The sequence below is a fragment of the Anastrepha ludens genome, chromosome 2 (genome assembly GCF_028408465.1).
Source record: "Anastrepha ludens isolate Willacy chromosome 2, idAnaLude1.1, whole genome shotgun sequence".
Lineage (NCBI taxonomy): Eukaryota > Metazoa > Arthropoda > Insecta > Diptera > Tephritidae > Anastrepha > Anastrepha ludens.
The window spans coordinates 19698274-19842452 of NC_071498.1; the positions used below are offsets into that span (position 1 = coordinate 19698274).

At 40.1% G+C, this 144179-nt stretch overlaps 2 protein-coding genes across 2 annotated transcripts; both read left to right on the forward strand.

Annotated features, from left to right (window-relative positions):
- The first annotated feature begins 48246 nt into the window (after positions 1-48246).
- LOC128864392 (mucin-5AC) lies at positions 48247-120599 on the forward strand. The gene is made up of 6 exons (XM_054104029.1): positions 48247-49389; positions 75638-77355; positions 100131-100365; positions 102208-102968; positions 103598-103703; positions 119164-120599. Exons 1-6 carry the CDS (start codon positions 49323-49325, stop codon positions 119676-119678), a joined length of 3402 nt encoding a protein of 1133 aa, XP_053960004.1. The 5' UTR covers positions 48247-49322; the 3' UTR covers positions 119679-120599.
- On the forward strand, positions 60340-61232 carry LOC128864402 (putative nuclease HARBI1). The gene is made up of 2 exons (XM_054104041.1): positions 60340-60810; positions 60868-61232. Exons 1-2 carry the CDS (start codon positions 60583-60585, stop codon positions 61210-61212), a joined length of 573 nt encoding a protein of 190 aa, XP_053960016.1. The 5' UTR covers positions 60340-60582; the 3' UTR covers positions 61213-61232.
- Positions 120600-144179: the final 23580 nt, after the last annotated feature.

Here is a 144179-nt window from a genome sequence, read left to right on the forward strand (position 1 = left end):
TTCTCGTATGAGCGTTCGGTCAAGTAAACACGATCGTTTTGAATGTTTATGAACTGCTCAATTGGGAAATTTGTTTCATCAGAAAACACAATTTTAGGAAATTCGCCGCGTTCGTGCAAGCGCAACAACTTCTTTGCTCTTTCGCACCGAAATTGTTTTTGTTGGGGTGAAAGATCGTGAGCTTCTTGGATCTTGTAAGCCTTGACCTTAAGCTCATTTTCCAATATGCGTCGAATGCTGTCTTGCGATATTTTCAGTTCTTTGGAGATTTTTCTTCCACTTCGTCGTGGATTTCGTTCAAGTCGAGCCTTCACTTTCCGAACCATTTCTCGCGTTGTTGCGTTTTGTTTTTTTTTTGGTCCACCTCCATACCATTTTGCAATGCTACCAGCATCATTGTAACGTTTTATAGTGCGATACACAAACATTTTATTCACTTTGAGGGGACTGAGCTCACGAACAATGGCTGGTCGTGATTTTCCAGCCAAATATAACGCAATCACACTATTACGTTTGATTTCCATCACAGAAAAAAAAAATTCAGCAAAACTGAGACGCAAATGCTTTTGATGGCTTATAAACAATATATTGAACTGTCATTAGAACAATTTTGACGTTGATGTCATCAGCTGTTTCACAGATACAAGCAGTGTGAAGCTGGTAACACTTGCAAATAGCTTCAACAATGATGTCTGCAGTAATCGGAACTGTTTCTATTGACTTCCCCAATATCCTTCACTTTGAATTCATTATACCAAAAGTCAATTCGACACGTCCTCTTCCTCGTGATAAACGCGAATTGAAGTATTAATTTTCAACTGTCGTATTTATTCTAGAATAAGTCAAAGTACCCAGTCTAATAGAAGAAATGATTCATCGGCTGTCAGAAAAGCCACAAAGATTTCATTATTCCTCCGCTAATTTTTTAATTGGCCTCGGTAGGCTTTGCCATAGGTAATGGTTCCAAAACTTCCTACAAGATTTCGCAGGTTTCTATCAAAATAGACCGAAGAGTTGAAACACTCATTTAGAATGAAAATGCTATCGTTCCAAAAGATATTCCAGTTACAAGATATATGTAAAAAAATTTAAATAAATATTTGTATCACATTTTACACTTTTCCATTGAATTTTTCTTGCACATTCACATACATACATTCTGCGAAAAAAGTACCGGGAATCGTTCGAAATAATAATCATCAAGATTTGTTTTGTCGCCTTCAAGGTAGGTTCCATTCGAAGCAATAAACGTATGCCAACGATTAGTCCAGTAATCAAAGCATTTAAACGCATTTGAAAAGATCTTCAGCTCCTTCAGCGAATTCTCCTTAATGGCCTCTATCGACTCAAAGCGGCGGTCGCGGATTGGGAATTTAACTTTTGGGAAAAGGAAAAAGTCACAGGTGGCAAAATATGGTCAATACGGTGGTTGTTCGATGATATTTGTCGAATTTTGGTCGTAAAAGCGTTTACAATATGAGCCTTGTGAGACGGTGTGTTGCCATGGTGCGAGATCCATTAATTTGCTTTACACAAATTGGGTCGTTTCCTAAGCACATTCTGTCGCAAGCGTTGCATAACTTCCAAATAATATTCTTTATTTACCGTAGACCCATTTGGAATGAACTCTGAGTGCACAACTCCATGATAATCAAAGAAAACGAGTAGCAGGACTTTCACTTTTGACCGACTTTTGACCACTTCAAGGCATTTTGGGTTTCGGCTCATATGAATAGCGCCATTCAGCCGCCTGTTGACTGGTTTGCATGTCAAACTCATATACCTACTTCTCGTTGCCTGTTATGATGCGCTGGATAAACGTTGGGTCCGAATTCACTTGCTCAAGCATGTCTTCAGGCACCTTCTTCCGTTGAATTTTTTGAAAGAAATTCAACTGTCTTGGAACGAGTCGAGTAGCCGCGCGTCTCAAGCCCAATTGATGCTGAAAAATCTTGCGAATTGATTCGTGAGACACGCTAAGGTCAGGAGCTCCCTCCCTCAAACTTAAATGAGGGTTTTCCGGCACCGTTCCCTTGTCTTTGTTGAGGTTTTCATCCGTTGAAGACGTTGATGGACGTCGGAGCAAATCTTCCACGACTTCTCGCCCCTCTGCAAAAAAATCTTATATCATTCGTAGACTCGTGTTTTTGATAAAGCGCCATAGGCTTCCTGCAATATTTTCAACGATTCGGCACACGAAATTAGAGACCAAGTCGTCGTGGAATCTGGCTCAACAGAAATCATTTATAGAATTGAATGATATTGAAGGCGAAGCTAACAACAACAATATAGATATGAACATTTATTAAACACCGAACTAATTTGTAGTGACAGGCCAGCTGCACTGAAAGCCTTTGTTAACCCACGCTGCTCTTCGAAGTTAGTCCGAGAATGTAAGAGAAAACTGTACAGTGTTGCAAAACACAACAAAGTTAGTCTTATTTGGGTGCCTGGGCATTGTGGTATTACAGTGAACGAGTATGCCACTAGGCTCTGCAAGTATGCCACTGGGCCTTGAACCCTTTCTAGGGGTCAATTCTGCATCGGTTCAATTATGAATTGACGACTTCATGAGGTTTGCCCATAGAGAACGTTGGTCTGAGTTGGGCTCCTGCTGACTAGCCAAGTGCTTTGTAAGAGAACCAAACAGGAAAATAGCGAGCTTTCTCCTAAAACTCAGTCCAAAGGACCTGAGAGTAGTGGTGGGTGTAATCACAGGGCACATCGCATGTGGTCGGCATACGTATGGCTGCCATGGGAGTCGCCGACAGCCCAATATGCCTATCCTGTATTGAGGATGACGACGCTGCAGAGCATTTTCTCTGTAACTGTACGGAATTTTCCAGAATCAGCCTTAGGATATTGGGTTGCGATATACTGTTATGGATAAAGTTCATACTCTTCCTCTGCTGGATCTCTTAAGATTTATCAATGAATCCAAAAGATTTGTGGAAGAGTGACTTCAAACTAATTTTTGCGCCTTACCACCGACATTTTATCTTTCTACTGAAATCTATCCAGGTGTAGTACAATGGTTTCCTGACTGTGTGCTTGGACTTGTCCAACCCCACACAAATCTAATCTAAGTAAACATTTCCCATTTGGATAAAACAAGCAATCTTTCAGCAGCCATGATGGGAGTTTCATTGGAATTCGTCCAGAGTGTTTCAATAAAAGGCTTAATTTTTGGCAAAATGGAATAAAGCGTATTAATTGAGATTATTGAATATTCGAAAAATGTTAGTTCGTCTTGCCGTAACTCTTCATAAAAGTGGTGGAATTCTTCAAAATTTTTCTAAACAATTTTATTTGGTGAGTTGCTTTTCTTCTTTTTGTTTATATTGTGTGGTCGAAAAAGCCTTTTCGTATTTTTTCAATAGATGTCGTTGGAGTCATCTATCTCCAGTGCTGCCAATCACATTGTGTCATATCACATGGTGTTAGAAAGGTGACATTTAAAGCTTCGTTTAACCAAAAAAAATTAAATTCGGAGAAGTTGAAAAAAAGTTATAGCTGTTCAAAAATGAGTGAAAATAATGAAGAAATTCGCTATATTTTGAAATTTTTGTATAAAAATGGGAAGAATGCCACGCAAGCCACCAATGAAATTTGTGAAGTTTACGGACACGATGCTGTATCAGTTCGTGTAGCACAACAATGGTTCGCTCGCTTCCGTTCTGCAAAGATGCACCTTGCTTCGCTCGACCTATCGTTGAAAAAGTCGATGAAACTATGGAAAAGATTGACCCGGACCGTCACATAAGCTGCTATGCCGCCAAGGCACTAAACAATCATCATCAAACGGTTTTGATCCATTTAAAAAAGGCTGGTTACAAAAAAAAGCTCGATGTTTGGGTACCACAAGAATTGTCAGTGAAAAATTTAATGGACCGAATTAACATCTGCGATTCTTTGCTGAAACGAAATGAAATCGAACCATTTCTGAAGCGAATGGTAACAGGAGACGAAAAGTGGATCAAATACGACAATAATGTGCGAAAAAGATCATGGTGCAAGGGTGGTGAAGCTCAACAAATAGTCGCAAAGCCAGGATTGACGCCTCGGAAGGTTATGCTGTGTGTTTGGTGGGATTGGAAAGGAATCATCCACGATGAGCTGCTGCAGCCTGCTCGAACGATTGGTTCTACACTTTACTAACAACAACTGATGAGATTGAAGCAAGCAATCGAAAAAAACCGGCCAGAACTGATCAGCAGAAAGAGCGTCGTCTTCCATCAGGACAACGCTAGGCCACATACATCTTTGATGACTCGGCAAAAAGTAGGAGAGCTTGGCTGGGCAGTTTTGATACATCCACCATATAGCCCTGACCTTGCACCATCGGTCTACCATTTGTTTCGGTCAATGCAGAACTCCCTTAAATGGAGTAAAGTTGGCTTCAAGAGAAGCCTGTGAAAATTACTTGTAGCAGTTTTTCGCCGAGAAACTACAAAAGTTTTATACTGATGGAATAATGTCTCTAGAAGAAAAATGGCAAAAGGTAGTCGACCAAAATGGTACATATTTGGTTTAATAAAGTTCATTATAAATTAAAAAACAAAATGAGTTGAAGTTTGATTAAAAATACGAAAAGACTTTTTCGACTACCCAATCTATGTATATATATTTGGCGCGTGCACCCTTTTTGGGTGTTTGGCCAAGCTCCTCCTCCTATTTGTGGTGTGCGTCTTGATGTTGTTCCACAAATGGAGGGGCCCACAGTTTCAAGCCGACTCCGAAAGGCAGATATTTTTATGAGGAGCCTTTTCATGGCAGAAATACACTCTGAGGTTTGCCATTGCCTGCCGAGGGGCGACCGCTATTAGAAAAAACGTTTTCTTCTCTTTGGTCTTTCACCGAGATTCTTTTAGTTTTAATTGTTATTACATGTCGTTCGTCTTCCACTGTGAACACTCGCCAGCTTGCCCGCAAAACAAGCAATTTGTTGTTGTTCCCATGCATATACGAGGTATGCTGCTGAAGTGGCAGTCCTTGGCCGCCTATAAATCCGTACCGGTTACGTAGAACCACCTGTCGTGGGAACGACAAGCAATTCGTCTTCGGCTTTTGCTTCCTCTCTGTATGCAACCTTAGTTTTTCAAGCAGGGTTCATAGAATAAATATGTATGCTCAACTGCCTTTAGATAATCGTGCACTCACACATCCATACACATATGTGTATAACTTTGTGTCTGACAGGACGAGACAAGGAAAGTCGAAAGATTGTTGATGATATGGCCAAACTGATGATTGCGATGTGAAAGTGTGGCCGGTGAAAGAAGTCTTACTATGCTGTTGACTTTTATCGATGTGGAACGGAGCTCAGAAGCTGAAGGGGAAAAATGCATTGCTGCTATCACCACAGCAATAGAAATAATAACAACAACGAGTGTGAAAATAATGGCAACCTACATATGAGGAGCAATAAGGGAAATGGCGCTTAGAACTCTTGAATAAAAGAGAGGAACAAATTTCGATAATAAAAACTAAAAACGATGGCAGAAAAAATTGTACTGAAATGTGACAGACACTGTGACTTATACTTCCTTATTTTTTGCTGCAACTACAGTGTTTTCGGGGGAAAAATAAGTACCGTCCGTCCTCTTATTGAGTCGACACTATGATACTGTCAATTCTCTGTCAAGTATTCGGGCAATCGATCTGTGTGTACTTCCATATACATATAAGTATGTGTGGTGATGTTCATATGAGTACATGTATGTGTGCGTATTTGACCTATCAGGTGGCCGGGCGACACCAAATGCCAAATACATTTGTGGGTGTTGGGAATTTTGAACATTTCATTGCATACTTCATGACGTTGAGTGACTATTTGATTTGCAAGAAAAGTTTTGGGCAGCGTGGCCTTGTATTCGAAAGTGGGGTAAGAGAATTCCGAACAGCGGGTCAGTCTTTTTTGGCACATTTAGTCGATTCGATTTATTTTCGATATAATATCTAGTGAATTGGCGTAACGATTGGTTTGCCCCACGACCTGCTTCTCCTCTCTCCGGCAGATTTACACAGTGCATAGTCAACGACACACATTACAGGCACGGACAAATATACCAGACATGCGACATAGTCGTTGACACGCACGCAGACAGAATTTATGAACATTTGGCGCGTACAACTAGCAGCCTGATGGCGAAATTGGTTTGATGCCAGCTACGGCACGCCCACCAATCGGTATTTTGCTGCATGGCGGAATTACGAAGCGCTGACTAACTGGCGCAATGGTTAAGTGAGCTGTGTCTGTTTCCAGCAGTAATCGTTGAGTGTTCTTTTGACTTGCACAATACACACACACACTTACACTCGACTATGGCGCACTTTTATATTCACTTACCCTTTGACGCTTTGAGTGAAGATAATAGGTCAAAGGAAAAATATTTGTAAATTTTGAAAATAATGAGAGTTTATGCATGTCTTTTCAGGAATTAAAAAATTATGACTTTATTTACTTAAAAAGTTAAAGGCAGTTTTCAGTTTCACTGAACATTTTTTCGTGTCAGCTAAAAGGTTAGGTTAGCCTGGTTGGCAATAAGCCACGCAAAGACGTTTTGGTTCCTAGCGATACCAGATGGAGACCGAGCTCTATGAATACCGAAAGTAGACATCATGTGGGATGTCAGCGCTTTTGGCGAATCTAAGCAGAGCTGGGAGATCCGCTTTTGAGATGTCGTCCAGACCCCCAAACAATGGGGCTCCTAGGCATTTTAAACGCGTTTTAATAATGCCGGACAAACGCACAGAAGGTGTTCTAAAGTTTCCTCAAATTATGGCCAGGCTTCATGCCTTTGTGCCATCCCTCCTCTTCAATTGTAGTACGAAACCTTCTCTCTCAATTAAAAAGTACGGAGTCATGTGGTATGTGCAACATGAACTCCACTTTTCTATTCTCTACAAGGGAGTACTCCCGCGGCCACTATACTCCAAGGCGAGGTTTTTTGTTAAGACAAATGTACCTCGAAATTTCCCACAGAAAACTTAATTTGAGTAATAGAACGGCGACGGTTGCCATAGCCAAATGCATTGGCGCGTGACTAGCATCTGGAACGTACACCGTTGTTTCCGATCTCCGTGTATGCAATACCAAATAATATGAAAAGTTTTTTCTAGTATGTAGAGATCGCCTCTCGCTAGGCAATGGCAAACCTCCGAGTATATTTCTGCCATGAAAAAGCCCTTAAAAATCTGCTTAAAAAATCAGCTTAAAACTGAAGAATCCTTCATTTGTGTAAAAATATCAAAACGCACAGCACAGATAGGAGGAGGAGCTCTGCCAAACACCCAATAAAGTAAAATGAAATATATGCAATGGAGAGATGTGCAAACTTACCGGAACAGGAATAGTCAATCTTGTTCGAAAGCCAAGCGAATACGAAGACCTACAGATCCAACTAAGCCCCCTCCAACTGGTGTGTAAGCTTAACTGAGTAAAAGAGCATAAGCAAGGCTCACTCTGAAAAAGAGAAAGAAGAAGATCATAGAGAACTGTGTTCTAAGAAAATGATTTCAAATACTCCAGAACATTTTCAAGTTCTTATAACAGAAAATTCTTTCAGCACTTTTCATATTGACTGATCTTGGGCTAGAGATTTTTCAGCTGAGCTATCAGCTGAATGAACTGAGTATTTATTTGTGAGTTTTCTGTTGGCGCTGCAATGTGGAGAGCAAAAGTGCGCTGTGCTAAGGCACAAACCCAAAGAAAACTGGGCGGCAATGTGATAACAGACGGCGCTATGATTTCCAAAGACTTAGAATCTTAAGGACATTCGTTTAACCCCTGAAGGAGGCATTACTGATATTGAGATCACACTGCTCTATTTCAAATAATAATAATAATAATCACCGCCTATGAACTACTCATTTCCAGCTGGTGTGTAGCAAAGTGCATGTTTCGAATTTGTGATTTGATTTGATTTTGATTTTCGCAGAAACCATCTCAATGTGCAATTTCATGCAAGTGTTAACTGTGATTTGCGCCACCCGCTTGCCGTTGCGAATGTCAACACGGCATTTCTGTTCAAAAATAAAGGAAAACAAATAACAAGCAGACATGAGCGAAAATTATAAAATCAAAAATATTTTATGCGTGCTTTTGCAGTAGGAATCGGAGATTTCAGCACCACGTAGACTTACACAGAGACACTCATACATTCTCATGTATAGAAAAGTGTTCGTGACAAATGGTGCGCGCAACTTTGAAGTTTCCATTTTTGAAACTCAGGCGCGATAAAGTGCACAAAAGAGCCATGTGGTGAAATAAAAGTGGGAAGCAAGCGATTGTTATAATCTCTTTGGCGGTGCAAATTCGTCGGTCAACCATTCTTCACAATTCCAACTGCAGTGCATTAATCGCTGGTAAGCCAGTTTAAATATGCCGCGTTATCCTCTTAAAAATCACAACCGCCATTTACAATGTTGGCATTTTAAATGAAAGCAAAAATACTTGTGTTGCGAGTTAAATAAATTGCAATAAGCCGCTATAATGCTTTAGCGGATCGTCGGGCCACACACGCGCAGGATAAGCAGAGCACTCATAGTATTTGCGGCTAATTTGAATGGCCTCCAGAGAGCGAAGAGTTAGTTAAACAACTTCATTTTTAATTCTACTTTGATTACTTTTGCCTTTTACGTAAATTACCTTGACTGTCGTAATGCATTTATTGCAATAATAAAAAAAAATCTTTAACAACTACAACAGCAACAACACGACAATGTTGAGAGCAATAAAACAGAGTGGAAAAAGGGTTAAAATAACAAAACTAAACAGGGAAAGGATAAGCGAAACTTGAATAGCTTGCCGACCTGATGCCGCAGCAGTACCCAACAGCCCGCTGGCGCCGGCCGGCCCACCGTGCAGCCTCGGCCAACTTTCATCATTAGGCCTCTGGGAAATTTTCCGGGCACTTAAGTTTTTCCACTTGCCGATGCTGCCGATGCTTTAGATGTTATATGCTGCCGTCGGTAGTAATGGTCATTGTTGTTGCTGTAACTGTTTGCCACTCACCCACCACCGCTGCCTCCATCAATCCTTTCGTATTGTTTCGCGTCTTTGCTGGTTGTTATTTTTTCTTCCTTGGTTTGCTATGCTGGCGTTTTCATTTTGTTTCGTTCTATTGTAGTTTTTTTTTTGTGCTACTTGCAATCTTTTGTTTTAGGCGCTTTGTGTTGCCAACATATTTTTCAAGCTGTCATTTTTGACTTGCCATGACCATCGCGGTCTCTGCGGCACAGCAGCTGCTGCTGATGTTGTTGCTGTTTTAGCGTGCTTCAAATGCAATTTCCGTGGTGAGTCAACATTCAGAGTGGAGGTCGGGAGGTAAGTCATGGAAATGGAATGGCTAAACCTGCTGCTCAAGTTCAGGGTACCACCATCAAGTTTGACTTTGGCGTGTAACAACAAACAATCTAAAGGAACAATAACTAAAGCGAAAGTCAAATACGAGTGCACAACATTGTGTATGTGTATGTGCACATAATTGTTTTTTTGTAGGCCTTCCAACCGCACCTCGCTCTCCGAACCTAGCAATCGAAAAAGGAGCAGATATTTTTATGATTTTGTTCTGCCATTGTTTACCAGTTGCGCTGCTTGTTTTCCTTATTTTTTTCTATACGTCATTATTTTCCGCCCTTTTTTGTTCCTTTGCACGGAAATTGTTGCAATTTATTTTATTGCATTTAGGTTTGTTTAGTTCATATTTCGCTATATCACCGAGTGCTGCTATTTGCCCACTTATTTAGTTTGTAGTTTGATTTGGTTCGTCAACTTTCCCTATTTGTTGCGCTGCTTTTTGCTTTCCAATTTTTTTCTTATTAGATATGAAAAACTTTTTTTTTGTTATTTTTGTTTTCTAATTTAGCACAGTAAATGCACAAATTTGATAAGTTTTATTAGTACCTCAAGTGGCTGTGAACTTTTTCGATTTACTTCTGACACCGACCACCAAATCACTTGGCAGAACACAACCAGGAAGGTTTTATCGAAGTACTAGACCCGTTGCATTAAAAACTTCAATAGCTCCCAAGGGTTGTAGTAGATGCGCATACTTTTTGGAAGTGAGCAAATTGGAAAGAAAAACAACTTTAATAAATGTTAATCGTGGAAAGCAAATTACAATTGTTAAAAATACATTGCAAAAACTTTTAATGAAAAATTCGACGAACTCCTTGAATTAAATCTAAGGAAAGGGTTTCACGATTAAAAAAACTATTTTATCTAAGTATACGTGGTATACCCTATGATCAAAAAGTACCGGAAAGATGATGTTGACTGTTTTCTTCGATTGCCAAGGCGTAGTGCACCGTGAGTGTACCTGCTGTCCTCAAACAAACAGTCGACGCACTCGCGTATCGGTACCCACGTCACTGTTGACAGTTATGATTTCGAGGTTGTAAAGGACTTCGTTTATTTAGGAACACCGATAACAATGTTAGCCTGAAGGTCCTCTCTCTTGCCAATAAGAGCTACTTTGGACTACGTAGGCAACTGAGCCGTAAAGTTCTCTCTCGACCAACAAAACTAACACTCTACAGGGCTCTCATCTTGCCCGTCCTAACGTATCGCGCAGAAACGTGGACGATGGCATCATTCTATGAAGCGTCGCTTGCAGTGTTTGAGAGAGAGATTCTGTGGAAGATTTTTGAACCTTTGCACGTTGACGAAGGCGAATATCGCAGGCGATGGAACGCTGAGCTGTATAAGATTTACGACGACATAGACATAGCGCAGCGAATAACGATCCAGCGGCTACGTTGGCTGGGTCATGTCGTCCGAAGGGATACAAACGCTCCGGCTTTGAAAGTATTCGATGCGGTACCAGCTGGTGGTAGCAGAGGAAGAGGAAGGCCTCCTCTGCGTAGGAAAGATCAGATGGACAGAAGGACTTGGCTTCACTTGGTGTGTCCAATTGGCGCCGATTAGCACGAGAAAGAAACGACTGGCGTGCTTTGTTAAACTCGGCCAAAATAGCGTAAGCGGTTAGCGCTCCAATTAAGAAGAAGAAGTGCACCATGAGTACGTTGCTTTGAGCTAGACAGTCAATAAAGAATATTATTTATCCGTTTTGAAGCGTTTGAGAGGTGCTGTACAGCGCAAACGGCCGGAAATGTGGGCAAACATTTCTTGAATTTTGCATGATGATAACGCGCCGTCGCGACGAGCCCATCGTGCAAGCACCGTATTCACCAGATATGGCCCCATGGGACTTCTTTTTGTTTCCCAAGTTGAAGCTACTACTTCGTGGAAGGAGATTTCAGTCATTAGAGGAGATCAAAGAGAATGCGACTAAGGAGCTGAAGGCCATCCCTTCGCCGGCCTACCAGGGGTGCATGGAGGACTGGGCTAAGCGTTGGCTCATGCATGTGTTGCTTCAGACGGGTCATATTTTGAAGGAGATAAAATAAATTTGCCTGAAATTTAACTCTGTTTTGTTTTATTTAAACATTCCCGGTACTTTCTGATCATAGGGTATACTGGCGTATACGAGTATAGCATTGTAACTGAATAGCTTGGGCGAGTAGGAGTACCGAGAAATGAAGTAGTATTATTGCTGCTTGAGTTCGTTTACGGCTTCATTTATTTCAGCTGTATTTCTTACAAGGTTTGTTGTTGGCGCACACCAATGCAGACTGACGTTGAAAGCAGAAATGCTAAAGCCAAGGCGCCGTGTGACACACTTACATCGGTACCAGTACATCAGGTTGCGAATTTTCAACGCGTGCGCCAAGCCAGTCCTGCTATACGCAATGATCACAAGACGTCTCCAAACGTTCGTCAATAGATACGTGCGCCGCATAATACGAATTTTCTGGACTCGAACTGCATATGTATAGTATATTTGAAATTCGCAAAAGGAGATGGCAATTGATCGGCCACACCCTGATATTATTTTAAATCTCATCTAACGATAGACCCAAGAAGCACGCTAGTTATTGTAACTGTATATTGTAACTTGGTTTTTGAATTTTTTGTATGTATTCCGGGAACTTTTTGATCAATGCAGTATGATGTACGGACATATTCACAAATATGAGGGGGGCGAGTACAACTTTCTTCCTACATCCAATGATGCAAACTAATGACAAATCGATTGAATGTTTACGCTTCTGCCCTTACGTGATGCATTGCTTTCAGATGTATGCACGTTTGTATGTATGGCGATAGAGGCCGTAAAAGTAATTGCGGAAAAGACAATTGAAGGCAAGCGATGATTAGGTGGCGCAAAACAATATTGCCTGGTAGTAACATTAGATATCAAAAACGCGTTCAGCAGTGCCAGATAGATAGACATCCTACACGCCCTCCGCGTGATGCAAGTGCCTACCTATCTACAGCATATCATATCCAGCTATCTGTCTGATAGAGTGTTACGTTACGACAGCGACACCGGAATTGTTGACTACAAGGTCACAACTGGCGTGTCACAAGGAACCTTACTAGGGCCGCTCCTGCGAGTCATTATGTACGACGGCATTTTGCGGCTAAAAGTACACAAGAGAGCATCATTCGTTGGCTTCGCGGACGAAATATCAATCGTTGTAACCGCGAAAACGCTCACGGAAATTGTTACTATAGCGCAACAAGCTATAGGCGCGGCTCAGAGGGGGCTAGGCGCGAACGGTCTAAAGCTAGCTACGCATAAAACAGAAGCCGTAGATACTTATCAGCAGCCGAAAGAGAGTTGAAAAGATCAAGATTAGAGTTGGGGACAGCATCATCGAGTCAAAGCCATACGTAAAATACTTAGGCGTCTTGGTAGACCATCGAATTAGCTTTCGAGACCACTTGGAGTACGCTAGCAACAAAGCTGCGACCGCGACAGCAGCTCTGGCTAGAATAATGGCGAATATTGGAGGACCAAGACAGCAGGCAAGACAGGTCCTGGCTGGAGTAGTGAGGCCTATCCTCTTATATGCCGCGACAGTTTGGCGCGATGCATTCCAACACGCTTCATACGTACGAAGCAGTAACTCCACGTACCGCTTGTGTGCACTTAGAGTCTGCTCTGCCTTCAGGACAGTCTCAGAAGATGTGGAACTCATCATAGCTGGTCTATGCCCACTTGACCTAATAGCGCAGGAGATGTGCGAAATGAGACGTATGAGGAACAACCAAGCCCAATGCGACCAGCTGGCACTGAGAAAATCAATAAACCCCCGCTGCGTGGACCAGTGACAGACGCGATGGGACAGTGCAAATAAAGGCAGGTGGACCCACCGTCTCATCCCCAACGTTGAAGCTTGGCTCCAGAGAAAGCACGGAGAAGTAGACGTCTAGCTCTGCCAAATCTTAAGTGGTCATCGCTGCTTTAAAGCGTACCTTCACTGCTTTGGACACGAAGAAAGTCCATACTACGAGCAGTGCACACCAGCAGTTGAGGAGGACGCAGAGCATGTGCTTCTGACGTGTCCCCGCTTTAGAAAAGCAAGGGCTAGACTGGAAGACAGCCTTGGCAGCGGCATCACGCCCGAGAACTTAGTGCCACTGATGCTGAAGAGCCAGGACAATTGGAGCAAAGCCCAGCACATCGCTGCTGAAATAATGCAGCAACTCCGACATAGCGAGCAGACAAGGAGGATGCGCGAACGTAACAAATAAGACCGTGAAGCAGCAAACCTATCCGGAGATGAAAATGCAGGTAAACTGGCGATACCACTATTAGAAACTAACTTTTCTATGGTAACGAACAGTGACATGGGGGGAGGGGGCATACAGATCCGACAGGGGTGGTTCTCTTCAGATATGACCTAACAGTGGTGGTAATAGGCAGATGCAGCTTGTGACATTTTGCATCAGAACAGTAACTGACGTTGAGTGCAACGCTCAAACCGCCTCCCGACGAAATACTTGACGGTTGAACCGGGGGGATCGGTACTTCGCCGGTAGGAGGTTTAGTTCGGGTTAAAGTCCCACACTGAAGGGGTAAGGCTTTCGATGCTTCCTTCTCATAACAAAAAAAAGCAACGCATGTATGTATGTATGCATATTTTAATCGCTTCAGTTTGAAGTTTTAGTTCTAATTTATGCAAGACAAATGTAAGTGTGAGTGTGTATGTAATCACTCGCTAATAAAATCATAGCACTGCATAAATTATAATTAAAACTTTACATTGGCGTAATTAAATATAGTTAATTAGCATTGCTTGTAAGCTGCCTCACGTCGACTTCATAAATGTTGATTTTTAATCTTACTGTGGTTTTCTGGAATAAAATTATGCAAATTCTTGCCCTGCTTCTTGAAGCGAAAAGCAATGATTTGAAAAAAAAAAACATTTAAAAAAAATTGAAATATAATTGCAGCAGCAGGTGTGTTTTCTGGAGTCGGCACCCTTTCGGTAAAATGTTCGATGCACGCGTAAGCGCATATGCACATTGCAGCTAATTAAGACACGCACACACACAGACTCGTACAAGTGTGCTGAGCGCCGAATGAATGGCAATGTATTTGCAAGCAATTAGCGATATATTTTCTCATCTCTGGCACGACAGCTGCGTGCGTGAAGTTTATCAAAAATACTCGCAAAAATCAAGTGATTATTTTGTATTCCTTGTACTACAATTCCAATCTACCCTTTACACTCTTCACAGCCCGCAAGGCGGTTGAAATCAAGCGAGCCGCGCATTGACGGCAAGGAGGTGCCCACACACACACACATACATGCACAAATGTGCAATTGAGATGGTAATTAATTTTCGGATTTCACTGCTAAGTCAGCTGAAAATTTTCGAAAATATAGTGTTGTAGAAATTCGCAGGATCTTGGCTGCTTTGCGTGTTTTGCTGTCGTGCCGCTGTCGCTGTCGCTGCCACAATTTTCATTGGCAAAAACAATTCAATGCTGGTAGCTGCTCTATTTTTCGCGCTTGGGTAAACTTGTTGTGCTGTGCTGTTGATAGATATTAAAATCTTGCTCTCCCAACAACTACACACAAAGCAAACAGTACACAAGTTGCAAAAACAACAAGAAAAGCCGCAATAAATGAAAAACAAGCAGCAGCAGCAACGCATAATTGTGGAGCATCTTTATCACATCCTGCAATTTGTTTCCTGGCATCGTTCTATGCAACGGCACGCCCTACCAAAGCTTTGCTTTTAACGGCCAAGGCTGACTGCTCAGGCTCCGTTTTACCGCCCTGCTCCGTTATGCGTTCCACTCGGCTGTTTCGCATGACAATTGTCAAAAATATTGTCAACACGTTTGCGCTTATTTTTCATTCGCTGTGCCGCTGTTATTGTTATTGTTAATTTGTTGTAAATTTCCTTTTCGGATTGCAATTAAAAACTGTCAAGTTGCGAATGTGCGCGCAAACTGCGTCACTGTGCCAAGGCGAATCGAACCGTTGTTCCGCACAATGGCCATGCGGGCGGAAGGAAGCGTTGAAGAGTTTTAAAATTGGTGTGGCGATGGGCGAGACGCCTGAGTTGAAGCAGCTGTGCGCGCGATATTAATTAGCTGCCACAGTCGCCAGACATTCCCCAGTGAAATGCCTCTGAATTTTTAAGTGCCTAGCAAAATTCCAAATGCTTTTCAAAATGGTTTTGAATTGATTGTAAATATTATGTGTGTGTGTGTGTGTGTGTTGGTGTTGTAGGTATTTATAAGGTGAAAGAGCTTTGTGGAAATGCTGACTATGTAGAAATTTATTAGATGTTTCCTGTAATTATAATACGAAATTCCGGAGCTACAATCACTCTGTATGTAGATGAGTGTGTATTAGGGCGGGTCGATTTAAAAATCGCTCATTGCTCTGTGAAAATCATATTCTAGGGATCAAAATAAGAAACTTTGCCGAAGGAACCATACCTCTAAAACGAATTCTGATGTCCCCCAATTTGGGTCGAACGAAAAATCCCACTTTGACCCATTTAGAATGCTCCAATCGAGTCCAAATGTATGACCGACCCCCACGAACTTTGGACGGCCGATCCACCCTTGCCAGTGACACACCCCGTGGAACTCTCCTGGGGGGTTCCCCATACAATCTTTTCAAAATATCACCATTTTTGGCCTTTACATGAGAAAAGAAACTAAAAAGTTCGACCCAAATTGGGGGACATCAGAATTCGTTTTAGAGGTATGGTTCCTTCGGCAAAGTTTCTTATTTTGATCCCTAGAATATGATTTTCACAGAGCAATGGGCGATTTTTTTGCCTCCCCACAAATCGGCCCGACCTAGTGTGTATGCATCAGTGAAAGCCTCGGAAAATTACTTTTATTCAATTCAAAGTCAAAAATATGTAAAAATAATACTAAATTAAGAATCAGAAAAGCAAAAGTAAGCTTTTCTTCAGCGCCTCGAGACTGTTGAATCTTTAAGTTCGGACCTTGCTCTCCAAAATGGCCCAAAGAGAGAATTCACCCGTCTGGTGAATTTGAGAGCTATTGTGTGGACGTTATGAAGTTCGGAAGGTTGTTTTTCAGCCATTCTTGGTTCACTTGAGCTTTGTGAGGCATTGAAGAGTCCTGTTGAAACGTCCATGGTATGCCACCGAAATGTTTGTCTGCCCACGGCTTCAAAGTAACCTCCAGAAAACTTTGGTGTGAGATCATGCGTCTATTGGATCTCGTAAGGCTTGACTTTGAGATCCTTTTTCAGTATGCGGCGGATGCTACGATCAGATATTTTCAATTCTTTCGCTATTTGATGGGCACTTCGTCGGGAATTTCGCTCAAGTCGCTTCTTCACGTTTTGAACCATTTCACGTGGCGTTGCAGTCTTTTGATGACCACCTCCATGACGTTTCGCAATGCTACCAGTATTATTGCAACGAGTAATGGTGCGATAAACAAAATCTTTATAAACTTTTAGGTACTCGAGCTCAATCGCTGGTTGTGATTTGCCAGTCAAATATAATGCACTCCCACTATTACGTTTGAAATCCATTACTGATTTTGTTTTTTCACGTTTACTCTCCGGAAAATGCTTCCATGCGCTTGTTAACAATACTCTGGACTGTCATTTAGCCACCTAACATACAGGTGATGCCGAGGCGAGCGGTCTGAAGTTGGTTACGCTTCGAGTGCTGGACCTTGTAGTTCTAAGCGTTTATTCGCACAATGTTATTATACACAAAATTCGCTTAACTTTAAGGTTCCTAAGATCCGTGCGTCAAATTCTAATTTGGTACGCTGTCTCTTCACTGTTATTGTTGCTGTATTCGTGCATTACGTAAAATTGTTCATCGAGGAAGTTCGTCTACAGGGTTACATTATACTATATTACCCAGCCAAGCGTTTGGTTCCAGCGATGGCTCTAATATTTTTTTTATAATCCGTACTTTCAATCGCGCGCCCTGAGCCCTCATAATCGTCCATCATCTCAACTTCGTATCGACCCCGAGCTAATACGCTTAAATTCTTGCATGGCTCAGTGACGTTCTGAGACGTTAGACGCATTCTGAGTCTAACTCTTCTGTGACGAAGATTTATACTCACACTTTGAACCCAGCACGGTAAGTCTCATACGTAACCATCCCACTCAAAATGTTAGCAGGCGAAAACAGTGCAACAAGTGCTGAAGTGCTGTTGGAGTACTTTACCTGCGTTCTTGTATTAGGAACCAGGCTCTTCAGGATACAACTTTGGCATCGCTGTTAATGGAACTCAGTGCATCTTCTTCAGCTGTTCATTACCTCGCTTAATGTAAATTATATGCGAGTAAATATATAATTTGCGCGTACACCCTTTTTGGGTTTTTGGCCGAACTCCTCCTCCTATTTGTGGTGTGCGTCTTGATGTAGTTCCACAAATGGAGAGACCTACAGTTTTAAGCCGACAGATATTTTTATGAGGAGCTTTTTCATGGCAGAAATACACTCGGAGGTTTGCCATTGTCGGCCGAGGGGCGACCGCTATTAGAAAAATGTTTTTCTTAGTTTTGGTGTTTCACCGAGATTCCAACCTAAGTTCTCTTTGTGAATTCCGAATGGTAGTCACGCACCAACCCATTCGGCTACGGCGGTCGCCGTAAATTATTATTACTATGTTTAGAATCCTATTTGAATACCCAATGGAAAAATAAAAAATATTTAACTTGCATTTTCACAAAAATTTTGAATTTGAAGCTGCATGCTATGTATGTCCGAGTTCTTTATTAAGCCACTTGTATATCCATTTGTGGAACAACATCAAGACGCACACCACAACTAGGAGGAGGATCTCAGCTAAACACCTAAAAAGGGTGTACGCGCCAATTATATATATATATCCTCGTGCAATAAATTGAGTTTCTTATAGACTTCTTCATATGCCTCTTTGTTTGATACCTTGCCAGCCTTTGGAATTGAATGCTTTTGCTTCTGAGCTTTCTACAGCTGACCCATCTACGTGTCGTATTTTTGTCCCGCCATGTTTCATTGCACAGTCCAAATATTGCATCACCAAAGACATTCTATCATACTTTTTCATTGTCATGGCAATCGGGTTGAATTCGGCGGCAATTTGGAAAGCCATTCACATCAAATAAACTTTCCACTTTTTGAGTGCCTGAAACATTGCCAGCTTCTCTAATTGGTACGAGTGGATACTCGTCTTTGCTGCCTTAGTATTCCGACTCACGTATTGGACTGGACGGAGGTGTTTGTTCTCGCTGTCCTTCTGTAGAAGTTCGGATGAATAGCCTCGGTTAATGCTTTAGGATACTACAGGAGAAAAACTTGTGCGCCAACAAAATCAGCTGCGCTAACTGCTACTATTTGCTGCTTTCTACTAAAAACTAATTTTTTATTACAACATAGCAGTTCAGCTTATGGTTTGGAGATCACTGCGTGAGCCGCAATAAATCGACGAAAGTGTGAATTAAGACCTGCGCATTTATCATAAAATAAAACATACATACAAAATAAGTATTGAAGGTACGCGCAAGTATTTTATGGAATTGAGTGGATCGAGAAGTTAAATAAAGATTATTCCTTTGTAATTACTATGTTATATTTATGAATGATTTATATTATATTTATGAAAACGAAGTACACACATCCGCACGCAAAATCAACACAGTGTCCAATAGCCGCTGAAAAGAATCCTAATCATGTAAACATTATCGCATGAAAGTGAAGGTTTGCGCCCACACCCCTTAAAGAGTCGAGTAAACTTTCGATGGCAAATGATAGCCTCATTACATATATAAACATACACTTATGCTGTGTTGTGTTGTGTTGCGTTTGTGTCCGTCGGCAAGTAGATACTTATACATATACGAGTACACTCTACCATGTATATGTAGGTGTAATAACTACAAGCCAATGGTTACTCGCAATTGTGTTCGTAAGCGAGTTGATGTGCTTATCCTGATTTACGCATTTGAGCTGATTTGAATTTGCTAAAATGTTCAGTAGATGCCATTACTCCCTCTCAGACTCCAACCGCATATGCAAATGTGACGAGAATTCCCAACTGATTTAAGTGTGGGTGTGGGCATTGGAAGTGTGAATGTATTGCAAAGTGCAAAAAACAATGCAAATGGATTTGCAGCAAACAGGAAACTATTTGATGTGCTGCTTCCGCCGAGTTGTCGTTTGTGCTTTTTTCTGTAGGAAAAAGGGCTTGCGTTATTCTCCCACCACATTTGAAAAAAATTCATCTATACCAAATATAAATTTTGATAAATTTTTCTTTTAACACTTCGTTCGATACCTTTTTTAAAACCTTCGGTTGGGCACACGAGTCAGGCGTTTTTTGTCCTGTTCGATAATCCTTTTTAGACTCATCCTTTTATCCATAAATTAGGAAGCTACCAAGAAGCTAAGGCCATTAATTATAATATAAATATGTTCGATTCACATCCGAAACAAAACAAGTTTGGCTCGAAAAGCGTTAAGCTTTAAAGTTTTGGATTTCGCCATGTAACGTCTGTTTCATGATGATCCATTAATAATTGTTAGCAAATACATTATAAAAGAATCATACATAAAAATAATGCGCACAAAAAAAGCTCACCTTACCAGCTCCTATACAAAATTTGGTCGGATAAAAACATGTCCCCACTTGGAATTTAAGTGTGCTCTGCCCAATCAATAAGAAGGTTGATCCTGCAATCTGTGCCAATTATCGCGTGATTAGTCTTCTAAATATCGCCTATAAGGTTCTAGCGAGCGTATTGTGTGAAAGGCTGGAGCCCACCATCAACCAACTGAGTGGACCTTATCAGTGTGGCATTAGAGTTGGCTATATACCGCGATGTTTGAATTTGGGTTCCTTTTGATACCAAATGGGCTTTCAGACAGGGTGGCTCGCTGTCATGTAACTTCTTTAACCAGATGCTGGAAACTTCGTCTTGGAATTTGCAGACTACGTTGATATCATCGGCCACATCGCCTTCATTTATTTAGAAACAGCATTAACACCGATAACAATGTTAGCCTAGAAATCCGATGCAGAATCCCTCTTGCCAACAAGTGCTTCTTTGTAAGCAAGTAGGCAACTAAGTAGTGAAGTCCTCTCTAAGCAGCTCATCATCCCCAACCTATCGTATGGCGCAGAAGCTTGAAAGATAAGAATATCCGATGAGGCGTCCCTTCGCGTGTTTGAGTGAACTATTCTGCGCAAGACTTTTGGACCTTTACTCGTTGGCGACTGTGAGTATGATAGCCGATGGAACAATGAGCTGCATGAGCCTTACGACGGCATAGACATAGCGCAATGAATAAAGATCCAGCGGTCTCGTTGGCTAGGTAATGTCGTCCTAATGGATACAAATGCGACGGCTCCGAAAGTATTCGATGCGGTGCCAGCTGGTGGTAGCAGAGGAAGAGGAAGGTAACCTCAAAGAAGGAGAAAGATCAAGTGGATAAGGACTTGATGTGTCTAACTGGCGCTGGGTATCACTAGAAATCGCGCCCATCAAGAAGAATGAGGTCTTTAAATAGTAAAAACTTCTGAAGCCTTTGAAACTTAGGTCTTTTAATATGTAGTATTAATTTCTGAAGTCTTTGAAGGCTTCTGAAGCCATTTGATAATATTTTATTTTAAAGGTAGTTTTTGAATCTTTAAACCTATTTAAAATTTAATTGCTTTTTGGTGAGACATCTTTTGATATTTTCCATCTCCGGTAACTTCTGTGAAAAAATGTGAGTATTTTTTGAAGTCGATTTCCGTCCGTGAATTTATACCAAGTGCAATCAGCAATCGGCGGCCGCCGTTGCCGAATGGAATTCACAGAGAGATCGTTGGTTCGAATCTCGGTGAAAGCAAAATTAATAATAACATTTTTCTAATAGCGTTCGCCCCTCGCAAAGGCAATGGCAAACCTCCGAGAGTATTTCTGCCATGACAAAGCTCCTCATAAGAATATCTGCCGTTCGGAATCGGCTTGAAACTGTAGGTCCCTCCATTGGTGGAACAACATCAACACGCCCACCACAAATAGGAGGAGGAGCTCGGCCAAGCACCTAAAAGAAGTGTACGCGCCAATTATTTATTTATTTATTTAATCAGGTTTGCGACCAATGAGAAGTAATGAGATATAAATCAATTTCTCCAGTATTTAATCATTGAATCGAAACATTTTTTTATTGAGGTTCACATTCTAGAGTAGGCGGATTAAAGCAGGCAACGGATTAAGCAAAAGCAACCGAGATGCGCTCATTTCACTTACAGTTCATTCAAGCATGCCAAGTCGACTGTTTCTTTCAAAAGCCTTATGAGTTGAAAAGGTATTATAAAGAAATGTTAACGCATGGCTTGGTTAACTATTATTTAGCAAAAAAGTGGAATTGGCGCATCTTTAGTAAAAGGGCATTTTTTAGATGCCATTGTCTGCTGTGTAAAAAGCAGGATTATAAAATGCAATCGGCTTCAGTTTTCAATAAACTATTTCATAATCTTGTAGAGATTTTCATACACGTATTCTAGGCGAATAAAATAAAAATAATAAGTAATAAGAAAATTGCTGAAGTCTCATAAACAACGCATCCTGAAGATGGTTAATTTTAAACTAATAATAATAACGAACTGACGCATATATTTTTGGATGTTGGAAATACTAAGATTTTCCGTGTAGGTCTTCATGCTCTCCTACAAGTGGACCTACCGTTTAATGGGTTGCTGTTTAATCGGAGAATTGGCCACTATTAGAAAAAGTTTGTTCAGGTCTGTAATGAGAGTCGAATTCATGCTTAAGGGTATAGATACCTGCAAACGGCCATATTTTCCCTGATTTTCATTAAAATTATTTAAAATAAAGAAGTTTATTCATACAATAAAATAATATAAATTTTTGTTTTTTTATATTAATCATTTAAAATGGCGGATCATTTACAGGCAATTCTTCCCGGAAGGTCACAGCGGGGCTTCTCAATCGGCGGGCATTGTAGCATCGGCGTCAGTGACCTGAATACAAAAAGCCAAAAATTTGTTTGTTTATTAATGTCATAATTTCTATATGAATTAAACAAATCTGGAAAGAAGAAAAAACTCGTGGAATAAAAAGCTTAAAAAAATGGTTTTGGGGCGAATTTTCCTTTTATTTTTGCTTCGAAAATTATTTTCTCGAAAAATTTTCGAATTGTAAATTCACATAGAAAGTAATATTATAAAAAAGATATGTGCAAAATGTCAGGGAGATCGTTCAATAACTTTTCGAGTTATTGTGCACGCCAATTCGAAAAATATACAATAGTTTTGAGAAAAACGGGTCTAAAGTCGTCACAGTTGACGATCTATAATATAAGAAATACTTATATTTACGTTCCAAAAAATTTAACATAAAATATTAATATTTTATGAAAAAAAAATGTTTTTTTTTTCGAAATTTTACAGGTACACAGCTGTCCTCTTAACTGTGGGTGTGCCATGCCCAACCAAATAAGCCGATTCATTAGCTTATTCAAAATGCAAATTTCACTCTATACTTTGTATGTAGTCAGATTCCTGCGCTTGTTTTAGTTTTGAAGTATCGAATTGCGGTAGAAGTAGCGGATGAGTGGCAGCGTATTACATGGAGCAGCACTTATATAAAGCACTTGAAATGGGCATAGAAAAACTGGGCGAAGGTAACACGCAAACGGCTTCTGGAGCATCATTAAAGCTGATAACAAAAAAGCCCGTATCTGCTGTTAAGAAGTCAAGAGTGAATGCGTTGGTGTGGGTTATTGCACTTACAGCCAATAACTATTTTATAAAGGAGTGAAATATTTACAAAAGTTCAAGGTTACTGCATTACTACAGTTTTTGTTTAAGCTTTAATCAAACTTTAATGGCGGCTGTAAAATTAAGAAATTAGCGAAAATTGCTGCACTTTCTTGCGACTCAAAGATAATAAAATTGAGTGTAATTTCGTTTTGCAAATAAATTCTGGCGCAAGGTGAGCTTAGAACCTATAAGAGCTTATTTATAACCACGGCAAGTAATTAAAACAAATGCTTAAAACTATTTAATTTTATTATTATTATTTTTTTTGCAGAAAGGAAGCAAAATTATAAATTTCCAGTGCAAGATATATTTTTCCTGCAATTCATAATTTGATTAATGACCTAGGCAAACTGAGATCAGATAATAAAATTGACGCTGGAAATTTAATTATCAAATAGAACATTGCGCGCAAGCTGCAATCCAGGCACTGAGTTCAGCTACAACAACCTCTAAGGTGGTGGAACAAAGCAGGACTAGCCTCACCACCTTGAGCGAAAACCATAAAGTTACCTTAATCTGGGTCCCGGGACATCGGAGCATCGAAGGTAATGAAAAAGCGGATGAACTGGCAAGAGGGGTATCTGTCATGGATAACGCTTTAGCAGAATCGGTATTCACACCACTGGGTGCAATCAAGAACGCAACCTCCACAAAATATCAACGAATCGCGAATTGTAGATGGAGAGACCAGACGAAATGCAAAATTAGCAGAACGTTATGGCCCACCTACAACCTCAAGCAATCGGCGACATTGATATAAACATAAAACGACGGGACGTCTGGAGACTAACGGCAGTCATAACTAGCTTTTGGTCTATCGGAGAATAGGCAGCCAAAATGGGCATACCTCACAACACATACTGTCACAGTTGTAAACAATAGGAGAAAAGGGAAACAATCTTCCATTTCCTCTGCGAATGCCCTGCCCTATGGAAGGACACAATGTTAACCCTGGATAAACCGCTGTTCGAGAGTCTGGAACAGCTGTCCGGCTTAGATGTCAACAACCTGATAAGGTTCCTGAACTGCACAGACTGGATATAGTCATGCTGTAAATAACTGGTAAACAAGTTGGTAACGAGGATATGACAACAAAGAGACGCGGAAGCGCTAGTTGGATTCTGGAAGAATCACCACTTAAACCAACCAACCAACCAGAACCTGACGCTACTCGAACCTACACTGCGCATAAATCTATCAATTGGCCAAGCTATTTAACTGAAAAATGTATCAACTTCGTCCATTTCATTATCCTTTGGTGTTCCCACTTTTCAGCCGTGTTTATTTAGTTTATGTTAGTTAGGCTAATTTCAAATATCAACAAACTTTCACAACTACATTCAGCTACTTACAGTCTGTCTGACGAAAGCTTGACCGGAAAACTTCACACTTAGAGTTGCATTATACACAAATTTAAATGCTGCTAAACAGGCGTCTCCTTTTCGCAATACGCGTTGTCAATTTTTTAGTTGAGTTCCGGGCTTAAAAGTCGATTTGAAGCCGTATTCCTATGTACAGCAGCAAATCTTTTGAAGAAATCGATGATATTCATGAATAGTTGACGACTACGTCGGACGAAGTCCACAAAATCTACCTCTCAAAAGTAGGATCAGAAGATTATTGACTTGTTTGTGGCAAAGCCGAGCTTATCGTTGGGCGAAGCCGAAAAAGTTGTATGAAAAAATGGTGCCAATTCATCCAAAGACACGATTCAAGGAGTTTTAGGTGCAGAAGACCTTATCGACGCAACACAACTTCCCACATAGATCAACCCCAACCCTCTTGCTCCACCCCGAACAAACCAGCAGCTTTTGGTCCCTCGCAAAGTCCGTTCCGTGTGTCAGACGAGAGTACCTCGGAACCTGACAAGGCATAGCTATCCGGTCAGGCGATGCCAAAGGGCTTGCATGTGCTAAGGTAAATTCAGAACGGAATTAGAGAAACGCAATAATAGCGGTCGCCCCTCGGCAGGCATTGGCAAACCTCCGAGTCTATTTCTGCATTGGAAAAGCATCTCTTAAAAAATATCTGCCGTTCATAGTCGGCTTAAAACTGTAGGTCCCTCCATTTGTGGAACAACATCAAGACGCACACCGCAAACAGAAGGGAAGCTCGGCCAATCATCTAGCAGAAGTGTACGCGCCAATTGTTTTTTTTTTATATTCACGAGTAAATCTTCCTTTTGGGCGAATAGTTGCATAGGTCAGTCCTGGTCAGCAGAACACCATAACCCGATAAGTTCGATGAACTGTTAAGCATACAGTTGGGTTTCATGTTTGAGGCTGCTTGTGGGAAAAAGGATTTGGTCTTCATTTTTGTTTACCGCCAATTTGAATGCACTTTTGATGCATAAAGTTTATCGAAAAGCACCCATGCCTTCAGCTGCGAAGATATTTGGAACATTTAGCTAACCTTGGATTTTGCAAGAAGGCAACTATCCCAAGCATTAAAGTCGACGGTGTGTGGAGTAGAAACACGCAAAATGGGATTGAAAAGATGGATTGGCCTACATAGTTGCAAGATGGTAATTGTAATGCTCGCCACATCATTTTGGTTCGACTTAACTACTAAACTCAGATTGGATAAAAAGCACATCCCCTTTTTATATGTTAGCACTACATCTCCATCCGTTCATCCGATGTCAGAAGCTTTAACTCTTCATTCAAATTAAATTTTACTGGAATGTGCGCAGGTATACACCTTTACGTGTTTTTGCTTAAATGAAAGTCTGCATAGACTTTGTTGCTGTAGTAACTTACTTTGTTTGTTAAGTTGATTACGCTTTTGGACGCTTTTCCAGTGGATGTGCAGCGCGACTTAGACTTCTACCCAAAGCGCCCCTGATATTCTATTAAACACGCACACATACGCATACTTGATGACCACCCAGGCCTAGATGCTTTAAAAAAATGTGTAATTGCTGTGAGAAGTGTTTTTTGCTCTTGATCTGTTTCAGAACTGAAATATTTTTTTGCTGTGGCGCAGTGTGGGCTTTTTATACTGAACACCTTTTGATTCTAAAATTATTTTATATTTGTTTTGTTAAATTTTGTTTTTTTTAATTTTATTTGTGGCCGCCAGACTGCACTTGCCTGCTCTGGTTTTGTATTCTCTTGTGCTTTTACTGCTGTTTCCCGCCAACTTCATGCAATTGTTAAGTGCTATTCCCCAGCGTAAGTGAATGCTCGCATATTTTATTTATTATTTTCACTTCAGCACTTTAGCGATTTGTGCAGGGTTTTGCAAATTTTCGCATAAAATATAACCTGCAAAAATATTTTATATTTATATTTAAAAAATTTGTAGCAGCCCAACAAGAAATCTTATAGCAATTCACCACTTTTTCTGAAATTCACAAAGGGACAGACATTTTTTGTGTGACCTATTTATTCATTACGGTTATTTGCCCAGTTTGTGAAAAGCTTTTAGTAAATTATTTTATTAAAAGACTATTGAAATAATTTCTTTGTGGCAACAACTATTTCTATACTCGGTTACTCACTAAAATATTACGTCCTTTATACAAAATATTTCTTTTAATCACTTCAGTTTCAAAAATGGCAGTTTAAACTTTTTTTCTTATGTTAAAATTAAGTGTTTTTTTAACAAGCACAACATTTTCATTCATATATTCCGGTACATTGCCCATTCTAATATTAAAAATCATTTTTGTTTTTTACGCTTAACCCAATGAAACTACCCAACGTACGCATGAGCGCCATTCAATACGACCATTCATCTCGACCTCAGGTGTCCCACAAGGTAGTATCCGCGGTCCCCTAGGCAGGTCAAATGGTTGAAGTGACAGTCTGGCATTCCTCAAGTAGCACTAAAGCGCCGTTTTGATGCCATTATCAGACCTCCAACAGGCAGATATCTACAGCCAACCAGAGCTGTTGGTATTACACGTAGAGGATATTGGTTGGATTTAGGTTGGTGCACTGCCACAGGCTGTCGAAGAAAGGAGCACCCAGTAACCTCAATAATTTGAGCAGTTTCCTTTTAACACCTAATAGGGGGATGCCGATGACCGGATAGAAGGTCTCTGAGGCCAACTCAGTCTCCTTCCTGGGAAGCTCATCTTTTTCGTCTATGTTCCTATATCCTGGAACGTAGATCAGAGAAGTGTTAACTGCACACCCAAGAGATTTGATCTTCTCCTTATAGGAGTTTACTAGTTTGGTTCTGCACCATGGCGTGATCAGAGCCTTTATCACGGCTTGACCATCGGAGAAAATGTTCATATCTCCCTCGCTCCCATGTTCCCTAAGCACTTTGAATGCCTGCAGGATCGCAAAGACTTCTGCTTGAAAAACACTAGCAGTATTCAGCAGCTTAAAGAAGATGGATAAATTGGCTGATTTAGAGAAAACCCCTGCTCCGACTCCCGACTCCATCTTGGAAACGTCAGTGAAGACAGAGGTGCAAGCTTCGGTGCAGATTTTTTCTCGATCTAATCGCCTATTTGGAAAGATTGCCCTAGCACGGCCCTCTAGTTTGCGGATAGAAAGATCTGTTCGAAGGTTGAAGAAATACGGTTTTAACAGCCCGAAAATGCTACCATGCCCCTTGAGAAATTGCCTCCAGAGGCCAACCTCTTTTAACCTGATTGCACATTGAGCTGCGATGGAAAAAATGTAAAAGTCGGTGGCAAGTAAGTGCAAAAGAACATTCAGGGCAGCACTGGGGCAAGTTTTACATGTTCCGCTGATGAGAATGCATGCAGTCCTTTGCACCCTCTCAGTTTAGTGCTATTATAGCCCTTCCGAGGAGCTTTCCACCAACCAGGCATCCATACATTAAAATAGGCAAAACCACTGCGTTGTACATCCACAGCACGACCTGTGGGTTGAGTCCCCATTTTTTACCGAACTTAGATTTGCAGGAGTAGAAGGCTATACTGGCCTCTTTTACCCGATTTTCAATGTGTAGCTTCCAATGGAGTTTGGAGTCAAGTATCACTCCAAGATATCTGCTTCCGATGAAAGCGGAGGAAGGTGGTTGTTTAATTTGGGAAGTTTAAAGGGTGGAGGTTTATATTTTCTAGTAAATAGCACCAGCTCTGCCTTCCACAGATTTTTCCACAGTCCCCGCGGTCCCCTATTTTTTGTTTTTTTCATCAGTGATATTTGATGGGCTTAGAATATTTACAACCATTACAGATTTACGCGACTCAGCCAATCCGCAATCTGACATAAATGTATTCCATGAATGGTTCTGCAAAAATATGAAGGACACAACGTCGAGGTCATATACCAATCGGTCGTGATACCAATCTGACTTATAATATAAGCCCTGAACATATAAGCTCTGCCGATTAAACTCCTTCACGCTCGTATTCGATCTTAGCATTTATCCGCGAAACTGTCAAGCATTTACGAACCCTTACACACTTAAATCTCTGTATTGTGCATTGGTTAGGTCAAGGCTGGAGTACGCGGCATTTATTTGGAGGCCATACACAAAATTTCAATCTAACCGTATTGGTAGAGTTCACAATTTTTTTCATAAATGTGCTCTTCGCTCACACAATTTTTCACCAGCACTACCTTTCTACTATTCGCGTTGCCAACTAATTCGCCTTCGCACACTTGAGGATAGATAATCCATTTTAGCGCGCTCATTTCTCATTGACTGCAGTTTTCTTTTAGAAAAGCTCGCTTTTAATGCTCCCTCTAGAATTCTTCGCGATTCGGAATTCTTCAAAATTGCTTTTCTAAAGGTAGTTATGGTGTCACCGTTCCCATATCTAGAAGTTTTGCTGAACTAAACTTAAGTAGTCTTCAATGCTTTTGATTTTGATTTCATGCAATCAAAGTCTTCTTTAATTAAATATTTGCAAATGTTTTTCTCTGCGCCATATCATTACTATTTTATCTTAGCTCGGATATTTTATATTTGCCCTAATTTTAAGATCGATCTACATTTAGATTTTAGTACTTCAGGGCTTGATCATACTTTAGTATAAATATAAGTAAATGTTCTTGGTGCTTTCCATTCCAATTCAACCGGGCTATTCGGGTCAGGTTCTTCGATTTCGATGTAACTCAAATATGTTGCTCTCTGGTCAAAATAATGAGACACGTATTTTTTTGTTCGCCCGAAAAAATTTTTTTTTCAAGATTTATCGGCAATTTTGTTTTTCGGCTCAAAACCGATTTTTTTTTTAATTATAAAGGGTTTTTCAATAGGCGCGGGTCGATTTTGGCGCCCTGTGGCAGCCGTTTTGTTTTGGTGACATCTGTCAAATCTTTTGTTTATTATTTAGTTGTTTATGCCAAATCATCATGGCAAGTTACACGATTGAACAGAACGTCAAATGATAAAACTTTATTATCAAAATGAGTATTAATTAACGCAAACGTTGCGCGCATTGCGCCCATTTTTCGGTAGACGTGGTGGCCCTTCAAAGTCGACTCTTCAACGTTTGGTGGCCATATTTGAGACGACCGGGTCAGTAAACAATCAGCCAACACCCGTACGTTCAAGGAACGCAAGATCAGCCAAGAACATTGTCGCGGTCCGTGAAAGTGTACAGCAGAACCCGAGGCAGTCTATTCCTCGCCGTGCACAAGAACTTGGCCCTTCGCAGACTTCAACTTAGCAAATTTTGCGTCGGGACTTGGGTCTATACCCGTACAAGATCCAACTGACCCTGGAGCTCAAAGTTGATGGCCATAGACAACGCCGTTTGTTCGCTGACCGGACTTCGAATCGTTTGGAAGAGAACCCCAGTTTTGGGCGAAAAATCATCTTTAGTGACGAGGCGCATTTTTGGATGAATGGCTGTGTTAACAAACAAAATTGCCGTATATGGGACGACACCAATCCACACGAAGTTCACCAGGTGATAATGCATCCTCAAAAAGTGACCGTTTGGTGTGGATTTTGGACCGGCGGCGTCATTGGTCCGTACTTTTTTGAAAACGACGTTGGTGAGGCGGTCACCGTCAACAGCGAGCCCTACACAACGATGATAACCAATTTCTTATGGCCCATATTGAACCATATGGACCTAGACGACATGTGGTTCCAGCAGGACGGCGCTATGTGCCACACAGCAAACGCCACGATTGACATTCTGCATGTATACCCGCCCTTATTGAAAAACCCTTTATAAGAAAATTGTTTCCTTAAATGCTCATAACTTAGTCAAAAATTAACTGATTTTAATAATTCTGGGTTCAAAATGATCGTCATTACTTGCACGAGCGATTTCATGTAGAAACAATAGCAAAAAACAATCAAAGTAAACTTCCACAATTTAGAAGCCCTTTCTGGTGTGACACGCTTCACGATGACTTGCTGAGCCTTAATGAACTGAAATACGAATCAGTTATCGATATCAGTAGTTCTAATATAATATTTCCAGACAAAAAAAAAATACCCTATAGTATATCTACTGCGCTCGTTGTTATTGTCATACGTTTGTTTTTCTCAATATTAGGTTTAAGTCTATTGCCAGCTAATATTCATTTATTGAGCTGACTTGGCAACTAATTGCTGAGAAATAGCTTTGAAGTCGAGCATTTCATGTCATAGAAGGATATGGCATCTGGCCGTACTCAGGTGGTTGGATTGTAGATTTAATTATTATTTATTTAAATGTTAGTGGTATTTGAACACAACTGATTGGTTTAAAAATATTGCCGTTAAAGTGAGCCTAAAGAACTTATTTCATAACTAAGGCAAATTAATGCCTTCTTGTAAAATGTTTACTTAGTCAGCAGTATAAATTTTGTACTCTTCAACGTAAGCCTCCAACTTACAATTCACTTATGACAGCGATTTTTCCAATCGTCGAACAAACTGGAAAAGTTACCTTGGTAATGGTTGTATGGGTTAGGCGAAGGCCTTTATGCACTGTGACCAGATTGATCTATTGTTCGCCCCTAATTACTTAGTTATAATTATTTAGTACACCGAGGAATCGAACTATTTCCTTAGGAGGGAGCAATTGTAGGTCTTCCTCTTCTAGTAAGAACGAGCCCAGGATTCTGTGTTTCCTATGGCCTGATTCCTCACAGCTGGTGATTAAGTGTTCCATAGAATCGTCTTCATCACAGCAGAACCTGCATGATCTTGTACTAGATAAGCCTATTGTGTTTAAGTGTTTATTACAGGCAAAGTGACCTCTGAGTGCTACACAGAGTAATCCGGTGCCCTTTTCATTTATGGTTAGAGCAGATTTTGCTTTCTTGGCATTGAAGTTCAAAAACTTTTTGGAGTGATTTAGGCCGCTTGTGCCATTTCAGTGTTCCCTGATTTTAGTTTGGATCAATTTTTTGGTTTCCTGTTTTATATTATTTTTGTTAAAGCCGAAAAATGGGGTTGATCTAATAAATAGCCCTTCTGACCCTTTTTTGCCATAAAAGTCTGCCTTCTCGTTTACTTCGTGTCCCTCATGTTCTAGTACCCAAATAAGTGAGACCTGATTGTGAGACGCCAGTTTGTTGAGTGCATTGTTACACTCTATTAGGACTTTTGACTTGAATGTGAAGCTATTCAAAGCTTTCAGAACCGATTGGTTGTCCGAAAGTATTTTAATTTTTACTTTCTAGAACCCTGTTTTGGATATGATTTCCACTGTTTCCATTATGGCGAAGAGCTCCGCATGGAAAATCGTGGTATCTTAGTGTTAGGGGTTTGTATGCTCTAGGCCCCACTATTCCTGTTCCTACTCCTTGGAGCACTTTGGAACCATTTGTGTACCATTTTTCTGAGTCATCATTTAGCCATGTTGTGTTAGTGTTCCACTCTTTGCTAGACGGGAAGATAACCTTGTATCTCTTTATAAAATTGAGTACGGGTTCCGTGTGGTCATTCGCTTGTGTTATGCATACTGCATAATGAATTCCCATGATATTGAGGTTCCCAGTAAGATCTCCTGGTGTAAGTTTTTCTTTCATATGAAAAGATAGTGCTTGCATAGTAGCTTCCTCTTGTATTGCTAAATGTAGTGCTGGTAAATTTATAAGTGCTTCCATGCCAGCAGTTGGGGTAGTTCTCATGGCCCCCTGTTATGCTTAGGGAGGCCAGCCTCTGTAGTTTACACAGTTTTTATACAGTCGTAGTTTGATTTGTTTTAACCCACCATAAAAGTATCCTTACTTTTTGAACATACCTCGTACATATATACATCCATACACCCATTTCAGCTTCTATATGTAATATTACACTATTACACAAAGAGTCAGTGAAAAAATGGTTAGTGAAAAAAATTTAGAATGGAATTTGAAGGATAATGGCATTTATTTCCCAACCTTTTCTCTAATATTTGTGTTTGATTTGCATGCAAAAGCCTTATCTGAACTGCGAACTTGTCAATTTGTAATTTGAATTATATACGCGTATTGTACAACCCAACTTCCTACAAATTCTCGTTAGGTGGAAGAATCATTTATAAAAGTTCTAATTTCTAATGTCAATAATTATTAAGACTGAAGAAATCAATCCAGTTAAAGCAACAGAAATATCGACGGACTTAATCAATACTACGAGAGACCTAATTATAATTCAGATAGTTCGATTGAGAAACTTTGATGCACTTTCGCTCACCTGTTTTCGCAAACTCTCACTTAATTTCGCCTCACCAAAACTCTCTTTCTGAAAAACATGTGATTGATTCTGAAGTTGAAGAATCATTCAAGGACTCGGTAATTCCACAAAAAGCATATAAAATGCATACTGATGAAATCAAAATTGCACAAACTTTCTGCTGAATTTTTCTTCCACATAATGAAAAAAATTTCCGGCTATTTAAATTGACTGGTTTAAATAAAAATAAATAATTAATTTGCGACAGCTGAATTTTTTTACTGTCAATTTCACGTTGATAGGTATTGTAGCTTAATTCTCCTGACGATCGAGTTTGTTGGAAGAAAGGTTGAGAAAGGGGACCTATCTTCTGAACTGCCTACTCAATTAAAAACAGCACATACATACATACATATACATATGACACGTACAGTAGTGTGTGAGTGTCTCTCGAACAAGAAACTTAGTGAATTAGCGTAATTTCCACATACATGGAAAAGTTTCAAACTGTACCAAAATTGGATTGTACGGATATGTCGCAGGAGGAGATATGAGTGAGTGTAAGTATTCACCATAATTCCTTTGTGGCAATGTGTGTATGCGTGTGTGCGTGTGTGTTGCAGGCAAATCAATTTCAAAACTTTAAATTTGTCTTTTGATTCTCTGTCGGCGCTGTTCCAAATTATGCAAAGTGTCGGCATATTATGAATCGCTACGTTGTTGCTGTTGTTGCAGGACCTACTGTTTTGTGCTGAGTTGACTTTGGGCGAATATTAGGAGAATTGTGCTGGACAGCTGGCGGCAACCACATGGTAATTTGGGCAAATCAAATTTGCACCACCAGGTTATGGAGCGAAGAGAGGAAGGCTGATTGCCAAAGAATATTAACTCTAAGAGTATTTGATTTGGATTAGTATCGGACGCGTGTTTGATTTTCACAGTCTGGTTCACTGGTTTTTATTTTATATTCGAAACAATGCGTTTGTTTGTTTCTTAAGTATGAAAAATGTTTTTACATATGTATGTATTTATGTATGTGTGTATGTGTATTAAGTTTTTAGTCTATGTTTAAGTAAGTAGTTCTAAATAAGGATTAAATGCACATTTTTGACATTAGCTTGGTTAACACGTTCACGCCGGCGCGTACCACCGGTGGCTCGCACAAGTCTGCTTCATGGGGCGGCGCGTACCACCGGTGGCTCGCACAAGATTGCTTCATGAGGCGGCGTGTACCAGCGGTGGCCCGCACAAGATTGCTTCATGGGACGGCGTGTACCACCAATGGTACTTTATTAGACGGTACCTATGAGATGAGAAGCCATAAACGACTACCCTTATGAAAAAATTTCGTTTTATATAACCTGCAATCGCTTCCGATAGAGCGAAAAGATGTAAACGTTGCCGTCTGTGGGTGAAGACCATGAATAACAGCGCCGGCCGGAACGTGTTAAATAATTCACTTTTAACACGCAAATTATGACTCTGCACTTGAATGCGTTTATCACGACGAATAAAACCAGACGAGATGAGTTGTTAGCGCAAAACTTTCAGCTTCGCTTCTTCAGTTGCCTTAGACAGCTTTTCATTTCTCTTGATGCATACTTTTTATGAACCTACCTCACAGAAATAAGTATATGTGCAAAGTTTTTTATATCGATATCTTTCTTGATAGTAACGGTACATTTTTGTTTGGCATGCCAAAGTGTGTATTTGCAGTCCAATTTTACTATTCGCTTGCAAAATTATTGTTTAGTCATTATTCTTAGTACCATTATTACAAATTTGTGTTTCGAGATTAGGTTTTCATATAAAAAATGTATACTATATGTGCAATCAGAGATCAGTATTGATTTGGCAAACATAGAGAGCAAGTTATCAAAAAATGTTGTGTTATTTGCATTGGTATCATAAGGAAAAATGTAAGTAAAATAGATTAATTCTTTTGAACAAAGAATAATTGAGTTCTTGATAAATAAATCCGTTGACGAGCGTGGTCTGATTAAAGGGTTCAGTGAAAGTGGCAAAAGTATTCATGAAATTACTGCTAGAGTAAATCGGCATAGGCATCAGCAACTTTCTTATAAATCCAGAAACATATGGTCAACTTAAACGAAGCGGCAGGCCAACTAACATCGACAGCACATGAAAACAAGAAATTCGTCGTCTGGCTGCTCAAAAAGAAATGTATTGCAAGGAAATCAACCACCATTTAAGCCTTAAGGCCACCGATTGACGAATATATGTATAAAATTTTGGTCGGAGACGGAACACTTAAATATTGTTTGCGGGAGCCGGTACCAAGACTATTAGCTCGCCACATTAAGGGTAGTTTTGCATTTGCGGAAAATATAAATTTTGGACTAACGAATTCCGAAACGTTGTATTTTCGGACGAAAAAAAGTTCAACTTAGATGGTCTAGATGGTTGCCAGAAATATTGGCGGGACCTTAGGCAACCACGGCAAACGCGTCATAAGCGGAACTACAGTGGCGGGTCTTTGATGATTTGGGCCGCTTTCGGACATGGTGGAAAGTCTCCAATTTGTTTTATTTCGACAAGAACCAACGCAGAATTCTATGTTGAAATATTAGAAGATGTATTTATTGAGTTTACGGGAAACGTATACGGAGATGACAGGGTTTTCCAGCTAGACAACGTCTCAATCCATACGGCTCGTTTAACTAGGGCCTTCTTATCGTCAAGAAACATTTCAGTTCTGGATTGGCCATCACTATATATATAATATACAGGGCCCGCCATCTATCGTTACGGATTTGAACTAGGTATTATTTGAAGAATGGTAACACTTAGCTGTCATCTGATTTAACAGGAAATTAGTTTTATTCTTCTGCTGAACGAAAATGGTTGTGTATACGCTCAAAGAACGCTGGAAAATATAGCGACATTACTTTGAAAATCATGGTAATGTTGCAGAATGTGTACGAATGTGTACTTGAAGAAGATGAAGACTTTTACCGAAAGAACATCCTTTCGGATGAAGCTCTTTCCATCGCGGCGGGTATGTTAACAAGCAAAATTGCCGCATTTGGGGCTCAGAAAACCCGCACGCACTCGAAGAAAAGCCGATGCATTCACACCGAGTCACTGTTTGGTGCGGATTTTGGTCGAGAGGCATCATTGGTCCATTTTTCTTCGAAAATGAGCGAGGAGTGGCCGCAACCGTCAATGGAGAGCGTTACCGGGCCGTGTTGAACGAATTTTTGTTCCGAGAAATTGAAGAGGAGGATATTGGTGGCATTTGGTTCCAACAAGATGGCGCAACTTGGCACACAGCGAATGCTACGATCAATCTATTGCGCACTGTCTTCGAAGATCGCATTATCAGCCGAAATTCTGATATCGTTTGGCCGCCTTGGAGCTGCGATTTGACACCGTTGGATTATTATCTTTGGGGTGCCGTCAAAAACCAGTGTTATGCCAACAAACCAGCAACAATTGATGCACTGAAGACCAACATACGCGATGCCATAGCTGAAATACAGCCGCATACAATCGAAAATGTGTTGAAAAATTGGACCGATCGTATGGGATGGTGCATGGCTAGCCGAGGCAGCCATATGAATGAAGTTGTGTTCCATCATTAACCGGAAGGATTGTACTTCAAAATAAAAAAACAGTTGGAAAAATATTGAGTAGTTTCTTTTTTATGGCATTTTTAATTCCGTAAAGTTATATGGCGGACCCTTTATATATATATATAATTGGCGCGTACACCCTTTTTGAGTGTTTGGCCGAGCTACTCCTCCTATTTGTGGTGTGCGTCTTGATGTTGTTCCACAAATGGAGGGACCTACAGTTTTTTTTTAACCTGATTCCGAACGGCAGATATTTTTGTGAGGAGCTTTTTCATGGCAGAAATACTCTCAGAGGTTCTCCATTGCCTGCCGAGGGCCGACCGCTATTAGAAAAATGTTTTTCTTTAATTTTGGTGTTTCACCGAGATTTGAACCTACGTTCTGTCTGTGAATTCTGAATGGTAGTCACGCACCCACCCATTCGACAACGGCGGCCGCCTGAGTCTCAAATTAAATCCAATTGAGGACCTCTGGGGAATATTGTCGTCCCATATTTCTAAAAATGGGCGGCGGTTTGAGACAATCAAAGACCTGAAATTTGCTTTAGGGGAAGAGCGGGATAAGATAGGTGATTTCACTCTTCAAAACTCAGACAGACTCTATGCCTAAACGCATAAATGATATCCTTTCTCAAAATGGAAAACATATTAATTATTAGAAAATCGAAAGTTATAGAAACGTTGAAAAAAAGTTTAAAGAAAGGTCAATGCGCATATACTTATTTCATATGAAGTTATTTTAATTTCTTTTTTAATTAAATAAGTTTAGTCATGTTGAGTTTTTGTTGTATAACTTTTTGTTCCTATTTTTTCTAAATGTATATTAAAATTATTGGTTGAACCTTTCTCCTGCTTCTCTATAGTTTTTCATATGGAAATACCCTTGCACATATACTTATTTCTGTGAGGTATGTTGAAAAATCTTAAACTGGGCGGGTCCACATATTGTTAAGTATGTTATGTCACGTTTCCTATACATTAGTATGTGTGTATATGTATGTGAGACAATCCATCTGAAAGCAGACAGCCAATCTCGTCGAAAATTTAATTTTCAATACGCAAAAACCGACAAAAGCCTTCGCATTCGCTCAATATCTTTCAGATGTTTTTCAGCCCCTTCGTAGCAAAGGCTCAGAAGGTGATACAAAAATTCGTGTATTTTCATCTCTCAACCACTTTTCAAGGGATTTTCCGTTTCTCAAATTTACTTGGAAGGAAATAAAAGGCACATGGGCAAAGCTTTAAAGCCTTACTAAGCACCGGCATACGGTTTCATAACGTGAAAAAGTACTGAAGGAACTACCTACTTGCGGCTTTAAGTTTGTCACGTATATTTTTAATGTATTTTCCGATGCAATGGAAAGTATCGAACATAATCCTAATACCTAAGCCGAGAAAACCCTTCGATATGGCATCTTGACCAATAAGTCTGCTTCCTGTTTAATCGAAATCGTTCGAAAAACTTTTACTAAATTGGCTCAACGCAATAATTGCACTGCAAAGAATTCTTATCGCTACGCATCAGCTTGGATTTAGGAAACATCATTCCACCATCGAGTGGGTCAACTCTGTATATATTTTCGCCAGCGAGGCATTCGAAAATAGGGAATACTTTGTTGCCGTCGTCCTAGGCATAGCATCAGCATTTGACAAGGTATGGCACGAGGGCCTGCTATACCAACTAAAAATGAGTCTTCCTCATAATTTTTTCATGCTACTAAAATCATACCTATGAAGCAGATATTTCCGTGTTGAAATAAATGAAGTATTTACCAATCTCTATGAAATCAGTGCAAGCGTGCCGCAGGTAAGTGTTCTGGGACCAGTCCTTTATATATTTTTCACTGCCCACCTTCCTTAAACAGCAAGCACACATACAGCTAGATGTCACTGTAGTAATGACTAGAAATAGTCACGCTTCCACTGCTTGTAATCAACTTCAGCAAAACCAAAAGTTGGACGAAAGGTTTGTCAAACTCAAATTCAGGTTACCGGATCACTGCAGGGTAGCAGAGGAAGCCGCAGTCAAAGAAGCAGCTGATTGGCTACTCATTTGCGTAATAACTGTTAAAGAAGTAAATATTTACTCCGATAACCAAGCGGCTGAGTGGGCTCAATTACGTTTGATTCGAAACTGGTCAGGGAATGCCTGGTTTAACTTTCGATCGCATTCGCATTCTTTGATATAAGTCGCATGTGGGTACCTGGTCATAGCGATATTGTGGGAAGCGGACGAGCTGGTCAGTCAAGGAACCTGTGAGGTAGTTTCCTTGCGAAAGAAGAGGATTGGGATTCCCTTGCCAACCTGCGCTCTACTCCTACGATGGCGGCAATTCAGTGAGCGCTGGGCAAGCACGCAAGGTAAGGTCGCGAAATCCTTCTGCCCACTTATGGATCGGAAGTGTTAGGGGGATCTTTTGAGGATGACAAAATATCAGCTCTCCAACTTCGTGCGTGTCTTCACAGGTTACTAGATGCAAGGTATGCATGCCGTGAGACTTGGAATCACTTCGAGTTCTTTTGCGTTAGCTGTATGGAGGATAAGATGGCATCATCTGAGCACCTTCTCCTGAGCTTCGCTGCTCTCGTGGGTCTAAGATTTAAGCATTTTGATTATCACTTCTTTCCTACGCTTGCTGATATAGTAAAATGCAGATGTATTTCATCAGCAGCATAAAGCGGTCAACACAACAGCAAATCAGTCACCGTTCGTAGTCCCTAAATACTTGGCTATAAATCAGAGTTTTCAACAATAAGCTGCTTAAGAAATACTGGAACCAATGTGAACATATGGAGTGCAAATCTGCGGCTCAGCTGCAAAATCAAATCTTGGCATCATACAGATGTTCCAGTCAAAAATACTGCGCCTATATGATAACGCGCCATGGTTTGTCTGCAACGATATAATTAATCGTGATTTTGGGGTGCTATGGGTACATGAAGAAATTGGTAACAACAGCATGCGATATAACAACCGGCGTGCTAACCATCCAAATCTTCGGGCGTCAAACCTTGCACACGAAACTAACGTCACACGCAGCCTTAGAACTTGCGAGCCTACTGCCATTGACTTCCTGCCACAAAGATTCAAAATGTAGACTTTAAGTAATGAACTCCATTGGGATTTATAATACAAGTCATCTTTTCAAAATTTTAATTAATTGTAAAACTGAAAGTTATGTATCCCAGACTGTATTTAATAAATAGAGTTAAAAAACAAAAAATAAGAATTGCAGGTATATACCTATGAATAAATGAGCCTTTTTTCAATTTCAAACGTTTATTAACAAAAAATTTTTACAAATTTAATCTTCAAAATAATAGCCATCGCTAGCGACACATTTTTTCCATCTCTCAGGCAATTTGTGGATGCCGCGCCAAAAAAATTGGCCGCAAACCAATCATCGATCCATTTTTTGGCTTCCTCGTGAGAATTGAAGCGCTGCTCGGAATGATAATCGGAAGGCACCAAGTCTGGTGAGTAAGCCGCATGCACCAGCGGTTCCCAATCGTACGTCTCCACCAATTCCCGGGTCGCTCTTGTTCGATGTAGCGGTGCATTGTCATCAAGAAAAATTACTTTGTGACGCCAATCGGCATATTCTGGGATCGTACCAAATTATACCACGCTGATCCGAGAAAACACACAGCATTGCCTTGCGGCCGAAGCGATTTGGTTTGGCCGTTGTTTTTGGCTTGTGGCTGGGCGGACCATACAATCGTTTACGCTTGAGATTGGAGAAATACACCCATTTTTCATCACCCGTAACGATTCGAAGCAAAAAATACTTCCTTTTGAACCGGGAGAGCAGCATTTCACAAGTGGTTTTTCGATGTCCGCAAATCGTAGTTTGAAGGCTCAAAAATCGACATTTTTAAGAGCGACAAATATGCATTGTTGTATGAAACGTAACAAACAATGAACTGAATATTGTTGACTGATGAAAGACGAAAAACACAAGACATTTGGGAAGTTTAAAAATACTACTAGAGACATATATGGACTAATAGCTGAAAGTCTCATTTCATAGGTTTATACCGTACGAATTATTTTTAGACTATTTTAGGAAGATACGTATTTTTCTATGATTGAAGTTAGCGTCTTCAAAAAAGTCAGCTTCGTTTTCTCGCGTGCATAACCGGATTTTTCATTTATTCCCAATCAATGTTTTATTTCAGCATCAAAAAACTTCAAAGCTGCATGGATTGGATGGTTTTTTCTCCATCTCAGCTATGGTTCATAAAAAAATTTTGTTGACAATTTACATATTAGTATTTAACAATTTTAAAATTAGATTTTTTTTAAGTCTTTCGACGTTGTCATATTTTGGCCCATTTATGTATAAACATTATTTTATGTAAGTGTCAATATGCTGAAATTCGTGTTTACAAAGATATGAATTTTTGGGCATTGTAAGACATTTTTTGAATTATTTCATATAAGAGGAACTTGAATAATGTGGATACTAATACATATTGGTGTCGAAGTTTTGATAAAATTATGCCTTTAGTAAAAACCTATGGGAAATGATGTATGAAAAACGCAAACCATTGTAATTTTATGAAATGTATATTAGAAACTTTTTGAATTTCCTCCATTCTTTAAGTTTTTTACCAAACAGTCCAAAAACCAATTTCTATAAGTATTATTGCAAAACAAATTTTCGACAGGGTCGGCCTGTATGATCAGAATTAGATTGACCCATACATGAAATCTTAAATCCACTTACTCGCCAGTAAACTAGAAGAACTGATTTCGTTCGGTTTGACCCATTAAGTTAGCTTCGCATTTCTCCAAAGCAAGCTGAGCGCTCTGGAACATTGCATATACGGCCCTACCCATTGCCAACATTTTCCTATTTAAATAATAGCAAAACGTATGTGTCGAAGCTATGTAAATATGTCAGCCTAATTAATATAAGTACAATTATGTGTCACCTTGCATCCTTGCATACGATTAGCTCTGAGGGATAGCAGATAAATACAAACACAGCCACTCATGTCAAAAATCACGACAACACATGAAACATTAGGTTGGCATAATAGCCAAACACTGCACAGATGCCAACACATTCTGGCTCTATCGGGCCTCCGCAACGGCCACACTGCTGCAGCTGCAACCGCAGCCATATTCAAAATTTCACAAAGATAAGCTCAATTAATTCAAATTTATTTGATGCAACGCCGGTTGACCTCGCCCTCCTTACCACACAGCGGGGCACACATGGGCGGATGTGAATTCTGTAAACATTGCACAGCAACAATATGGCGTGCGGCACATGAAAGCGGGCAGCGCGCACAAAGTCGGCAGTAGCAGAAGTGGCAGCTTTTAAAGAGAGGATGTTGAAAGTATGTCCGGTCGGCTGGTTAGTGACTGCTTGGCTTTTGGGTTGTGCTACACTGATGGTCCAACGGTAGAAGTCATTCATGCCAAGAGCAGACCACGCCGCATTAGCCACAACAAGTGCTGCATGACAATGGCAGCAAACAACAGCGCCGATGCCAACAGCAGCCACCGACAGTTATCGGCTGGCTTAAGCGCCTAAGTACTGGCTACGAAAGGTAAGAGTACATATATAGGCGGAAGCAAGGGCGGATGCGGATTCAATTTTGAATTCATGAATTTGCATTTCTAGCTAGCGTGACAGTAACGGCGCTAATGCCACCGTCAGACAGGATGCATACTGCCACGTTAGCATTCCGTTACTCGCATGTGCGTTCGCACGACTAAGGGTGCAAGTGTTCACGTTTGCTATTCAAATCGAGACGTGAATGCATTTTTTGGCTCTTTTGGTGACAAAGCAACTCTACACACGTGTCACCCTTACTTTTGCCTGCCACCTAAGTGGGTAGGCAGTTCGCTGGCTCTTTACATGCATTAAAAAACAACAAAGGCAGCGTGCATCTGGCGCACAATCGCATATATTTATAAACTCATACACGGCAATTGAATTTCATATGCGCCGGTTCATAATTTCATACTTACAACAGATGTCACGACCCGTTGCAAGGCAGTGGATTTAGCGGAAGCCGATTGAGGCACGCGTCATGATGGAGGTTCTGTCGGCAGTGCTTATGGTTTGCTACTGCGGCTGCTTGTGTGCACTTTCTATCGGTTTTATCTGTTGTAGAAGCCGTTTAATGCTTTTTGCCTGCATTGGGCAAGCCTTTCGTGCTGTTAACGAAAACTGCTGGTGTACAGAATCAGAGAGAGAGAGAATCAGAGAAGAATAAAGGGGGAGAGGGAGCGAAGTTGGTAATTAAACTAAGTACAAAATGAATTGGGTCACACCAAAGTATATCATACCACATTTCAAATTTGCATAATGCGCTTTGATAATGCTTCTTAACACTCATTTTCAAACTTTTGGATTTTTTTTTAATGTTCCCAGTTTCGTTGGACTGCCTTCTTGAGAAATTAAAAATAACGATATTTTGTTTAAAATTTACTGGTGAACTTACTTTCCTGTGTAGAATGTAGAGAAATATATTACATATATTAGGTGCGGCTACTAAATAGCGAGGCTGACGCTAAGCAAACTACCTGAGTCACCATTAAGGTGACATAATTGAAGGAAGTCGGTGTAAAACCCCGTATTGTGATTGCGTGGGTTTTTCAATCTAATATGCGATTCGGACTTAGACTAAAAGCTGCACTTTGAAAAAAAAAATTCTCTAATAATCGGTTCCACGCCATTATGACAATTCGCCTGAAATAATCACAAGCAATGCCTTTATATAACTTCCATTCTTTTTTACGACTTACTGGAACTTATGTGCCCTGACTTCTTTTACTTCCACACAGATTTCATTGTAAGTTTACAAAGTATTTTCCATGGCATAAAGTTATAATTTTAGTGAAACGGTTTTTTTAATATTATTTTCTGTTATTTCTTTTTCGCCTTCAGTATCATAATCTACTGAATGGCTTTGCTTGATATTATACCTCTGCACACGGCGCAACATTCCACTGTTAACTTAACAGAGACGGGAGAAAACGCCCCAATTGTTAAAAGCCACACAAAAGCGCATACGGGGAGAGCAGCTTACAGTACGCTGCTCTCTTTGACAGAGTTTTTTTTAGCTTATCACTGTTAAGGACCCTAACGCACGTGCTATGTCTTGTATAGCTAACAGTTTTGAAAACCGTATACCAATAACGGCACCAAAAGATGCTGCAGCCGATTGTTACTATCAGTGAACGACGAACAGCTCACGCTGCAGTATCGCTACGCGCGGAAAACCAGCGACGATTTTGGTTTCTGAATATACAACCAAAAAATTACAATAACAAAAATAACAGTAGTAAATAACTGTCTCGTGTACAATAATAACATGATCGTCTTCTGGTGTTACGTATACGACATGGCGGCCGCAATGAGATATACATTTCGCCAGTGAAGCAAATACTCAGCGGCTTTCCGTGGTGTGCGGAAAGTGGGTGAAAGTGGGCATTTTCAATATTAGCTGGTACTATTGGTATTTGTATCTGGTTTGTGTCAACAGTGAAAGTAGCGCAATCAGCGCGTTAGTCCACTCTCAACTGCAATTTGCAGATTTTTTGTTAAACACAAAATTTGTGCAACGTTTAGTGTAATTTCTACCGGTGAAATGTGCTGATGTGTCGGTTGTCCATGAGGATACTCAGCATTATATTAAATGGTTTTTAATGGAAAAGCTAATAAAAAAAGAAGCAAAATTGTTCTGGTAACAAAACTCAGTAAAAACAGTGAATAAATTCCAATAGACTTCGATGTAAAAAAAAACAACGAAAAATGCGCTAAAAAATGAAAAGTTAACATTCAAATTTAAATTTTGTATGCACACATACATACCATACATGTCTAATGTTAGGCTAATTAAATACCAGATTTCTATAGACTTTGAGTCCGTTGCATCCAGCATTTTTTGTGTCAACGTTCCATTTGCAGTTAATTAACTTTCAGTTTAAAAGTATGTCAAATTGAATAAAAGGAATACATCCAACAAATAAATCACGTCAAACAACCGGCTGATTGGAAATATAAAATGCACGAAAACAAACTGAAAATCACAGAATCACAGACCCAAACACACACAGATAAACCTGCACAAGTACAAAAAGTGCTCGTGCAGCTACATAGAAGCGCATTTACATGTGTAAACATTTGCAAAAAACAAGCAGCCAGACGTACATAAAATCATTCATTCATGTCATCATTGACGAGAGTTGCGACAGCCAAGCCGTATCCCATATCAGAAATTTGTTTAATTTTCCATATAATGCCGTTTGCTTCTTCATTTTCTTTTCTTTTCGGTTTTTCCCTTTCGGTTGTCATCATTTTCGCTTGGCATCGGTCAGCAGCAGCAAATCACCAATAGTAGGGGCAGCACCACAAGCGTTTTCTCCTTCCCTCCCTCTTTAGATCTCCAGTAGCTGCTTTGAGTTGTAGCCTATTACGAAAAACCGTAGCTATCATCGGTCACATTCGCTGCGGAAACGGAGCTGGGGAGCTGCTGACGTGCGTATTAGGTAGCGCCACACAAGCTTTGTCAGCGAGGATAGTCAGCCAACGACCGACTGCTTGTTCGCAATTGTTTACCATTCCGCTTTGTGCGCCATTGAATTTCGAGTTTGCTGTGTTTTATTTCGTTTTTTACTTTCATTGTTATTATCTCTTTTTTGGATTTTGTGTACTTCAGGTCTTTCTAATGTCAATCAGAATCTCTTTTAGTTTTTCTTTTTTTTAACTAATATATTTTGAGAGTTTCCTTCCCTATTCTTCTTGAAAGTAATCACCAAAATTGCCCAATTGTAGTTGTTGTAACATTTAAATCAGTTTTCCACAACATTTTGTCAGCAATCTGCTTCACAACCTGAATAATACAAGAAGTATAGCTTAGTAAGAAATTGTTGTACAGTAGAGAAGATAAAATCGGTCCAGCTGATTAGACAATAACAAATTTTAAAAGGTATCTAAGTCAGCAGACTAAATTTATATGCCCTTATGTCAGTTAAGGATGCAACATAAGCGGAAATTTGGGATCCAGGAAATTTTTCGGGATTTTATGAGGAGCTTTTTCATGGCAGAAATACACTCGGAGGTTTGCCATTGACTGCCAAGGGGCGACCGCTATCAGAAAACAACTTTTTCTTTCTTTGGTGTTTCACCGAGATTCGAACCTACATTCTCTCTGAACTCCGAATGGTAGTCACGTACCAACCCACTCGGCTACGGCGGCCGCCTATGATAAACTGATTTTAAAAATAAAGTTTAAAAATTAAGGAAATCCTAAAGAAATAAAAGAAGGGGGAAACTTGATACACCAGTAAATGTTAGCCATAGAACTATTCCTATTTCTATTCCATAGAACGCTGCTGAGCTATTTGTAAAAATATATATTTATGCGCATATATGGCGAATCTCACAGCCTCTACCCTAGTCAATGCTTGGTTATAGTTTGATTTGTAAGAATTTTTAAACAACAGAAGCTCACTCAGTGCGACCGAATGAGTTGATTTATTTTCAAAAATTAGTGATGCAGTTCCCAATTCAAATCAATTTGCGCAATATTTTATTTTTTTATAAATTGGAATACGTTTCTGGGGAATTGAAAGTCTTTATTCTTAAAAAAAACTTTATAATAAAAAATGTTTACTTCTTCCGATTCGATATTTAAAATATTTCGGAATTATTATTTAAGGGATCATATAAATCCGTCCCGGGATTCGGGGACTGGCATCCCTAGTCCAGCGACCTCGGCAGCCTAGCGTAAGGGCACTAGCCTGCCATCCCAGAGGTTGTGGGTTCGAGTCCCATGCAAAGCCAATACCTTATCCATTCATTCCAAAGTCAGCGCATTACTTGCATTGTGGCTGCTAAAACAAACGCAAAAAAACAAAAATAAAAAGACACAGTTAGACACTGCATCAGCAGTCCCAGCAAGAGGAAGCGAGCGGTCGTGGTAATAGCGCAGACACATCAAATTTGGCGAAGTCCTCAACTAACTGTGTGATCTTTCTGCAGAAAAATGAGAAACACAGATGGCGCTCCCAGCTCCCAGCAACGACAGTTGGGCATTTCCACCACTTAGGACTGGTAGCGGCAGGCTAATCACCTACCCTGCCAAAAATCAAATAACATAGATTAACGAAACCAACGCAAGCCAAGTTTTGTCGTGGCCCTATGCTCCTGAGAGGAGTGAACAAAGAAAACAAAAAGAGTTCTTAATATCAGCTGATTAATTTATTACTGGAATATATAAAGATAGCTAAAATACATAATCTTGGAGAATCAAATTAGAAAAATCAAACAAATGGATAGTTGTATGTACTGAAATAAGTATGATAGTATTGGAGTAATACAAGGCTGTTTTTTTTTGTTAAGCTGTGAAATATGGTCCCAAATCCACAAAACTATTCGACCTTTTAGCGCCTCAGTCTGTGTGCTTTGTCTACACCGAGGTTAAGGATAAATAGCTGCACTTGCGAATGGCTCTCTTAGACAAGTATTCGAAATTTGTGAGTTCTGATACAATACAGGGGCAGATGAAGCGAAAGGAGAAGGGAATGAACCAAACAGGTGGAACCAAACAGGAAGAAGGTTCTTTGGATTAGAGTATGACGACCAACGGTGACAATTTACGTTCGTATCATCCGCTTCGAACTACTGATGAATTTTATCAGGGGTGTTATATTTAAATCCGCAGGTGTGCAAAAAAGTGAGAGCCCATATGTCATAGCCTTTGCCCGACAAGGCCAAGACAGCTGAGAAGAAGGTCCTGAAATAGTACTACCGCGTCCTCCAGACAGCTTCTGCAGAAAGTACTTGAAGCAATTCCAAGCGTGTCCGCAACGGAAAATGTCCGGTAAAGATACCAAGCAAATTCGAGCACTGCGGCTTTGTTAGTCTTAGAAGTTCCCTTGATCTACTGAGAACAGCCGGATCTCGCATTTTTACTCATTTGCTCACTAACCCAGCGCTCGCTTGGTGGACGTGAGGCCAATCGTTCCTGGAGCAGACCATAGGTTCTATAGAGAACCCCAATCCTCTCAGTTTGCGATCTCTAGGGTCTTCTGTCTAGCCAGCTCATCCCACCCAATAGTTTCCCTCTATGCCGCTGTGACTGGGCACCCAAATGAGTCTAATATCGAAATATTCCGAGGCAGTCGAGAGAGAAGTCACGCATTCCCAGATAAACAACTAGCCCAAGCCCCTAATTGCCACTTGGCTAACGGAGTAGATATTATATCCTTTACAGTATTTTTTTTCTTTTTTTTTTGTCGGAACAACTAGGAAGTACAGCACTCGGATTCCCTTTTAATTTGCTTAAAATCTACCAGGCCTCTGAAGAAATCTTGGAGATCTTGCGGTGCCAAGGAGCCAAGGTGTTTGCTTCTTAACAAATCAGTGCCAAAGACCTCAACCCTGATTCGAGCGAAGGCGAGGCAGACACACAGAAAATGCTCTCTGCCGTCTCATTCTCCTCTCCACTAGCTGGGCAGAATGCACTGTCGGAGATGCCCAACCTTTCCATGTGCTTTGCCCACAAAAAGTGGTCCGTCATCAGTCTAACCAGCTGCCTGCACTCCCTTCTGCTTAATGACAGAAGGATTTGCGCCAGTCAGTCGAACATGACAGGTAACATCAGTTTAGTCCATCTGAAGTAATTACAGAAGTAAGCAACCAATCCACTACTTCCTTAATTGCGGCTACTTCTGCTTAGAAAACACGTGCATTGTTTAATGTAGTCATGAAGCACCGAAAAGAAAGTATCTTAACATGTTTTACTCTACAAAGGTGTACAAATTTAAAATTTGTTAATCAACCTTTAAAAGCTTTCACCTCTCCCATATTAATAACTGAAAAGTTTCTCTTAATGGTGTTAGTAGTTCTTTTTGAATTCTATCAAAGAAACCAAACTGTCTTCTTTCGCGATCGCCAGTGTAAATGTGCACATTTCTAAGAACGGAGCTCATCACCGCTTCAGCCTGCATATGTGTAGTGAACGTGAAGCCTTTGGCAGCTATTTACAATTGACCCGCTTACTTCCGCATTACATTAGCCCTCCGCTTCCCCACCGCAGCGTCAGCTATCATTTGAACCAACCGGGCGTATGAGTGTCTTCTCCTTTACGCTTGACTGAGTTACCGTATAAATAAATTTCGTTAGAGCAACAACAACACGTGTAACATAAGTAGCCCTGCATAAATACACAGAAAAAAGACGAAAAAAGAATAGCTGAAAATAAACAATTGAATTGAATAAAATGAAATCAAATACAAACAAAAATCAACAAAAAGGAAAACAAACAGCGACAAAAAATGGTTGAAGTGCTGGTTGTCTAAAAGCGAAAGAATTGGAGCGAATGAAAGTGAAAAAAAAACGAAACTAAACAAATCATAAATACACAGACTCTGAAGAATAAACGCCCTCGAAGTGCTTGCATGCAGGATGTGAGTGCAAATGGGTGTGTGCGTATGTATGTGTGCAGAGGATGTTAACTTTGGCGCTGCGCAAGAAACACCAACGAAGTTTCGAAAAGGGTGCAAGTAGAGCAACAAAAATAACGAAATGCGAACAGCTGCAGTATTTCTGGCAGAATTGGCAACAGCAAAAGCAACATCAATGAAATCATCATCAACTCTCGTACCAACAACGCGAATAGCAACACTCAAGGCATTGGCAGTGCTCCACTAACTCAGTCAGGCGGTAATTCAGTCAGTCGGTCGTTTGTTGCACAAACATACATATGTATGTGGCATACGTTTATTTCAAATAAATATTATCAAAAAGCAAACTGAAGTATAATCGAAATCTGCCGATTTTCCAGAGGCAACCGGGCGACCAAAATTGTGCCAATACATACAAACGCAAAATACCCATACCCATTCGTATTGACAGGCGCGCGTGTGCCAAATTTCCAAAAAAATTCATGCCCAACTTATTCGTTAGTGTATTTGTCTACGAACTGTGCGCTAGTTGTCAAATCGCAATAGTTTGTCACCGCCAACCAGAAGAGAGCAGCGGCAGCCTTTTCTTCATACCCTCGAACGAAGAACAAAACATTTAATGGATTTGAAAAAAATGCAGACTTTCATTTGGAGTATTCTGTTTGGCCTTTTAATATTCGTTCCTGGTAAGTTTCAAACTAATGTGAACAATAACAACTACAACATTTTTTTATACTGCCGGAAGGAAAGCTCAAATAGAATTCGCTGAAAATTATAAAATAAATTCCGATTAATTTCTTCTATTATTTTATAACTATTGTACTTCAACCAAATACATATGGAAATGCATCCATATGTGCTAGAGGTCAGTGAAACCAAGTACAAATGGCTAGTCGATTAGGAGTAGTTGAATAAGCGAAAGCAAAACAATCCATTTAGCATCGTCGTATCGCCAAGTATCGCATTAAATAGTAATCCTGTAGTCAGTCGCCATCTCTTTAGTCAAATTATCGGTTCGTGTTTTTGGCAGCTGCATTATTGGGATACTGGCGTTCGAGCTGTGAAAATATGTAAAATAGGGACATGAGCTGGCTTTTCATGGTTAAAAAAAAGGCTGTTTGAGCAAAAAAGAAAAACAACTGGCCTTAAAGTAAATGTCGAGAAAACAATAGCACTGTACCTTAATGGCACCGTATTGGAGTCATTGGTAGTGGGTGCACAGCAGTTTAAGGGGGGAGCCTGGTTTATAAGGTCAAAAAAATCAATTTTTTTTTTTTTCGTTTTAAGCGATTCCTAATATATATATTTCAGAATATTCACACAAAGTTACAGAGCCTAATTCTCAATATTTCCGTAGATACAAAGCCAAAGGTAGGCGAGCGTTAGGTAGTTACGCTGTGACCGGACAGCTATAGTACAAACTTTATCTTCTTTTCTCGACTTTTCATTCTTATGATTTCCTTGAATTGGCGTACATCAATGAAAAAAAACTAATGAACCTTTTGAAATGAATCATAGCTTGTTCCCTTTAGTATTAAATTCTCTTCTATTTGAACTAACAAAATAGATAAAAAAAAATTTTTCAAGATTTTTATACCAAGTTGAAGTGAATTTTTTTTTATAGAAAGACATTTTTTTCTTTAAAACCTCCAAAAAGTTGAAATTTTGGAATTTCTCTCAGTTTTCTTAGTTCATCTAGAATAAAAAATCATGATAATTAGAAATCCATTTGAATTTTTTGCTTTAAATAATAATTACGAGTTGTATCTTGTACGCCAGTTGGAAACTCCAGCGTTGCAGCGCTCTACTAATTTCTATGTTAAACATTTTTTTCAACTTATTTTAACCAGTACAAAAATTTTTTATACTCTTTACTATAAATGTGTATTAAAAGATAGAAAAAACTTTGCAATGCTAAATTAATTTTTTCCTTAAAAAAAATCGCAAAGAGATGCAATTTTTAGACCTCATAAACCAGGCTCCCCCCTTAAAGCGTTCACAAATTTTGTTACCATGGCTTCATGATCGCCGCAGTCAGTGGTCCTTAAGTGGATGTTGAATGCAGAATTAGTAAAACACAGTTGGCCTTTGCCATCCCCGCTCAAATGTAGCAAAACAATGACATCGCTCTTCGCTCAAAGCTGTACATATTCAATTCCAGTATTAAGGGATTAGGAGTAGTCAGAAGTCCGAAAAAATTATGATTCTCTATAATTTTTTTTGCTTTTACAAAACTAAAAACATTGCATTAATACATCCTGTTTAAACTTGACTTTAGAAAAATTTCCAAAAAAAAATTATAATTGTCTCCAGACGTCCCTTGCGGTAATCATCACAAGTCCTTGGAAATTCATCTAAAATCAGTCGGACAAAATAAATAAGTTTTATCAAGGTATAATCTTGTGCCTGATCGAAGCTTTTGTTTTCAAAATTAACAATATGGCGGCCCCAGGAAATATTTTTCAGATTTTCGAGAAAAAAACCGACAGTTAATTGTTTAAAAAAAATAAAAAAAATTTTGAAAAAAAAATCCTTCGATCAGGCACGAGTTCTTTATGTTTTTCAAAAGCAGTATCCGTTTTATTGCAATCTTCCGAGCGGTTTTTAAGTTACAGTGATCACCAGTTCAAAATACATACAGGGTGAACGATATGAAGTGTTACCTATTCAAAACACCATAACTTTTTTGTGTGAAACTAGTTTTTATTGATTTCAAAGTCAAAATTGTTCAGAAATTATTACAATTTTAACATACTACTGTGGGCAAAAAGTAAGGTGAATTTATTTGTCAAACATCGCGGGATTAAATTTCGCTCTAGTTATTTTTTTCATGAGTTGGCAGTACTGTTAATAACATCAGTAATATATTTACACTTGTGTTTATCAAACGACTAAGAGTGCATTTTTCGATTTTTACAATGTCTGATTTGATTGAGCAGAGAAGTGCCATCAAATTTTGTTTGCGGAACGAAATTTCGGCTGCGGAAACATTTAGTATGTTGCAGAAGGCATTTGGTGATTCGATCATGTCGCAGGAAAATGTTTATAAGTGGTACAAAGACTTCAAAGAGGGTTGAGAACGTGTTGATGACTGGGAGCGCTCCGGACGACCATCGACGTCAACAGATGACCAACACGACAATAAAGTGAAGGAGTTAGTGCTCAAAAATCGTGGGTTGACTGTTAAAGACCTTACTGATATGATCGGAATATCAGAAAACCATTTTGAAAGACCATTTGGGCCTACGAAAAGTCAAATCTCGTTTAGTACCGAAAACTCTCAATTTCTTGGAAAAAAGTCGTCGCGAGACTTGGATTTATGCTTACGACCCTGGAAGAACCGACCAATCAAGCGAATATCGTGCTAAAGGCGAGGCCAGACCGAAAAGAGCACGCCAAAGTCGTTCAAAAACAAAGGTCATGCTGACAGTTTTTTTCGATTTTCGTGGTGTGGTGCACTATGAATTCCTTCCACCTGGCCAAACTGTTAATAAGGAATATTATTTGAGCGTTATGCGTCGTTTACGTGAAGGAATTCGTCTAAAAAGACCAGAACTATGGGCCAACAACTCTTGGTTTTTGCACACAATAATGCACCGTCTCACACTGCACTCGTTTTTCGTGACCATTTCGTGACGTTTCGTTCTGCAACCACCGTATTCGACTGATTTGGCTCCGTGTGACTTCTGGCTATTCCCAAAACTCAAGAGACCACTCCGGGGAACGCGTTTGGAGTCGATTGAGGAGATAAAAGCTGAATCGAAGAAGGTGCTGATGGCTATAGTATATTCACTTTAGCTCGATATGACCTTTTGCCTTGACTATAGCCTTCAAACGGTCAAAAAATAAGTCGCATTTACTTTGACACCACGTTCGATAAAAGCGATTGGAGAGCGTCTATCAGCGGTCACCGCGGCCCAAACCATTACTTGTGATGGGAAATTGCTTCGAGTTGCCATACGTAGGCTCAAATTCTCGTATGTGCATTCGGTCACGTAAAGACGATCGTTTTGAGTGTTTATGAACTGCTCAATTGGGAAATTTTTTTTCATCAGAAAACACAAAAACACGTTCGTGCAAGCGCAACAACTCCTTTGCCCTTTCGCACCGAAACTTTTTTTGCTAGGGTGAAAGATCGTATGCTTTTTGGAACTTGTAAGCCTTGACCTTGAGCTCATTTTTCCATATGCGTCGAATGCTGTCTTGCGATATTTTCAGTTCGTTGGCCATTTTTCTTCCACTTCGACGTGGATTTCGTTCAAGTTGAGCTTTCACTTTCCGAACCATTTCTGGCGTTGTTGCGGTTATTTTTGGTCCACCACCATAGCATTTTGCAATGCTACCAGTATCAGCAGTGTGAAGTTGGTAACACTTCATATCGTTCACCCTGTAGTTTTGAGAAAAAAGCATTTAAAATTTTTCTATCGATATCCGAAGAGCCCGAGCGCCCTTTGTTAATTGTTGAATAACTCGGAAAAGTTTTTGTCGGACTCATTTCAAATTTTCACACAATATTTTTAAGATATCGTAGTTTAAGAAAATGCAAAACAGAATCCAATTTTTAAAAAATTTTGACTACCTCTAACCCCTTAAGTGAATGATTCTGTATGGCTGCGCACCAAAATGGCTGCAAACATTTATTAACCACTATCTTTGGCGCATCATGCGAATTTTCTGGGCGCGAACAATAACCAATGCCGATTTGTTGGGGAAGGCCTCACAGGTGAGCGTAAACAACAAAATACGGCAAAGGAAATGGCCAGATGCTGAGAAAGAGGGACGACAACGTTGCTACTTAGGCCCTGCGCTGGATTTCTTTTCAGCAAGCCCGTCTAGAAATTGGCAGACCGCATTCCACCTAGCGACGCCCAACAGGCGTAGAAATTAAATCTCTCGAATTGAGATCGCTAGCACATTACCGTGTTCGTTTGCGAAGAGGAGTATGAAGAAATGATACTTTAACATGCGCTGATTTTTATATATTTTTATAGTATCCACCAGATGAGCTGTGGCTGAAATACTAGATACTTATCCCTCCAGAAAATATGAGCATGCTTTTTAAAGACACTCCCATTTTAGCATCATATTTTGAGTTACTGCTTTGATTTTAGATATCTGGCTATATTGGTTACTCCAATTAAAACTTCTATAAATTACTTATAATGGCAAAAATATTGCAAAAAATGCTTTTCTAGTTTGAAGGTATCGACTGGAAATCTGTTTTCATATAGAGTTGTATTTTGTTTAATAAACCCACGGAATGTCCTCTTCCATTAGGAACATAAAGGCCGATCTCCGCTAGGAGAAATGGTCTAGAAATCGACCCTATGCGCAGTTTAATCATAAATTTTCAGTATTTTTCTAATTTGCAGAATATTGATGAACTGTAAATGTTTACTGTATTGACTGGTTTAAAAGTTACATTAATATTCCGCATGTATTGTTTTACCAGTTTGCAAGTAATTCACAAACAAAATTCCTTTCGCATCCCAAAAAAATGATGCTAGCAACTTCTTGGCGGATTTTGAAGCAACACACATATGCCAACGATTAGTCCAGCCATCAAAGCACATTTGAAACGTGTTTGAAGAGATCTTCTTCAGCTCCTTCAGCGAATTCTACTTAATGGCCTCTAACGACTCAAAGCGGCGTCTGCGGAGTGGCAATTTAAGTTTTGGGAAAAGGAAAAAGTCACAGGGGCTAAATCCGCTCAATACGGTGGTTGTGTGATGATATTTGACGAGGTTTTGGTCAAAAAAGTGTTCACAATATGAACCTTGTGAGTTATCATGGTGCAAGAAGCATGAGTTTTCTTTCCACAAATTGGGCCGTTTCTTAAGCACATTGTGTCGCAAACGTTGCATAACTTCCAAATAATATTCTTTATTTCCCGTAGACCAATTTGGAATGAACTTTGAGTGTCCAACTCCATAATAATCAAAGAAAACGAGTAGCAGGACTTTCACTTTTGACCAACTTTTGACCACTTCAAAGTATTTTGGGTTTCGGCTCATGTGGATAGCACCATTCAGCCGCCTGTTGACTGGTTTGCATGTCAAACTCATATACCTACTTCTCGTTGCCAGTTATGATGCGCTGGATAAACGTTGGGTCCGAATTCACTTGCTCAAGCATGTCTTCAGGCACCTTCTTCCGGTGAATTTTTTGAAAGAAATTCAACTCTCTTGGAACGAGTCGAGTAGCCACGCGTCTCATGACCAATTGATGTTGCTAATTCATTCATGCTAAGATCACGAACTACCTTCCTCAAATTTAAATAAGTGTTTTCCAGCACAATTTCCTTGACTTTGTCGCCGTTTTTATCCGTTGAAGACGTTGATGGGCGACCAGATCGGGGCAAATCTTCTACGACTTCTCGGCCCTCTGCAAAAACCTTATACCCGCGTTTTTGATAAAGCACACTCGCCATAGGCTTTCTTCAAAATTTTCAATGATTCGGCACACAAAATCCCGTTCAAAACACAAACTTTAAGACAAATTCTGTGTTCGATATTTTTATCCATAGTGAAAAACACAGAGCACACCTGCGGTTGACTGATATAATTAAATGCCAAAAACGAGCTAATACACAGATCACGCTCAAACTCTGCGACATTATAGAGAGTAGTTGTACCAACAGCAAAAAAATTTAGACATACGTAAGTGTATCGCGCGCTTTTTAAATGAAATTTTTTTCACAGAATGTAAATTTTGCTGAGAAAATGGCTTTCGAATGTGTTTTTGTTCCATTGTTAGCGAATGCTGCACCCGTTGTGCGCACAGCTTTCTGTATTTTTTCTATGATGTATGGTATTTTTGCTGTTTTTCGACTTGCTTGACGCGGATTGTCATCAAGATTTATACGACTACGTTTAAACTCAGCAATCCATATTTCTACTGAATGATAGCGAAAAGTCTTTATGCCGAACGTTGAAAGTATTCGTACATAAATTTTCTTAGCTTTTAAATCTTCCAAAAATAAAACTTCAATAACTGGCGCGATGACCTATTCACGAGCCTGGCTCGTCATATTCATGTTTGGACAAAAATTTTCATCGCGTATCAGACTCGTTAGAGCACGGCAGGGAGTTAAAGAAGGGATTCCGTACTTTCATTAGATGTTATAATTATTTTTTGACACCCAGAAGCGAGGCTGGGACAGTCATATTTTAAGTACTTCAACCGTTTCAGTTTATATTCTTCTTTGCAAAGAATTTAATATTTTACTATCCTTTCTGCAACCTGACTAGTATTTCTAATTGTATTAGGTATGGCCAGCCTAATGCTGAAATTGATACACTTATGCAGGCTCATTTTTATTTTAAGCAGGCAAACCAGTGCCTTTCTTATAAAATTTTTTTACTTCAGCAAAAAGCGAAAATATTTCGGAGAGTGAGGTGCCTGTGTAATGCATATTTTTGTCATCTGATCCAATATGAATATTTTTCACAAATAGCATTTTCATATCATAAGGCCAGTTGTCACACTAAGATTAAATAAGGAGTGCACCGATAAATGTAGGGTTGCAGAAATACAGATAAAGTGGAAGTTAAAAAAATGAATATACGAGCCTTGATTTTAAGCATATTAAATACATGAATACTAAATGGAAAAATAATATCTCAATAAAAAAATCGGCTGTGTTACCTTATTTTCTACATTTTCAGCGCATATAAACTCGATGAACAGCTTAAGCCGGTGCCAAAAATAAGCATATTTTAAAAAAATAAGAAATGGAATTGAGGATTTTGGAGCTTTGCTCTGTTTATTTAGGTCAACCTGTGCTATCGCAACCTTTTAAAAAAATGTTTCTCTTTTCCCACCGCATTAAGTGCCAGTAAATAAATTACTATACATGAATGTATTTATGTTGCTATGTTGTATTTCAGTCTCGACTACCTTCCCTTCTTACTTAACAAACGAAACAACCTTTTACTGCTGCTCGTTGTATTTATTGTATTTAATTTTTTCGCATTTCGGATTTCGGAGTTCGCGAATTTTTCAAATTTAATTTTTATTAAATATTTTCTAAACGAAATTTTATTAAAATTCCACCCCAACATGAAGTCAAATCTATGCACACACGTAGAATGGCATTGAATGCCATAGCAGAACTCTTTCGTGGAAAAGTAGTTGCTAAGTGCAGCCGAAAATTTTCCCTAAAGCAAACCGCCTTTCCTTCATAATATTTGAATTTACACACAGCACAATTTAAGAGCATGAAAGAAACACAGCGAACAATAGCGCGAGCGCGAACTATCAACTTGAGCCAATATTTACCAGCAATATTTCCACCATCAAGCAACAAAGGTATCTATCAGCATTCCACAATTAACGACGCCATCAAAATTCGTCAGCAAGCATTCGGTGGCCGTCATACACGCCAACCACAGGCCACACTCCATTCACCAAATTAATCGGTGGACCAAATTCGATTAAATAATGCCATGGCCAGCAGAGGAAAACTACAAAAGAGCAGAGGAAGCGTAATTTTCCGCATTGCAATCGTGCAACATGACTTAAACAGTTTTATGAAGATTGGCCAGGGGGGGGATGGTTACGAAGACGTCACGGGCGAATCGTTACGGCTGCCGTACATAAAATGTGCGCGTAATTCAAACTTTTCGCCCCGGAAAATTGTGTTAAAAGCGCGAAACTTTATTTCAACATTTTCCAGCATTCGAGTTAGCTGCTGCTGCTTTCCATCGACACGCCTCATTCGATGCCGCTCCACGCTACTTTGCAATTTTCAAAGCGCCTTGGATTGCTTAACTTGGCGGTGATGTAAACATCCAAGTGCCGCTCTCCGAACTCATATAAAAGTGGTAGCAGTACAGCAACAATGTCAACAACAACGTAAATATTGTGCAAATAATAACAAAAAGTTGAAGAACCATCGAAGAATTAGCAACAAATAAATAATTTTTGTAGAGTTTGAACGGAATAAGCCGACTTGATTACTACTCTTCACGGCACTTTGAACTTTGGCAAAAAGCAAACTGAAATTTCAGCTGAAAAGTGCAATGCGAAGCTGAAGTAACTGCTAGTAAAAGAGCGTAAAAGCTGTGTAATATAAGTGAGTGAGTGCTTTTCATTAAGCGCATAGTTGGATTAAAGAGGTTAAGGTCGGCTTAAAGTTAAATGGGGCACAAATATTAGTGGAATTGTAAAGCAAGTAGAGGACTAAACATTCGGTTTTGTAGCGGGAGGACGGTAAAATTCATCAAAAGTTTCATTTCGCTATAATTTGAAGTGTTGGAAAGTCGGGGTGCATTGGGGAAAATTTGTCAGCTGGCTTTTATGCCCATTCTCACCAAATGTGCATTTTTCTTGTAGTTTTGCAAACGCAATGCGAAATTTGTATTCGCTTACAAATGCATAATTTTTAATACATAGTTTATAATTTTAAAATGTAAAATGAGAAAAGCTTAAAATGCTGTTAATATTTATTGTCGAAGAAGAATTTTTCTTTCGAGACTACATACAATGGGTTTCTATTTTTCTTGATCTGAGTATTTGCAGAACCTTACCTGAATCTTATTAGACATTATACGCTCGAGAGCATAGAGTCTCGACAAGACCCTTCCATCCGGCTCTGGGTTGTTGTTTTTGCGCCGTCCCATGTGGTGTCGGCATCTGCTAGGTCACGCAACATCGACTTGCGCCAAGCGGTCTTTAGACAAATGCGATCTCTGCTCTCTTGTCTCAGTCCAGTGCCATTCTCGTGGTGCCATCTGGTGGATCTCTAAGCGTACAGGGTTTGATTGAAAAGTAATGAGCCTTATTTTTTTAAGCAGTTCTATTAAACCTTTTGGCTTATACAATTAATATTCTTCAAAATAGGACCCTTGAGCGTCCATACACCGCTGGTAGCGGTCCTTCCACTGCAGGAAACATTTTTTAAACTCATCCGCCGGAATCGCGTTCAATTCGGCTGTCACAGTTTTTTGGAACGCCTCGATGGAGTCGAAACACCTCCCCTTCAGCTTTCTTTTCAGGCGCGGCAACAAGAAGAAGTCCGGGGGGGACAGGTCTGGGCTTTAGGGAGGGTGGGGAAGCACCGGAATCCCCATCTCGGTCAATGCAGAGCAATTACTTTTGTTCATCAGTCAAAACCTTGGGAACCAATTTGGCACACACTTTGCGCATTTCAAGTTTTCCGTTCTTCACTGATTTTACGTAGACTAGCACGACGGTCTGCACTCACATCTTCGTCTGTTTGCGTCGTCGAAGGCCTTCTAGATCGCTGTTCGTTTTCGACGTCCTCCCGGCCTTCCTTGAACGACTTGTGCCACCGTTTTACCTGGACACTGGACAGAGATTGGTCCCCGTAAGCCTCCTTGAGTAGCCCAATGGTTTCGGTACTCGTTTTGTTTAGCTTTACGCAAAACTTGATCGAGTAACGTTGCTCCAACGATCGCTGCATTTTCGCCACTGCAAAATCCTAACACACTTTTAAAACAGCTTTCACGCGCGGAGCGATGTTGACTGCACCGTTGTTGCCAGCGAACGGGGACCGGTTTGTAATGGAAGGGGAAGGTTCAACGATAATTTTCCCCAACCAGCCGATTCGGTTGATCGCTTGGCAACCCTGTATGCCCTATCGCCACTTTCTGCGTTTGATTTGCCATAGAATGGATTCCTCATTAGTTGATATCCACAGCACGTCGTTGCTGCTGATGTTCGGCCAAAATATACTACAGATGATGCGGAGGTATTTGTTGACGAAAGATTGTAGCCTCGGTGTGATGATGTTGGACACCAGTCATGTTTCACTTCCAAAAACAAACCATGTTTCAACAATACGGATTATACACGTGAGCTGAATATTCGCAGTTTAGAGCGTCTGGCGATTTGCGAAATCGGTCAAACTGTTTGCATTTGCCTGCACGACGCCCATCTATATCCATAGACATAGTGAACAATTTAAAGTACGAATAAAATGATGTCTTATAAAACACTTCCTCCTGGCAAGAAAGATATGTATAAGTACCACTGTATGAATATTATAACCAACACAATAGTGCATAGGAAAAATATGTTATTGGTGAACAGCACCGTTTGACCGACCTTGAAAGATATTTGCACAAAAAAAATTTCAAATTTTCGTATTATTATATAATAACTCAAGCAATTTGGGGAATATAACTAAATGAAAATAGCGGCCTAGCGTAAGTGCACTAGCCTACCATCCCAGAGGCTCAGGGTTCGAACCATACGTAAAGCATGGTCCTGGACTTTTCCAAATTTACCTACTCTCTGCAAAGAAAAACACACAATTACACAATGCATCAGTGGCGCCAGCAAGAGAAAGCGCGCAACTGCGGTAATAGCGCAGACACAGCAAATTTAGCGAAGTCCTCAACCATCTGTGCGATCCTTCTGGCAGAAAAATTTCAAACACAGATGGTACTCTAAGCACTAAGAAGGCATTGTTCTAAGCAACGACGGTTAGGCATTCCCGGCATTAGGCATTAGCGGCAGTCTAATGACCTACTCAGTCAGAAATCCAAAATAGATTAACAACATTATCGCGACTCTATGCTCCTGAGTGAGTGAAAATGAGCATAAAACACTTTGTTTCTAGTAACGGCTAAAAATGTCATTCAGTAGGTCTGTGGTGCGATTCACTAACACATTTTATCGATATTCGCTTTGTTATCTTTCCTTAACCACAATTTTTACGATTTTGCTATTCAGTAACCCATTTCATTACGAAAATCGACAAGACAAAATCAGCTGTTTGGTTAACCTGTCGATTATCGCGAACTAAACGACAATAATTTTGGTGTTGTTAAATCAAACGATAAAGAAGAATTAGTGATTTTAATCAAAACTGTGAAATTAGATGAAAAAAAACTTATTTAAAAAGCGTGAGTATGGCGTTTGAGTATTTGGCTTACGATTTATCGCGTGGAGAGGAGGAAGTGAGCCCTCAAATAGTTGATCGAAGTTTGCTCCGGCATGTGGACAATCCTTTCGATTTGGATGCAGGGGAGTTCCAGAAGTTATTCCGTTTAACTCCAGACTTGACTGAGGACGTAGTATCGCAGCTTGACAGCCATCTTAGAGGTTCCAGAATAACAGCGATTTCGACTGAAAAACAGGTAAATTTGGTAACATTCAAGCTAATTCAGTTCTAAATTCTGCCTTTATACAACTAGGTTCTAGCTGCACTGCGATTTTTTGCAACCGGGTGTTATCAACGACCCGTAGGTGAGCAATGGGGAATATCTATGAGCCAGTCGTCCGTTAGCCGTAGCATTCATCGGGTAACAGCTGCAATCAACAGCTCCATGTTTTGCGCAAAGGTGAGATTTCCCATGACCCAAGTGGAGCGGCAAGCGGCAAAAGAAATTTTTGCTTCAGCAACCTCCCCGTTTGTAGGAGGTACAATTGGAGCTATCGATTGCACGCACGTGTCAATTTTGGCCCCGAAACGTCATGAAGAAGCGTATGTCAACCACCACGGCTACCATTCGCTTAATGTCCAAATGGTAACAACATAATTTGTAAAGTATTCAAGAATCAAGATTCCCTTTTAATGTTTTACAGATATGTGATCCTACACTTAAAATTTTAAACGTAAATGCCAAATTTCCGGGAACACGGCACGATTCATACATTTGGAGTTCCTCTGCGGTGCGAATGATTATGCAACGGAATTTTGAAATTGGAAACCATAACTTGTTTTTGATTGGTAGGCTTTTTAATCTATTAATAAATATATTTAAATAAAAATAAGGGAATTAAAAATCAAAAATTCTCTGCAGGTGATTCCGGGTACCCTTTGGAGCCTTGGCTGATGACTCCTCTAACAAACCAACCGGAAGGTACTCCGAAATTCTTGTACAATGAGGCATTGTGCAAAGCTCGTAACCCAGTTGAGAGACTTTTTGGTGTTCTTAAGGCAACGTGGCGGTGCTTGTCTCAACAAAGGACACTCTTGTACGATCCAGGATTTACTGGACAAGTAGTTAACGCGTGCTCAGTTTTACATAATATTCGTTTAAGAGAAGGAATATACCAGACCGAAAATGAATTCACAGAGCCCAGAACAAACGACATTTTTGTAAACCAAGATGCACCATCCTCAACAGCAAAGCGCATCCAAGACCGACTGATTGCTAATTTTTTTACTTAAATACTATTTTCACTCATAATCATTCCGCATACATATCTATGTGAACACTCGGGTATAAAAAGTTAAAACATTTTCATATTTATTGTTAAAACCTTTTATTGAACAAAATTACATGCAGATTCAATAAAAACAATTCAGTCTTTAACTTCAGTTTACATACAGTTTTAGGTTACAGGCACATAAATCTATTTATGTATATAGGTATGCATAAGCGTATGTACACATGGTTTATAAATTCAAAGGTCAGTATATTTGTAAAAACGAAAACAATACATTCTAATTCATTTAATTAATGTTACTTAACATTACCACAGCTTGTTTACTTATAAAATTCAAATAAAAAGTAACTTCAGGTACTAAAATAAACATTTGGTATATATGCACATAAAAAGGAACTGCGGAATTGGTTTCTAATCTACATGCGATAGATTGCATTCGTTAGATTGTTGAATGCTTCTGCGGTAGCGCTTAATCCATTCCCCAATACGACTATTGCCTCCGCCATCATTTTATTAGCCTGAGCAATTGCAGAGCTGCTTTCGGCTAAGATCTATTAAAAAATAGCAAGAACAATTAATAAAATGCCACTTTTATGTGTTGAAAATAAATTACCTTTAAAGCATCTGCTTGTTGTTTCGCGACTTCTATTGTTTCTATACTCGACTGGGCTAGCATCTATTAAAAAACAATCACCAATGGAAAAACATAATAAAATTATTTTACATTAAGTTCAAAAGAAATTACCTTTAGTGCATCTGCCTGTTTTTCTGCTATTTCCAAAAATTTCTTCCGAGCATTACCGTCTTCTTCCATGCGCTTTCTTTTCAAGCTCGCCCGTGGTGTTCTCCTGTCTGAGATATGGGAATTACCTGACCTCAGCGTGAAATTCTCTGCCAGTGGCGTCCGTAAAGGCGACGGGGCTTCCGAAATCACCCTTTCATCTTCCACTTCGATACCTATTTGGATTACCTAAAAATTTACACACCAGTAAGTTACACTTTAAAACATACACTTCATGCAATTTACCTTCTCCAGTGGAATATTTTCAGGGGTTGAATCGTGGCCCTTCATATACTCCTCCCCTATAAGAGCAGACACCCGTCTCTCGAATTCCGTTAGGGGCTCCTCACTGATTGGCCTGTTTCCAGTTAAAGCTTGTTGCCTTCGCCGATTCCGTGCTTTAATGCTGGTGCGGCTTTTTAAGTCCCGCCATACCTTTTTAGGGAAATGATTAACATCTCTCTACTTTTAAGTAATAACACAATATTTTCTTACCGTTTGCCATTGATTCACCGTCTTCACTGCTCCACCCAGACTATTTAATTTTGTTGCTAGCTCGCTCCACTTTTTGTCGCACTCGTACTTACCATGGAGGCTGTGGAACCTAGATCCTGCTAGACCCGGGACTTCCATTAGGTAGTCAAGCAGGCGATTTAGCTGCTCGGATGTGGCACGGCTTCTTTTGGTAGCTGTCGATGTCATCCTAAAGCAATATACAAAAATTATTAATAAAACAATAAATTGAAATAAACAGTTATTTTATTGTACTTACTTTGTACATATATTATTGGTAAAAAACACTCACAATTGCATTTAACAGTTTGGCGTCTATGTTTTTTTGTTTCTCTTCTTCATGTTATTCGCTCATTCTGACATTTAATTTGACAAAGATGCCACTCTCTATCAGTTTGAATAAATAGAAGAAAACAGCTGTTCAGTGTTAGTTAAATAAGTTAGTGAATAGCACAATCGACAGTGCAATCGACAAATACTGAAGAGAAAAATAACAATTGTCGAATCGATAAGAGTTAGTGAATCGCACTACTGAATTAAGATAAAATATTAGCCAGAACATCAAATTTCGCTATTTGTTTAGGCTTTGGAATTAAGTGCTGCAATTCAGATAAATTCATTGACAATATGCGAGAAATTTTAGGTATACAAATTTTCAATAAATAGTACCAAAATTCACATTAAACAATGACTTCTTCAGAGAGCAGAGCCAATTTTAACAATTCCTTCTGCAGCTTCACCAAGAAGACCATTAAATAATGTGAAAGTTCAAGCCCTCCTATTGATACCCTCTTTTTATTTATTTCTCAGGCCATATTTTTACCGCTGTTACTGTTGCTGTATTGGCATAGATATTTCTTGTTTTTCGTGTTTGTCCAAAGTCCACAAGCCCAAAGCCTCAGTCTCAACCACCTGCATTAGTTTGGTTATTGACGATAGTTTTTGTTGTTATTGCGGTATATTCGTGTTGGCATGTGCCCTTCTACTCCCCTGCTAGCCGTTCAGTTTACAGGGGCATCTTTGTTTCCTTTGCGCGTGTATCGCATCGGTTCTGTTGCCGCGGGTGTGGTAGGTTTACGCTAACTGGTACATCTCCACTTGTGCGTGCTTGCCCGCGTGTGGCGAGCCAATTTTCCGCATGTTCCACTCATAATTATTAACAGTGTCACCGAATTATTGCGTACGACGACACTGCGAAGATAACGTGGCAACTAAAGGTTCCAGTCCATCCACCCACCCACCCACTCGTTGACTCCGCAAGTGCACCACTACTCTGCATTGCCCCTGGCACTGCGTTAGCAAACCAAACCCACTGCATTTCGTTGTAGAAAAGCCACACGCAGACTTTCGAAATTTATTCATCAACCTAATAAAAATCCGTGTAAGTGCCAATGAAATGTGATGTTGTTGTTGCTGCTCTAACTCGTCCTGCGCATTCTCGCTGAGCATGTCTTTTTCCCCATGGAGGCTGTTGTTGCTTTATGATTGCTGCTTTATGGTTTTACCTAGGTATTCGCCTCGCTATTGTTATTGTTGTAACTGCCCTGTGTTTATGTGATCCTTCAACTCGGCTGGTATTTTGCGGCCTTAGATATGTCGAGGGCATTTAAGTGGCCAGCAGCATTGTGGCCGTCACATTCCATCTAGGGGTGTCAACGCACGTTTTGCATAAAGACAATTTTCGTGGCGTTATAATTGTCGATGGCTTTTGAAAACTAGGAAACTGTCGATGGTATTGAAAAGTATCGACAATACTAATAATTTTGTATCTGTAGTGTCCCGGATGGCCGACATTCCCGCCTAAAAGATCTTTTATGTCCGAAACTATCGCTGGTATTTAAATATATCTTCATCATTGGCTTCATCATCGGCAGCCGCCGTAGCCAAATGGGCCATTCAGAATTCGGAGAGAACGTAGGTTCGAGTCTCGGTGAAACACCAATTCAAGAAAAAGTGTTTTCCAATAGCGGTCGCCCCTCGGCAGGCAATGACAAGCCTCAGACTGTATTTCTGCCATGAAAAAGCTCCTCATAAAAATATCTCCCGTTCGGAGTCGGCTTGAAACTGAAGTTTCCTCCATTTGTAAAACAACATCAAGATGCACTCAGAGAAGGAGGAGGAGTTCTGCCAAACTCCCAAAAATAGTGTAAGCACCAATTATATACTACTGTGGGCAAAAAGTAATTTGGTTGTAAAATGGAAAATCTTTATTTATTCTTGTAAATCAATTTCATCCCCTTCAAAATAATCCCCTCTCGATGAAATACACTTATGCCAAAGATTTTTCAATCCCCAAAACATGCCAAATAGTCCATTTCCGGTATAGCCATCAGCACCTTCTTCGATTCAGCTTTTATCTCCTCAATCGACTCGAAACGCGTTCCCCGGAGTGGTCTCTTGAGTTTTGGGAATAGCCAGAAGTCACACGGAGCCAAATCAAGTGAATACGGTGGTTGCGGAACGATATGCGTGGAATTTTTGGCGAAATGGTCACGGAGAACGAGTGTAGTGTGAGACGGTGCATTGTCGTGATGCAAAAACCAAGAGTTGTTGGCCCATAATTCTGGTCTTTTTAGACGAATTCCTTCACGTAAACGACGCGTAACGCTCAAATAATATTCCTTATTAACAGTTTGGCCAGGTGGAAGGAATTCATAGTGCACCACACCACGAAAATCGAAAAAAACTGTCATCATGACCTTTATTTTTGAACGACTTTGACGTGCTCTTTTCGGTCTGGCATCGCCTTTAGCTCGATATTCGCTTGATTGGTCGGTTGTTTCAGAGTCGTAAGCATAAATCCAAGTCTCATCTCCCGTAATGATGCATTTGAGCTTGTCCTGATAGTCTGAAAGCATTGCTTCACGCACATCAACGCGACGACTTTTTTCCAAGAAATTCAGAGTTTTCGGTACCAAACGAGATTTGACTTTTCGTAGGCCCAAATGGTCTTTTAAAATGGTTTTCACAGATCCTTCTGATATTCCGATCATATCAGTAAGGTCTTTAACAGTCAACCGACGATTTTTGAGCACTAACTCCTTCACTTTATTGACGTGTTGGTCATCTGCTGACGTCGATGGTTGTCCGGAGCGCTCCAAGTCATCAGCACGTTCTCTTTGAAGTCTTTGTACCACTTATAAACATTTTTCTGCGACATGGTCGAATCACCAAATGCCTTCTGCATGCTAAACGTTTCCGCAGTCGAAATTTCATTCCGCAAACAAAATTTGATGGCACTTCTCTGCTCAATCAAATCAGACATTGTAAAAATCGAAAAATGCACTCTTGGTCGTTTGGTAAACACAAGCGTAAATATATTACTGATAATGACATTCACATGAAAGTTGACCCAGATGTTATTAACAGTGCTGCCACCTCATGAAAAAAATAACTAGAGCGAAATTTTAATCCCGCAAACTTTGACAAATAAATTCACCGTACTTTTTGCCCACAGTAGTATATATATATAAGAAACGCGCCACTTACATTTCAGCCAACTATCAGTATTTGGTGGTTTTGCAATAGATATTCGATAGAGCATGTGAACAATTGTTTTAAGTTCAAGAGGAAATATTGTAGCTCATGAACATTTTAGTGAAGTGGAATAAACTTACATTTTTCGAGCCCCGAAATCTTCATTAATATTGAAATAAAATTTTTGCTGCTCTTATTTTTAAAAACAGCTTAGAAAAGTAATCAGCACACTGATTGTTTTAAGAAGAACGCAACTTGCTATTCATTTTCGTAAATTAAAACCAACTGAAGAAGTAAAGGGAATCAAATTTGTAAATGTGAGAAGCGGCCTGGGTGACCCTAATTAGCTGTAATTTCACTTGACACTCAAACGCACTACTTACTTACTTTCACTTTCAGGAGATGGAGGGTTTTTTCGACATCATTAAATTGTACATAATAAGCTAATTTGACTGCGCTCTTATACTGAGCTCATCTGCTCTATGTTGGTGGTGTGCGCGTGCACCAAGGCGTATACTTAATATTAAGTGGAATATGGAAAGACTTTATGCGCTTACATTATAAGTAAATAACATACCCATTAAAAGTCAACAAAGATTATTTTTCTCCATAAAGTCGAAATGTAGTGCGATGGCCTAATGAATTATCTGAAGCTTAGGCTTGTCCACAATAATGAAAGTAAATTGGTCCAACTTTACCGCGTGGCTTCTTATCTACTTTTAGTACCGAATTAACATAGCAATGAATTTCGTGGTAGATGCGCCATTCCAACTATAAGCTGAGAGTGTCCTATTACTTGTTTATTCGTGCATGAAATCTTCGCAATTAGTATGCTTTAGATAAATCTGGGGAAACCTAAAGCTAAAATGACCAAATAATTTGTAAATTTGTATTGAGTTTAGTTATAAACATTAACCTGAGGCTAAAAGCCTTGGTGATTTGTATGTTAGTTGAAAGGTTATTAATTTTTTCGCATCAACTCCCAGGATGTTTGGTAATGGTGTTATTTAAAACAGCCAAATGCTTACAAGCAACTCATAAGATTTTACTGCCACTACCTTAGACTTTAGAATAGAATTTAAGGTAAAGTTCCGAACGCGAAAGGATTGGAGTTTGAATTCAGTAGTCAAAGAAAATACAACTGCATTTTTTACTGATCGATCCCAGATGGATTGCGGTGTCAGCGCCGGTGCATATTCGAAAGAACTCAAAACTTCAAAATTCTTTTCTCCTGAGGAATTGGAATAGTAAATTTCAAGCAGCAGTACGCAGGATAAGGGAAGCTTGGAGGATAATTAGGAACCATCCACGACAACTATCAGAAATATGTTTTTTTCCAGATAGTCAAGCAGCACTCTTAGGTTTAAAGTCACCCATAACCAATTCAAAAATCGTCAGACAATGCAAAGAACAACTTACGGCTTTAGTGCCCACGACAGACTGGGTACATACGAGCATAGAAGGAAATGAGAAAACTGATGAACTGGCAGGACAGGGTCATCCCATAACGAATCCGAAGCGGTAACAATAGGCTGTCTCCAAGGCATGCGCAAAGGCTAAGGAAGCAAGCCGTTGATAGATTGGTTAACACGGATATATACAAAATAACTAAACAAACGTGGCCCATTTTCAACAAATTCAGAACTGATGAGTTGATAAGAAAGCCATGAGCAGGCGTACTTAGAATTACGATAAAAATAACCAGCTACTGGCCTTGAAGAGACCATACCAGGAAGATGGGGTGCTGTACAACAATCGATGTAGAAGCTCCAATTTGGAAGAAACTAGGGAAACAGTGCCCAAGTCTGAGTGCTCTCTGACATAGCATGTGAAGGCGATTCTCGTTGGTTAACTCGAAAGAAATGGCAGTAAAGGAAATAAAGAGTTTTCCAATAAGAGGTGTTATTTTAATATTCAAAGAAAAATGCTATTTTTAGTATAAATTATCGGATGTTTGTCTCATTATAAAGAGGAAGCTATGCCGTTAATAGTGGAAAATAACATCAGGCAAATAACCACCACGATCACGCTTACAGGACAATATCCTTTTCATGAAATTTCCCATAACCGAATTGCAAAGTGGCTGCCCTATGTCCACGATAGCCTCACGAGTTCCATCTTTGAGGTGTTGAATCGACCCTGGGCTGTTGGCGTAGAACTTCTTTTTCACGTGGCCTCAAACAAAAAAGTCACAAGGTGTTAAATCACAACATTTCGATGACCAATTGTGATCACCTCTTCGAAAGATAACTCGGTCCGGAAACTTTTCTCGTAAAAGATCAATGGTTTCGTTGATTGTGTGGCATGTAGCGCCGTCTTGTTGAAAATAAACGTTGCTCAAATTAATACCATCCTATTCCGGCCATAAAAAACCATTAAGCAGCTCTCGATAGCGCAATCCACTTACCTGTAACATCTGTTATTGGAAAACCCTTGGCATACTCAAAGTCACATCAATAAGGTACGACTAAAAGGTTCACTTCAAGAAGTTCGAAAATACAGTGGTTCTGCAAAGAGAATATCAAAATGGCATCTTTTGTGCTAATTGGGTCTAGACTGTGTCAATCAGACAACACCTTCACCACCATTGAAATTCCCAACTTAAGCGACAATTTGAAAAATGATATACTTTACAAACTTCGTATGCCAGCCGGTATGTCCTCGATATATTGACACGATATAATACGGAACTGCTTTTTAAGTTTTTTATAATAGGTCTATTTATAAGTTCGTGCGGTTTTACAACAGATGGCGTAACTTGATTATTATTCCATCGATCCACATTTCCAAACATTCATTGGAGAGCTACTGTCGTAAGGCACAAACGTCAGTATAAGTTTTTTATTTGAAGCGTAAACAACAATATTTTTACCACACTTGAAAATGTCGAATTTCGTGCCAAATAATGTGTTTTTGCGGGGAATTCTTCTTCATTATTTTAATATGAAGAAAAAAGCAGCCGAAAGTCATCGTATCTTGGTGGAAGTTTATGGTGAGCATGCTCTATCTGAGCGAACGTGCCAGAAGTGGTTTGCACGTTTTAAAAGTGGTGATTTTGGCTTGGAAGACGAAGAACGCGAGGGTGCGCCGCCAAAGTTCATGGATACCGAATTGGAGGAATTGCTCGATCAAGATCCGGCTCAAACGCAAGAAGAGGTTGCAAAAACTTTGGGAGTTGATCAATCAACCATTTCCAAACGTTTAAAAGCCATGGGAATGATCCGAAAGGTAGGCCATTGGGTGCCGTATGAATTGAAGCCAAGAGACGTTGAACGCCGTTTTATGGCATGCGAACAACTGCTTCAACGGCACAAAAGAAAGGGTTTTTTGCATCGAATTGTGACTGGCGATGAAAAGTGGGTCCATTACGACAATCCAAAACGTCGGGCAACGTATGGATACCCTGGCCATGCTTCAACATCGACGTCGGCGCAGAATATTCATGGCCTGAAGGTTATGCTGTGTATCTGGTGGGACCAGCTGGGTGTTGTGTATTATGAGCTACTGAAACCGAATGAAACGATTACGGGGGATGTCTACCGACGACAATTGATGCGTTTGAGCCGAGCACTGCGAGAAAAACGGCCGCAATACGCCGATAGACACGACAAAGTTATTTTGCAACATGACAATGCTCGGCCACATGTTGCACAAGTGGTCAAAACATACTTAGAAACGCTCAAATGGGATGTCCTACCCCACCCGCCGTATAGTCCAGACCTTGCGCCATCCGATTACTATCTCTTCCGATCGATGCAACATGGCCTGGCTGACCAGCACTTCCGTAATTACGATGAAGTCAAAAAATGGATCGATTCGTGGATTGCGGCAAAACCGACCGAATTTTTCACAAAGGGAATCCGTGAATTGCCAGAAAGATGGGAAAAAGTAGTAGTAAGCGATGGACAATATTTTGAATATTAAATTTGTAACCATTTTACGTCAATAAAGTTTCAAATTTCGAAAAAAAACCGCACGAACTTATTCATAGTCCTATTAATGGTGTAGCAACTCAAAATTGGCTCTTTAAAAGCGACTAAATATCATAGAATATTATATTCTATTAACTTTTTGAGGTGTGTCTGGAGAACTAAAATAAATTTTAAACAGATTTCAAAGATTTTAAGCTTTATTTTTGCAACTTTTTTAACTGCATTACTAAAGTTTAATGATAGATGCTTTCCATTTCAATTCAACCGGGCTATTCGGGTCATGTTCTTCGATTTCGATGTAACTGAAATATGTTGCTCTCTGGTCAAAATAATGAGGCACGTATTTTTTTGTTCGCCCGAGAAAAATTTTTTTCAAGAGTTATCGGCAATTTTGTTTTTCGGCTCAAACTCGATTTTTTTTAATTATATAAGAAAATTTGTTTTTTAAATGCCCATAACTTAGTCAAAAATGAACCGATTTTAATAATTCTGGGCTCAAAATGATCGTAATTACTTACACGAACGACTCCATGTAGAAACAATTGCAAAAAAGTAGTTCAAAATTTTTTATTTAGCGAAAAAGAAAAAACATTGAAATTTTTTCTAAATTCAATATTTCAAAAAGTGTATTTTTTTTGTTTATAACTTTTTCCAAATCAAAAGGACATCTGAAACTTTAATTGAGCTGAGTGCCTAGTAGCTAAAATGAGTTGTTTTTGAGTAATGAATTTTTGAGTAAAAACCCTGTTTCGCACTTTTTGTTTTTTGCAAAATAAAACATTTTCAACTACTTTTTTGCAATTGTTTCTGCACGAAGTCACTCGTGTAAGTAATTACGATTATTTTGAACCCAAAATCATTCAAAGCGGCTTTTTTTTGACTAAGTTATGAGTAATTAAAAAAAAATTTCTTATATAGATTATTTCCATTTCAATTCAAAAGGGCTATTCGGGACATGTTCTTCGATTTCGATGTAACTGAAATATGTTGCTCTCTGGTCAAAATAATGAGACACGTATTTTTTTGTACGTCCGAAAAAATTTTTTTTCAAGCTTTATCGGCAATTTTGTTTTTCGGCTCAAAATCGATTTTTTTTTTAATAATATAAGAAAATTTTGTGCTCATAAAAAATTTTCAACTACTTTTTTGCAATTGTTTCTACATGGAGTCGTTCGTGTAAGTAATTACGATCATTTTGAGCCCAGAATTATTAAAATCGGTTCATTTTTGACTAAGTTATGGGCATTTAAAAAACAAATTTTCTTATATAATTAAAAAAAATCGAGTTTGAGCCGAAAAACAAAATTGCCGATAACTCTTGAAAAAAATTTTTCTCGGGCGAACAAAAAAATACGTGTCTCATTATTTTGACCAGAGAGCAACATATTTCAGTTACATCGAAATCGAAGAACATGACCCGAATAGCCCGGTTGAATTGAAATGGAAAGCATCGATAACGATTTTAGTGATATTAATAACAATAATATAAATAATAAATGCTAAAGACCAACACCACTCATCACTCACAATGCGAGCTCATCAATGTCATTTAGTGGCACCAAATATATTACATCAACACTAAAACGCGGCTTAATTTAGAATAAGCGTTAAGAAGGCAATGAAAGCACTTTGAAATAATATTTTTTGTTCGTACATAATTTTGCTAATTGAATTTAGCATTTCTTCAAATGTTAATAGTGTTTGGGGCACCGCCCAACGAACGATTAAGCAAACAATATTTATAGATTAATTATATAACTATATCAAAATTTCGGCCTTAAATTATTAAAAAAAAATTGTTTATCGGTGAGAAAAAATCTTCGATTAAATACTAAAAAATATGTTTAAGAAGCTCGTATTAAAATTTGAGATTAATCGGTTTAGCCGTTTTCGAGTAATGTTGGTCACCGATGTTGGTCAAATTTGAAGAGGGCTTTACATAGAATAAAATACCTTTTTTTTAACTTACATGGAATCGTCTATTCCAGGACCATATAATACACCCTCCGCCGCTTTGGCAGCTTCTAATATCTCGAGCTGATGTTGTTTGCGGGCCATTCTTCCACCTCGGGTGCTAGCACGCGCTCTGAGATCGGAAATGTTCACGCGCTGCTCATCTTCTTTTTCAGCATTTGAATACGCATTGGGCCCAAGTGTAATTCCTATTGCCAGCGGCACCATGAGTTTCCGGCCTTCTGCTTTCAAGCACTCTGAAACACCTTTCCAAACGTGCGTGTAACTTCGAAAATATTCACCGGATCGATGTGTGTATTCTTAAATGTATGTATAATATATTAAGAAGAAAAAAAAAAAATAAAATCAAATCGATTTTTTGAAAATTCTAACTTATGTCGTTTTTCGGAAAAATATCCAATAATATTCATCTCAAATAAATTTCTTACATCGTCAAGCACCAATAACAAAGCTCTTAAGATTTCCCCTATTTAGATCATCGACACCTTTCAGAATGTGTGGAATTTCAGATTGGACCCAAAAACTGCGTGTCGATAAAATTTAAATATGGGACATCTTTCTAGAAAATGCTAGATTGTTTCAATTTATTTAAGTTGGGGATGGAGGTGTTTTTCTTGTACAGCCCATTTAGCATGATGCAGCCACTTTTAGTTTTAAAAATCTGTGAAATTCTGTTCCAATTCAAATCGTCTCTAAAGTAATTATGTCCTGTAGTATGATCTAAAAGCTTATTTATCCTTAGTACTGTTCATTACACGTGGCCACATTTTTTTGTTTTGTTTGTTTGCTGTTTTAATGCTACTTAACATTATTTTGCATTTCTCATTCCCCATTCTTGTGACATTTTCCATATCATCCCATCTTAAGTCATAAGCATTTCCTATTTTATTGAGTTCTCTAACCCGGAAAATTTTTGGTTTTAAAACCGAATTTGAAACATAATTGGGCATAGCGCACTAAATAGATAATTAATGCAGTAGGCAAATAGTTAAATCCCTGAAAAATAGGGATAACGTCATAGTCCAAAATACCCAGTCCTGATGGGACAGAATATGAGGTAGTCTTTCATTCTTATATTCGAATAATGTCTTATGTTTATATTTCAAGTGTGGTGCTTCAAGCGGAAATAAACGCTATTTATGAAGCCCTAAAATGGTTAGAGATAAACAGAATATCATCAACAGATATCTGCATTCTATCAGACGGCCAAGCTGCCCTACGAGCCCTGGACGCATTCAAAATAACATCAAGAAGTATCTTACATTGTCGTCAATCTCTTAATGAGATGGCCAAACAATATCGTATCATCTTATGCTGGATGCCAGGCCACAGAGATATACCAAAGAACTGTAGGGCAGACCAACTTGCAAGAGAAGGTACCTGTATGCCACACATAAGTAATTTTATGGGGGTACCTCTCACAACTTGTAAGCTTCTTATTAAGGACGCACTAATCAGTTCTACAAATCAAAGATGGATTAGCGTTAACACCTGTGAAATTGCTAGGCAAACATGGCCAAGGCTAAATCTACGTCTGTCCAAGAATATTATAAAATTGAGTAGACTTCAAATTAGGACCTTAGGAGAGGCCCTCACAGGGCATTGTCTCATAGGAAATCATGCAAGCAGATTAGACGTTTACATGCATGATTTCTGTCGTAGCTGCAGAAATGAGGAGGAGTTGGAAACAATTCAACACCTTTTTTACACATGGCCAGTGCTAGCCAGATGCAGGAACCGATATTTGAGATACTAATTCTTCATGAATATAGATAATCTATACACTTTAGGTATCAACAACCTTTTACGATTTCTCAAAAGCTCAGGATGGTTCAATATGGAAAGGGAAATGTAGCCTAGCCACTGTGGCTCACATCGGACCCATTTCGCGGTCTAAGTGGCATCGCTGACTCTATGTGCGATGCTGCTGCCAAATCTAACCTAACCTAAGAGTAGAGCTAGATTATAAATGTGCTCTTCTGTAGCCCTTCTATTAACAGTAGTCACCTCAAAAATGTTAAACGACTGCCTGAACCTTCTTAATACAATAAAGAACTTCTACAGTGTTATTTGTTTGAGGATATTTGGGAAATGAAATAGTTGATCACTTAACTAAAAAAGGTGCAAACACATTAACGAATTTCTCAGCAAGTGGCAAGAAAATAAATTCATTGACCACTGGCGAGATTCTATCGGTCAGCGACAGGAGAAACAATTTCTAAAGTCGGACAGAAGAATTTCTGATAAGTTACTTTCACTCAGCAGAGTAGACTTAAGACTTTTAACTGGTTACTTTACAAGTCACAGTAGATATCACTTAAACAAAATAGGTCTCTCTGAGACCATCTTCTGTCGATTATGTTATATGGACACTGAAAATTCCGAATGCATTCCTTGTAAATGCCCTGCGCTTGGCAAAAAGGCTACGCCAACTTGATGGTACGGCCGTGCATTCATATAAATTGTGGCACAATAAGCCCCAGAATGCGCTAAGTTACTGAAAAAACCTTCAAATACAGGGTACTTCAGCAGGTTTTGCGCAATAGATCTGTTTTGGGCACAGTGCGCACTAGCCTAATAATAATAAAAATAATAATAATAAAGGACTTCGCACTATTTTGTCATTTAAAACAAACATTGCATTTTAACCCTCGTTTAAAAATATAAAAAAATATATTTAAAAAAATATTAAAAATGAGTTTGCTTAATATTTTATTCAATCTGCCAACATTTTTGTACTGCAAATTAATTCAGTATTGATTAGAATTGAACTTTCGCATTTCACTTATCGTCTTTTGCTTTCAATACTAAGTAATACTGGTAATACTTTCAATTTTAATAGTAATTTTAAAAGATTCAAAGTTAATTACGTATTCGGATAAGCTAGGGAGTGGTCAGTTTTGTCAATAGTTCAAGAAGCAGTAATTTTTCCACTACCAGCTTAGGCCTCCATCAGTCAAATGCTCCGCGGCTTTTAGCACACATTAAGGCAGGCGACTATTCAGGTTAACTGGTCGGCTGGTGGGGGGGAATGGCAGCCACTTAATTCTACTCATTCAATTGCCCTTAGAAAAGGACTACAATTAATTTATATTCACTTTTATCTTGTCATAGGTTCGACATTAAATGCCATCGAGAGCACAGCAGGGACGGCAACGAAAGTGGTGGCGAGTTCACTAATACCAACAGTGTCAGCAAGAGCAATAAAAGCAATTCCGATAGTAAAAACAAAAAATGTTACTAGCACATTAAAGGAGAATATAGCAAGTCGAGAAACTGCTACGGGAGTAGCATCGTCACCGTTGAATTCTCATAAAGCGACGACGGTGCTGAGGACGCATTCAATTAGCCCAACTGAAGGTGGTGGGTTAGTGGTAGAGGCAGAAGTTACAGCTAAGTCATCAATAACAAGATCAACAAAGGACGAGCCGCTAAAGGACGAAGTCGTGGCAGAAAGTGCTCGAGGATACGTGGTTAGGACGGCAGAAGGGGTAAAGGGGGCAGTAGCCGCTGCTGATTACAAATTTGCCGCTGAGTTTTCTACTACACAAATTACAAGAACAACTGCAAAGGCATTACAAGCAGAATTCACAGAAAGCGATGTGACAACAGCAGCCGCACCCAAAGCATTCAGCGGAAGTTCAGTGCAATCAACAACAAAAGTTGATGTGACAACAAAGCGAACAAAAGCATCATTAAGTCGCACAGTGACAGCTGATAAGAAGGGTGGCCGGAGGGGCGCAGGTAGGAAAGGTGAGAAAGACGGAAACCGAGTTAACTCAATGGTGGCCAAGTCAACAACAGCATTCACACCAATAGTGGCAGCAGTGACCACAGAAACAACACCAACATCAAAAACTGACGCGGCCTTGGCTTCAACGACAAGCGAAGCCATAACAATAGAGTCGCTGTCAGCAGCAGCCGCTGCACAACTGGTTGCAACATTGTTTCCGATAACAACGATAACAGACGAATACACGCACCGGAGTTATCTGCAAAGTGCTGCTGACAGCATGCGAGCCCATAGTCGGCAAAGCACTAATAGCAGCATATACAATTACGATATTGACAACAACAAAGGCCTCCTTAAAGCACAAGAAGGCTATAACAATTATGAAACTAACGACGATTCCAACATCGAGCACACCAGTAGCTCACATCTACAGCGACGACAGCCACAGCAGCAACAAACCCACCCTTTGCAGCGCCCAAAGATACGAAAAGGTGTGAGTGCCAGCAACAACAATAGCAAAATCTTCTCACCCAATGGCAATAACAATTACTTCAGTAGTGAAGAAGGCGCTGCTATCAGTATGCTGTCGATGCAGCAACAACAACCACTGCGCCAACTACGCCAGCAATACACCCGTCAAGTTCAACAGCAACCACACCATTCGGAAACAATGGCACCGCTGACACCATCACCAACGACAGCTGCCGTTGTGCCAGGCATTGATAACAATTTGATTATCAACGATATTTATTCTAAACAGAACGTGTCGAATTCGAACAAACCCACGGCACTGAAAATTAAGAAGAACGCACAGCAAACAATGCTATCATCTGCGCCCAGCTCTAATAGCGCGGTGCTATCAGCAGTGACGACGAAGGCTGTTTATGCAGCTGCCAGGGCGGAAGTTGCGGCAGTGGGGGGACGCGAGGAAGTAAACATCACTACCACCGCGTCGTCGTTTCCCACAGTGACAACAACAACAATTAGGTCAACCACTAGGCGTCCAAAGGCAACGACCACACCGCGACCAACTCCCTCCGTCGACGACTACCAGACAGTGATCAGTCAGGCGGGCACTCACGCCTATCTCCCGTGCAATGTAAGTTAAGATTTATAGAACACTACATTTTTTCTATGCACAACTTAAGCTAAGTAAGAGTTTTGGGATGAATTGGGTAATGGGATGAAAGGTGACCTGCTTCTACGAAAGCAGTTTCCTCAAAAGCGCTTGCGAAAAAATATGCCTTTTGATTTTTAAATGTTTATGGGTAACGAAAAACTCGGGCTCAAAAATTATTGAAAAATGAAAAAAGTTATTAAATAATAAAAAATTGCACTGGTCAACAAAATTGCAACTTTTGTCTGATGATTGAGGTGCATCACTTGAAGTTTACTAATTTGACGTCGCTGATACTGAATATAGGTTAGGTTAAGTTGGTATGGTTGCCCAAGGAATGAGCACACTTGGACGAGGAAAAACGGATTCGTCCTTTGTGATACCATTATGAAGGAGGTGAGGTGTGAGAGGAAGACCGATGGGATACAGGGAGAGGGCGGGGAAAGGTGATGCTGGGATGGTTAGGAGGGTGGGTTAGAGTGTGTGGATTAGGAACGATGAGTGTACTGCGTTTGCGTCAACCGCTTTGTGCTACTGATGAAATTCATCAGATTTTTAATGTCAGCGCCTGCTATATCAGCAGGCGCAGCAAAGAAGTAAGAGCCAAGATACCTAGATCTTAGCCCCGCCAGAACAGAGCAGCTAAGGAGTAGGGGCTGAGATGATTCCACCTCATCCTCCATACATCCATCGCAGACCGCAGGTAGTCAGGGGGATCCCAATTCTCTCCTTTCGAGGGGAGATCACCTCACATGTCCCTTGTCTGGCCAGCTCATCCGCCTCGCAGTAGCCCGCAATGTCTCTGTGACGAGAAACCCAGATGAGGCTAATGTCAAAGAATTCGGACGCAGTCGAAAGTGAGGTCTAGCACTCCCTAACCAGTTTCGAATGCAGCGTAACTGTCCGAGGGCCCTTATTGCCGCTTGGCTGTCGGAGTAAATATTTACTTTCCTGACTGTTAGTACGCATATGAGCAGCCAATCAACTGCCTCTTTGATAGCGGCTACCTCTGCCTGGAACAGACTGCAGTGGTCCGGTAAACTGAATTTGAATCTGATGGAGAGCTCCTCGCAGAAAACTCCTCCGCCAACCTTTCCTTCCAACATCGATCCATTCGTGAACAAGTTCACCAGAACCTGTCCCCAAGTGTAGCCCCCGGTCCACTCTTCCCTAGATGGAATATGAGTGGAGAAGGTTCCGGTTGGACTAAGCGAGGATATACACTGATCCGTTGACAGGGGGATGAACTCCAAGTTTCTAAGTATACTTGAGTGCCCATAAGTGAGGTTGAGCTTATAGCCCGAGCCCCTCAGTCTGGTTGCGGTATGTGAAGCAGCAATTCTGCCTGCGATGTCTAGGGGTACTATACCACATTTAACATTGCGTTGGGCGCCAGAGTAGCAGTCGTTCGAAGCGCCCCACTGATTCCAATGAGTGCCGACCTCTGAACTCTCTCTCCAGCTTCTTGACTAATGTCGTCCTCTCTAGTGAGTTCCACCAGACTATGACTCCATACAACAAAATAGGCTTTACAATAGTATTATATAGCCAAAAAACAACTCTAGGCGAAAGGCTCCATCTTTTGCCAATTACGCCCTTGCACCCATACAAGGCTATTGTTGTCTTCCTCACTCTTTTCTCAATATTGGACTTCCACGTAAGCTTGCTGTCAATGATAATACCTAGGAACCTCACCTTCTCAGAAAGCATCAGAGGAGCGCCCCCTAGTGAGGGAAGTTGAGCTCCGGGTATCTTATATTTCCTCGTAAATAAGACGAGCTCCGTCTTAAGAGGATCGACCGACAGGCCGCAATCCGTTGCCCATCTAACAACTGCGTTCAGATATCCCTGCATCAAGTTGTACAGAGTATCGACAAATTTTCCACTAACAATTAGTGCCAAGTCATGACTACTATATTATACTGAATATACCCTCAATTAATTTGTGACAGCTCTTGTGTACGGGATATAGCTTTCGTTAATAATTCATTGCTTTTTATTGTCTGTTTGCTAAAAAATTATAAAAAAAGGTTATATTATTATAATTTGACACGCCATCCTCAAGACTACTAGTAGTTTGTGTAAATGATCCGAATCATTTGCGGAGAGTAAAAACCGATTAAATGTGACAGCTATCGTAATAGAGGTTTACAAAAATTACTTTGGTCACCCGATGGAAATCAAAAATAAGCCTTAATAAGGATACCCCAAAAATGCATACAAAATATGCGTTGAATTTCTACGTTTGTGGACAAATAAGAAAACAAATAGATTTAGGTACGAAGTTACTATGGACTGGAAGGAACCCGTGAACCACCACAACGATTGTTTTTTTTTTTTTTTTTGTTTTTTATTAACGAACGAGGAACCCATTCTTAGGCAAATCAAACGCAAAAAGTGGCGATGGATAGGTCACACACTGAGAAAATCACCAGATAGCATCACGAGAATGGCACTGAACTGGAACCCACAAGGGAGGACGCGATCGGCCAAAAAACACTTCGAGAAGGTCGATGCTGCGCGAACTACCAGATGCCGACATCTCACGGGACGGTGCGGAAACAACAGCACAGAACCGTGTACGACTGAAGAGTCTTGTCGAGGCGCTATGCTCCCGAGAGGAGTGTAACCTAAAGAATTAGAATTCAGAATAATTATATTGAAGATCGTTTTAGCTCTATTATGTTGACACATAGACAAGTGAATGTATTGTTTTGTTGCTTACTTTTTTGAAAATTAAATCCTATGGTTGGCAAAAAAGTTTTGCGGTATTTTTATTGAATTTTCAATTGTTCATAAAATTGGTTATAATAATGCGATTTAAATCAAATATGCGCCGTTTTGTTCGATGACGAGTTCCCAACGAGATGCCAACTTCATAATGCCCCTCTTATAGAAGCTCGCTTCCCTATTGTCAAAAAACTCGGAGAGCCAATTTTCACAGGACTCTCTTGAGGACAACTTCCGACTACCAAGCTCGTTCGCCATGGACAGAAATAGGTGGTAATCACTTGGTGCGAGATCCGGACTATACAGTGGATGCAAAAGAACCTCCCATCCGAGCCCCCGGAGCTTCTGGCGCCTCACCAAAGATGTGTGTGGCCTGGCGTTGTCCTGATGGAAGACAATTCGGCCTCTGTTGATCAAAGATGGCCTCTTCTGTTGTTGCGATTCAGAAGCGATTCGCATGCATCCATACGGGCAAAAATGTTTTTTTGCGTCAAGTCGTGTGGCACCCATACATCGAGCTTCTTTTTGAATCCAAGCTTCTTCAAATGGTGTATAACGGTTTGATGACTCATGCCCAGCTCTTGGCCGATGCTACGGCTGCTACTATGCCGGTCTCTTTCGATCAATTCAGCGATTTTATCGCAATTTTCGACGACAGGCCTTCCGGACCGTGGCGCATCTTCGATCACCTCTGCACCAGAACGAAAACGTTGAAACCATCGTTGTGCGGTGGAAATGGAAACTGTATCGGGTCCACAAACTGCACAAATTTTATTGGCAGCATGAGATGCATTTTTGCCTTTATCGTAGTAGTACTGTAAAATATGCCGTATTTTCTCTTTATTTTGCTCCATGTTTGCGACGCTATAACTCACGAATGACTAAAAGCAAACAACAATTAATCAAACACGTGTTAGCACGTGAAAAGAGCTTTCCAAAAAGCTCTAGCGTGAACCGATGCGACGAATACAACTAGAACTACGCGCTTGCAAAGACAAGCTTGCGGAAATACCGCAAGACTTTTTTGCCAACCTATATTTTCATCTGGGGATATTTCATAGGCTCACACGGTGATTTAAAGGTGTTAGATCATCCCAATCAGCCGATGTATTATTTATTTATCTGATCCTACACTATGTAATTAACGATGATGATCCATCAGAGACTATATTCATCAAAACTTGCCAAATATGTGGCCTTGCTGATGACCTGATCAGCCTCGCGAAAAATATGAATGTTCTAAAAGAAGTTTTCCAAGCACTTCCCAAATTCTTTGCCTTAAAGATCACTGAATGCAAAATGAAATACTTCGCAAGGCTTAACACGTTGAGAAAAGCTCCATACTTTGCAATTGGAAATTATAAACTTTGAAGCATAGATAAAATTACCTTTAATTAAATAATATTATTAAATTAATTAAATACCTACGACTGCTTCTCATTAGAACGGATGGTACAACGACTGCTATCCAAGACCGTGTGTAGCTGCGAAGAGAGCATATTTTGCCCACATTAAACTGTTAAGAAGATTGAAGAACGAAAACCAAAATATACGAAACACTGATTGGACCAGTGGCAAAATATGAATGTGAAGCGTGGACACTGAAAGCAGATACAATTCCACAATTACGCACATTGGAAAGAAGAATACTGGGTCCAGTACTAGAAGAAAAGGGTCCCTATCGAATCAGTTATAAAAACGAGCTAGAGAAATTCCGACAAGGTGAAAACGTCGTGCAGTTTGTTAAATCGCAGTGCATCTGATGGCTAGGACACGTTTGCAGAATACCAGATGAAATAGTACCTCGCAAAGTTTTGGATGCACGTATGTATGGTGAAGGGGCCGACCGCGCCAAAGATCGCTAGACGACGTTGAGGATGATTTAAGAAGCATAGGAACAACTATTTACCGCAGTACGGTTATAGACCAAGATGAATGAAGAAAAATTGTGAAGGAATCTAAAGCTCGCACCAAGCTGGAGTGCTATGCATGATAATGATGATGATATCAGCCCAAAATGAAGCAAAATAAAACAAATTCGATGCATTTTTCAGTGTCCCTATGACCAAGGTTAAGAAGCGGGCCCGGTGGCAAACAAATTGTGTGATGCTCATGGATCCAATACAGTGTCGAATGCAATAGCAAAGCGGTGGTTTCAACTATTCTGTTTTCTTTATATATATATGTATAAAGAAAACAAAATAATTGCCGCGTACACTTCTGTTAGGTGTTTGGCCAAGACCGTCCTCCAATTTGTGGCTTGCGTCTTGATACCACAAATGGAGAAACCTGCAGTTTTCAGCCGACTCCAAACAGCAGATTGTTTTTTTATCGAGGAGCTTTTCCATTGCCGAAATACACTCGGAGGTTTGTCATTGCCTACCGAAAGGCGACCGCTGTTAGAAAATACTTTTTTGATTTTGGTGTTTCATGCACGGACATTCGCACTTACGCACTCCCGTATGGAGACATGCACCAACCCATCCGGCTACGGCCGCCGATATACTCAAATATTATCTACTTTGAGTCGGACCAATATGTACGAAACTGAAGATAGGTAGGTAGGTTAAATGGTTGAAGTCCCCAAGTAGCATTAAAGCGCCGCATGATACCATTATGAGACCTCGAACAGGCAGATATTTATAGGCAGCCAGAGCGATTGATATAATAGAGAAGATTGATGGGATTTAGGTTGGCGCACTGCCACAGGCTGTCGAAGAAAGGAGTACCTCGTGACCTTAGTCGTCTAGCTGCCAAGCCCGGGCATTTACAGAGAAAGTGCTTAGCAGTCTCCTTCTCTGAAAGGTCCCTACAGCTTCGGCAATGGGGGTTAAATGGTAACCCTAGCTTTTCCGTGTGTGTGCCGATCGTCCGGTGACCGGTAAACACAGCTACGAGTTTGGAAATTGAATGGCGAGGAGTCCAAAGGACTTTCTGGGTCCTCCGTTTATTGTAATGGGGCCAAAGGGTTTCCGAAATAGCACATGAAGAAATTGAGCTCCATCTTTTCTGCGCTTTCCTGAGAAATAATTTGTGCAGTTCCCCTTTAACAACTGTTAGGGCAATGCCGATGTCCGGGTAGGAGGTCTCTAAGGCCAATTCAGCCCCCTTCCTGGCACGATTCGCAAAAAAAATTTGATACATATCAAGTAATCGCAAATATGATAATTTCATTATTGAAATATAGGGCTCATTTTTGGGCTCATTTTTCCATATTTTTCAACATGTTTTCCTTTTGAATAGATCTAATTATTTTTATATTGTATTAAGTAAAAGGAAAGATTCAATGCCAAATTGCTTACGTCTCAAAGACCCTTTAATGACTTTAGTAAAATATATATCAAAATAAGGGTTCGAAAAATGAACTATAGATCCATGGATTTCCCAAAAATATTTGGAGCAAATGTTGCAATACCCATAGGAATGGATTTTTTAATGCAGTTTCATTGCAAAAATAAAATAAAAATAGCGAAATTCCTCCTATCAATGCTGTCCTGTTGAACTCAAATTTTCAAGCAATACCTACCAGTGGGCGTCCGCAGTATGGTCACGACTTTGTGAATACATTTTTAATACAATACACGCATAACAGAAAGGGGAGTTTGCCATCATTCAAGAATTCCGTTTAAATGCAACAAACTTAAAACCGAGCAAGCCACACGAGCCACCAGCCCGCAACGGACAAAGAACAGTCAGCATCACATTTATGAACATTTGCAGTGAAAAACTGAAATACGAATGTTATTTTTCATATAGACTTTGTCTTTTATCCTTTCCATACAAACTTGACCACAGTTCACAAGTAAACTTATAGCTAAAAAATGATCCACTCGCTAGGCCAGAGGATTGCAGAGCTGTGAAAGATAGACTTGAGAAGGAATGAAATGAGCGACTGTCGGAAGTTGAGAAGTAAACTCGCTTACAGCCGTTGGTTATTGCAAACATACAAAAAAAACACTTGCTCTGCGTTGTGTGTGTGTATGAGTGCGGTTATTTGGTTGGTTGCCGACGTCAGTCAGTGTATTTACAGTATCAATTTCCCTGACTGCACGCCACACTGACCCAAATCCGGAGCATACAAAAGGACCTGCTGCCCGCACCACACCGTACGTTTTATGCCCTCACACATACACACAAATTCACAGGGACTGCTGAAAATGCATGCGTTCATGTTTTACTCGTAAACATGCACAAAGATTTTAGTTGGAATTTTGTGCGCGGCACGCTTTGATGCACAGCCAATGCCATGCTGCCGAGCTCTGTAGCTTGCAGTTCGTTGTAATATTCGCAACCACCATTTAAGAGCGCTTTCTTGCTTTCTTGCATTTTTGTATTATTTAATATTTTATTTTTGTTGCACGCCACCACTTGCAACCACTCACATACTCGGTCGGCTTTCGTTTTCATTTGCGAGCCGCACATTTTGCTCTTTTAATTATAATTCACTGCTTTGCGCTTAAAAGGAAAATTGTATTAGTTCAAGCGCCGACCCTTACACCCTTTACACGCCTTTACACCCAAAATTAAAAGTTTAGTCGGAGTAATTAAGCGCTTGTAACTGCCTCCTTCCGCTCGCTAATGCAAGTATTTGATATTGAGCGCGCGGTGTTTGCGTGTGTGTGTGTGTGGTGCTTGTGAGCTCACCTTTTACGCGTTAGCACCTGTGGATGTGCAAAATGGAGGACCTGAAAACGGTCGAGGCGAGATGAGGGTTTCGTCTTACGCGTATACAAGTCAAAGAATATTTCTTTTCGACAATTTTTTTTACAGTTTTTTTCGTTGTTTTTTAAGCTTTTTCTATGTGTCCGAAGAAGGGAAGCTGCATTCTTTTAAAATAACCGCAAGTAGCCATGGGAATAGAAGGGTTTGGGCCCTTTCAGTTAGGCGAAAACAAATGCGAAATGCGACGGTTGTTGTCGCTTTATTTTCGTAATCAAACCACTTTCCAATTAAAAGTTTTGTAAACGTTTTAGCAGAAAGCAGCAGAAGCCCAAAATCATAATAACTTAAGCGTTGCCATGAGAAATGGGAATAGTGGCAGAGCAGCGACTACGAAAATATGATATTAATTGCAGCGCGATATTCATGGATTGTACGACTCACTCGGGAATGCAGCGGCGCTAGATTGGAGCGGGAGATTGAAGACTGCTCTGCTGTAGCAAATAGCGCTTTCCTATTTCATTTTATCGCGTTTGCATTGCAAAATGAGATTCAAACGTCGCAAACTTTTAATTTCATTTACACTTTCGCCTGTCGGCTTCCTCTTCCGTTCCGCTCAGCTAACAGGATAAGCACGAAATACATAAAAAACAGAATATGCAAAGCATCAAGGAGCGTTAAGTTTTTAAAGTTTAGGTTTTCAAAGCTTTTTCATTACAGGCTCCGAGATATTCAGACGGATAGCAGAGCTGTATTGAGCGACATGCGTGAGATAGGTGAAAAGTGAGCTTCAATTACGTAACTAATTAAGTTTATTTTTGTTGTTGCTTCAGATTCAAAATTAACGTAGAAGTGGTATTTGCTCGAAAGAAAGGTGAATTCTTATTTTTCTTAAAAAAATTGTATTTATTAATTAACAGTTGCTTTGTCTTCCCATCAAATTCTCCACCCCGATATGCCAGAGTGGCTTTTCAATCCTCGAAATACTTCTGTTAAGCGCTTCTACGGGCTGATCCTTTCATGGATTTTTTCAGTGTTAGGAAAATCGTAGGCGGTCACGGTGTTGTTTTGAAAAAAAAGGATACAGATTCTTTCGCAAATTTATTTTTCTATGTAGAAGTAAAAACTCGTCTGTTAAAAATGAATTAAAAATGCAAATGGCTTATAATGAAAAAAAGCTTCGGCTTTTTTTAACAAATCTCGTATAAAAAGTTCGACGTCGCATCGTCCCTCCCACTAAAAATTAACCGTTCTAAATAGTACAGGGTGTCCGGTAGTGGAATTAAGTTTACAATTTAAATTTTCTCCCTAACTGCTGAGCGTAAGAGAGGGGAGAGACCACATTCGTTTTCTTACACGTGCAAGCTATGCAGTCGAGTTCCGCAGTATTTCAAGGCTAACGATTCATGTGCAACTGATCGTCGTAGATTTTGCTCCCGTTACAATATTTAATGTTTACGAAATCCCTCAAGTGAAGATTTGAGTCGCTCATCGGTGCGAGAGTTCCAGGCAACAACTTCAGTGGCTCAAGGAAATTATTCAACTCGCCGCTACAACTTAGCCCCATATCCGCGTCAGATCTGCGCAAGAGAGCGTCTATGCGGGGTCTTCCAAATACCATTGGACTGGAAATATTGAGGAAGGATCTTATAATCCATCACTTCAAAGTTCAAATCGTTCAAACGCTTACGCTTAATTGTTCCAATTTGCATAAAAATTTCTGCGAGGCAATGTTGGAGCGATTTCGTGTGGTAAACAGCGTCTTTTGGGGTGATGAAACACATTTTCATTTAAATGAAAAAAAATTACCGTTATTGGTCATCCAAAGAACAGAACCCACTTCACAGTTCCAAAGTGACGGTTTGGTATGCATTTTTAAGCGGTGGGATAATTAACAGTTTTTTGAAAATCGGCGAGGGCAAGCAGTTTCTGTTGACGTTATGAAAAAACATCCTGCCATCAATACGCACAGATGGTTTCAGCAAGCTGATGCTAAGAGAGACTATGGCGATACTGCGTGATTTCTTCCCTAACAAACGGATAAGCCGTTTTGGTGACGCATTCTAGCCACCCAGATCGCTCAGTCTTATCCATATAGTCTCAAAGGTAAAGTCTAGGAAACAGCAGTATACAAGGTGATGCCTAAAATAACCAAGACTGAGCTAAAATAGAACCTACAAGAGCTTTGTTCTGATAACCTTGAGTTTATTAATTCAAAATAGTCCCCTCTGGACTTGATAAACTATCCAAAAGCTTTCCGAAAGAGCGTTTCAGGTCATTGACCGGAATGTACTTCAGGATATCGGCACAAGCCTTTTGGAATGCCTCTACGGACGCAAAACGTTTTCCTTTCATGGCCAAATGCAATTTCCCGAATAGGTAGAAGTCACAGGGAGCCATATCAGGCGAATGCGATGAGTGGATGATGGTTAAATGCGATTTCTAGTCAAAAAATCAGTCACAAGAGTGAATCGATGAGATGGTGCACTCTCATGCAATAAGCGGTATTCAGGGCGAATTCGACGAAACCCCCGCTTCAAAACCCCAAGATAAAAAATAACATTGGCGGTTTGGCCCGTTGGCTCGTTGGCACAAACTCCTTGGGGACAATTCCCTTGGAATCGTAAAAACAAATGAGCATCGAATTGATTTTGGACTTCTCGAAACACCATTTATTGGGTGGTGGCACGTCTGGGGCCTTCCATTCTACACTTTGACGCTTAGTTTCAGGTTCATGTTAGGAACCATCACGTTTCATCACCAGGTACAATATTGTAAAGGAAGTTCTCGTCTTTTCTCGCCTCTTTACTAAGGTCTTTCGAATGTTGAATTCTGAACAATTTTTCGTCCTCAGTTAACTTGTGCGGAATGAAACGCTCACAGACCTTTCGTAAGCCCAAATGTTCAGTTCAAATGCGATCAATCGATGTTTTGGAGATATTCAACTCCGATTCCATGAATTTCAACGATGATTTCGGTTTATTTTTGATAAATTTACGAACAGTTTCTATGGAGTTTTCGGTGATCACTGATTTTGGGCGGCCCCTATGTTCATTGTCATTTATGTCCTCACAACCGTCTCTGAAACGTATAAACCACTCATGAATTCTGAAACGAGATAGACAATCATCGCCATAAACTTTTTTCATCAATTCAAATGTTTCGTTAAACCGAACCGATTTCGGTACCGATTTTAAAACAAGATTTGATACCGATGACACAAACATACTGACACTTTAGATGCAATAACTTCGCTTCCACTGAACCGAATGTCACCAAGCTTTCATTGGAAGTCAGCTGAGGATGTAACTTCAAACGCACTAACTCATTAAAAAGATGGCGCCATCATAAACATTTTTATGACGCCAGTTTTTTTTATTTTGGACTTTGCCTTGTAGTTTGGACCCAGCGACCAGCTCAGTACTAAAAGAAAATATCGTACCACTTCTTCAGCGAGTGGCATGGAGTACGAAGGCCAAATTTTAAGAGTGCAGCCAACGTAACTACAACAAAAAAGAAATCCGCAATTATCTTTGTAATACGTTTTATCATTAATAATGCTTTTTAATTTAGCTCTGCGTGTATGTATGCTCTTCATGGTATTCGTTTACCTTTGAGAAGCAAATGAGGTTTTATACACTTTGCTTAAAGCAACATTGACTACATTTTACTATTCGCGACACGTACATTTATCTTGAAAATATGAATATCGGAATATCAGCCACGGCAACTATGATACAATTTCGCGATAAATATTGGAAATAGTTGAATTCGATTATGAATAGCGTAAAATGTTTAAAAAGTTATTAAAACAAAAACTGATTGGCTCATGATTAAAACTTAAGTGCATCAAGACAAAGCCTGTAGCAATCCAATTGGAATAAATTAGAATACTGTAGTTTACATACAGGAACACAAGCAAACTAAACGCAAAAAAACAAAAATCGGAAAATTGTTTACATTAGTAATTTTTGCTAATTTAATCGGCTTATTAACAAAAAAACTCAAAAATGGTTTTTATACGAAAGTCAACTAACAAGCTTTAGTAATTTGAAGCGATGAGATTGGCCTAATACATTTGACGATGATTTAAGGAAGAGCACTTTTTTCAGATCCAAAAATCGAAATTTGGCCATATCTACAACCTATGCCGTGGACAAATTTTTTGTTCATAATAACAAGGGGAATCACAATTTCGAATCATAGTATCAAAAAATCGTATGCCATGCGAATCGTCCCAGTCTCTCATAAATCCGTTTCTAGATTTATGTTTTTGTCATCCAATTTATGGTGTGCATCCTGGTAGACTGGCAAACTGAATGAAGAGCTGTTTTGATATAAATTTGATAAATGATAAACATTACGAACATAAATATGTAACCCTTTTCCATTTTTATAACCTCAAATCAAGAATTTTAGAAGTGTAGGTTGGGTTAGGTTGACCTGACTGCCTGAAAGCCATCACATAGGCCTATTGGTCCTTAGTGGTACCAGATGGAGCTTGACCCTTACGTTTCCTTGTACATAGTAGGGTTCTTGTAATAAGCCTGCGTCTTTTGCGAATCTAAGTAATCTCTTAACCTCTAACCCTGAGTGACATTCTAACCGCTCATACTGTAGAGCTCCTAAGCATTTCATTCGGGTTCTAGCTAATGTAGGGCAAGAACATAGAAGGTGTTCTAGAGTTTCCCTCTCTCCTAGTTCATTGCATAATTAGAAATGCCGTGTAAAACTTTCCCACAAATAACGGTATTTTGGTAAATTCGGTGTGAATAAATCATTTTCATCATTTAGAGGAGAAGATAAGTTTTATTTTTGTATTGTATTGGAATTAATGTATAAAATTATTGTTGTAAAGTTCACCATAAGACCGCAATGAACCCTTACAAAACTAATACTCGCAGTATTGAAGATAAGCTATCCAAGGTTCTTAAATTTTTTTAGCTGAAACAGCTAGTTCGAGTCTCATTAGCCAATGTTAGTCTTGTTTTAATTGTTGTCAAAATGAGTTACCCAGTGAAGCGCACGTCGATTTTCCTAAGTGCCAAAACTGCAATCCATTATATTTAATAATTTTTCAAGGCGAAACATTCAACCCTAATGTCTACATCTTTGCCAGGCGAGAGCAGGGCAGCTGAGAAGAAAGTGTTGAGCTTATTCCATCTCGTCATCACGACAGCTTCTGCAGAATGACAGTTTCACCGCATGGACACCTACCCACCAAACTCGAAAGCTGAGGCTCTGTTAGCCTTAGGAGTTCCCTCGAGTATCCCTAATCTACCCGTGGCCAGAAGGATCTTGCGACCTTGCACGTTTGCACATTAGCCCAGCGCTCGCTGAGTTTACTCGATGCCAATCCTCTCATTTTGCAACGAAACTGTCTCCAAAGTTTCCAGTATAGCCAGCTTATCAGCCCAGCAGTTTCCCTCTATGCAGCTGTGACCGCAAACCCTGATATCGAAGTATTCGGATGCAGTCGAGAAAGAAGCCAGACATTCCACGACCAATCTCGAACGCAGAAACATCGAGCCCAAGGCCCTAATTGCCGCTTGACTGTTGTAGTAAATACTTACTTCCTTAACAGTAATTACCGAAGTAAGCAACCAACCCACTGCTTCCTTAATTGCGGCTACCTCCCCTTGGAAAACACTACAGTTGTCCGGAAGCCTGAATTTGAGCTTGATGGGGAGCTCCTCACAGAATACGCCCCCACCAACCCTTCCGTCCAACTTCGAGCCATCCGTGAACATGTTTGCCATCCCTTGAGAGAATATGAGTGGAAAAAGGTGCGCTTGGACCTAGCGTGGGTGTACAATGATCCAGCACATCAACTCAAAACTGTTGAATGCTAAAGTGTCCATAGCTTAAGTCTAGTTTATGGCCTGATTGCGGCGCGTGCAGCGGTAGATTTTCCTGCAATATCTACGGGTGCCACATTCAGCATAACGTTAAGCGCTAGAGTAGGAGTGGTACGGAGCGCCCCACTGATGCCAATGAGGGTAGACTTTTGTACCGTCTCCAGCTTCTTAGCTGATGCCATCCTTTCTAGCGAGTTCCACCAGACAAGAACTCCGTACAGCAAGATTAGTTTTATAATCGTCTTATAAAGCCAAAAATTTACCCTTCTTTTGCCGATGGCGCTCCTGTAACCATACAAGGCGACTGTTGCCTTCCTAATTCTCTCCTCAATGTTTGACTTCCACGTTAGACCTCTGTCAAGGATAAGCCCCAGGTACTTGACCCTGTCAGAGAGCACCAACGGAGCGCCCGCTATTGAGGAGAGAAAAACTCTAGGTATTTTACATTTCCTCGTCAATAAGACGAGCTCCGTCTTCAGAGTATTTATCGAAAGGTCACAATTTGCAGTCCAATTCACCACGAAGTTCAAATAACCCTACATCAATTCCGTCAGAGTATTTAAAAAATTCCCTCTGACAATATTGTATACTATATTATTATTTTTGGTGAACCAATTTGGCTGTGCAAAAGAGCAGAAAGCCAAGGAACAAAAATACTTTCAGAAGCTGATACTTACAGAAGAAATAATTTATTTGGTTTTACATTTATTTTTTTTTTTTTATTTATTTCTTATTACCTACATCGTTGAGATACGTTTTGCGGTTTTGCTCATCGTTTTTGTTGACCTTTAAAATTTTTATTTTTTTTTTTTCGATGTCTTATTGTATGCTTGACAAGCATATTTATCTGAGCGAAATAATTTACAGAGAAAGCCAAAAGCCCAGAGTTGATGCAGTTTTATTGAATTTATCCCAGAATCAGAATTTACAAAATATAGTTCATCTTCCTTCTCTCTTCCATATGGAAAACAATTCAATTTTACAATTCAATGACTTTTTAATAAATCCAAAAAATTAAGTCAATAAGAAAGTTTAACTTCTCGCTTTCGCCGTCATCGCAAAAGCCTATAGGATGGAGCTATGCCGTACCCATCTGTTGAATGGATTGTAGGGATGATTCATGGGATAGTTACAAAAATTTTAATCCGAGGATTTCTTAAATAGTTGACTTCACTTCATAAGCTCAATAAATTTCATATTATCATAATTGAAATATAACTTAATAGCCCACCTACATATATTGAACTCGGAAAAAATGCACTCCATATTTTAGCTCACTTGTAATGTGCGAGAAGTGTTGTTATTTGAGTTCTATTACTATTCTACTCTCTGTTAAAAGATGAGTAGCAAAGTGGCTCGCAATTGGCGAAATTATTCAATTCCTGAACCAGTTATCTGCTTAACTAATTCAAAACCATTTTTTTCCTTAACCACTTTCTTTGGTTGCTTTCTTTACGGTCATATAAGGAGACAACTCAAATTTGTGTTTATTCCAAAAGCGGGAAGAAACTCACATACCCATCCAAAAAACTTGAGACCGATATCTCTTTCTTCTTTTCTATTGAAAACTTTGCAGAGGTTGATAGAATTTCACTTAAGCCTACCTATAGTTAGAAATCTTATCTCCACGTCACAGCTTGCCTACACGAAAGGGAAATCGGCAGAGACAGCTCTACATAACCTTATTTACACTGCAGAGAGTTCACTGCACAAACAGAAATGTTGAAGGGGGGGGCAATTACTGCAGCACTCACTAATCTTGGGGTAGAACCGGGCTAGGTAGGCTTCATTGGCAAAATGCTAAAATCATTGAAGCGAAACTAGGAGAATCGGTACTGAGGAGGAGAAATCGGTACAAGGTGGAGTCCTCTCACCGTTTCTATGGAACCCAGTTGTAAATAAACTTCTGTTAATAATGGAATCGGTGGGCTGTAAGGTGACAGCTATCTCATTAAGAGACCTAATACAAAATGCTCTATATTTACTTTCTAGGTGCTCAGAAAAGTGTGGTCATTCTCAAGGCGTTTAAGTTATTATTCTGGATAAAAACAATGTTCCTGCTTGGATTAACAATATACGAAAAATTTCTCCATTCTATTTCTCACAAGTTTTGTGAGAAATATCTTCACTTACTTCGTATGAAGTTTGGGATTCGAGATGTATTGGCCTTCCACAGTCTGAGCAGATGCTTTTTTGTAATGACTGACTTCAGTAACATAAACCATTAACTGGTACAGCCCTTCAGACTGAGGTTTGGTAAATGGATTTCTTGGTTTCAAAGACTTCTATCTAAAACGCTTTAACTTAATTTATTCTTTTTTTTTTTTCTCAAATATCCACCTACAAATAGTGCAAGTAATAAAATGTAGATATGTTTCTAGAGCAATATCTGTGCACAGGTCATGAAAACAAATCGTACATTCACACAGTTCATTCCGCTTCATAGTAACCTTCATTAAGCGGTCAACTTTATCATCGTCGTAAGCGATCCCGTAAATACATAAGCATGCAATTTTATTGTTACGTACTTGCTGGCTGCAGTTTTGTTCCACTTTTAAGTAAAATTCAAGAGTATGGTGTAAATAATGACACTGGCACTTATTTAAGCTGCTGGTGCAAGTGATTATGCCGATGAATATGAGGATGCGAATATGAGGATGGAGGTAGACATGAAGAAAATATTGTAGGGACAAAGACCGAAATGCTTATCTGACTATAGATAAATGTTGCAGTGTTGCTTTTATTGGTCCTTATTCTTGTACTAGCTGTCTCCCATTCATTGCGTCACTGGCTTTTGTTACTTCAGCGCAAATTTAATAAACTCTTATCTTCTCACTCGCTCATTTTCCACTTACTTACGAGTACTTCATCCTGCTGGAAAGTTATTTCGTTTCAAACTGGTGCGTTTGTATGCCATTGTGCCTAGAATACGACATCATTCAAAAGTCTGCCAATGTTTCATGTATGGATATGAAGAGCTCGATTTTCAATCACTCCGCTGCATACATCCGGCTGAGTTTGAGTAATGGCTTAGAATATGTTGACAGTGCGGACATCGATCGATTGCAGATGGTGGTCTTGGTGTCCAATTCATGTCATCTCCGCGTGATAGAGCGCAGACTTCAATCGTTCATAACAAATTTTTATTAATTGTATATTTTTTTTGCCACTTAATATTTCCCACAAAGGGAGAGACCTACAGGTTTACGCCGCCTCTAAACGGCAGATTGTTTTTCATGACAGAAATAAATAGGATCCTAATAATAGAATGTATTTCGATTGCCTGCCGAGCCGCGACCGCTATTAGAAAACACTTTTTCTATCATTTGGTTTTTTGTGTCCGGGGTTTCGAAGCCGGGTACTGCGGAATGATAATCACGCACCAACGCATTCGGCTGCAGCAGCCGTACACAAGTTCCCGAGTATAATTAAACGATCTCAGCTTGCGTCGAACTATTACGTTCCATAACTGGTTCGCTGGTTCAGCTCACTCGAATATATTATTGCTTTTCTCAAGAAAAGCTTTGATCTCTGCAGTTTTCATAACACAAGAACCGACATTCCACCAAACTTCGTAAATTAGCAAATTTCTTCTTCTTCTTAATTGGCGCGATAACCGCTTACGCGATTTTGGCCGAGTTTAACAAAGCGCGCCAGTCGTTTCTTTCTCGTGCTAACCGGCGGCAGTTGGACACACCAAGTGATCCATCAAGTCCTCTTCCACCTGATCTTTCCAAAATAGACAAGGCCTTCCCCTTCCTCTGCTACCACCAGCTGGTACCGCATCGAGTACTTTCAGAGCCGGAGCGTTTGTATCCATTTAAACGGCACGACCAAGCCAACGTAGCCGCTGGATCTTTATTCGCTGCGGTACGTCTATGTCGTCGTAAAGCTCATACAGCTCAACGTTCCATCGCCTGCGATATTCGCCGTCGTCAACGTGCAAAAGTTCAAAAATCTTCCACAGAATCTTTCTCTCAAACACTCCAAGCGTCGCTTTATCGGATGTTGTCATCGTCCAAGCTTCTGCGTCATACGTTAGGACGGGCATGATGAGAGCCTTGCAGAGTGTTAGCTTTGTTCGTCGAGAGAGGACTTTACTGCTCAGTTGCCTACTTAGTCCAAACTAGCACGTGTTGGCAAGAGAGATTCTACGTTGGATTTCAAGGCTGACATTGTTATCGGTGTTAATGCTGGTTCCTAAATAAACGAAGTGCTTTACAACCTCGAAATCATAACTGTCAACAGTGACACGGGTGCCGACACGCAAGTGCGCCGACTGTTTGTTTGATGACAGGAGGTACTTCGTTTTGTCCTCGTTCACCACCAGGCCCATTCGCTTTGCCTCTTTATCCAGTTTGGAAAAGGCAGAACTAACAGCGCGGTTGTTAAGGCATACGCCAAAAAATTGTACGCTCTTATAAAATATTGTGTCTGAGCGATTAAGTTCTGCGACTCGTACAGGGTGGGTCATATAGCGTTTGCTTTTTGAACCACCTATTTTTTTGAGAATGGTAACACAAATGACATGTCAAATGTGTTCATAATTTACTTAAAGGTTTGACATTTACGAAATGGGACGCTATACGCTTGAACAATATTGAAAACCTATTTCCAAAGTGGTGAGTCTTCTTCTTCTTTTCTGATTTTCACATCGGTGGCCACATCAATAAGAAAAATTGTCGGATTTAGGGCTCAGAAAATCCACACGTTACTGTAAAGAAGAAAATGCATCCACAACGAGTCACTGTTTGGTGCGGTTTTTGGTCTGGCGGCATCATCGGGCCATTTTTTTTCGAAAATGAGCGAGAAGCCGCGATTACAGTAAATGGCGAGCGTTACCGTGACATGCTCAACGAGTTTTTGTTTCCAAAAATTGAAGAGGATGACATGGACGACATTTGGTCTCAACACGACGGTGCAACTTGTCACACTGCCAAAGTTACACTCGAACTTTTGGCTACCGTTTTTGAAAACCGAATAATCATCCGACATTCCGATATCAATTGGGCGCCTCGGAGCTGTGATTTAAGCCCGTTGGAGTATTTTTTGTGGGGAGCCGTTAGGGACAAATGCTATGCGAACCATCCAGAGACGATTGATGCTTTAAAACACGAAATCGAAGTTGCCATTCATGAAATTGGAGCCCAAACAATCGAAAATGTGCTTAAAAATTGGGTTGATCGAATGGCCTACTGTAAAGCCAGTCGTGGCAGTCATTTGAACGATATTATTTTTCATTCATAACTGACAATGTTCAATCTTCTAAATAAAAACAAAAATTTGAAAAAATATTGATTAGTTTGTTTTTTATAGCCGATTCAAAAAGCAAATTTTACATGGCCTACCCTATACGATCCTTTCCAATATCAGTTAGCAAATCTAGTTTCATGAAATCTGGAAACGCCACAGCGGTATCGCGATAATGTAAGTAGTTTTTTGTAAGTGAAAGAGAAATTTTAATTTAATACTTCGTTGGCAAAGACAAAAATCATGGAAACAAGATTGCGCCCATCAGCGAGTGGGCGACGTCGTACTGGTCTAGTTGTACAATTTTGCCAACCCTTTGCTCGTCTGTTCACCAATTGGACTAGGGTGACGTCACGAAAATAAACTGATTTTGTCGAATTCGCCAAGGGCAAATTAACGGTACCATTACTATTTCCATCGTGTAGAATACCCATAAGTTTTGAACAGTTTTCTAAATTTCTGCTATTCCGCCCACAAGCTTACCCCGTCGACTTTCAGAAAACTGTCAGGTAGCAATGACATTCGTTTTCCGTACGCAGACTTGGCAGTTAAAAAGATTTTTTTTGCATTCTGCCTAATTTTTGAAAAACTATTTACAAAACTGAAAATAAGCAAACTTCAAAAGAGGGTACACCCAACCGGTTGGAACAAATTAAATGCTCCAACTTATCCATAGTAAATAAATTTTCCGTCCTCTCAGTGCTACCATTTCATAATAATTCATTTTGGTCAGTATGTGATTTGCAACAACATTAAAATGAGCTTGGACATTAAAAAAAAAAACCGTCGTTGACATCTCTGACGAACAACAAGCGAAATAAAACCGGCATCGAGTAACTATAGCATCTAATCATGACATCGTTCAGGGCAACACCCAACAATGCAATGGACGACATAACAAGAACACAGTCAAAGGCTATCAGTTGCCCCGTCTGCAAACTACTCACACAGAGCAAGCAACCAACAAATAACAACCAGCAACAGTGCTCGACTGCGAAAAAAAACTGGCCCATCCGTTCGGCCGCCCAAACGTCAGCTTAGCCTGTGCGCCTGTCAGACTGCACGCGTTGAACTTCACTGTCATTGTCGTGTAACATAACTGTGGGTCTCACATGCTGGGCCATCGGTCGCTCTTCGTGTGTGTGAGTAAATCATAGTCCTGCGTCCCTTCCTTGCTAGGCCACCACAAATGTGCACATTTTGTGTTCTTCTCTATCCTCATCTACGCCTCCATAAGCAGGCCAATAGATTGTTTACTCGTGCGTATGTGTTGGTTATTTCCATCACCCACTCCATTGTGCCATTCACTCCGTATTCACCGACGCTTGGTAAACACCCCGCATCTCAGTTGGCAAATGGCTAGCGTAGCCTGGCTTTATAAAAATTGCTTCTAAATTATTATTGTCATTATTGGCAGCAATGAATTGGTGTTTTGTTGTTGTTGTCCGGCTGGCGCTGGGTGTTACTACGTGCGCTCATGAACTAAAATGCTGCATTTTGTCATTGTGTGCGGCTGACGGTGGCGGGTGGCGTTTGATAGTTGCTGGGGTAGCACACAAATAGCTGCAATGAAATAAATCTATGGCCATGAATTTGATGTACGCACTGGCTTGAAATGCTATTTTTGGTAAAAACCCATTTATGTAACTGGCCAATATATTATCAAAAAGCTACAAGTATACATCTAGATATGTGCGTGTGTGTGTAACTACACGTGACATACATACCACCTTGATCAAAAAGTTCCCGGAATATACTTACTTTATTACTCAAACGTGATATTATCGGCTCCAAAGTACTCCCCATCAACTGCAATGCCAACGTCTGATTCAGCTTCATCGACTTCTCCGTTATTTAAATCGCAGCTCAAAGTGCAATCAGGTTAAAGGAGGTTGGCCTCTGGAGGCAATCTCTCAAGGGACATGGTAACATTTTCGGACAGTTAACGACGTACTTCTCCGAACTTCGAACAGATATCTCTATGCACAATCTAGAATTTGAGGGTCGTGCTAGGCCACGGAAATCAAGAAAATCTGCACCGAAGCTTGCACCTCTGTCTTCACTGACGGTTCCAAGATGAAATCGGGAGTCGGTGCAGCGGTTTTATCTAAATCAGCCAATTTATCTATCTCCTTTAAACTGCCGAATACTGCTAGTGTTTTTCAAGCAGAAGTCTTTGCGATCCTACAGGCATGCAAAATGCTTACGGAACGCGGGAGCGAGGGAGATATTTACATTTTCTCCGAAAGTCAAGCCGCAATCAAGACTCTGACGACGCCATGGTGCAGAACGAAATTAGTAAACTCCTCTAAGGAGGAGTTCAAATCTCTTGGGTATACAAGTAACATTCTCTGATCTGGGTTCCAGGACATAGGAACATAGAGGGAAATGAAACTGATGATGAGCTTGCCAGGAAGGGAACTGAATTGGTCTCAGAGACCTCCTACCAGGTCATCGGCATCCCACTGGCAGTTGTTAAAGGTGAACTGTACAAATAATTGACAAAAATAGGGAGCTCCATTTCTTCATGTGATATTTCGAAAAGCCTTTGGCCTCAATACGATATACGAAGTACTCAGAAAGTACTTTGTCCTCCTCGCCATTCAATTTCCAAACTCGCAGCTATGTTAACCGGTCACTAGACGATCGGCACACACAGGGAAAAGCTAGGGTTACCATTTAACCCCCATTGCAGAAGCTGTGGGGATCTTTCAGAGAAGGAGACTGTAGAGTTTTTTCTCTGTAAAGGTCCCGGTTTGGCAGCTAGACAATTAAGATCACTGGGCGCTCCTTTCTTCGACAGCCTGGGGCAGTGCGCCAACCTAAATCCAATCAATCTCCTCCATTATATAAACAGCTCTGGTTGTCTGTAGATATCTACCTGTTGGTGGTCCCATAATGGTATCAAAACCGCGCTTCAGTGCTACTTGAGGAGCGCCAGATTGGCACTTCAACCATTTCACCTACCTACCTACCTTGATTCAGCTCTCGAAACATTTCTGGAACACTATTTTCGATGTAGCCATCAAAGACGTCTTGGATTTTTCCTTTATTTCCTTTGAACTACAAAAACGCCGAAACGCCATAGCGGTTTCTTGACACGATCAAACAGAAGGAAAACGCAGGGCATCATATCAGATAAGTTCGATGACTGTTGGATGGTGTTTTTTGCGTTCTTGGTAAAAAATTCCGAATTATGATTGCACTGTGCAACGGTGCGTTATCGAGGTGCAAAATCCACGAGTTGCTTTCCCACAAATCCTCTCTTTTTTGGCGAATTGCTTCACGTAAAAGACGCATAGGTCTTATTAACTGTCTGACCTTCTGGCGAAAATTCGGGGTGTACAACTCCGTTGTAATCCATAAAAGCCGTGTGCACCGCTTCCTCTTTTGACTGAAAACTACGAGATCTCTTTGGTTTTGGTTCATTGAGATCTTCACTCACTCCCTACCCTAATGTCTGGATTACATGTCGTATTCATAAGCCCTGGTCTCGTCTCCAATACTGATGCGTTTGATGAATGTTGGGTCGGATTCAGCCGTGATAATCATCTATTTGGCGATATCAATGCAGTTTCTTTCTTCCAGGGAATTCAAGTCACTTTTGCGGCAACACAGCACAAACCCAAATCATTAGCTGCAATGTCCTGAATGGATTCATAAGCAATGCTCAAGTTGGTCTGATTGTTAATTTGCTATCATTGATTAACTTTTCTTTCTCTTTATTGATGTTTTCATCAGTTTTCGTTGTCGACGGCCCGCCACTATGTTCGCCATCCTCGACGGACTCACGTTCCCTTCTGAAGCCTTCATGTCCCTCATAACCAGTGTTATTATAGAGTATCATTATCGATACAGTTACAGCTACAGATACATTAACAGTTTCCCAATATTTCTAAAGTTTCCGCAACATTTAATTCATTTTTAGCGCAAAATTTAAAACTAGTCACAGATATGGCAACTTGACAATGAAACAGAACTCAATTCAATTGACTTAAAACGTCACCTGGCGGTTGTTCCAGGAACTTTTTAATCCTGGTGGTAAAATAAAAACAAGTAAAAATGAGTCAGATTTTACTCCTTTGCACCAGTTTTAACTACATTTCCTGCCACAACTGCGGATGAATTAGGACGTGATTTTTTTTAACTTACTTCATATTTCGATAGCGGAAAGATTCACATTATATTTTATTGCTCGCACACTTCATTTTGCACTGATATCAGAAATGTATTGCTCCGACTTTTTTTTTTTTTGAATAGGTGAAGCAGCTGGTGAAGAAACCAATATCCTGGCTGCGCGTTCGCGATGGACACATCTTGACAGTCGATCAGACGACCTTCATTGCTGATCAGCGATTCCAGTCGATTTTTGCACCAAATCCTGAACGCTGGTCGTTGCAAATTAAATATGTTCAACTTAAGGATGAAGGTACCTATGAGTGCCAGGTGTCTACAGAGCCAAAATCGAGTGCAATTGTCACATTACGAGTAGTGGGTGAGTATTGATGGAAATTTTAGCGAACTGAAGTGGAGGCAATTCTCTATAGATAGAATTATTTCAGAAGCAGGGCAAAGAAAACTTAATGTAGTTGTAATTTATTTTTAAGTTCACTCATCATTGGCTCTACAAATACTACAGACGAGTTTCTATTAAATAATAACAACAAAATGTTGAGGAGATTCAACAACCTGAGTTCAGGTATCAGTTTTGCTCTGCTTCAGCTGATCCTGATAAAGAAGTTATAATAATTAAAATCGTTTCAAGCGTTTATTGTTCCCCCGTTTGTGGTATAATCGTATGCGCGTAAAGCTGCACGAATTTTCTGTCCTCACCAGTTCCAGTGCCTCACCTTATTTTTCGCATCGTTCAAGCTTTTATCTACTAAACTAAGAGCACCACGATGACAAACTTACAATTCTTTCAGATAGGAGTGGTACTTATCCACAATACAGGGTTTGATTCAAAAGTAATGAGCCTTATTTTTTTTAAGCAGTTTTATTAAACCTTTTGGCTTATACAACTAATATTCTTCAAAATAGGACCCTTGAACGTCAATACACCGCTGGTAGCGGTCCTTCTGCTGCAGGAAACATTTTTTAAACTCATCCGCCTTAATCGCGTTCAATTCGGCTGTCACAGTTTTTTGGATCGCCTCGATGGAGTCGAAACGCCTCCCCTTCAGCTTTCTTTTTAGGCGCGGCAACAAGAAGAAGTCCGGAGGGGACAGGTCTGGGCTGTAGGGAGGGTGGGGAGGTACCGGAATCCCCATCTTGGCCAATGCAGAGCAATTACTTTTGTTCATCAGTCAAAACCTTTGGAACCGATTTGGCACACACTTTGCGCATTTCAAGTTTTCCGGTCACGATTTCCCGCACATTGTAATAAGTTAAATTTAACTCTTCACTGATTTTACGTAGACTAGCACGACGGTCAATGTTCAAAAATTCACGAACCCGGTTCACATATTCGTCTGTTTGCGTCTTCGAAGGCCTTTCAGATCGGTGTTCGTTTTCGACGTCCTCCCGGCCTTCCTTGAACGACTTGTGCCACCGTTTTACCTGGGCACTGGACAGAGATTGGTCCCCATAAGCCTCCTTGAGTAGGTTTTATGGTTAAGGTACTCGTTTTGTTTAGCTTTACGCAAAATCCTAACACACTTTTAAAACAGCTTTCACGCGCGGACCGATGTTGACTGCACCGCTGTTGCCAGCGAACTGGGGCGGGTTTCTAGTGGAAGGGGAAGGTCCAACGATCATTTTCCCCCACCAGCCGATTCAGTTGATCGCTTGGCAGACGCTCCGAGCGGGAAGGCTCATTACTTTTCAATCAAACCCTGTAAACTCGCATACTTCATTATTTTCGCTTTGCTATCACATTTAGAGCTGGCTGAACTGACGTCGTGAGTCAGTCTGAATGGCTGCACAGTGAGAGAAATTTATTAGCGCACATGAAAATTTCCAAAATTACTTCCTACAGGGTGTTTAGTTATCAATGTTCGCTATTGAGAATATGCAAATTTATATTGACCGAAAATCCATTATCTAAATTTCCTGCATAATTTTGCTTTATCTTCTGCAAACACTTCTCATCGCATCGAATCAATTTCACACGAAAACACTGATAAATTAACAAACACTCACACACCGAAACAATGCAAATACGCATAAAATCAAAACTAATGTATTCACACATACACACACACACACACACACACAACCATATGCAAATGCATCCGTCGTTTCATGGTTGGCCGCACGGAAATGTATGCCTTGACAAACACCCCCGCGTTACCCCATACATTGGCCGTTGCTCACTTTTCGCTGCTCGGCGATGCAGAGCCGAGAACGGAATTGATTGGCGAGCCCACACGTCACGTCAAGGCGGGCAGTCAAGTGAAGCTGCGTTGCATAATTAGCCAGGCGCTAGAGCCGCCACTTTTTATTAATTGGTTCCACAATCAGAAGCAAATTTATTTGCACAGCCGAAGAGGTTGGCGCACCGAAATCGAACGCATCGAATTACCGTTAACGGAACCCCCGACAACGACATCGGGCACTACTACAACAACAACAACAGACGCTACAACGACAGCTGCCACCACGACAATGACATCGCCAGCCACTGCAGCTCAAGTCGAAGGTGCGACAACAATTACTGGCCCAGCAGATGCGGTGCCGGCGGCATCAGCCCCAGCCACTTCAGCCCCAACAACAACAACAATACACTCGCTGGCAAATGAGTTTGGCAGCTACAACGATATTGCGCACACAGGCACCGACACGTCGGCAGTGCAGGCGACAGGAGCAGCAAATGTGAGTGGTGAGGATATAGGCTTGGCAACAACAATGCCCGCAGTCAGTGTGCCACCTTCTGAGGTGGCGGCAGACGGCGAGGCAAGTGCGCTGGGGGTTGGCAATAGTTTTGCCTTTGGCACTGGCAACACCACTTCATCACTGCTGGCAGCCATGGCGGCGGCAGCGGTCACCATGTCAACAGCAGTGCCAACCATAACAAAGACAATGCTTTGGCCGCAAACAACAGCAATAATAACCACAGTGAGCACAACGCTGGCGGCTGTGGAGGTACGACAAATAACGGTAAGTTACTTTAAAGAATTTTAATTGATAAAGTTTGTATGAGACAGGAAATAAATTGGTTCTGCGAAATTCGGCCAACTTCATAAGTGCTTGCACCACCTAAACGACAAACTGTGTGCGTTGTAATGCGTTCCCATGGCATACGCATAAACATTTCACTTGAAATTAAAGTCAAGATGACCCTAAAAACCTTAAATTTAAGAAACCTGAAGGGTTAAAAAAACAATTAAAAACGATTTATTTCATGGGAAATTTTCTATAAATTAAGAAGAAAAATTCAGCATCGCACTGAGCTATGCAAACATTACACGCAGTACGTAGAATTTATTTTTGGCAACCTCGCATTCCATTCACGGCAGGTTGATGTAGTTGCATGTGCCTCTAAATGTGTGTATGTGCGCTTGTGCATCTGCTCTACTGACATTTGCCTTTTCACTTTCAATGTCTATTTTCCTATCAATTTCGGTGCATACGAATTCCGACAAGCCACTCAAGCACACATCTCCCACCATTCAATTACCAACTACAAATATTTTTACATGAAACTAAACTAAATACAACAAAATCTGTGTGTTGAAGCAGCTGCAACAACAACTAGTACAATGTTTATCTTTCAATTCCAATTACAGACGGCATCATTAATAATACCATCGGTGGAAAAGCAGGACTCCGGCAATTACACTTGCAGCCCCTCCAACAGTGCACCCAAAACTGTTGTCCTTCACGTGCTGAATGGTAAATTTCATTTTATTCGCAGATTTCAGTCGCTCTCTCCATATCTCTTTCACTACGTACATTTGGTGCTTTAGTAGCTTTTGCTTTGACTCTTCTTTAATTTCGATTTTGTTTGTTTTCGTTTTTTTCAAATCGCATTTCCACGAACTAAATCGAATTAAATTTATTTCAATCAGTTTGTTGTAGTGGCGCTTTGAATGTGTTGGTTCGTGTTATATGGTGATGGGCAAGGGAACGAGAAACTTGCCATCATGCTACAAAATGCTGACATATTTGTGTACGTGTGTATGTGTGAGTGAATGTTTGTGTAGTGGAGCGCATTGAATTGGATTGAATTTTTATTTTAATTGAATTTGTTTGCTATCACGCTGGCATTTACATTTCATTTACATTCACGGGCAAGTGTAATAAGCGTGCATTCACCCGCACATTCCTCCATATACGTACGTATGCAGGTATTATGTATTTGTGTGAGTGCATTTAAATGTGCAGCTTGCGTTTGTCCGGCAAACCCACGTGTTTGCATTGGCCGCACGTGCCGTTTGATTGAAATGAGTGTCAATGCATGTGGCAGCTACATGCGCGGAAGCTCGTCAACAGTTGCGTTAGGTTAGTATGCATATGTGTGTGAGTGTGTGTGTTTCCACATGACATATGCATTGGTGTCATTTGCATTGCGACACCGACTATCGAACCGTTTTTGGTGGCATGTTCGATATGTGCTTCGCTCGCCTCGACGGATACTCACAAAATTTGCATAGAAAACTAAAGCGGGCAGGTGGCTGCATTCGAAATTTCGATGATTTAAATGGTAAAATTACGTATAAATAACGCGCACTGGACTGAACAACTACATACTTATACACATATGTGTGGTTACGTATTCTAAAAGGCTTAGTACTTATTCATGTTAGCGCAAGGACCGGCAACAAGCGCCCACGGTGCTCCTGGATGAATGCACGCAGTTTGGCAGATATTTCAAATACTCAGATGGAGTTAAGAAAATATGGTACTAAAACTAAACTCAATTCTATAAATGCAGTTGCTTATAAATACTAAATGTACAAATATTTGATACTGCAACTAGCGGCTCCGATAATGAACTTTGGGTGTTTGGTCGAGCTACTCCTCCTATTTGTGGTGTGCGTCTTGATGTTGTTCCACAAATGGAGGGACCTACAGTTTCACGCCGACTCAGAACAGCAGATGTTTTTCATGAGGGGCTTTGTAATGACAGAAATACACTCGGAGGTTTGCCTTTACCTGCCTAAGGGCGACCGCTATTAGAAAAAACTTTTGCTTCATTTTGGTCTTTCACCGAGATTCGAACCGACGTTTCCTCTGAGCTCCGAATGGTATTCACGCACCAACCCATTCGTCTAAGTTATGTCTTCCATATTATTGACATTTTCTAAGCCATGCTCTTTTATTCCTGCATAGTAGTTAAATAAAAAAATTTCGATATACAGTCTGTGTCCGAAGAAAGAACCGGGTTTTTTCCTGTAACTTCGAGATATATTTCGTTCTGCTTTTTGCTGCGTAATAGTCCCACTCAAGGACTCGAAAGGGCCGAAATTCGAAAGGGCCGAAATTATCTTACGCCGCGGCTACAAAAGTAATTAAAAAATCAAAAAAGTTTGTTGTGATGTGGAATCAGCGGTATAAAGTGTACAAAAATGTTTATGACTTTTCCGAGTGATCCTCCAACATTTTAAGCGGGGCCCTTCTTTGCGACTACGCCAAGCACGCTCAATTCTTGCTAAACTGGGAATAGATGTGAGTATCAACACCATCGAACGTTGACTGAAGGAGGCGAACATATCATACCGTCCCACATCATCAAAACCACTGCTCTCATAAAAACACATTGAGAAAGAACAAAACAAGAAAATGGCGTCACAGTATTGGACTGGTCTTCCCAGTCATCAGACCCCAATCCCATTGAAAATGTGTGGAGAACTATGAAAACGCATCTTGCCGGAAGGTCAGTCCATGGTTTAAAGCAACTCGTGCGCCAAGTTCGCAAAATTTAGTTCTGTTTGTCGACGAGCTACGCAGAAAAGCATGAAGAAGATGCCAGGCTACACTCGACAACAATGAAGACTACACGGCTTATTGAGTAATTGCGACTCGTAGTTTTCTACATACTTTCATTTAAACAAATTTTAAATATATATATCTTTTATACTTCATGAATAATCGCGGTTCCTTTTTTCTGACACATAGTGTAAGCTTCCGCGGGATTCAATATTTTATGTTTTCTACTATTTTGTCAGAATGTTAGATTTATTAATTTATTTCAATCAGTTCGTTGTAGTGGCGTAGTAAGTATCTGTAAGTAGTTAAGATTCCATTTGGCATGACTTATTTTTTACGGTTTTTGTTTTGGTTTTGCAAATGCGAGTGTGGCTGCCTATGCAATTTACAGAGACGTTATAATAATGCAACAAGTATGTAAATAATAATACTAACAAGTAATTTATATTACATATTTTTAATCTTAAAAAAAAGCATTTTGTATTTTTAATACATACAATACGGACTAAATTCTATGCTACTCGCTTTGCATGAGGTCTGCGACTGTTATACGATTTCGCCGTCTTTGTGTAGGATTCAGCTCAAGTAAGCTGGAGCAGCCACGTTGACATGGTCTTGCAGACGCAGTTTGTGAGCCGTGGCAAAATGTTTCGTCATCTGAGAGTCAGTTAGCATGCCTAGATTACTATCAAGATGACTGTTTCGTATGTAGTATGGCGCATTTACTCTGTTTCGTTCTTCAGACGTTACATGGAAGGGATTGATTGATTTGTGTTCTGTATGTTTCAGAGAAAAAACTATGAGGGCTGATTTGCTCTTGTTAAGTTTAATCCTCCACTTTTTAGCTCATGAGCAACATGGTTGACAGTTTCCTGAAGCTTAGTAGCCGCACCTTCCGATATTCGCCGTTGCCAACATATTATACAAAGGTCCAAAAATCCTGCGCAGAATCTTTCTCTCAAACACTCCAAGCGCCGCTTCATCGTCGTTGTTGTCATCGTTCACGCTTCTGCTCCATACGATGCTCCTTGTGGTAGCAAAAAATGTAACACCCAATCTTAAGGGGTTACATAAGTTTCGTCGGGTAAAAAAAGGCCTATCTCCAATATTTGTTTCAATGTAAAAAATTTCTTTATTTAGTTCAAACTTGTTTCTGTCTTATAGATACATATTTAAAGAACAATTTCTGAAATTTTCAACAACAAAAAATTAAAACTCCTCCGTTGTGACGTCATTTCCGGTGACCCCTCGAAAAAAAGGTGCGTCCGCGTTGTCAGCATAACTCCTGACAGGATTATCGAAAATGAAAAAGTTTAGTTAAGGCCATAAGCCCGTGCTTGAACGAAGGAAAGAAAAAAAAAGTAAAAAATGGAATTTTGACAGACATTTTACCAAAAAAATTAAAATTTCGGTCAAATTTACTTGAAATTTTTTTTTTTTTAAATAGTTGTAATTGAAAAAACAAAAAAAATACTTCGTTCAAGCACGAGTAAATTGTATCTCGAACACCTGTGTAAAATTCCATCAAGATCGGTTAAGTAGTTTTCGAAAAAATTTGACAACGACGACGTTGAAAACACGGTTCCGAGCAAAACGCGTTTAAAGTTTTGAGTAACAATAAAAGTGGCTTGAAGCGCACACCTTCCAAAGGCGGTATCTCCGAAACTATTATTCGGATGGACTGGAAAATTTAGGATAATATTCTTGAGATGTTGTAGAAATTAATAAGCTTTTACCGAGAAAACTGAGCGCAGCTAGACATTTTGACTAAACAGTGGCAAATGGCCGAACTAGCGAGTTTTCTTTAAATTTTGAGGCCAAAATTATTTTTTCCTTTCCTAACGAATGCTTCATTTAAGGAATTTAAGGGTCTTATTGCTCAGTTGCCTACTTAGTCCAAAGTAACACTTGTTGGGAAGAGAGATTCTACTTTGGATTTCAAGGCCGACACTGTTATCGGTGTTAATGCTGGTTCCTAAATAAACGAAGTCTTTTACAACCTCGAAATCATAACTGCCAACAGTGACGTGGGTACCGATACGCGAGTGCGCCGACTGTTTGTTTGATGTTAGGAGGTACTTCGTTTTGTCCTCGTTCACTACCAGACCCATTCGCTTTGCCTCCTTACCCAGTTTGGAGAAAGCAGAACTAACAGCGCGGTTGTTAAGGCCGATGATGTCAATATCATCGGCATACACCAGCAATTGTACGCTTTTATAAAATATTGTGCCCGAGCGATTAAGTTCTGCGGCTCGTACGATGCTCTCCAACATGAGGTTAAAGAAGTCACACGACAGCGAGTCACCCTGTCTGAAGCCTCGTTTGGTATCAAACGACTCGGAGAGGTCCTTCCCAATTCTGATGGCGCTGCTGGTGTTGAGCAACGTCATCTGGCACGCGCATATTGGCGAGCATTATTATTTGGTCTAGAATAATGTATCGATTGAATTTAAAAATTCTCGTTTAAGTTTTTAAAAATAAGTTACATTTAAAATGAAAAATAAAGCCCCATTAACTCATTTAATTAACCTGCATTAGCAAACGGTTTTACAGCCTTTTGAAGCTCCTGAAGTTACTCACGTCATGAGCTTACGCACACATACACACATTTGCCATATTTTATTCTCATTTTGCAGATGCTTGAGTGTGAAAATATTTATACATATGTATTTTAAGTCAATAATTCTCGCGTTGTCATTGAAAATGTGTTTAAATATCAAATGTCATGTCAATATTAAAACAAAATTTGTATAATTCATGCGGCGAGAATTACATTAAAAACACTACCCACAAAGCAACAAATCAACAACGCGAATCTTTGTAGTAGTCCCCACGGCTACGCAAATCAAATTAAAAATACATTTTTCGGACAAGAGATGAAAAATGAAATAAAATTCCATTACAACACTTTATAACTAAATTAATTTATATAATTATAGTTAAATATGCCACTAACAGCAATGGACAGACTACTTTGAACATTTCCCGGCAAATTGAATCAACTGCACACACAAAAGCACAGCAAACCAGCTCGACACGTGGCATACAATGCGCAATATGTTGCATGCAACATAAATGGGCACAACACACATATCCACCTGCCATGCTGCCGCCAGGTATGGCTGCACAAAAACCAAATTAAATACAGTGCTGGAGCATTGAAGCGTAGCATTAAAGTCAATTGTGTGGCGTGGCGCAGTGGCGACCCCCGCCCACAAGCCGACATCTTTGGCAGACACGGATTTGCGCATGCATTTGTACGAGTATGCATGCAAATTTACATTTGTATGATAACCAGCTCAAGTGCGTGGAAATTATCACTAGCGAGCAAATAGCCGGATGCGTAAAACTAAGTAACCGACCGTCGAAGCTGCCGCACATCCTCTCTGCATGCGTGAGAGCGAAAACGGACATAAGTATCTCCGTTAAATTCGCCAATTATCTGCTAGGTTGAACTACCTGCAGGTGCCACCTGGGCACAATGAGATTCATTACCTTACAAATAAATCAATTTTTACAAATTCAATATCTTATCACATGAAAAATGATGGCATTGTTTGCCACAGACGTACATACGTATGCACATTAAGCCAGGTGAGCTGTCGATGGCGTAAAGCGACACTAAAGTAATGGTTTTAAACTCGCCTCCTTTGACTTAAAATGTCACTTTAAAAGTTAAACTTTTTCATGTGTGGACTTAAATTACAGGGTTTGATTGAAAAGTAATGAGCCTTATTTTTTTAAGCAGTTCTATTAAACCTTTTGGCTTATACAACTAATATTGTTCAAAATAGGACCCTTAAGCGTCCATACACCACTGGTAGCGGTCCTTCCACTGCAGGAAACATTTTTTAAACTCACCCGACGGAATCGCGTTCAATACGGCTGCCATAGTTTTTTGGATCGCCTCGATGGAGTCGAAACGCCTCCCCTTCAGCTTTCTTTTCAGGCGCGGGAGCAAGAAGAAGTTCGGAGGGGACAGGCCTGGGCTGTAGGGAGGGTGGGGAAGCACCGGAACCCCCATCTTCACCCCGGTTCACATCTTCGTCTGTTTGCGTCGTCAAAGGCCTTCCAGATCGCTGTTCGTTTTCGACGTCCTCCCGGCCTTCCTTGAACGACTTGTGCCACCATTTTACCTGGGCAATAGACAGAGATATGTCCCCGTAAGCCTCCTTGAGTAGCCCAATGGTTTCGGTACTCGTTTTGTTTAGCTTTACGCAAAATTTGATCGAGCAACGTTGCTCCAACGATCGCTGCATTTTCGCCACTGCAAAATCCTAACACACTTTTAAAACAGCTTTCACGCGCGGAGCGATGTTGACTACACCGCTGTTGCCAGCGAACTGGGACCGGTTTCCGGTGTAAGAGCAAGGTCCAACGATCATTTTCCCCCACCAGCGGATTCGGTTGATCGCTTGACAGACGCTCCGCGCGGGAAGGTAGTATTTCTCCAGGCTCCTTCCTGCCTGCTTTCGAAATGTAAAAAGAGATTTTTTATAACAACTTTGAAATAAGAAGAAGAAATAGCGCATCAGCTGATTTAACTGCAAAGCGAAGCAGCAAAAAATATACACTGATGCTCAAAAATTGCTGCTCCTCATAATTTTCGTAACTTTTCGAGCGTTAAATGAAGAAAGGCGGTCACGAACTTACAAGTGGATCTACCACAAAAGGAGTTACGTAGCTGACCCAAAAAAACGGATGTTTGCATTGCAATTGTACGCGGAAAAACTCCCAACAATTTCCATTCCAAGTGGATAGGACGTGCAGTGAAAATGAATGCACTCATGGCTCATGCAAACGAAATCACTCCACTTTCAACTTCCCCAGAGCTTCAATTGAGATGTTTACAGCAGACAATAACCAAATTCTCAACATCCAAAACCTGCTAAGAGAAGTCAAAAAAGATGGAAATCTAGTCATGTTGCAGGATCTAAGCATATCTATATCGAAGCAGCGAGTCGCAGAAACTTTCACACGCCATCTGGTTTCATCAACGACAACTAACATCTGGCGAGTAGTTCTCAAAACACTTTACAATGGCCGGGCAAGAACCTTTTCACATATTTTTGTGCAGAAATTAAGTCGACAGAAATATTTCGAAATATTCTTGTAAGCATCAAGGCGCACTTAAGACGTGAAATTCAAAAAGGCAATGAGCAAATTTCGCCATCCTTCACGCAAAAATGTACTCACAGGTCGCTTAGGATGTAAGCTTTAGTAGACGCAGAAGATGTCCCTACGCATTAATCACTTTCTGAAATTTAATTATAATTATAATTTTTATGATATTTAATCAACGTAGCTAGGTTAGATTGTCCTGGCTGACTGAAAGCTATCACATAGACGTATTGGTCCTTAATGGTACCAAATGAAGCTAGGTCTTTACGTTTCTCTATAGTAGGTATCTGGTAATAAATCTGCGTCTAACCCCGACGCAATCCGTTCACCGTAACTGTTGCTCCAGCTTCATTTTCGAAAAAGTAAGGTCCATTGACCCCACCGGACCATAAACCGCACCAAACAGACGCACGTTGAGGATAGAGATTTTGATTGTTGACGAAGCCACTGAGGTGGAAATGGACCTAATCACTTAAGATGATTTTTCGATGGAATTCCGGATCATTTTCATGCATTTCAACGACCCAATAAGCTAAGGCACGACGTTGTTGATGATCGGCCGGCTTGAGTTCTTGTGTTAACTGGACTTTATAAGTTTTAAGACCCAAATCTTTATACAAAATACGGTGTAATGACAGCTGTGGAATGCTTAACTCCAAAGAACGACGAGGAATGGACAAACCTGGGGTTTCTTCAATACTTTCGGCTACAACAGCAACATTTTCGGCTGTTCTTGAGCGACGTGCACGGGTTTTATTCTTCACATCACTAACTTGTCCCAACAGCTCGAATTTGTTCACAAATTTCTGTATTGCGGTCCGTCAAGCTGCTTCTCGATGACCCAAAAATGTTCGAGTTTTACGAGCCGTCTCTGCCAAATTTTCACCATTTTGAGGTGGATTTTAATAATTTCAATGCGTTGTTTAAGCGTGTATCGTTCCATTTTTAATAATGGCGTAGTTTCTATTTGTCAAATATGAGAACATGACAGGTTCAAAAGTGACATCTACCGAAATAGTGGGCTATTCAAAATAACAGCTGCTATAGGAAAACTCTTTACATTCCAACTTCTCATATTGTGAAGCTCGTAAGCATTTCATTCTTGTTCTATCGAATGCAAGGCATGAACATAGAAGGTGTTCTAGAGTTTCTCTCTTTTCTAGTTCATTGCAAAATCTGCAGCTATCATTGATTGTTCCACCTCCTGTCCTCTATCCGTCCTTTCATATCCGCAACGATGCCATTATAGATCGTCTTTAAAATTTGTAATATGTCGTTTTCTTGTTCAAATGGCATGTAAACTGCGCTCTTGGCAATCTCGTTCACAATTTCATTTCCAGCAATGCCCTTATGTCCGGGCACCCATTAGATTTGCAACCGTCTGACTACGGTCATTCTCTCTAAGGCTTCCCAGCTTTTACGAAAATGTTTAAATGAATTTTCATACGACTTTATTGCCTTTAACGCTGCTTGGCTATCAACGTATATAATTATTTTGGTGTTGCTCGTTGTCTTTGCGATTGCTAATTCTGCAGCCTTTCCTACAGCAAAGACACCAATCTGCTTGAAAGATACTGCAGTGATCAGGCAACTTGAACGGCTACCTGAAACCTAGCTCGGTGCAATAGATCCTTGCACCTACTCCGTCCAACATTTACGAGCCGTCAGTAAATATATTAAGCTTATTGGAGCTAGATTAGATTTGTGGGGCGTAGGACAAATCTAAGCACTCAGTCCGGAGACCAGTATACTACACTCGGATAGATTTCATTAGAAAAATAGAGAGATAGGAAAGATAAAATGTGGGTGGTAAGACGGAAAAATTAGTTTGAGGTTACTCTTCTACAAATCTCTTGTATTCATTGATGAATCTTAAAAGATCCGGAAGAGAAAGAGTATGAACTTTATCCATACCCAGTATACCACAACCCAATATCCTAAGGCTGATTCTGGAAAACACCGGACAGCTACAGAGAATATAATCTGCAGTATGGTCATTCTCAAGACAGGATAGACACGTTTGCTGACCACAGGCGCTGTGTCCTGTGATTACACCCACCAGTAGTCTCAGGTCTTTTCTGCTAAGTTTTAGGAGAAAGGACGCTATTTTCCTGTTTGGTTCTTTCACAAAGCAATTGGCTACTCTGCACGAGTTCAACCCAGACCAACGTCGTCTATGGGCAGACCTCATGACAATTGACACCCAGCTTACTCGTTCACTGTAATACCACAACGTCCAATAACCCAAAGAAGACTGACTTTGTTGTGTTTTGCAACACTGTTTAGTTTTGCCTTTCATTCACCGACTAACTTCGAAGAGTAGCGTGGGTTAGCAAAGGCTTTCAGTGCAGCTTGATTATCACTACAATTGAGGCTAGGTTTCATTCTTCTTTTCCATCCCTCTTCTTCTATTATTGTTCGGAATTTCCCCACCCAATTGCATTTCGGAGTCATATAATCTGTATTGGCCCTATAACTCATGCCTATTGAGCTGTGCGCGAATATTTTATAGGTAATCATATGGCAGATTTTGCTGGTAGGCATTCTGCCGCAATGCCAATCGGTGACAAGTTGAGCATTCGTTCAAGCGCTGCTGTTGGAGTAGTTCTCATCGCCCTGAAGTGCAAAGTGCACCAAGATGTTGCATGTTTCTCATAGGTAATTTATATGTCGTTTTCCTTAGCGTGGTCCACCACACTAGAACACCGTAGTGTAATATTGGCTTTACTATAGCTAAACAGCACCAGTGCATTATGGGGTTAGGGGTAGTCAGAGGCTCGAAAAAATAATGATTTTCAACAATTTTTTTTTGCTAGTCAGTTGCTTTATTTTACAAAAATAAAAACATTGCATTAATGCATCATGTTTAAACTTGACTTAAGCACAATTTCAAAAAAAAAAAAGTAATAATTGTAAAAGTTATCGCTGTTTATGTGGAGCCCGTTTCTCCAGAAGTCCCTTGCGGTGATCATCGGACAATCAAATCATCGGAATCAATCGGACAAAAGAAATTAGTTTTATTAAAAGATAATCTTGTGCCTGAGCGAAGGTTTTTTTTTTTTATTAGCTATATGGCGGCCTCAGCAAATATTATATTTTTCAGATTTTCGAGAAAAAGAAAACAATTAATTGTTTAAAAAATCGAAATTAAAAAAAAATCCTTCGATCAGGCACGAGTTTCTTATGTTTTTCAAAAGCATTATAAATTTTATTGAAATCAACCACGCGGTCTTTAAGTTACAGTGATCACCAGTTCAAAAAATATAGTTTTGAGAAAAACGCATTTAAAGGTTTGCTAGCGAGCTCCGGAGCGCCCGAGCGCCCTTTGTTAATTGTTGAATAACCCGAGAAGTATTTATCGGATTCACTTAAAATTTTTCACACAATATTTTTAAGATATTGTACTTTAAGAAAATGCAAAAAAAAAAGTTTTAAATCTGATTACCCATAACCCCTTATTGGAGATAGACCCCATGTAACTCCCGGCATCCTTTTACGTGCTTACAGTGCGTTACTGGCATTTTCTTCTTCTCTTATATGTTGTACTTCCATTATATGTAGTTTGCTATCCAAAATTACTCTGAGGTACTTCGCTTTGTCTTTAAGAGTCAGTTCTACGCCGTTCAGCTTCGGAGAATGCCAATTCGGGACCTTTTACTTTCTGGTAAAAAGTGCTATAAGTACTAAACATTTTTTTTTTGTGTTTGGTTGAAAATAGAAATGTTTTTGGCTAGGTTTCTTATATTTTCACTTGTCAATATAACCACAAAAAATAATTATTTACTTTAGAGAAAGCAACCTTAAAAAATATAGTTACAAATTAAATGTAGTCTCATGTCATGGATGCGCCCTGTGTTTTTGACTTCACGTAAATGTAAGCGGCTGTATAGGCCTTAATTAAATGCGAATGCAATACGAGTAAAATGTTGCACAATAATTTGCCAGTCGAGTGAGTTGATAAAGGCCGCGAAGAGCTGCCTCGCTGAAAGCCACAGCATTAAGGGCATTAAGTCAAACCGCTACAGCTTACAACAACAGCAAACAAAGCAACAGACCAACTGGCGAATGCACTTACTTTCATTTGCCACCCCTGCTCTGTCTTGGACATCACCGCACCGCAGTGATCAGTGGCTCGCTGCGTCGTCAATCGTCAACATTTCCCACCGCCCATTTTCAGTGCAACGCCGATTCGACGCTGAGCGAACGTGTTAACTTCTGTGACATTTATGAGCGCAGTTAAAAGCAATTTTTAATAATGTTGCCGATACATTGTTGGTTTTTCTGTTGCTGGCGCTGATATAATAAAAGTCACTGCCGATAAAGAAATAAACGCCAGCAGATATTAAATTATAGCCAATGCACTGTGAGAGTATCCACAAATTGACATTAAATGCTTGCATATTTTTAAGTGTGTACGCATGTATGTAAGGGTGTGCGAGTGTGTGACTGTCGCTAGCAGTTGGCTGATGCATGCCACATGCACGCCAGGCATTGGAGCAATAAACATGAGTTGCTTGGAAAATTGGTCATATCAACGCATTTGGTTGCTGTGGAAAAAAGTATGTGAAATTAAATTATTTGCAATACTGGAAGTGGTGCACTAAAACAGCTAAAGCTGGAAAAAGTTGCACCTTTTTGAGTAGCGTAAAAAGTCTGGTATTTTTTTTTTGTAATAAATGCTTTCAATTTGACATTTTAATTTACACAACGGCGGCATATAAAGAAATACTTGCATGTGCGCATACGAGGTGTGGCAATTAAGTTGCGGGAATTTAGTTATAGCTCGATAAGTGGCAATACTGCGTGAAAGGTAGGCACTTCTCGGAACTTAATTGCCAGACCTAGTACACCATCACTTTTTTTTTGCGTTTTTGCTTATGCTAAAAGCTTTGACATTTAAATCTATTAATCCTTTTTAAGCGCACTTTTTTTAATTTATATATGTTTATTATTTGCTCACATAGATGCAATAAGCGAAAATTATTTGAAAAACACTTTCACTTATTTTAGATTAAATAATAAATAATTTTAAATTTCATAAAAGCGTGCAAGTAAAAAGAGAGCTTGCCCGCCCTTTTGAAAATTATTGCACAGGAGAGAAAAATGTTGTTCTTTTTTACTTTTCTTTTAAATGCGGATGCGCATCCAAACTCACATGCATACCTCATTAGACATTTAACTGAGCTTCTCCTCAAACATAGAGTTTGCTTTGATTTTCTTCCACCTGAGATCTTCAACTGCTGTCGAACGGCAAATGGATTTCGTGAACAGTCGTTTTAGTCGCGCCAAATCACTAGAAAATATTTTTCTTTCATTTGAGTGGTCAGGTCGGACGTTGAAACCAAAACAAGCCGAATAGCATCCAAGCACAAACCAACCGACTACGGCATTGGATCCTATCCTCATTTGTGATTGTTATTGAGGTAACTAAACTATGCTAGGTGGCTGCCGTAACCGAATGGAAGAGCATGAATTTGAAACCCTGGGCATGAAGCACTAAAAAATAGCAAAAGGTTTTTCCAATAGCGGGCGTCACTCGGCTAGAAATGGCAAATCTTCGAGAGTAATTCTGCCTTGAAAAAAGTCCTCATAAAAAACCATTTGTCGTTCGGAGTCGGCTTGTGGAACAACATCAAGACGCACACCGCAAATAGATGGAGCAGCTCGGCCAAACACCTAATAGAGGGTGAAAGCGCTATGCCAATTCAACGATAGTTGTGTAAACTAATTCAAGAAGTAAAAAAATCTACTCACTCAAAACCGGCTTGACCAGAAAAATGTGTGATACCCTATGGTCAGAAAGTACCAGGAATGTTTAAATAAAATAAAATGGAGTTGAATTTCAGGCAAATTTATTTTATCTCCTTCAAAATATGACCCGTCTGATGCAAGGTAGGTAGGTAGGTAAGATGGCAAGAGTACCCCAGGTACACTTCAAGTAGCACTTACGTGCCGTTTTGATACCGTAATGTGGACCACTACCTGTGAAAAGATTTAGGGAAGAGAAAACCCCGTCTACAGCCATCCAGTGCTGTTGATGTAGTGGCGGAGGGAAAAGGGATCTAGGCTGAAGAATGTCTTCAAGTCATCCCCAAAGGGAACGCTAAGGAATCTCAAGCGCCTAGCCGCCAGAGCCGGACATTTGCAGAGAAAGTGTTCCCCAGTCTCTTTCTCTGGAGGATCCCCACAGCTTCTGCAATGAGGGTTGTATGGAAGCCCAAGGTTCTCCGCATGAGTTCCGATCACCCAGTGACGATGAGCACACGATGAGACAGACCTCCATCTGTCTTGCGCTTTTTTTATGAAGAAATTGTGTAGTTTCCCTTTAACGACGGCCAAGGGGACACCGATGTCTGAGAAGGGGACAGCTGGAACCGGTTCTGCCGACCCCTTCCTGGCAAGTTCATTGGCGATTTCATTTCCCTCTATATTCCTGTGCCCAGCAACCCAGATAAGGGAAATGTTTCCTGCACGTTCGAGACGTTTGAGCTCCTCCTTACAGGAGTTCACCAGATGAGAGCTGCAATACGGCGACGACAGGGCCTTGATCTGCTGAAGCAACACACATGTGCCAACGTTTAACCCAGTTCTCCATGCACCCCTGGTAGGCCGACGAAGGGCTGACCTTCAGCTCCTTCGCCATCTCCTCGATCGACTGAAATCTCCTTCCACGAAGTGGTAACTTCAACTTGTGAAACAAAAAGAAGTCCCATGGGGTCATATCAGGTGAATACGGTGCGTGCACGATGGTATTTACTTGGTGTTTGGTCAAATAATCCAACACAATTTGGGCTCGGTGCGATGGCGCGTTATCATAATGCGAAATCCAAGAATTGTGTGCCCACATTTCTGGCCGTTTGCGACACACATCATCGCTCAAATGATCCGATGGCGCTAAAAAGTCACAGATGTGTGTCTTACAGGCCTACCAGCATAAGAAAAACATTCCCGGTACTTTTTATACATAGGGTATTCCATTTCATAAGTGTTTTTTGCCTTTTATTTTAAATTATACACTTACATTAATTCCGCAGTAAGAATTTAACACAGAAGCTACTGCTGGCTTATGACGTACACAGACACTCCTCTACTGAAGCCACGAATTTACATCCCATAAATAAAATAAATCTTAAATCCTAAGCATTAACATACAGACATAACCCCACACCATTCCCGCTCTATATATATATATATGCAAAGGGCTTTCCAATAAGAGGAGAGGTGTTATTTTGATATAAAAAAAAATGCTATTTTTTGATATCATATCAAATCATGATCGGATGTTTGTTTCATTATAAAGAGGAGGGTATACCGTTGAAAAATTGAAATTTGAAGAGGTCGAACCAAGAAGCACCAGGAGATTTGGTGACTCCGAAAACACTCAGGCTAAAAAGCCCATTGTACTCGTATTTAAAGCTCTGGAAAGGGGGTAGATAGTCAAGGAGGTAAGGAGAAAATTATCAGAGAAAGATATAGGAAATAATAGAGACAGAGATAGAGATAGTTAGTCCTGTGAGAATTTTCCAGATTCTTTGGCAAATCTGTAAATATCCTCCAGTTTTAGAAAACGAATATTACTCATTCTCACGACATCGGAACCCAAAAACGCGTAGGCAGAATACGCACAGAGAAAGTGCTCAATACTATCCGCCTCCTCCAAGCATGGCAGGTACATTGGGCCCTCAATGATTCCAATGCTGGTCATATGCTGATCCCATGGGTTGTGTCCTGTAATGATGCCGACCATCAACCGAACGTCTTTCCTTCTAAGTAAGTATGCCGTTAATAGTGGAAAATAACATCAGGCAAATGACTACCACGATCACGCTTACAGGACAATATCCTTTTCATACAATTTTCCATAACCAAATTGCCCTATGTGCTCGATAGCCTCAAGAATTCCATCTTTGTGGTCTTGAATTGACCGTGGGCTGTTCGCATGGACCTTCTTTTTCACCTGGCCCCAAAGAAAAAAGTCACAAGGTGTTAAATCACAAGATCTCGGTGGCCAATTGTGATCACCTCTTCGAGAGAAAGGTCCGGAAAGTTTTCCCGTAAAAGATCAATGATTTCGTTGCTTATGTGGCACGTAGCGCCGTCTTGTTGAAAATAAACGTTGTCCAGATGAATACCATCCCATTCCGGCCATAAAAAATCGTTAATCATCTCTCGATAGCGCAATCCATTCATTCATAACACCTGTTATTGGGAAACCCTTTATATGTATGCATATATGTATGTATTCATATGCTTGCTTTTATAATCAAATGCTTTATTTGCACTTTACTGCCCTTAATTTCAGGCGAATACTCTGCCTCCGCGATAACTTCAGGTGTCAATGGCAATATTATTATTGGCAACTACCGTAAGTGGCTCGGCGTTCTGCTACTGCTACTCCTACAACATTTGCAACACAAGTTCGCCAATTCTATTGCGGCTCTACTGCGGACTATTGCTTCGGTGACTTTGTTGTGCATTTGGCCACAAGCAGAACGCCGCACCAACGCCGAATCAACTAAAACAGCAGCGACACTCAGCATTAAGGCCCCATCCACCAATCTGCAACAATTGGCAAGCACCAGAAGCGATGGGAGGGAAATATGCTCGTTGTGTGGCGGACAGAATGGCCGTAGCACTTGCCAGCAACGGCACGACCGGAGCCATGACAACAAAGGTGAGCTCCCCACAAGCACCAGCACCAGCAGCAGCAGCAACGGCGGTAGCAGCAGTGGCAGAAATTGTGATCACAGCATTTGGAGCATTGACTGGCAAACCGGCTGTACGCTACGTTTGCTGGCACTAATGGAGAAGACTTGAGCGGGACTGCGCTTACGCCGTGTTTATCTTTAGGATGTAGGAAGCAATTTAGTGCGATAGCTCTATAGTTTAACTATTGTAAACGAATGTGTTTGGTGTGCCAATGAAGGTGCAGTGAGTGCACAAATTCGCGAAATGTAAGATGCTCTCTCCTGTTAGCAGCGGAAATGGTTAGTATGTACTCCTAAGGAAAAAAAATCATGCAGCATCGATATCTGATATCAATTAAGAGATAATTTAGTGTAATTTAGTTAAGAAAGAATATTAAAAATACAGTTTAAAAAATAATTTTATAAAATGTAATGTATTAAGGACATTTTTCCGAGGAGATTTTTCGGACCTGATTTCACTGATTTTTTCTATTGCGAAATATTCATTGTGGCTTTGAGTATGGCTATTATAATAGGAAGTACGTCGAATCTATAATCAAATTAAATCAAATGCAAAACAGGCGATTTTGAACTTACAAAATACAACAAATGCGATAAACGCTTAACAAAACCATGAACGAAATACGTAAATCTGCAGACCACAAAATCAGAAGCGAGTACGGGAAATAGGAAAATATCCATATTTGGATGAAGTATTTAAGTGAATGTGGAAAAAGCAAATGGTAAACAAGATAAACGGCTAATAAAAATTAACTAACAACGTAGCTGCTTGTAAGCCATTTATGTACCTTAAATGGGCCACTTGAGACGCTCGCACGCACACACAAGCAAAGCAATACACACAAGAGCTCTAGGCAGGCTGTGCATTTCCGCTCTTTGATAACAAATTACTCAGTTGTGCACAGCAGTAACTCATTCCTACGTAGCACGCAGTGCAGGTGATTATGCCTGTCGAAAGGACACACGTTGTCGGAATGCCGGCGTACTAATTGCAGTTTACGTAACAAAGGCAAAGCTACTTACCCACACACACACACATACACACTTACGTATGTATATAATATAGATAAAGGCATGTGCTGCATATAGTTTTATCGAATTTATGCTTTTATTTAGCATATGTCGGCTTTTTTTTTGACAAACGAACAATTAAAATGCATAAATAATTAAAATTTACAGCAAATGTCAGATGGCGTTGACACATAAAAAGCTTTTTGTTGGTTTTTTTTTGTGCTTTTGAATTTTACTCTGCTTTTGCTTGAATAAATCCAAAATGAGCATTATGTAAAATCACGAGCAGTTCCACATTCATCCATACATAGCGCACATGCATATGTGTGAGTGTTACGTTTAGGTTGTAAACAAAAATACGCCAAATTTCAGATTATTGCTGTGGTTACATTCTGGAAACGAAATCAAAACATTTACATGTAAGCAAGAATTTGTTGGAAAGCACAAAAAATGTGAAATAATATTTTGTTGATTTTGCTAAAACTGTTAAAAGGTGAGCGCACACAAGCAACACACAAACGTTTTATATGAAAGACATCAATTCCACTGCATTTGCGTTCTAATACTCAATACTTGCGCATACATTTGTGCCCACACACACACACACACGCACACATGCACATATGCAGCCATTGTACATACTTTCGTGTGTGTAATCAGCCACACGAGTGTCGTTGAGTTTGTTGTTGTACGTAATTCGATTTAAAATGCGTAAACTATTCGCCTACTAACTACTTAATTAATTCATAATAATCCGCATTAAATTTTCATCCTAATGACAACAACATAAACGGAAGAGCAGTAAGTGTTCAAGTGCAGATGACACCGTTGCTTGAGAGAGAAATAGAAATAAATCAATAAATGAGAATATACAAATAAAAAGATGCATTTGTCAAAAAACCACAATTTATTAAATAAAAATAAATTATTAGATAACAAGACTGACTTTTATTAACCCGCTACGGGCTGATATTTTTGTTTTTTATTATAAGAAAATTTCTGCAACGGTTAACAGTTTAATAGTTTAAAATTTTTGTTTATAATATAGGGGTTATACACAGTTAGAAGGCCGAAAAAAGCGAATTTTCCAGAATTTTTTTCTGAGAAATCTTTTAAATTTATTGATCTAAAAATGTGTATGATACTCATATTATGCTATCTTTTAACGGTATTTTAAGACTTAGTATCAGTTCAGTCCATATATATGAATATAATTGGCGCGTACACCCTTTGTCGTGTGCGTCATGATGTTGTTCCACAAATGGAGGGACCTACAGTTTCAAGCCGACTCCGAGCGGCAGATATTTTTATGAGGAGTTTTTCATGGCAGAAATACACTCGGAGGTTTGCCATTGCCCCCCGAGGGGCGACCGCTATTAGAAAAATGTTTTTTTTTTCTTAATTGTGGTGTTTCACCGAAATTCGAACCTACGTTCTCTCTATGAATTCCGAATAGTAGTCACGCACCAACCCATTCGGCTACGGTGGCCGTAGTCAGGTCAGTCCATAAGTTCGTACGTTTTTTAAAGGTGGTTTTAAAATTAATAAAAAATATGTTTAAAGTATTTATTAATCAACAATATATTTTCCTTCCAACGTTTAGGCAAATTTTTAATTCCCTGCTCAAAAAAATTGTTGTCCTTGGAGCCAATCCCTTTTATAGCTTCTTTTGAGGAGTAGTTCTTGTTACTCATATGGGATTGAAGTCCAGGGAAAATGTGATAATCACAAGGTGCAATATCGGGAGAGTATGGTGGGTGCGGCTTTAGCTCCCATCCAAGCTCGTTCAGCTTGCCTAATGTATGCCTTGCGGTATGGCGTCTTGCGTTGTCGTGGTGAAACAAAACTTTGCGTCTATTCCCTAAAGACGGTCGATTTTTGTTAAGTGCCTCATTCAGGTTTGATAGCTGATGGGAATATAAATCAGCAGTTATCGTCTGGTTTGATTCCAGAAGTTCAAATAGACAGGAGAATCTTCTAGAGGTGAGGGGTGAAGGCCATCTCTAGGGGTCGGTTCTGGTGTTTCATCTTTATCTAACCATTGGCGTTTGCGAACAGGATTATTGTAAAGGACCCATTTTTCATCACCAGTAACGATACGGTTCAAAAAACTTTCATTTACAAGCTGTTGCTACAGCAGAGCACACATTCACTCTCTGCTGAAGGTTGGCCACGCAAAGTCTATGCGAAACCCATTTTCCCAACTTTGAAACCTTTCCCAACTGAACCAGGTGCCTGTGAACTGTTCCATGCGATGAATTCGACCTCTGAGCTATCATATCGCCTGTCAAATTTGGCTCAGCTTCCACGAGTTCCAATTTTCCGAGGCTCAGCTTCGGAGTTAAAGACTTCAGAGCGGCCAGCGTGCGGGGCATCCTCCACATCGCAGTTACCACCTCGGAATTTTGAAAACCACTTTTGCGCAGTCCTTACATTCACGGTATCCTCTCAGTGAACAGTGTTTATTTCTGCAGCAGCAGTTGTTGCATTTTTACCACTTTTATAAAAAAATACCAAATATGCTTCTTATACGCGTTCGATGATTCCATTTAATTTTTTAACAACACGTACTTCTATCCGTGATTAAAATCACTCGCTGAATGCACAATATATCAAAGAAAATATTAATAGTTCTGTTAGATTCCGCGAATAATTTTTTGTATGCAAAAATCGTACAAAAGTGAAATTATGGGTAAAATACGCACGAACTTATGGACTGACCTGATATTAGTAAAAATATTTATTTGGAAAGGAGCTACGGCTGATCTCCGGGAGCTTTTCTCACAAAAGACGTTTTGCGGTGGCCACTATATCTCTGAACTGGATCCTCTGAAATTAGAAAATCAAACAGATTTCGTTAAAGTAATGTTAAATCTAGTTATTAATCGAAGGAATAAGCAAAATACGTTTGTTTGACAAAATGGCTATTTCTCAAAAAAGGAAAACGATTTTTACCAAAATCTGGGCCTTAAATTGTTTATAAAAAAAACATATTCATCGGTGAGAAAAATGCTTCAATTAAATAATAAAAAATATATTTACGAAGATCGTGTTAAAATTTGAGACCAATCGGTTTAGCCATTTTCGAGTAATGTTGGCCACCGACTCTGAAAACACCATTTTGAGAAAAACGCGTTTAAAGTTTGAAGAGCACTTTACATAGGATATTATGTTTTCTTTTTAACTTACATGGAATCGTCAAATCCAGGACCGTATAATACACCCTATGCCGCTTCGGTAGCTTCTAATAACTCGAGCTGATGTTGTCTGTGGGCCATTCTTCCATCTCGGATGCTCTCACGTGCTCTGAGACGGAAATGTTCACGCGCTGCTCATCTTCTTTTTCGGCATATGAATGCGCATTGGGCCCAAGTGTAATTCCTATTGCCAGCTGCACCATGAGTCTCCGGCTTTGTACACTTGCACTCTGAAAACGCACTCTGAAACGCCTTTTCAAATTTGCGTGTAACTTCGAAAATACTCACCGGAACGTTATTCAATTTTCTGTGTGTATTCTTAAATATTTGTGCATTAAGAAAATAAAACAAAAAAACGATGTTTTGAAAATTCTAACTTATATACCCCTCAATTCAATTTGCAACTTTGAACTAACAACGGCTTGCAATGTTTCCCCATCTGTGCATAGATCCTAAAGCGTGAAATTCCGTAAAATTGTTTTGACTTTTGGAACTCCTTTACACACCTGCTTTTTGCAGCGCTCTCTGTTGTCCGAATCGGCCTAGGTACAACTTTCTTTTGGCACGTTTTGTACTGGAGGTATTGCGTTCGGTTTCCTTTTTTTCTTCTAATCGCTTTCTACATAATTTGAAACAGGCCTTCCTCTTTTCCTACGAGTTCCTGTGTCCTCCTGACATTAACAAAGTGCAATACCAGTTTAGAATTCTAATAAAAAATATAGACGCTTGGAGATTATAGATTTCGTTGAGCAATCTCTCTTATATATGTAAAAGCCACACATTCACCAGCGATTTATCTAGTAGACGGGTGCACCATTTCCATGATCGAATTTTTATTCGGTGCAACTCTAGCAAAGAGTCGACCAAATCTACTATACTCCACCTAAGTGTTGAATGTATAATTTAAATATATTTTGGTATTTTTATTTCTATATTTTTGCATAATATAATAAATTAACTAAATTTTAATAAAGATTTCGGCGCGATCACTAAGCATCAGTTGTTTTATTTGGAAGCAAACGACTCAAAAGTTATCCTAAATACACTCAAATCTACCACAACAGCCCAATGTATGTAAACCGAGAGTGACAAAACTGTGTCACGAAAAAATAAATAAATTGTTATTGATATGTAGGCTTTTTTATTTAGTAAGCCCTAACAAAAGTTGAAATCTAAATTGCACAGGATGATCCCTTTGACTTCGGTTTACAGACAACTTGCAAGATATTTATTTTGATAATTTAAGTCAATTGTGTTGCCAGCCACTTACAATATTATATATATATATATAATTGGCACGTACACCCTTTTTTCGATGTTTGGCCGAGCTCCTGCTCTTATTTGGGGCGTGCGTCTTGGTGTTGTTCTACAAATGGAGGGACCTACAGTTTTAAGCCGACTCCGAACGGCAGATATTTTTTATGAGGAGCTTTTTCATGGCAGAAATGCACTCGGAGGTTTGCCATTGCCTGCCGAGAGGCAACCGCTATTAGAAAACTCTTTTCCTCCATTTAGGTATTTCACCGAGATTTGAACCTACGTTCTCTCTCTGAATTCCGAATGGTAGTCACGCATTAACCCATTCGGCTTCGGCGGCCGCCACAATATTGGTCTTGTTTATTTCAAAAGCATTACATGATTAAGTCGTGAAAAAAACTAGAACTATAGAGTGTTAAAAAAAAATTTGAAAAAATTATTTCTGTTCGAATTGCGTATAATCCGAGCATTTAATTTATATCTGAAGTGTCTAGACGTGGAATGCAGTATCGTGCAATTAAATTTCTGCTGAGGAAATATTACGAAGCCTCCAAGAACAACTACAGAAGAAAGAAGAACAACTTCAAAGAAAATGCAGGTAAGAAATAACTTTACAAAATGCAATGAAAACAAGTAAGTAATACTAAATTTGGTCCGGACTAAACTTTATAAACTTTGGGAAAATTTTATTCGAGTTGGCTATAAATTTTTGGAATCAAACATACTCAGAGACAATGAGAGTTTTAGCTTGAAACAACAGATGGGCGCACAGAAATTTAGTCTTAACATATAAAAACCACGCGTGATTTTTGTCCGTTTTCAAAAATAAATGGTCTTTCACAAGCGACGCCTAGTTATCAGTAGTGAATAACTCCTAGAGGGTGCCTTTTTGATTTTCGGCATTTGTCAAGTGTACAAGTTGACAGATGTACAATTTTAACCATGCTTTCTTCTTCTTAATTGGCGCGATAACCGCTTACGCGATTTTGGCCGACTTTAACAAAGCTCGTGCTAACCGGCGCCAGTTAGACACACAAAGTGAAGCCAAGTCCTTCTCCATCTGATCTTTCCAACACAGAGGAGGTCTTCCTCTTCCTTTGCTACCACCAGCTGGTACCGCATCGAATACTTTCAGAGCCGGAGCGCTTGTTTCCATTTGGACGGCACGACCAAGCCAACGTAGCCGCTGGATCTTTATTCGCTTCGCTATGTCTATGTCGTCCATCGCCTGCGATATTCGCCGTTGCCAACGTGCAAAGGTCCAAAAATCTTGCGCAGAATCTTTCTCTCAAACCCTCCATGCGTCGCTTCATTGGATGTTGTCATCGTCCATGCTTCTGCGTCATACGTTAGGACGGGCATGATGAGAGCCTTATAAAGGGTTAGTTTTGTTCGTCGAGAGAGGACTTTACTACTCAGTTGCCTACTTAGTCCAAAGTAACACTTGTGGGCAAGAAAGATTCTACGTTGGATTTCAAGGCTGAGATTGTTATAGGTGTTAATACTGGTTCCTAAGTATACGCAGTCTTTTACAACCTCGAAATCATAGCTGTCAACAGTGACGTGACACAGGAGGTACTTCCTTTTGTCCTCGTTCAGCACCAGACCAATTCGCCAAATCCGCCTTTGGAGAAGGCAGAACTAATAGCGCGGTCGTTGATCTTAATGATCTCTTATGGAAAATTGTGCCTGAGCGATTAAGTTCTGCGGCTCGTACGATCCTCTCCATCATCAGGTTAAAGAAGTCACACGACAGCGCGTCATTCTGTCTGAAACCTTGTTTGGTATCAAACGGCTCGGAGAGGTCCTTCCCAATTCTGATGGCGCTGCTGGTATTGAGCATCTTGCATAGCCGTTTTAGTTTTGCGGGGATACCAAATTCAGACATCGCGGCATGTAGGTAACTCCTTTCCGTACTGTCGAATGCTGCTTTGAAGTGGACGAAAAGATGGTGTGTGTCGATTCTCCTTCGTGGATTTTTTCCAAGATTTGGCGTATTGTGAATATCTGGTCGATTGTGGACGTTCTAGGTCTAAAGCTACACTGATCAGTTGATTGATGGTGGAAGTCAGCCTTTCACTCAATACGCTCTCTAGAGCCTTATAGGCGATACTTAGAAGACTAATCCCGCGATAACCTTGGCTACCTACACAATAGATGAACGCATCATCAGACTAGACATTTCATGAATCGATTCTTTCAACGTGATCCTGCTCGAATAATTTCAGAAAAATCATTACATCCAATGTACTAAAATGTACTCTTTGGTGTAGTCTTTGGGCTGGTGGAATATTTTACCTGTTTTTCTTTGAAGATGAAAATTAAAGAGCTGCTAACTGTCAATGGACATCGCTTTAGCGCTTGAAGAAATAGAGAAAGACGATCTTTATTTTCAACCATATAGAGCCACAAGTCACACAACATGGAAAAATATTGCATTATTCCGATCTAGGTTTACAGGCTGATTAATTTCACGCAATGGCAACCTGGATCATGCAATCTTACTCCGTTAGACTATTTTTCGTGAGATTCTTTGAAAAACAAAGTCTATCTGAATAAGCCAACAATGATTCCAGAGCTGAGGTACAACATCCGGATAGGGATTGTTGAACTCAATGCGATAATGTTGAGCGAGTCCTTGAAAATTTGAATTCTCGGCTGACTGTAGATGTGCCCATGATAGACATTTAAATGATGTCATTTATCGAGTAATATTTGCGGGTATGGTTATACCTAACAAAATTGGTATAACTCAATATTTTCTCTCTTTTTCTCTCAACTCTCTTTCATGAAATTTTCTTTGGACATGAAGACTTTTGCTGCTTCAACTTACCGAATTCTATATTGATGTTCCCGACGTCTTCAAGTACCTTGAAATTGTTAGTTTCGACCCTAAAGTCAACTTCAACATTGAGAAGAACGAGAGCGCGAACGATGTTGACAGAGCACGAGCCTCACAAGTAATGAGTTGAAACAACAAATGTTTACCTCCGTGAACGCGGTCTTGCTAATCTATACTAATATTATAAAGAGGAAAACTTTGTTTGTTTGTTTGTTTGTTTGTTTGTTTGTAACGAATAGGCTCAAAAACTACTGGACCGATTTTAAAAATTCGTTCACCATTCGAAAACTACATTATCCAAGAGTAACATGGATTACATTTTATTTTGGAAAAAAATAGGGTTCCGTAAGATATTTGGATTTTTCGGGCACAAACTGAAAAAAATCTTATATATAAAATAAAGTCAACTTTTTGTGTGGGTTCGCTAACCGGCCGTGTCTGCACCGAATTAAACCAAACTTACACACATTGTTAAGAAGGTATTGAAGATGGTTTCCGTATAGTTTGGATACCTATTGGTGGATAGGGCTCGAGATATAGGTCAAAACGTGGACCCGAGTAACCTTCGGATGTGTATGTACAATATGGGTATCAAATGGAAGCTGTTGGTGAATTCTTTAGTTCAGAGTATTTTTCATGCCGCTCCGTGACTAGGGTCTCGAGATAGAGACCAAAACGTGGGCCCTAGAATGTGTTTGTACAATATGGATATCAAATTGAAGCTGTTGGTGAATGCTTTAGTACAGAGTATTTTTCATGCCGCTCCGTGACTGGGGTCTCGAGATATAGGTCAAAACGTGGACCCGGGTAACCTTTGGTTGTGTATGTACAATATGGGTATCAAATGAAAGCTGTTGATAAGTGCTTTAATACGGGGTAATTTTCATACCTATTGATGACTAGGGTCTGGAAATATATGCCAAAACGTGGACCCGCCGTGTCTTTGCACCGAATTAAACCAAACTTATGCACATTGTTAAGTAAGTATTGAAAATGGGTTTCGTAAAGTTTGGTTGTAATTCGGAGCAGTGGCAACGGGTACAGCGTTCTTTTGAGCCAGCCATAATGTCGCTTACTTTTTTAACGCTTTGGGCGGAACTGAACTGTCAAATTGACAGTGTGAGTTACAATGTGTCAATATTTCTTTCTGATTTGGATGCCATAAGGAGAAGACGTAAGTGCAACATGTAAAAATTGTTTGTGAATTTTTTTGGAGTGGATTTTGGAACAGTGAATAATTTCTTACGAAATTTGAGAATTTAATGTGAAATCCGAATGAAATTATGTGTTCGTGGAAAAAACAATTTTTTTCGTTTTTTTTTTTTGAAAAATATAAATGGATAATGGTTAAAAAAGCTCCAATGCTTAATAAAACATATACATAAATTGAAACGAAAAATTCATGGATGATCAGGAAAAAAGACGATTGTTTATTCATATGCATTGATTTGAAATTTAAAAACAATCTTCTTTTTTCATGATTTTCAATTTATATTTTATATTTACTCAAAAACAAATAGAAAAACAAAAAATATTGTTTATGCCAAAGCGCTTGAATAAAGAACAAAGAAATAAATAATATGAAAACCATATATTTTCTGTTCTAAACCATATCTATTATATTTTAGTGTGCCCAGCTAAGGGGGCCGAGTTTGCTAGTACTCAATAAATGCTTCCAAGCAAACATAATTTCCAGCGATACAAACAAAAGTTTATTTATACCAGTTGCTTCGTTTATTCGCCACTAGCAAACGCTTGGCGGATCGAAGAGACCTTAATCCTATCTCGATTCCTTACGCCGGTATGTGAACCAACAAGTGCGCTCGGGTATAAATATCTGAACGAAATACTTTGCACTTAAATATGTGTAGGTCCACAAATCTTCCGCCAAGTATTTACAATCCTTAATCTAAGAATCACACAGACACATTTACACGCATATCTTTGGGCAATGTTTAATTGTTTACATGTCAATAACTACAAGCAATTTCTGTATAATTAAATTTCTGTCTGTGGTTTTTCTGATGCAAATGTGGAAGCATAAATAAGAAATGACGAAAACGTGAAAGTGTGCAAGCAGATAACTCTTTTCGACCAACTGTGCGACTGCTTTTGTGTTGAATGCCACAATGTGTGCGCTTGAACCCACAACTCACTTAGAACACACACATACATACAAACCTGTATTTCGCCATATTTGAGTAAGTGGCCCTGTGCTTCTACACTTCCAAATTTCACCTTATTTGAAAATCTCCTCCATATACCGACTCGTATCTTCCAACTGTGAAATAACATAAAAGTTTGTACGCGCATGCAGTGGTTCATCTGTAGTTGTTACTGTTGTGTGGTACTTCTGATGAGGCGGGAGAGAGGTGGTGCGACGTGACGCACACGTTTACACACTCATTTGCTCACTCACTCATTCACAGCATTCACATTTTGTTAGTTGAGCAACAGCTTTCCACTTAAATACTTGTGCTTCAACACAAAACTAAATATATTAAATATTCATTTGTTGACCACAAGTGTTCATGTAATGGCACCAAGTAGCGTATGAGTGTTGGGTATGGCAACAACTTCACCGACGTACACTCAGCACCAAAAATCTTCGTACAACCTTGTTTCCAAAACCTCCGAGGAAAAAACAAAACATCGTTTCTGAGGAACAAACAGCAGAAAGTACGCGTTAAATTTTGCTAACATACAACATAAATTAGGCGAGCAACATTTTTACGGATTAAATGCAGAACCGCTTAATTCAAAAACCACATAATTAGCAAACTTCTTCTGCTCAGTCCTGGGCGTCAAGCATGAAGATCTGCCTTAGACTTAAAGCTAATATATTAGTTGACACCCCCCAATTAACTACCAACAACATGCGCACATACCAACATACAATTTTTCTCACGCGAGAGTTACAACAAAACCTAAATATAAGTAAATATATAATTGGTACGTACCTTTTTGGCTGTTTGGCCGAGCTCCTCCTCCTCTTTGTGGTGTGGGTCTGAAGTTGTTCCACAAATGGAGGAACCTACAGTTTTAAGTCGACTACGAACGGCAAATGGTTTTTATGGGGAGCTTTTTCATGACAGAAATACACTAGGTGGTTTGCCATTGCCTGCCGAGGGGCGACCGCTATTAGAAAACACTTTTTCTTCATTTGGGTATTTTACCGATATTTGAACCTAGTTCTGAATCCCGATTAGTAGTCACGTACCAACCATTCGGCTACGGTGGCCGTCCTAAGCTTAATAAGTGGTTGGAAAAACGTACTTAAGCTATGAAATTTTTCAAGTAAAGTCAGAAAAATAAATTTAGAAACTTGAAAAATAGCTGTCAAGTTGAATATTATAAGGTATATGTCATTTTAACATAGTTTTATACATACGACAAATCTGGTAAATATTACTCTCATCTTGTCGAAAATCGACTATGGTTTGTCAATATACGGACACTCCGCCAAAAGTAACCTAAAGCTAATTTTCCCAACATACCCCGCTGCCGTATGTACAAGCATTCGAGCCTTTCCAACATCTCCGATACAGTACATATTGGCGGAAGCAGGGCTACCCAACATTCCGGAGAGAACAGAATACACCACAATAAAGTTCATCCCAAAAATTCTCTATTGCAACAATAGTATTCTACATGACGCCACTTCATTGCCATTTGCTGCACGTAAAGTGCAAGTGCGAACGGCAGATATTTTTTATGAGGAGCTTTTTCATGGCAGAAATACACTTGAAGGCTTGCCATTGCCTGCCGAGGGGCAACCGCTATTGGAAAAAAACTTGTTCTTCATTTTACTCTTTCCCCGAAATTCGAACCTACGTGCTCTCTGAATTCCGAACGGTAGTCACGCACAAACCCATTCGGTTACGGCCACCGCAATATGCAATGTCATAATATTTGCATCAACAACTAATGAAAAAACAAACATTTGTTCGGTTGGCAAGTCCACAATATCAAGTATCATGAACATAACAAACAAATTACCCCTTATTTGAAGTATTCGGAGCATTTTAATTGAGCATCAAAATAAAGTAAAAATAATGTGGATTCCTGGCCTCGTTGGTATTAAAAGGAACGAGCTTGCGCCGACCAAAAAGCTAAGGCTGCAGCAATGGAACCGTTGCACATATTTGATGGTATGTTGAAAAAGGACATCTACGGACTAATTAATAAATACATATTTTGAAGCACAAAGAACTGAGGCATGGAGCTTAAATACAACTGGCAGTAAGCCCCACTAGCAATCCAAATGCGGTACCAAGGACATCACTGCATTCAGCCGACTTCACATTGGACACACAATCCGTACACACTCGCGCATTTTAAATGGTGAGAGGCCACCTCCCTGCCCGTACTGCACCCTGTCAACATTAACAATCAAACACCTTTTGGACGACTGCTCGCATCTTATGAATCTCAGGATCACAAGTTTCAACAACCATCTTCCACCCCAAAGAAAAAAGTCCGACGGTTGACGTTTAGGTGTGGTTCACATTCAACACCGGCCTTTGAAACTGAACAACCCTTTAGATGAGAAACTATTTGCATTTGGTGGTCCTTGGAGGTGTGCAGCCGTGGCCGCGGCGGGCATTTGGCCGATATTTTGTCCCATACGTAATTGAGCTATACCAGTATTATCATAATAAAGAGAAATGACAATAACTTCCTAAAAAAATTGTATTTTATTCAAAATTTATACCGGCCCTTGAAACTTAACCACCCTTTACTAAAGACTCCTTCTCAAGAAAATATTGAAAAAATTACAAATTACTTAATTAGAGGGGATCTGAGAAAATTGATTTAAACCATAAGTCTCTTTACTTAAATATCTATGTAAAGAAGCTTTCGCATATAATATGAATTTATTTCCCACATTACTTAATTTCTTTATTAATTCATGTGTCGATAGTGCTTAATATTCTTTTCCAGAAAATTAACTGTCTAATAACTTAACTTTTCTAGTCAAAAAATAATCTTATTAGAGCAGTAAGCCGTAAGCACTGGCAGCTAAAGCTCCTTTTATTGTAAAATAATAAATTATTGTTATTTTTCATAAACTAAATAAGTAAATTTTAATAAAAATTTTAGAAAAATAAATTTAGAAAAATTCAAAAAAATTTAAGTGGTCAACAAAAAGTCTGAATAAAATGTGAATTCAAAAATTTAAAGAAATGGTTGTATTTAAAAACTTGACAATGTAGCCACAAACGCAAGGCGATCAAAGATTTGACTTCATATTGACTTATATTTATAATACACACAGACACTTTTTGATCGACCTTGGTCAGAGTCCCTAAAATGGGCTATGCTTAGCTTTTGTTGCTCTAACTCTAGAAAGATAGCTTATGTACGTCGCAAAGGTGCCCCTCCGTTAAACGAATTGCGGTTAATTTTTCATTAGCGTTCTAGCGATTCTTGTTTGAGGGTATTTAAAACACAAAAATTTACAGTAAGATTGCATTTTATTTTCAAAGAAAGAGCGCAATGGAAAAAAAAAATTGGGGAAGAAAGAAAGGACGGCCACGAAAGAGATGGTTATGTGGCGCTGAATCAGATCTTAAGGGGGAAACCGGTTTAGGAGGCCGAAATTTTGGTGTTCTTCGTGAATTTTTTGAACAAGGAAGTAATAATCAGAAATTGTTTAAACTTGGAGGATATTTTAAAAATAAAATAAATAATTGACGCGTACACTTCAGTTAGGTGTTTGGCCGAGCTTTTCCTCCTATTTGTGGTGTGCGTCTTGATGTTGTTCCACAAATGGAGGGACCTACAGTTTCAAGCCGACTCCGAACGGCAGATATTTTTATGAGGAGCTTTTTCAGGAGGATATTTTACTCATAATATTAAGTACACTTTAAAATTCTTTCAAACCATTTCCACCGGAAATAGTGTCGTTAGAGCGTGTTGTCCATGGACGATCGCCATCCGAGTATCTTGCTGGTGGGCATTCCTGAAGCTGCAATTTTTCTCCGTAATCAACAACAATTTTTTTTCGTTAACAACATGTTTCCTAAGAATATGAACCTAATTGTGATAAAATAATATTGAAAATTGCATATCTTTGAGGCGCTTGAACACAATGTAATTTTTTCATACCACATTTCTCATCTATTTTGCTTAAAAAAATAGTTTTAATGATAATATCCTAGAATTAGGTTCATATGAATAAGGATTGAATAAAGAATACTCCGAAAAGAATTTATAATGATTGGTCGATGACTTTTTGAGCTAGATGGCCCACCAGTTGAAAAAAGTAGTTTCGAGAAAAACGTCGTTCTCACTAACGCGCGCTACGATGCGGAACCGACGGGCAGTCACTTAAGTGCTCATAGAATCGGGAATAAAGCGAATTTCGCTTTAAAATTTTTAGCAGATATTCTTGAATAGTTATACTAACAATTTATGTAATAAAAAAAAGTCGATTTTTTTATAAGTCTAAAATGGTTGCCCCCCTTAAGAAAATAAATGTTCACAACTGGAGAGATGAAAGCATCTACAAAATAAACTGGAGAAAAATTGTTGATGAAGCTATGGTCTACCACGGATTGCGAAGCCAGAGAAGAAGAGGAAAAGATTTAAATTTGGGGTAAATTACACGCGTCAGAAAATCAGGCATTTCTGAAACGGCCTAAAGCTAAATCATTGTGTTCCAGCCGCTGTGGCTTTCTGCGCAGCATTCAGCTATAAGGCTCTACTGCTACTATTCTAGCTTAAGAGCTCTGTTAGCCAAGATTTTGATTTTACTGATTTTCTATAGAACCTAAGAGGATGTTATTCAGCACGTCACCACAACATCAGCGATATTTTTTTCGCTTTGACGCATTTCCATATGTTTTACATTTGTACGAAAAATCTATTTAAATGGTACCTATACCTGGAGAAATATTATTCAATATAGGTAACTAAATGATATGGCAGCACGATTCTCTCACTTTTCTCAATTTACGTAAAATATATAACTTATGAATCTAAAACCTACAGGTATCTATGTTTTTTAAGTTAAGTGCAGTTTAGGCTAGCCAGAAACACGCCTGGTTGGCTTCAGTTATGTAAAATTACGTCTAAGTATTGGCTAGCAGGGCTCTCAGCAAAAATTTCATACAAATAAATGCGTCTGCTTAGCTCTTTCGCTCTAAGTGATGGATATATGTATCAGCATCATTTTAAAATTCGAAATGTATCTAATGCTGGAATGGCACTATTTTTTACACACTGACGCCCATCACCGTCGATTCGACAGCGCCTGAGTTTGATGTGCACTGTTTCCCATATAAAATAAAGTCGAATGTTTTTGTGCGCTTAATTCAATTATTATGTTTTTGTCGTATGTATGTATATTAGTTGCTTTATTCAGTTTTTGAATACATTTTTTAACTTATAAATTATAAACAAATAAACTCTTCTTTCGGTCGAAGTGCCATCTGGGGTTAAGTGACCCAAAATGGTACCTCATAATAATTCAAAAAATCGTGGTAGCAGCGGAAGGAAGAAAAAGAAAAAAACTCGTTGGTTCACTTTTATATCTTTCGGTAGAATGTTAAGCTATCTATTCATGTTGAAAACCATCGAAAATCTACTGGACTGTTACCTAAGAGAGGAGGTTATCTCGATAGTCCCACTCCATACACTGCAATTTGCATATCAAAAAGGGAAGTTACAGCACCTCATACAATTATTCGCGATATAGAAAAGGCCTTTGGCCTAAAGGAAAGGCCCTTGACCTAAATAGAATTGGCAATCTCCAATAGGGGGATCGACTTCCAATTGTTAAATGGGTACCCAACGCATTAAACCATAGTATAATCACAGCCTATCTGGGTAAAGTTACCCTAAGTGTTACAGCCGCGAAAGGATGTCCACAAGGAGGCGCATTGCTCTGGTCTATCCTGGGTGACGATTTAGTACAAACCCTTAACAATAAAGGGTATAGAACAATAGGGTATGCAGATGGCATTTCTGTAATAATTAAAGGCAACCACGAAAGGTCCATAAAAGACTTAATTCAGGATGCCTGGGGGTGGTGTAGAAAAGAGGGATTATCAATCACCCCTTCCAAAACCACTATTATCCCATTGACCTGGAAAAGGGTTCTAAATATACCCATTATCTTGGATAAAAAACTCGCTTGGGAGGCCCACCTCAACTCAGTAAAAAAAGGAACGAAAAACCTTTGGACAGCGAAACAACTTTTGGGTAAACTCAAAACAGGGACCATGAGAACTACCCCAACTGCTGGCATGGAAGCACTTATAAATTTACCAGCACTACATTTAGCAATACAAGAGAAAGCTACTATGCAAGCGCTCTCTTATCATATGAAAGAAAAACTTAAACCAGGAGATTTTACTGGGAACCTCAATATCTTGAACAGGGTTCAACATACAGTATGCATAACCCAGACGCATGACTACACGAAAACCGTACTTAATTTTATAAAGAGATGCAAGGTTATCTTCCCGTCTAGGGATTAGAGAACAAAAACAAATTTTAATAATCGAAAATCACTTTATTGTTTTTCAAAATATTCTCCATGAAGATCTATACACTTTTGCATGCGTTTGAACCAATTGTCGAAGCACTTTTGCCACTCTGAATGAGGTACCTCTAAAACATGCATTCTGAATGCCGCAACCGCTTCTTCAGGTGTCGAAAAACGTTGACCTCTCAGTTTGTTTTTTACGTACGGGAATAAAAAGAAGTCATTCGGTGCCAAGTCAGGACTATACGGCGGATGACCCATTAATTCGATGTTTTGGGTGCTCAAAAATGCAGTTGTTTGAGCCGATGTGTGAGAGCTCGCATTGTCCTGGTGAAGAGTGATCCGTCTTTGGCGATTGGTTTTCCTAATTTCTTGGAAGACAACTGGCAAACAAATGGTTGTGTACCACTCGGAATTTACTGTTCTGCGTTCTTCTAGTGGTACGGTTGCGACATGTCCAGTTTTTCCGAAAAAACAGGCGACCATTTGCTTGGGAGTGCTTCGTGCGCGAACAACTTTTGTTGGATTTGGCTCATCTTGAAACACCCATACAGTCGACTGCTGTTTACTTTCGGGATCATACGCGTAAATCCATGATTCATCACCTGTCACGATGTCATTGACGTGTTTCGAAGCCCCGCGATCGTATTTTTTGAGCATTTCCTTCCAACGCGAACAAATTTTTTTGACAATCAAATGTTTATGCAATATTGAATGTATGCTGATCCCACTAATGCCTAAGATTGTCTCAATCTCACGATAGGTCACATGACGATCTTGCAATATCAGTTCGCGCACAGCATCAATGGTTTTCGGAACAACAACTGATTTTGGACGACCTTCACGAAATTCGTCTTGGAGTTAACTACGACCACGATTGAATTCACCATACCATCGATAAACACTGGTCCTTGATGGAGCTACATCGCCAAAAAATGAATTAAGTTCATCCATGCAATGTTGCTGAGATAATCCACGTCGAAAGTTGTAAAAAATAATCGCACGAAAATGTTCACGATTTATTTCCATTTTTAGACCGAGATGAATCTTTTAAGTTACTGTAAACAACACAAATTTTTTTTTCAACATCTCGCTAATTTGCGCCCACGCCCCGACGGAAGAGAAGGACGATGGGACCAAGGATTCTTTCTATGAGCGCTTGGAACGTTCCTATGAGCGCTGCCCCCGCCACGACATAAAAATCGTGCTTGGCGACTTCAACGCCAGGGTGGGCAAGGAGGGAATTTTTGGTCCCACAGTCGGAAAATTCAGCCTGCACAACGAAACATCCGGCAACGGACAGAGGCTGATCGACTTCGCCGGGGCCCGAAACATGGTAGTCTGCAGCACCAGATTCCAGCATAAAAAGATACACCAAGCTACCTGGCTGTCCCCTGATCGAAAAACGCGAAACCAGATCGATCATGTTGTGATAGATGGAAGACACGCTTCTAGTGTATTAGATGTACGCACGATCCGAGGACCCAACATCGACTCGGATCATTACCTTGTTGCAGCCAAATTGCGCACACGCCTCTGTGCAGCAAAAAACGTACATCTACCTACGCAAAGAATGTTCGACATCGAAAAGCTGCAATCACAACAGACAGCCAGAAGATTCGCCACTCGACTCTCACTCCTGCTCTCGGAGAGCACTGCCCAACACACCGGCATGCGCGAGCAATGGAGCAACATTTCTCGTTCCCTACGTACCGCCGCCGAAGAAGAAATCGGATTCCGGCGAGCCCGAAAAAACAATTGGTACGACGAGGAATGTCATGCTGCCGCCGAAAGAAAAGATGCCGCCTATAGATCCACGCTGCGATCGGGCGCAACGCGAGCCATGTGGGATCGCTACAGAGAGCTGAAAAAGGAAGAGAGACGTATTATCCGACAAAAGAAACGAGAGGCCGAAATACGTGAGTGCGAGGAGCTTGAGATGCTGGCCAGTAGGAACAACGCCCGAAAATTCTACCAGAAAGTTCGGCGGCTTACAGAAGGTTTTAAGACCGGGGCGTTTTCCTGTAAGAACAAAGACGGTGATCTGGTGACTGACGTACAGAGCAATCTTAAATTATGGAGGGAACACTTCTCGAACCTGTTAAACAGTGACAGCTGCGCATGTCATAGAGAAAGTGAAGATCCCGATACCCCAATCGTTGACGACGGAATTATCGTTCCGTTACCCGACCATGACGAGGTGAGAATAGCAATATCACGGCTAAAGAACAACAAAGCCGCGGGCGCCGACGGACTGCCGGCTGAGCTATTCAAATATGGCGGCGAGGAGCTGGTAAGGTGCATGCATCAGCTCCTATGCAAAATATGGTCGGATGAAAGCATGCCTGCCGATTGGAATTTAAGTGTGCTCTGCCCAATCCATAAGAAGGGCGATCCTGCAATTTGTGCCAATTACCGCGGGATTAGTCTTCTAAATATCGCCTATAAGGTTCTAGCGAGCGTATTGTGTGAAAGGCTGAAGCCCACCGTCAACCAACTGATTGGACCTTATCAGTGTGGCTTCAGACCTGGAAAGTCTACCATCGACCAAATATTCACAATACGCCAAATCTTGGAAAAGACCCATGAAAGGAGAATCGACACACACCATCTTTTCGTCGACTTCAAAGCTGCATTCGACAGTACGGAAAGGAGTTACCTGTATGCCGCTATGTCTGAATTTGGTATCCCCGCAAAACTAATACGGCTATGTAAGATGACGTTGCTCAACACCAGCAGCGCCGTCAGAATTGGGAAGGACCTCTCCGAGCCGTTTGATACCAAACGAGGTTTCAGACAGGGTGACTCGCTGTCGTGTGACTTCTTTAACCTGATGTTGGAGAGCATCGTACGAGCCGCAGAACTTAATCGCTCAGGCACAATATTTTATAAGAGCGTACAATTGTTGGCGTATGCCGATGATATTGATATCATCGGCCTTAACAACCGCGCTGTTAGTTCTGCCTTCTCCAAACTGGATAAAGAGGCAAAGCGAATGGGTTTGGTGGTGAACGAGGACAAAACGAAGTACCTCCTGTCTTCAAACAAACAGTCGGCGCACTCGCGTATCGGCACTCACGTCACTGTAGACAGTTATAATTTCGAGGTTGTAAAAGACTTCGTTTATTTAGGAACCAGCATTAACACCGATAACAATGTCAGCCTTGAAATCCAACGTAGAATCTCTCTTGCCAACAAGTGCTACTTTGGACTAAGTAGGCAACTGAGCAGTAAAGTCCTCTCTCGACGAACAAAACTAACACTCTACAAGACTCTCATCATGCCCGTCCTAACGTATGGCGCAGAAGCGTGGACGATGACAACATCCGATGAAGCGACGCTTGGAGTGTTCGAGAGAAAGATTCTGCGTAAGATTTTTGGACCTTTGCACGTTGGCAACGGCGAATATCGCAGACGATGGAACGATGAGCTGTATGAGCTTTACGGCGACATAGACATAGCGCAGCGAATAAAGATCCAGCGGCTTCGTTGGCTGGGTCATGTCGTCCGAATGGATACAAACGCTCCGGCTTTGAAAGTATTCGATGCGGTACCAGCTGGTGGTAGCAGAGGAAGAGGAAGGCCTCCTCTGCGTTGGAAAGATCAGGTGGAGAAGGACTTGGCTTCACTTGGTGTGTCCAACTGGCGCCGGTTAGCACGAGAAAGAAACGACTGGCGCGCTTTGTTAAGCTCGGCCAAAATCGCGTAAGCGGTTATCGCGCCAATTAAGAAGAAGAAGAAACAACACAAATAGCGCTGGTATTTCAAAATGTTCTGAGTACGTAAAAGCCAAAAAATTTCAAACTTTGCGATACAGCTGTCAGTTGCTAGATTGCAACACCAGGGTTGCCAAATCCCGAAATATAAAAGGCACCCCTCGTAAATGTTGACTCACAAAAATTGTACACAGATGGTTCCAAAACGCTCCAAGGAGTAGGAGTAGGAATAATGGGGCTAGAGCAAACAACCCCCTAACACTAAGTACAGATACCACGATTTTCCATGCGGAGCTCTTCGCCATAATAGAAACAGTAGAAATCATATCCAAAAGAGAGTTTGAGAAAGTAAAAATTAAAATACTTTCGGACCACAAAGGCTTGAATAGCTTCACATTCAAGTCAAAAGTCCTAATAGAGTGTAATAACGCGCTCAACAAACTGGCCACTCATAATCAGGTCTCACTGATTTGGATACCAGGGCACGAGGGGCACGAAGGAAATGAGAAGGCAGACTTTTATGCCAAAAACGGGGCAGAAGGGCTATTTATTGGGCCAACCCCATTTTTCGGCTTTAGCAAAGATAATATAAAACAGGAAACCAAAAAATTGATCCAAACAAAAATCAGGGAACACAGGAACGGCACAAGCGGCCTTAATCACTCCAAAAAGTTTTTGAACTTTAACGCCAACAGAGCAAAAACTGCTCTAACCCTTGATAAAAAGGGCCTCAGATTACTCTGTGGAGCACTTACAGGTCACTTTGCCTGTAATAAACACTTAAACACAATAGGGTTATCTAGTACAAGATCCTGGAGGTTCTGCTGTGATGAAGAGGAGTCTATGGAACACTTAGTCACCAACTGTGAGGAGGCACAGCATCCTGCGCTCGTACCCACTAGAGGATGAAGACCTACAATTTCTGCCTCATAAGGAGCTGATTCGATTCCTCGGTATACTAAATAATTATAATTAAGTAATTAGAAGCGCACAACAGATCGATCTGGTCGCAGTGCATAAAGGCCTTAGCCTAAGACGTACAACCACTACCATTACCATTACCAATCTATTTGGTTAAAATTGTCGGTATAATTGGAGATGTTCTAATCAATCTTCTGATACCTATCCATACAATAGCGCTGCCATACCTCTTTGCCCCAAAAAACAATTTTCTCATTTATTTTACCTCCAATTTTATAAACACCCTGCGAAGTATATAGGTATAAAGAAATGAATTAAATGCTCTGCCATGAAAAAGCTCCTCATAAAAATATCTGCCGTTCGGAGTCGGCTTGAAACTGTAGGTCCCTCCATTTGTGGAACAACATCAAGACGCACACCACAAATAGGAGGAGGAGCTCGGCCAACACCTAACAGAAGTGTACGCGCCAATTATTTATTTTATTTTAATGGAAACTGGATAATCATCTTTTGTTTTTTACGCTATATATCTGTAGGATCGAGAATAGACAGACGACAACCTCTAAAAATGGACGAAAATCGACGAAGCAAGTACAGATTTTAAGAATAAAAGTTAAGAAGATGAACACTCTCAAACTCCACGTGACGCGATGTTCTCAACGTGCAAGCTTCTGCGCCATGCATTAGGACGGGCATAATTGGAACCTTATAAGGTGCAAGTTTTGTTCGTCGAGAGAGGTCTTCACTACTCAGTTGCCCATTTAGTCCAAAGTAGCACTTTTTGGCAAGAGAGATTCTCCTTCGGATTTCCAGGCTCACATTGTAATCGAGGTTAATATTAGTCAATAAATGAACGAAGTCTTTGACAACCTCGAAATCATAGCAGTCAACAGTGACGTGGGTGCCGATACGTGAGAGCGCCAACTGTTTGTTTGATGACAGCAGGTACTTCGTTTTATCCGCGTTCAGCACCAGACCCTCTTAAAATATTATTACACTTATTTAGTAATTTAACATTTGTTGGCTTCATAAATATTTCGCATGTAATATAGGTAACAGCTATAGCTAAAAAACTAATTTATTATTCAGGACAAAAGAGTTGAGAGAATCAAATCTTTTTGGCTACTTTCGTTCATCCGTAGTTAGTAGAGCGAATCGTTTAATTCGACTTAATAGGTAATCTTCTGAGGCTGGAGACAATTTTGCATCACTCTGCCACAAAAATAGTCTTGAATGTTGGCAGCTTCGCTGTTGGCATTGTTGCTTAGCCATCTTAATGTTATTGGCTCGTTGGCCAATATTATCATACAAAAACCGCACCAGCTAACCTTTCGTCCAAGCCACTACTCAAGACAAGGGAAGATAAAAACGTCAGTAACATTCATATGAGGGGCACGCTCCCACTAAAACAGATCTATCCTCTTCGGCTGACTTCCACCCCGGGACCGCATTTGCACTACATTGAAGGTGGAGACGTGATTGTGGATAACAACCACGAATGAAACCTGCATCCAGGCTCCCTACCTATGACGTATGGAGGTTATACGTCGCTGTTAGTCTCCATTACTCCATTAAAAAGTAAATGGAACTTCGAAAGTGTGCCATAGTGTCATACGCATTACCGTCTTGTCCGCATGTGGTATGGTCGTGAGATCTCCCCTGGATCACTGTTTCATGTTAACTGTAGCACTTGTTGGGAGATGCAGTGTGATCAGACGCGGCACAGGGCGTTAATATTATTTTGCTCTAGCTGCCGATACTGAAACAGCTCTATTTTCGGCCTATCTTCGTCCTGCTTGCTTACAACATCCCAGCAATGTTTCGAAATGCACATACTGCCAGTTAAATTAGTCTCACTTGGTTGTCTTCCAAGGGTTTTGGCTAACTCTTCACGGTCTCTTGCGAATCTTAGGCAGTAGAAGAGTACGTGTCGTGCGTCTTCAACCTTCTCTGGGCAGGTAGGGCAGAGTGGTGAAGCGGAGAGACCAAACCTACGCAGATAATACTGAAAGCAGCCGTGTCCGCTCAGCATCTGGGAGAGGAAGTAATCCACTTATCCATGTCTTTGCCGTAACCACGTCAGATTCGCCGTAACATTCGACAAGTGACGCCATTCGCTGTGCCAACTTTTGGTCCCTTGTAAGTTTTGCACCTTGTCTTGGATAGAGACGGTTAAGTTCACGTGCTCGGATATCCAGTGGAATTTTTCCCGCATTCACGCAAATTGCATCATCTGATACTGTCCGGTATGCACAGGCTACTCGCAAAGCACTCACCCTATAAACCTTTCTGGCCCATTGTAGGTGTGCTTCTCGGGCTCGGGACCAAATGGTCGCGGCATATAACAAGATGGAGTCTGCCACAGTAGATAGAAGTCTCCTTCTTGCACCTTGGGGTCCCCCAATGTTCACCAGCAACCCAGGTACCGAATTTCCCATCAATATACCAGTTGTATACCAACGTATAAGTTTGTTTGCTTCAGTTTGTAATCGAAGCCAAAGTTACATACCTATTTAAGCACCCCCTAGGCGTGTATGTGTGAGTGTAAGTCTTTAAACCATTAACTGTCCAGATAACGGAGTATGCTTAAATGAACACATTGTGGCAAGGCATCCATATGTGAACTGTGCTCGCACGCGCTCAACTGAATACCAATTCAGAAGTCACCCAATATTCGCTGACGGAAAAAGGAAACGAAAAAACCGAAGTAAATGAAAAACATGAATTTTACGCTGAAACGACAACATTAGAACTAAAAAACTGTGTTTACAATGTGGCGTAGATTTTTGGTAGCCATTAGTCGGTGGGGTCCCCAGCAGTGGCACTGAGTCCGTGACCTAGACAACCAAATACGCAGACCTGCCCAACACCTTGCACTTTTCATAGTTAACACGTATGCACACATGTACGTATGTTTGTATGCATGTATGTATGTATGCACACATGTACAATACCTAGCCATTGAATTATGACCGATGGCACTTTTTCTGACAACTTCAAATATCAGGTCAAATTTTCATCTAATTTGGGCTTTTCCAAATAAAAAAGGGTATTGAAGGGTTTCTAACCTGTTCTTAGATGTTTTTAAGAATATAGAAAATTAGAAAAGGATCAGGTTTTTTGCTTATAAGTGAAAAGTTAAGTGTGTAAGTGCCAGTGCGAATTAAATCGA

Bases quoted from the DNA above. Each gene is read 5' to 3' on its own strand.
- LOC128864392 (XM_054104029.1), top strand. From the start codon at position 49,323: ATGGATTTGAAAAAAATGCAGACTTTCATTTGGAGTATTCTGTTTGGC. The intron at 100,366-102,207 runs GTGAGTATTGAT...TCGGCGATGCAG, and splicing joins TGTCACATTACGAGTAGTGG to AGCCGAGAACGGAATTGATT. The intron at 102,969-103,597 runs GTAAGTTACTTT...TTCCAATTACAG, and splicing joins TGGAGGTACGACAAATAACG to ACGGCATCATTAATAATACC.
- LOC128864402 (XM_054104041.1), top strand. From the start codon at position 60,583: ATGGCGTTTGAGTATTTGGCTTACGATTTATCGCGTGGAGAGGAGGAA. The intron at 60,811-60,867 runs GTAAATTTGGTA...TTATACAACTAG, and splicing joins CGATTTCGACTGAAAAACAG to GTTCTAGCTGCACTGCGATT.